The 144,179-nt window shown below is 37.0% G+C and overlaps 9 protein-coding genes across 9 annotated transcripts; 6 read left to right on the top strand and 3 right to left on the bottom strand.

Moving 5' to 3' along the window:
- Nucleotides 1-37,882: 37,882 nt before the first annotated feature.
- CPR44 (cuticular protein RR-2 family member 44) lies at nucleotides 37,883-40,715 on the top strand. The gene is made up of 3 exons (NM_001172791.1): nucleotides 37,883-37,939; nucleotides 39,073-39,433; nucleotides 40,119-40,715. Exons 1-3 carry the CDS (start codon nucleotides 37,913-37,915, stop codon nucleotides 40,406-40,408), a joined length of 678 nt encoding a protein of 225 aa, NP_001166262.1. The 5' UTR covers nucleotides 37,883-37,912; the 3' UTR covers nucleotides 40,409-40,715.
- Nucleotides 40,716-66,453: 25,738 nt separating this feature from the next.
- Nucleotides 66,454-68,221, bottom strand: CPR45 (cuticular protein RR-2 family member 45). The gene is made up of 3 exons (NM_001172790.1): nucleotides 68,187-68,221; nucleotides 67,588-67,825; nucleotides 66,454-66,863 (listed from the first exon to the last, which is right to left on the bottom strand). Exons 1-3 carry the CDS (start codon nucleotides 68,196-68,198, stop codon nucleotides 66,670-66,672), a joined length of 444 nt encoding a protein of 147 aa, NP_001166261.1. The 5' UTR covers nucleotides 68,199-68,221; the 3' UTR covers nucleotides 66,454-66,669.
- A 1,044-nt stretch (nucleotides 68,222-69,265) lies between these two features.
- Nucleotides 69,266-71,966, bottom strand: LOC100678487 (cuticle protein 19-like). Its single transcript, XM_003426786.5, has 4 exons — nucleotides 71,952-71,966; nucleotides 70,139-70,196; nucleotides 69,802-70,017; nucleotides 69,266-69,471 (listed from the first exon to the last, which is right to left on the bottom strand). The coding sequence occupies exons 1-4, from the start codon at nucleotides 71,964-71,966 to the stop codon at nucleotides 69,329-69,331; spliced, it is 432 nt and encodes a 143-aa protein (XP_003426834.1). The 3' UTR covers nucleotides 69,266-69,328.
- Nucleotides 71,967-79,926: 7,960 nt separating this feature from the next.
- Nucleotides 79,927-98,492, bottom strand: LOC100114817 (D-beta-hydroxybutyrate dehydrogenase, mitochondrial). The gene is made up of 6 exons (XM_031925629.2): nucleotides 97,999-98,492; nucleotides 84,709-84,989; nucleotides 83,500-83,737; nucleotides 81,710-81,862; nucleotides 80,827-81,034; nucleotides 79,927-80,273 (listed from the first exon to the last, which is right to left on the bottom strand). Exons 2-6 carry the CDS (start codon nucleotides 84,913-84,915, stop codon nucleotides 80,117-80,119), a joined length of 963 nt encoding a protein of 320 aa, XP_031781489.1. The 5' UTR covers nucleotides 84,916-84,989; nucleotides 97,999-98,492; the 3' UTR covers nucleotides 79,927-80,116.
- An 8,530-nt stretch (nucleotides 98,493-107,022) lies between these two features.
- LOC116416565 (integrator complex subunit 3 homolog) lies at nucleotides 107,023-109,877 on the top strand. The gene is made up of 2 exons (XM_031925486.1): nucleotides 107,023-107,046; nucleotides 107,626-109,877. Exons 1-2 carry the CDS (start codon nucleotides 107,023-107,025, stop codon nucleotides 109,456-109,458), a joined length of 1,857 nt encoding a protein of 618 aa, XP_031781346.1. The 3' UTR covers nucleotides 109,459-109,877.
- A 1,179-nt stretch (nucleotides 109,878-111,056) lies between these two features.
- Nucleotides 111,057-114,047, top strand: LOC100678526 (uncharacterized serine-rich protein C215.13-like). Its single transcript, XM_016981702.2, has 2 exons — nucleotides 111,057-111,591; nucleotides 111,841-114,047. The coding sequence occupies exons 1-2, from the start codon at nucleotides 111,580-111,582 to the stop codon at nucleotides 113,653-113,655; spliced, it is 1,827 nt and encodes a 608-aa protein (XP_016837191.1). The 5' UTR covers nucleotides 111,057-111,579; the 3' UTR covers nucleotides 113,656-114,047.
- A 4,550-nt stretch (nucleotides 114,048-118,597) lies between these two features.
- Nucleotides 118,598-120,525, top strand: LOC100678561 (type-2 histone deacetylase 1-like). The gene has a single exon (XM_031928209.2). The coding sequence runs from the start codon at nucleotides 118,677-118,679 to the stop codon at nucleotides 120,150-120,152; it is 1,476 nt and encodes a 491-aa protein (XP_031784069.1). The 5' UTR covers nucleotides 118,598-118,676; the 3' UTR covers nucleotides 120,153-120,525.
- A 7,026-nt stretch (nucleotides 120,526-127,551) lies between these two features.
- Nucleotides 127,552-132,543, top strand: LOC100114858 (mediator of RNA polymerase II transcription subunit 15-like). The gene is made up of 7 exons (XM_001599698.4): nucleotides 127,552-127,566; nucleotides 129,491-129,778; nucleotides 130,184-130,460; nucleotides 130,570-130,793; nucleotides 130,876-131,352; nucleotides 131,857-132,077; nucleotides 132,406-132,543. Exons 1-7 carry the CDS (start codon nucleotides 127,552-127,554, stop codon nucleotides 132,494-132,496), a joined length of 1,593 nt encoding a protein of 530 aa, XP_001599748.2. The 3' UTR covers nucleotides 132,497-132,543.
- Nucleotides 132,544-135,116: 2,573 nt separating this feature from the next.
- On the top strand, nucleotides 135,117-143,967 carry LOC103316421. The gene is made up of 2 exons (XM_008209931.3): nucleotides 135,117-135,291; nucleotides 140,403-143,967. Exons 1-2 carry the CDS (start codon nucleotides 135,262-135,264, stop codon nucleotides 142,698-142,700), a joined length of 2,328 nt encoding a protein of 775 aa, XP_008208153.1. The 5' UTR covers nucleotides 135,117-135,261; the 3' UTR covers nucleotides 142,701-143,967.
- Nucleotides 143,968-144,179: the final 212 nt, after the last annotated feature.

The raw sequence follows: 144,179 nt of genomic DNA, 5'->3' as shown, positions 1-144,179 counted from the left end.
AAAATACGTAACGATTAATTACTGCTTAAAAAATGTTTGCTATTTCGCTATAATTATGCGTGGTCAGGCTGCGCGTCAATAAAAGAGGCTGAGTTCAACGGATGAATCCAATCTTGGGGCAACGTAAGCCAAAATCAATTTCCACCGAACGGAAAAGAGGCACAACAAACTACATACATCTCGATCGCGCATGTCCTCAAAAATTATTGCGCGCGTCGAGATTGGCACGCGGATGCGAACCTATAGGCACGAGCCGCTAGAGTGCGAGCTTTGCGCGTTTGACTATTATTTGCCGGAAATTCAATTTTCCAAACGCAATAATTGCGCTCGTGGGCTAGTGTACGGGAGTGCGAGCCAGCCAGGCTCGGTATGCGGAATTGTGAACGACAGAATAACGGATGCCAAGTGTACTTGTCGCAAGCAATTAATCAGGGCGCACAATCCGCGTTGTTGCGCGACATAACACCTGCTGGTATATAGAGGAACGAGCCGCGTCCAGCGTTGTTGCTGTCGCGTGGGCTGTGGCTGCCACTAAATGTCAGTGCGCGTCTCGAAAGAGCCTCGGTAAAAGTACCGCACGCGTATTGTTTACGAGAGCGAAGTGCATCAGAGAAGGAGAGCGATGCCGAGTGTTCATATGAGCTTTGATTTTTTTTTTCACTGCACGCGAGAGGGATATTGCGATTTCACCTAATATTTACATACTGAAAATGCAGGAAAAAAATATGCAAATAAAAAACAAAAATGAGAAAACGTAAATACGAAAGCGTTTGTTCGCTCTTTCATGATATTTAATTCCACGCGTGACGTGAATGGATTCCGATAAGTGCATGTGTGCAATTGATGTTTGTTTTATGGAGTTCCCTAGATTGATTTTTAAAATAAATGTTCTTTGCTCGGATCCACATGTAGCATTTATAATTTACAATTTTAATGTAGTGTGCACATTATTTTCTAGCGACAAAAGTTTGGGAAAATCAATAGAATAAAATTAATTAACTTTTCATCAAAAATTTAAAGGAAGGTTTTCTCAATAAATAAAAAGATTCTTTGACAACATGATTCCCACTTAATACCCCCGTTTACTTTTATATACATACACTTTACAACAAAAACAAGTTATCTTTTTCCAGAAAATTCCAGATAAATATTCAGTATCACTTCCCATTTTTTCCGAAGTCCCATAAAGTCGAAAATTGCCATAGCCGGTACTGGATTTCACATAAGTCGCCGCGCGCCGGTTGCCGTGATAACGTAATGGTCTACTTCCTGGCTATCTAATGGCCGGCTAGCCGGCAGCGCTGAGTCTTGGCGTGCTGGCTACAATATCCTATATGCGATAATCGTGCTGATTTAAGACCACGCTCTTTCGACCATGCAGGAAGGGCTCTTGGTGTTAGGCACACCTCTACCAAGCCAGCCCACTCCGCAGGTACCTATAGACCAACGTGCATTATCTCAGGTTTAATTCAACTGTCCGGAAGTACCAGAATTAGGGGTGCACGAGAGTAACAGAGGTGTGCGTGTGATCCGTCTACGGGTATATTAGAAAGGTGTGATCTATTCTTTGTATAAACTCCCGGCAATTATATTCTGCTATTTGGCGCAGAAGAAAGAAACAAATTCTTAAATTCGACTATAAAGAAAGCCTCATGTTTAACAAAAACTATAAGAAAAGTTCAAAGTATATTTACAGGTATTGAGGATAAGAAGATCAAACCACACAAGAAGGTGTTCACTGGTGTAAGAGTCGTTGGGGTTATTTCATGCCATTAAGTAGTATGCAGTATAATTTCAAATAATTTCGCTTTTCCTGTTTTAACGTCTTGGCAGTTTTACGCTGCTGCAAAATTGTCGCGTGCTAGCGTTCTGTATATGCAGTTTTCCTGTTCACCCTCGGTAGAATTCACACGAGCCGTGTTATTACATGCTTTAAAGGCATTTCTCGCCCACGCGTACGCCCACCCTTTTTGTTTTTTTCTTTTTCTTACCGTCGGCAATCGGTTAATCACTAGCTGCAACGAGCCCGCGCTAATTGCCTTGTTTGGTGGTACGTATACGATGTTCGGAGCGATTGATCAGAGAGCTAAAATCACACGTTAACTTGTAGCGTCATTAATTGATTGCAGTATATACATATGTATATACATACTAATTTATACAGAGAATTTTAAAAGAAACAAAATATATGCTTATAATTTTAAATACCGCGTAATTTAGCATCTTTCAATGATTTTTATTTTAAAGGTATGTGTGATATTGCTGTTGATAAAGAGATTTAGATGCAACTGAATATCCTTTCATTTTAAGAACTATAATAGTCACTTCTTTGTTATTATTTCAAACTTTTAGTTTCCAAACGAATTATTGGCAATAAGTTTTAGAATTATAAATATCGCTACAATAAAAACAGTAAAATTTTTACTGCAAACAGAAGTCATAATCTGAAGACAAGAATTTTCAAAAGTATGTCAAGCGATGCGATAAATTCTTGACCTACACAGACGTTCTCTACAAAACGTTGAAAATCTTGAAAGTAGAGAATTTAATTTGGTATGTATTTAACTGAAAACAAATGTTAAGTTGTGCAATGATAATAATCGTGTTTTCGATATACATCTACAATGAAATTTATTTTAATTCGACTAATATTTATGCGATTTATTGAAATCAACTAGTTTCCAACAATTTAGACTATGTACATATATAGTGCGGCATCATAGCGGTTGCAGGGAAATAAAAATTTACAGAGGGGTCTTAAGAGAAACCCCAAATGTAGGTCGATCCGAAGGGTGGATTGCCCTCTCAAACCAACTTCCGCAAATATGAAAAATACTTCCGCATCCAATGGTGCGAGCGAAAGTAATAGTCATAGCTCGCTCGATATTTTGCGAGTCATCGCAGCAAACGGGGAAGTTGATAGCGAGTGAAACTGCATCGGAACGCGATATCTGACGGCATCAACGTCATTTGTTTGTCAATATATATGCATATGAAGTCTTACAATGTTGATGGCTCGAAAAAGAAGTGAAAAAATATAAACAATATTTGAAATAATAATCATGACAATGATATTTACATACACAACTCAGTACTATAATAGTCTTTGCAATATTGCCATGTCTCGAAATTTAAAATACAATACTAAGACGATATTTATTACCTAAGATCGAGACAAATGAGATTCTTATATTGACAAGACTTTCTTAGTAATAGTCTTAATATTTCGTCTAAAATTAATTCAAAAAATAGTATATGCTTTACTTTTTACACAGTAAAATTTGACAAAACCTCGAGTTTCGTTAATCTTTTTATGCTACCTTCTTTTTGAGCACCGCACTAACCATTTGACTATTTTTAAGTTTAAACCATAATAATTGCTTGGCTATGGAAGCGTATAAAACTGATGTCATAAAGCTGCGTCTAGATATTACCTGCCTTTCACTGACACTAGACCGACAAAAATCTAATCTAATAAGAATGAATTTTTTGCTTATCTATTAAATTTTTCATTTTTTCTAATGTTAATATTTTCAATAATTATTAAAAAATTTTATAAAGATACCTTGTAATTCATAAAAAGTCTTTGAAACCAAAATTTGTACTCATCTATAATTCTTCACACGGAAAACCGCTTTTATAGCGATAGAAAATTAAAATGCCGATCTCGCTGTTTTCATTCTTCAACCCCTTGTGGGCGTATACGTTCGTGCATTCCGTCGCATGTTTCGCGTGTAATAACGGAAAACAATCGATAGCCCATCCATCGTAGACGCTAGATAACGAAGAATCCACAGCATCGTGAGCGGAGCCCGGCTGGGGCAACGTTTCAAATTCTTTCCTGAGCTGAGCGAAAGCTCGCGAGGAAACGATCGCGTATGTGCAACTTGGCTTGCTTTTCTCTTTCTTTCTGCCTTCCGTTACGGTAAAGTCGTAAAAACAATACGATGAAGTATTCAATTCCAGTGCCAATCTTAGAAATCACTTCGAGTCACGTGATGTTTAATATTTTACTCGTTTTGATGTCCCGTCAACAACGCGGTTCCGTTATTATTTATAGGGATGCTGAGTATTATAGTACGCGTACCCTGTACAGTGCTGCTGCTTTCTCAAAGAAAAAGCTTTACGGCCGTAATTTTTATTTTCTTTTTTTTTATGCACAAAGATTATATGATGAGTTATGAGTTCATGATCTTAAAGGCCCAAATGATCTAACTAACATTGAAGGAGGCCTTAAGTCAATATTTGATGACAATTCAGCTATCAAGTCATTATACCTATTGCATATACTAAATAGCATATAACTAATAATAAGAAATTAATTTATTATAACAAAAGTAATGAAGCTCAAATTAACTTCGCGAGTGAAAAAGTTTATTATAAGCTGCCGACGTTTCAAACGCCGATGGGCGTTTCTTCTTAAGTAGGAAAAACAAATTTGTGACACAATTATAACAATTATTACATTGGTATTTAAAACAACGGCAACTTAATGAACTTTTTCACTCGAAAGTATATCTATTGCGATTTCATTGTTTGTTATAAGTAAATTGAGAAAATGTTTTAACGTTAATGAGTATGTATGTCCGTGTTCATTTGTATGAAAGTATGTGTTCATAATATTTTCCTTTACTTTTAAGAAGGCAACAAAAACGTAATAGCAGCTCGTGATCATAGGGATTAAAATATCGGAAGTGCACAGGCAGTATAAACGCAGAATAATGTTTCATACAAGTACGGTGGGAATTTCAGTTACATTTAGCAATCATAGCTTAATATATGCCTGTGTGTATATGTGTGCATGAGGGTGCATTGCTTGCGGAATGCGGACGTCCATTTCGCCGCGGCGCTTTTCTAATGTTTCGCAGATCTCTCTCTCTCTCTCTCTCTCTCTCTCTCCCTCTCTCTCGTTCTCTCTCTCCCTCCCATTCTCTGTATCTCCGCCTATGGTTGAGCGGTTGAGCTTCTTTGGTACTCCGAGCTGCTGTTGAAATCTCCAAGCTGATAGCTATTTGTAGCAGCCGTTATAGCATACGTCGCTACTACAGCTACCGTTGCCTGCACGTCTATTAATATTAGCACACCACGTCTCTTGAGCGTCGCTATTGAATCCTCCTGCACGTTCATAAACACTCTCGAAAGCACATTCGCATCCGAGTTATGCAATGAAACTTAAGTGCATCTGCATGCGACTACAGAAAAATAAAAAGGGTAAGATGAAAGACAAAAATATTTTTCAGATTGGAAAAAAAGATTTCAATCCAAGCCAAGGTTAGGTCCATTTAAATCAAATGATTTATAATTCTATTTACACTCAGATTACACAATGGAAGTAGTAGCAAATGTGATCAAGATTGCGTAACCTATAAAATGTGAAATCAGTAATAAGCAAACAGGAAAGCTAGCGTTTTATGTAATATCAGTCGAATACCAAATATGTTGACTTACATACGAACATTTATACATGTGATGCGAACTGATATTGCAATGCAAATGAAGCAATACGTCCAATTTGACGAAAGTTTAGTTTGCAAATGATTGAAACTCACAGCTAACCGCAGCCACGAGCTTATTGATGATTAAACTAACGCTTGGATAAATTGGCGCCCAACCGCGAGACTTCCTTGCGCAGGTGATGCTGTACAGGATCTTGCCGTGCGGTGCGGGGGCTTTAAGTCTTGGTGTCAGTGTACGCATGGGGCCACTGTTGTGGTAGGTGGGCGCATGGGCGACAATAGACGAGACAGGAAATTGAGTTGGCACTGATTAGACATTGCGGGCGTACCGTCATGCCAGGATGGTTCGTCGGAATTCGTCGGCATACCGGGACGCGTTGCACAGTCCCATTCTGCAGGGCTCCTGCGGATAGCCTTATGCGACCGTTATTACATACACGCTACCTCAGCGCAAGTGTATTTTTAAACGAGAAAGGGGTACAAGGCTATATTATACCTACCGGGTGGGCAAACAGCACCGGAATGGAATCAAACTACGAAAATGCACTGAGGGCAGAAGAAGTTGATACAGACGCCATGATCATGTGACACAATATTTTCAATAGCTTTTGGTATTTAATACAGCGGATGATCATATAATAGCCCCTTCAACGCGGTAACTTCGTTGGACATGGTGATTTAAAGCTATTGAAATAAATGTCAAGCCGCAGGCATGGCGTTTACAATCACACTATTGATCAATCATTCAGCGACATTCTTCATCAAGCACAAGCCCATCAAGCATCAACACGGCTCGTATACATTCGGACTTATATATTATATTGAATTAATAATAGATTTGACAGATCAATCCAGCGACACAGTATAGCGGTCATCCTATTCCTTCCATAGCCCTAGATCCCAGCGGCTTCTAAATGCCCGCGGGCTGCAAAATGCAATTAGTTTTAATGCTTGGCCAGTAATATGGCCAACGACAGCAGAGTGCGGCGAAGCTCACAAAGAGCCACGCGCGCGGGAGCGAAAGCAGGAGAGAATAACGATCCTCCTCTCGTCGCGCCGGTCATCCAGCCAACGCCACGAGCTCATAACAAACGCGGCTCACAGCGATGATAATGGCGATAACAATAATAACAATCATTTTACTGGCTAGATTAATTTCTCTCCCCGGATTGCATGGAAAAATGACCCTACTCGAGTCGTTATTTCGTAATATATAGATCCTTCTTGTGCTCTCTCTCTCTCTCTCTCTCTCTCTCCCTCTCTCTCCGCGTGATAACCTATCTACAATCTGCATCACGGGCTGCGCGCGGCGCAGATGTCTCCACATCGAGCTTGCTACTGCTGCACTAGATCGCGAGGGTACTCCTCTGTACGCGGGGACGAAGTGTCGTGCTGCCCTGAGCTATAGGCCCCCACTGCACGCCGATCGCAACAGTGGCTCTGCCAGCGTATACCCCCATCTATCTCTGTGTATTTAATCTAATGTATACCTGTCTATACATTGTGTACAATATTATCTCAACGTGTTTGGAGAAGTTGATACGAACGCGTGTTTGATGTACTACGATACTTGGCTGAAACGTACCTGGGAATCAATTTGTATGTCGACGTGACGTCCGCTCGCGTGCGATATAATACACGTGCCTTTGGTGTATTTGCTCGGTGTCTGCGACGGCGTTGTTTGGTCAATGTTTTTTCCTTCTTCATGAATTTTCATAGGATTGCACGTCCCACAGCTCGTATCATGCGATGGTCAGATTATATTATATATACAAGCATATGCTACAGTTCAACTTCGTGCGCAATCCACGATGTTTTGGCTCTGGATCGGTACTGATGGTATAGATATATACATTACATTCTCTAAAAGGACTGCCCTGTCACCTGATGATTGATGTAAAGCAATATGTAATTGTTGGCCCGCGTGATGAATGGCGCGATAAGATGGCGAATAGGTATTAGATCACAGACGATTTCACTTGGCATAAAAAATACGAAGGATATTTATCCATATAATGATATACCCAGAATATTTACAGTTATACTAAAGTGAATTACATGTTAATGTTTTACTGATTGAATATACTACTGCACTATGACTAGTAGAAATGTTGTGTTAGCATATAATGCTTGAATAATAATAGGCAATAGGCGTTCTCTAATTGAGTCAATATTATGTGATCTAGGCTCGAATTATAATAAATATTTAATACATTAGAGTCCCCATCAGAAACATTCAGCTTCAATCAATACATTAATTAAAATACTTAATAATGAAAGCTCTATGTATGTTTGTTCGATTTTGTTCTTTCTAAAATATCGAGCTCTGTATTAATACATTGTGGAAAAATGTTATTTTCAATAATTTTTGATTTTGCAAATTTCGAGAATTGCTTTCATGCATGCTGTATAGTTACATAAAAGCTATATGTGTTCATTAACTGATTTAATCTTAAAATCTGTTTACGCCTGGATGAAGGCATATACGCAAACATGCCAGTAAGTAAGGTGGCTTCAGATCTGATTATAAGACCAGTTGCCTATAGGAAAATTTACAACGTGCTTCAATCACGTCTTGGCTCCAAAATGATTACACTGATAACAGAAAGCTCAGACTATAACATGCAGTCAAGTACAAAGTTTGATCACTTGACTTAGCAGGACGCTTAATGTATAGATTCGTGTGAAAGCAATAGTTGTAGCAATTACTGCCAAAAATATAATATAATTGTTTATAGTTATGAACGATTATACTGGTCGATAAGTAATCAACGACGCAGACGAGAACGAGTCGCTCATATTATTTTTTTTTTTGCACAAGCATAAGGGTCTTGATTTTTTGACTGCATAACGGGCGTAGCCGTACTCCCGTTTTCAAACTAAAAACAAGGCGTATACAAAATAATGTCGCACATATCTTGGTTTCAAACTGCACACAAAAAAATGAATTGAATTTTGCACGCAGTGGGACTAAAATAATATAAATTACGATAGTAGTGGACAGATAGAGGAGAAAATATAAGCGAGTCTATGTACCGCGTCCTCGCCTGTCACTCATGCGCTCAATCAAAGTACGAGTCTGAAAAAGCCCTTTCGTTCCTTGTGTTCATCTTATTTTTAATAAAAAGTGCACCGATATATTTACTTGTTTTAATTTTAGAATGAATTGCTATTGTTCTTTTGTTATAGGTAAAAACGTTTTTCGTCAATTTATATTTTAGTGAAAAATATGAAAAACGAGATGAAAACGATTTAATAAAATATTGGGGTAATGAGTAGCAGTATATTTATTTGACAAACAAATTTCACGTACTTTTTATGCGTTTTAAGTGAAAAATCAATATTTGAGAACGAACGTTTTTTCGTTAATAATATTTTACAATATAAAATTGATATATTTATCGAATTATAGAAATCATAATTAGTATATAATATATAATAAAATGTATCTAAAATCTCTTGGCAGAGCCAATGAATGCTAACATCAATCATCAGCAGTTTTTTTTTAACCTTTCCATAAGCTATTCAGGCTAAACAGTAATAGATTAAAAATATATACATTTGATCATTTTCATATAGCAATGTTAAAAGTCCAAGACAGAAATTTGTAAAATGTCATCGTGTTTGTATCACACGGCTCCTGAAGCCCATTGCTATTTTTAATCAACAATGGAAAGCGATATTCGCGGGCGAGTCGTAGTCACATCACTGCGGTGGATTTAAAACTTGGCATCTGCGTCTTCGAACGCGGAGCACACGCCGAGCGTAGGCTGACTCGAAAGCGTCACGTGGTGCATAGCAAGTACACGTATGTAGGAGAATCTGATATGTGCGCAGCATTACATATATATATGCACAGAGCGGCTTACTTCCAATTTTCCAGTACGCGACGTCGATTTTAATCCCTCAACGATGTCACATACAACAGTTTGATGTATGTAGAGAGGAGTTGCCTTTATCCTTACATACATTTTTTTCACTTTTCATTTCTGTTTCAAAAGTAAACCGATGTTTAAACTTTTTCTCACAGCGATAATTTAATATAGATACTACTTAAACTGAGATTCAAACTGTTTACACAAGAATTATGCTTTTACAGTAGAAATCTGTAGTAGACTACAGGTATAGCTTCAATTTTTGTATAGCTGTTGCAGGTGATGAAGAGCATCTAACAGCATACTTTGCTAGTATAAATAATTCAGAGCATCTTTACTTCTGAACATTAGAAACGTTCGTCAAGTTTTGACTCTATGTTTCTTCTCTTCTCTCTAGTAAGTTTCACAATTATTAAATACTGTCTGGAAGATGCGCCAGTCATCCGTTCGTTTACGAGCTCGTAAAACTTGCCCAAAGAGATCCTCTATATCTCCGCGTCTTGGACCTATACTCTTGAGCAGTAGCAGAATCAAGGGGAAGGCTATTCTTGCACCTCTCGCCAGAAAAAAATCTGACGTAGAAGTCACCGATTTGATCTCTGTTTGTGTTACGATAATGTGATGCATTCGTATTATGCATAATCTTATAAAACAGCGAAAAAAATACACGGGAGAACAAACGGACTTATATCTTTTTACCATCCGTTTGCATTATTTATGGACGCAAGATCCCGAGCTGGAGTAGATGAACTGGAATGTCTTTTCAGTGGAAATGGGCCTAAATTAATCTGGTCGCAAGAGCTATGCAAAGTCACTCAAACATTAAATAATCGGTAAAGTGAAGGGAACGTAGAAAGACAGGATAGATGTCTTTTGCATGAGGAAGATTAAGTATACCGAAGGAAGAGAAAAGTGTGATTTATGGATATTCTTTGAGAAAAAGTAGGGGAATGACGTTTGTTGTAGCATGTTGCAGCAGTGTAGTATTTTCGATTATAGGAAACTAACAATGTGTGAGTAATTTATGAGATTGCTTCGGTGAATATTTAATGGCTTGTTCCTTTTATACATGATGTGAGTTTAGAAAAAAATTGCATTACTGCTATTTCGATTCAAAAGTTTATTTTCTAAAGTATATATTAACACATTTGGTATAGTTTTCAAGCTGCGGCGAATGTAGACTTCATCGGCAGCGAATCTGAAGATGACAATTTCTCACGAACAGAGAATTTTAGGTGGAGAGAAAGAGAGAGAGAGAGAGAGAGACGCACTCCGTGGAAACATCGCCAAGCGAGTTTCGGACACTTGAAGAGGTTACATTCACACACAAGTTCATCAGAGCTATTATTTATATATTACGCAAAAATAATAAGGCTCATGCATATGTGCGTCCTTACATCACTGTGAGCCGCTTGCCGTACGAATATAATTTATGCGACAATCTCGGACCGCAAATATGCAAATGTCTGTCGACTCTGTACTAGTAAACTTATTCGCTGACAGGTTTACCAAGCGCATAGCGCTTTTGTGATTACGTATGGATTGGATTGTATAATTATGCTAAGTTAGAGATAATAACGACAAGTTTAGGGCGCTCCCTAGCAGCTTGATAATATTGTATTGTAGATATATACTAAACTTTGCTCGTGATGATTTAACAAAAGTATCATTAAGATATGCTACAAGAATCGATCAGGTGCACCAAGTCGTCTGCATATCAATTTTCGTTTATCATTTTTCAGTTTTTCATACAGTGGCGGTATAAAACAGTATATCATCAAAAATTAAACGAAAAATTGCACTATGCAAGCTTTGGAACTTTATGGTTATTATCTTACTAAAGAAACATCAGTTATATATTTAGGACAGAAAGCGTGTTTTGTAATCAAATCAAAAACGATAAACGTCAAAATAAAGAGAGGCAACTTAGGAGGTAGGTATGAAAGTGCCACCAAATCATAATCAACGTGAACGCTTGGAGACATTTATGGATTTATGAGTCAGGTTTACGGCTTCGCGACATCGCATAAATGGATTTGTCGATTCGCGCACCATGTTTGCGCGATTTCCATTCCGGATATCTATCGTTTGAGAAATAGCCTTCTCCTGCATACATAACAGAAATTTAACTGCATTCTATATTCATTGCTTAATTACGTGCGTATGGTAAAAGTACGAACTGACTTATTCTACGGAAACATGCTTCAAATTTCTGAATCTAGCTTTTACACTTTGAGGTTAGAATTTTAAAATAAAGCTAGTTGGCTTACTTTCTCAGAAGGGATGCATTCATTATAGGATATCGAAACTCGCGTATAACTTATAAGCTTCATTAAATCGTAGTTTTTCTTCAGTATTTAATTTACAAATTCTATTTTAGACGAAGTAAAGTTATACTATAGTTTGTATACCTCCAACAAGTGTTATAAACAAACGAGAAGCTTCACAGACGAACAAATTCACATTTTCTTAATTTATCTATAGCATTTTCGCATGAATTCGCTGTCACGCCAATTTTATTTGCTCTATCCGTAGCATATATTTTTGCATTGTATGGTTACCGTCCGCTGTTACAATGCCGCTACCCTAAGCGGGTCTTGGGCGTTGTCGTCCAGATCGGACGGGTGGGTGCCTATCACCACTACACAGCGCGTCCTTAGGTTGTGGATAGAGGAACAGCCCCTGAGAAAGAGGTTAGCTGCGAATAAATTGAATAAGCAGCCGCGGACAGCCGATAGGAACAGGCGTGGGTGTGATGAGCCCACACTGTCGAACGCATTCATCTAGAAACACTACGCAAGTACCACAACAACAAAAACACTTCACATTAACTCTTATCTCTCAATCTATCTCTTTCATCACACATTACAAAAATGGGCAAAAATCCTGCTGCCGAGGAGGATGCGGGAGCGATGACAACTGCCCCGAAAGGGGGATGTGTAGAATGATTCGTCACCTGGTCTTACGCGGTAAAGATACGAGCGAAGGCGCGCTGCCTTGCAGGGGGGCGTTAGGATGCGAGAATGAAACCGTAGTGTGTCTGACGACGAATTGACACTGTCCTCGTCAAAGTCGGAAAGCTCTCATACTAGAACGGTGGACTCACTTGCGATCGGAACAGGATCCGAAGCGCGCGGGTTTAACATAACATCATGGCTCAAAAAAATCAAATCCGAACCAAAAGGGACTTAAAGGTCGGAACTTGGAATGTTCGCAGTCTATACAGAGCAGGTGCGTTTAAAGAACTCGTAAAGGAAGCTGATAGGTACAATCTAGATTTGGTAGCAATACAGGAATCGCGGTGGCCAGATGGCGGAGTACTAGCATCGGGTAACTTCACGTACCTGTATGGGGCCGGGAGTGGGGGATCTCTAGACACCGGATTTCTCGTAAGCAAAAAAAGCATCATACATTCGGTTAAAAGTTTCAAATCCGTCAATGATAGGCTCTCGTACATCATTATCGAAGGTGAATGGTATAGATATGTATTTATTAATGTACACTGTCCTACGGAGGACAAAGAAGAAGAAGCTAAGGATCTCTATTACGAAACTTTAGAGCAGGTAATCGACCAGTTCGCGTCTTACGACACAAGCATAGTATTAGGCGCTTTCAATGCTAAAATAGGTAGGAAGGAAATGTTTAGGCCTACTATAGGTAAGGAAAGCCTGCACGAAGCCAGCAATGATAACGGTATTAGGGTCATAAATTTCGCGGCGGCAAAAGATCTTATAATAAAAACTACGTGTTTTAAGCACAAGAACATATACAAGGCAACGTGGACATCACCGGACGGGGCCACACAGAACCAAATTGATCATTTCCTCATTGAAAAAAGACGCCATACTAACGTCTCGACGTAAGGGCTTATAAAGGGACAGATAGCTACTCGGACCAATTCCTAGTAGTTGCCGAATTAAGAGCTAGATTAGTAGCGAATCAAAATAGTAAGCGAACAAACAAGGTAGAAAGCTTCGATATTGAAAAGCTACGAGATAGAACAGAGCGAATTAGGTACCAGATAGAAATTAATAACAGGTTTCAGGCACTTGAAGAAGCAAAAACATCGCCGGAGGGGAATGACGAACCAAATAGCTTATGGGGGGACATCGAAAAAACGGTAAAAGAGGCCGCGAATAAAGTACTGGGTAAAAAGAAAAAGCCAAAGAGCAAACCATGATTTGACGAAGAGTGCGAACTCTGGTTTGAAAGACGCAAAAAGGCTAAATTAGATAGCTTACATAATAGAAGCGATAGGACCGTAGAAGAATATTCTAACGTAAGGAAACAGGCGGGTGCGATCTACAGAAATAAGAAGCGGGAGTATCAAAAGAATCTTATTAGGAGAATAGAAACAAACAGTAAGGAAAATAACCCCCGCGAAATGTACAGAGGGATTAACGCCATCAGAAAGGGTTTTAGGAGTAGAGCGCAATTGATGAAGGACGAAAACGGGGACCTCGTAACAAATGACAACGAATTACTGTCGCTGTGGAAAAATTATTTCGATAAATTATTAAACGTGCACGAAAATAGCGAAGAATTAGGGGACGAAATTCACACTGCTGAACCCCACGTGGAGGAACCGAGCTACCAAGAAGTAGAGGCCGCGATTAAAAAACTAAAAAACAACAAAGCCGCGGGAAATGACTCTATACCAGCTGAGTTACTCAATATGGGGGCGTCGAGCTCACTTTCAAAATCTATAAACTAGTATGTGCCATCTGGAAAAATGAAACAATACCCGAAAATTGGAAGGAATCTATCATTATACCGATTTTTAAAAAGGGGGATAAGACGGACTGCAATAACTATAGGGGTATTTCACTTTTAGCAACGAGCTACAAAGTTCTGTCAAACGTAATACAAGCTAGACTCACTCCATTCGCGGAAGATATAGTAGGAGATTATCAGTGCGGATTTCGGCGCAACAGATCGACGAGCGATCAAATGTTTACCATAAGACAGTTGTTAGAGAAAAAGTGGGAATTTTGCGAAACCATACACCAACTATTTATAGATTTTAAAAAAGCGTACGACTTTATTAAGCGAAGCAAAATGTATCAATTTCTAGTACTTCTCGGGGTACCGAAAAAACTCGTGAGATTAATTCAAATATGTCTGAACGGAAGCACGGGAAAGGTCCGAGTAGGCGGTAATGTATCAGAACCCTTCATGATACTCGATGGTTTAAAACAAGGGGATGGGCTCTCTACGGTGCTGTTCAACTTAACGTTAGAGTATGCCGTTAGAAGAATATAGGTTAGCCAGCTGGGCGCAACGCTTAATGGAACAGCGCAGATACTAGGCTACGCAGATGATTTGGATATACTGGGGGATTGTAGGGAAACGGTAGCAAGAAACGCGGAAATCCTCATAAAAGCGGTGGAGTATACAGGGTTAGAAGTGAGTGAATCAAAAACAAAGTACATGATTGTGGATAAGCTAGGCATCTGCAGAGGGGAGGAAGATCTCAGAGTTGGGAATTTTACTTTTGAAAAGGTTAGCGAATTCATATATCTGGGTACGACCATAAATGATAGAAACGAGATTAATGTCGAAATAAATAAGAGACTCCATTCGGGTAATGCTTGCTTCTACGCCGTGAGTAATTTACTTAAGTCGAGGCTGTTGTCTAAAAACGTTAAAATAAGAATATACAGGACAATAATACTGCCGGTGGTTCTGTACGGGTGCGAAACGTGGGCTCTCACTAAGCAGGCGGACAACCGTTTTAGGGTATTTGAAAATAAAGTCTTGCGAAAAATATACGGGCCGAAGAAAGATGAGGAAACCGGGGAATGGAGGAGACTACACAATGATGAGTTACACAATCTGTACGCGTCACCAAATATTAACAGAATAATAAAATCGCGCAGATTGGGGTGGGCAGGGCACGTAGCGAGAATGGGAGGCGACCGTACGGCAGCGCGTGTCATGAAGGACAAGCCGATGGTAACGCGACCTCTAGGTAGACCTAGACGTAGATGGGAGGACAACGTAAAAGCGGATCTAGTAGAAATAGGATGGGTGGGTGTCGATCGGAGAGGTGCATCTTGGGTGGGGTTGACACAAGATAGGGCAGCGTGGAAGGCTTGCGTAGATGAGGCGATGAACTTTCGAGTTCCAAATGCCATGTAAAAAAAAAAAAATGGTTACCGTCCGAGCGTAGTGAGATGGATCACTTATGTCATGAAAAGGCCTTTATGCCACGCAGTGTTATGAATAAATTAAGATTGACTGTACTAACGATGCAAAAATTTGTACCAATTATAAGCGTTCGTGATATATCTGAATGCTTCCGTAGACGAGAATGTCACATTTTTCCATCGAAATGATTATCTAACTCAAGAGCTTTTTTTAAATTACCCAGTTCTATTTTTACAAGCGATTTAACTAAATTTAAAACTGAAAAAGCTCCACGTATATCTTGGTTAAAAAATCACTCTTCATCATTTCAAACGCAAAAAGATCGTAGATGGATAATCTAGCTTCAGTGTCAGACATGCGATAATCATCAACTTTTTTCCTCTGCCTGTCTCATTTACAAATGTTCATTAGTGCGAGAGTGTCGGCCAGCGGTGTAGAAAGCCAGATACAGACATTCACCGTCACAGACACATACAAATACGTGCGTGCGGACTCATTATCGTGAAAGCACCTAGCACCAATCGATCAAGCTTTACCTCCTCCCCCCTCTCCCTCTCCTGAGCGCGTGCGCGTTTTCCTTTTGAGTAGCGCGCCCGCTGTGGGCACCTATCCACCTCTATTCTGGCGCTTATTCTCCTCCTGTGATTACTATAGGTTCATCTTCCTGCTAGCGCGTCACTCGATCGGGAAAGTCCGAGAAAGTTGGCGCCAGCAATGCATCAGACAGTAGGCACTAGGCAGTGTGTTCTTCCCCTATTATACCTCCGCGACCGGACGTGTTACGTAAATTGACAAGAAATTAAATTGCCGACAAAGAGACACCTCGAGTTGATGAAGTCACACATGCAAACATCACATTTGTAAAAGATTTATGTTGTACAGGACGACCAGTTCGTTAGGTCTTTTCTGTTAGACTTGTTTACGAACGCTAAGTTCAGTTGGACAACACGGTGAATTGTTGATGCATTAGTATATTAGATAGTAGAAATGGGTTACCTTCATTTTTTCGATTGTTGAAAATGTATTGTTTTCGTATTATAATTTTAATTTGCTTTATCAAAAGCTATAAACACAAAAATCTTATAGCGTTTCATACTGTAGGATATTTCCTTTCTCGATAACTACAACGATATAACCATAATATATTCTAGGACTTATGTCAACATTAATTTGTTTTTAGTGCTCCAAGTTGGTTTCGTATCGTACAAATGCATCTCATTCTTTGAAATCATGAAATACCCGTCTCAATTTTTCCGATTCATCATTTTTCAATATTCAAGCAAACATGAAAACAAATTTGTATCTTCAAAGAAACGAACAAGTATCCTGCTTCGGCAATCACAAACCAATTTTTCATACATACAGTCCATAATTCGTGATTCGACGTAGGCGAGGCCAATCGATCCGCGAAAAATAAACACAGTCGAGGGTCTCCGCTTCGCATATTATATATATATATATATATATATATATGCGCCATCGTGGGCTCTCGGCGGCGTGAGAGCTGTGGGGCCAGGGATGTGAGGATCGCTCGCCCCATCTCTCTCCTCGGTCATCCCTTGATAAATGGAAAGGAGAGCTGCTGGCGCGGCGCTTTATGGATCGAAGCGTGCTTCTCTATATGCTGCTATTTTTCAGGAAAACAAAAAGGGGGAGGGTCGCCCAAGTAACAGTCTACGCATGTATGTACAGAGTGACTGACTCGGCCAGTCAAGATTATTAAAGTAGGTCCAGCGCGGGACGAAACGTATACGGATATATTGCAAACATTGGCGTTCCGGAAGCTATACTCGGTCTCTCTTTCTCGTTTAGCCAAAGCTTCCTGAAATATTCATGAGATCCGCCCATTTTTATCAATAAGTCTGCCATAGAACTTTCCGATAAAAGCATGGATTCCGCTGCGATAGATTATTTGTTCGCTTTAAAATAGCTCGCTTGAGAAGTAGAGGTTTCATATACTCGTGCTGGTAGGATCATCTGCTTCGCTCAGTCTATTGTTTGCCGAAAAGACATATTGCAATAAAGATCTATAGTATCTCTGCCAATTGTATTAATTTTAGTAATAAATGGCATTACAATTTCAACAGAAGACTATTACTGTTCCACATCGACCAGGTTATTATAGCTAAGGAGGAATATTATACGAAGATTATTCTATTTCTAATAAAACATATTTAGAGCAAGAAATTCGATAAGACATTAAATTTTCGAATTCAGTCGAAGAACCGTGGCGACACACTTATTGATTACGCTGCACAGGGTGTACGAAATCTGCGTTTCGCGCATGCCTCTAGACTTCAGCGCGAGAGCCGGTCACGCATGCCATATCTACAGTCACGAAAAATTAAGTTTTCGACACTTTGTGCCAAAAAATAGTACACGACACCGGCGCGCTGATGTTCATCAACTTGTGTGATTGCAACCCCCTATAGTATATGGTTATACGCAACACGTGCGCGAAGGAGATTATCTCGACTCGTGTGATTGTCACTCTTGCTTCGTTCGAGCCAGGAACTCCACCCTCGTCAAGATAATCTTCTTTGGGCACAAGTTGCGTGATGTACTATATATCAGACTCTGAAAGTTTGGAAAAAAAATGTAACTTGATCACTTCGATACCGATATACGCAAGTATGCTGAATTTCAGAAAAATCTGTAAGATAATGCTATTTTTACATACAGGTAGCTATAGTTCTTACGGTTTATCAATTTCAGAGGTAAAAATAGAGAAATAACAAAATTCTCGTTCTCTTTTTCTGATGAAACAAAAAGTATACGTCATACGTAAAAATGCTTTATGATTATAATCTCCGCAGAACCGCACACTATGGTTAATACAATTGAGAGAATCCCTAAGAAAAATACATTGAAGCGGCAGAAGGAAAAGTTGTCCCTTCCTCAGACACCTCTTCTGTTCTAGCGTGCCATTGCAGAAGAAGCCATATACACGCCGTATGGGCGCGCGATGCAATATATCACGCGTCCCTCTAAAAAAGCTGGCGCGAAAGAAAGAATAGGCAAAGGAGCTTGGAAGAGCAGCACGTGCAGCGGGACATTAATAAATGGCCGATCTTCAGAAGAAAGCCAAGGCGCATCCTTTGTACAGGTACAAAGGTCTACAAGAAAACAAAGTCCTTTTATTCGCGAGCTTGGATTTGCTAGCCACTCTCTCCTACCTTTTCTCTCTCACTTCACGGCAGGTTGGGTGCGGGCAGGCATCCTGCGGAGGTTAGATATAGAGAAGTACCAACTAGTTTACGCGAGAGCAGGGACAAGTGCTGGACGCGTTAAATCGTCTGGCTTATCACGCTGTGCTGTCGCGAATTTTGCGTTCTTCGGGAGAGCAGCGACAGAGCCGGAAATTCTACAATCGACGAGCTCGATATAGTAGCATAACGATACAAGGCATTAACGACTGTTTTCAAGTGCGTTTATCGTGTTATCGTAAATCCCTTTCCGGGCTCTTCTTGATTTGTGTTGCTTGTTGTTTGGAAAACTAGCATTATGACCGTATTTTGAGAGTCCCGATCAATATTTCATATAGCACAATCCAGATTACTTCCTGCGCTCAGTTTCACTACGCGGTCAGTTATTAATGCCTCAAAGCTCGCTGAAATATTAAAAATGGGAGATGACACTTTTTTGCTCCTATTACGTAATACTCATTATCTAATGCTTGTTTTAAAACAATCATTACTTTTATAAATCATCAGAACAAATTTGAAAATCGTATAATTTAAGTTTACATTTGTTACGTGGGATTGTCGGGAATTAGAATGGTCGTAGCGTTCATAGGATGGGCCTAGGAACTTGATGAAAGGTGCAAGAAAGACTTCACTGACTGTATTGAATGGTCTTTATTAAAGGATAGTGAGAGAGAGGTGTGTTTGATAGTGTGATTCCCGTAGAACTGAATAATAATAATAATAATAATAATAACTATAATTAATATAGTAAGAAATTTAAAATAAGAAATAACATTTGTTAAATTATAAGGGTAGAACTTCCATCACATACCTCGATTCTCTGCTCATAAAATGGTGTAATTTTAAATTAAGCTTAAAAAAATTAACCAAGTTAAACGTGCCACAAATTCAGCGCTTTGCGCTATTTCAGATTTTTGTAGATAAAACTGAATTACAACTTTAAATACATTCGCTTATAGTAAGACAGCAGTATGCAAAATCTACAAACGCTACTAACAATTTATTTCCTTACTCCCGTGTCTCTGCTGCGCGAGTAGTCTCGCCAAAATTTTCCACGAATATTCAACCTGGCAAAAAACGACCTAGAAAAATTCTCCTATGCAGTACAAAGTTTCTCAAAAAAAAGAGAAAAAGAGCAGAGATGAAGATAGAATGTTGGAAGCCTGCGTCTCCTTGAAATATATAACGAGATTCAGCAGAGCACGAGAACATCTCTCGGTTTAATTACCGTATCTTATTTTCTTATCTTCATTCAGGCGCTCCGGCTCACGCGTAGGCGTCACCTCAGTCAGTACCGTTGACAAATGTGACGAATAAACAGAGCTTAGCCAGCTCGTAATCCAAGGACTGGTGCGCCGCTGCCCAAAACAGACGAGAGCTCGTGTTGCAAGTAGGGTTACTGCTGCTTAACTATCATTGAGATTTTAGCCCATTTCTAGTGATAACGTACCAAGCTACAAATATAAATAAAATTTGCTTACGTTGAAACTTATTTCACTTATTCGCTTATATTATCGCCGATGATGTCAAAACTTATGCATACAATTAAAGTATATTTTGATATATTGTTATATGGGAATGTGAAATGCTGTACGGAAGTTGGTATGCTTTCGTTCGATTATTCATAACAATATAGGATTTATTCATTTCGTGAACTTACATTTCGTAAATCCAACGAAAATATCGTGATTTTTTTTTCGTAGGTATGATAAAATATGCAAATGCAACAGATTTCAGCTAAGGTGATATGAAATTCAAATCTCCTCTTTGCACAGCATGAAAAACGTAAAAACTAGAAACAATATTGACGTCTTCACAGTTACGGCACTTCAGCATCAGCCATCACACATCGTCTCCAAGCTCCACTCTCGCAATCACTTAAAATTTAATTTTCCATCTACGCAGGCATACGCATACATTCCTTAAAATTGACTTTCAATCGGGCCGAGCGCACGAATTTCCGGTAACTAGGCCACGTTCTCGGGATTTACGTTTCAAATCAGACGTACACGTATGCCGTGCGCGCTAGGTCAGCGGCAGCAACAGCGAAAGGGAGAGAAAAAACTCGCGCAATAGAGAAAGACAGAGCCTACAGGGGGGCAACTGAGGGCGAATGAGAGAGAGAGAGAGAGAGAGAGAGAGAGAGAGAGAGAGAGAGAGAGAGAGAGAGAGAGAGCAATAGAGTGAGGCAGAAGAAGGTAAATTGAAATGCAGACCGAACACGACGAGAAAGTGAGAGCTCGCGCGAGGTCAGAGCTGTCAGTGGATGAAGCAACGAATCAGGGACAGGGCTAAAGCCGAGGCGATCGCGGCGAAACTAATGATGTTTCCGGGATAATTAGCGCGCCCTAATTTGCCGTCCTAGCTGGATTTGGCTCAGTCTCGGCGAGAAACACTTTTCCTCCCCTTCGGCTTTTCTCTCGCATATATCTATACAGAAGATCCCTCGCCTGCATTTGCCTTCTCGCTCTCTTTCATTCGAGTCGCAGGAACTTCATTCCATACATCTTCGGGACCCTCCACGTAACAGCTCTCTTTTCTTTTCCGTCGACTTCTCTCTGCCCCTCCGTATTTTGCCATGTGACGCGTCGAGGAGACAGAGATGAGACTCACGCCTACAGTCCTATATATGAGAGAGAAAGAGATCGATGAAGAATTCATTCTCGCCGCGCTGTCTCCATTTGTGCTTTCTCGCGCGTGCAAGGGGATCGTAAGTGTATACGAGTTCGTGCAAGGGTGGAAAAGACAACATAAAACATCATTTCGTGCAATAATTCCTCACTGATAGACGTCAATCGAGTCTCTCTCTCTCTCTCATTCTCTCTCTCTCTCTCTCACTTTCCTGCTCTTTGTATGCTCAATACACCGCACACACATGCACACGAATACTTGATCGCCCCTCACTCCTTTTTCACTTTTGTTTCAACAAACTCATTCAACTTCCATAGGCCGTACTTTCGTTTATTTTTAATGCACTCGTCGAATAAGAAATGCCGATTAGTGATTTTAGGGCACAGAAACAGGCTACTGGTTTTATTGATTCCACGCATGCAGGTGAATATGTATTATCTATGTTTTTAATAAAGCGGAGTAAAAAGCTGTAAAAAGGTATGGTATCAGTATATTATCAAGTATAAATAAAAATTAGTTACTTCGTATGTGCACGGCTCTGTTGTTCTTCAAAACAAAAGATTCACGTTTGCCACGATGCGTTCAAAAATCAATGATTTATTACCACAACAGGCTATACTGTTGAATATTGAACTAAAATAAGCTTCATGTCCTCGGGCAGTTGACAATCAGTTTCGCATCCCCTTGAATATTATATTACACTGTTTTTTCAGCATGTACCGAAATGAGTTGATAAATGGAAAGTTAAAAGATTGACGAATTGGAAAAATAAGAAGAATTTATGAATCCGTAGGCGACCGAATTAGCGTGTAACAGTCCAATCCAATTATCCGGACAAATCCTTCTCCCTGCATCTCCTTAATTTTCTCCAACCCCACCTCATCAACGTTCGTGACTTCCCCGAGCTCCCAGACTTCATTCTCTTACGCGTCTCCAAAGCCGCATCGACCCTTTCTGACAGCCGCAAGCGCCCAGCGTATCCCTTAAGGAAAAGGAAATTTGAGCCAAAGGCAGCCTGGCGTCGTCATCGTTTTTCTCCCCTCTTGCTGTCCGCGACGCCACAATCCGCATTATTGACACGATATCCCCAGGCAGCAGGCGCCGGGTCGACCGCAGATTTCATCTCTCCTGGCTGGTTCAGCCGCTGTAAATACGGCCACACAGACGTAACGATCTTGTGATCCTTTGATCTTGAAACGCCTGACGCGAGCTCGTCACTGGTATAATTGCGGCCTGAGAGTATGCACGCTCTATCGCGCCACTCCCAATCTCTAACCCCTTGCGCTCTGCTCTCTTATTTGAGCTATTATTCCAGTGCGCCATTACTTTCTCTCTATATATATTTTACTGTCTGTTTTAGGATGCACAAGGTTATCGCAGGTAGAAAAAATAAGGGACGACAGCGAAAAGAGTGCGGAGCTGAGTGTGCAAAGTATTGACTGGAATACCGATGGGAAATATGGGCGGTTCCTGTTACACTTGAAGAGTTAGATACAAGATAAGTTTCTTGCTGTTTTCCCGTGATATTCGGCTTATAGATTGGAAACACCAATATACAACTTCTACTCGTACAAACGTTGCATTAATTATCTTAATTTATAAGTACAAAAGCTTACCAAACATACGTGTTCAAATATTTGGAATAAAGTATATTTTTCTGACGAGAATTTGAAAATATATATGCATACGCATCGCTCTGGGCATTACTTTCATGCAGGACGCAGAGGCATAAAAAGATAGCCCATCGCCGATAACGCTATATAGCTGTTTCAATCGACAACAAGGGGGATCCAGCGCGCGATGCAAACACTCGTGAGAGACTTGCGTGCCGTCAGCGTAGATTTTTTTATCGTTATCTTTTTACTGTCTTTCGCGTGAACGGAAAAACGAAATTGTAGTACGTATTACGTAACAATTGTAGCGTGTTTTATGTTGCGTGAAGAATAGGTTGTACCTCAAACGCCTGTCCTTTGTGTATCGTTATACTTCTATTCAAGCGAAATATTTGTTCTAGACGTATATAAAAACGGGCATGACAAATTCTTTTCTAATATCGAATGCACGTTGGTATTCATATATTAATATACTGCATTAACAATTGAATTATTAAATACCGTACGATAGAAGCTTCATCCGTCACCTTTTTTTCATTAATGCTAGATTTTGACTTAATTTTATTATAAAAAATGAATTCTCAATGCTCTCAAAATTTATCATTTTTGCAACGTTGAACTGAATATAGATATAGAGATGTTCTCCGACACAATGCATCAATGTTCTATATCTTTTTTAGCCCACTCAGCTTATAATCGAATATAAATTACCTTTTTTATACCGTATATATAGGTGTATCGGCTTTGCCTCGGTTATCGCGAGATCAAAGCTTTGACGGGAACGTCCATCGAGCGGCCGGCGTGTGCTGCTGCACTTCCGAAATGCTTGAGATATCACGTGGCTGGGCGATAAAACCAAAGCAGTGGTAGCTGAGAAGCCGGTCGCCTGTATTCTCTCAGCGAAATGCCGTAGCCAGCAGCTTTCCTAAAACAGTAGAAGCGGCAAATTGATTTTGACTTTAAGTTGTTGCCCTCGCGTACGTAAGCTTTGAAAAACAGGCGAGGCTAGGTACCGGAAAAGAGGGTCGTTCTGTAGCTTTTTATCGAGATTTTCAGCGTTTGATATGGGGTAACGTCTCCACTTCGACATTCGACCCTTTTTCCTCGTACTTATAGGCAAAGCTACGTGAGCGGAATAGCTGGTGAAATGTTTAAATTGTTTTTTTTCTCTGCCTGTTGGTTTGGATTTTCTCTCTCTCTCTCTCTCTCTCTCTCTCTCTCTCTCTCTCTCTCCCTGTTTTTCTTCTATACATCCATGCGAAAGAATTGTTTTCACAAAAGTCAATGTTTGTGCGTGAACTGAATAGTCGACTTGTGAGATTCATTAAAACCATGGCTGTACATGTTATACCGATTTGTATAGTATATATTCAATTTACAGTTTCACATATCACAATAAAATATTGCTGAGAAATAAATATTTTTTATAATGCACTTTCACATCGTGAAATTAAATATCACTGCTACATTAGTTGTTTTATTGAGTTTTGAAATTTATAAATGGATAAAAAATACATGTAATGAATTACCAAGCTGTTCCAGCAGTACAGGTGTGTTGAACAAAAGCAATATCGGGACTCAAACCATTCAAAATAATTCCCTCGTAATAACCACGAAAATGTAAATGTTTTCATTGTCTATATATTTGCTGATAGTCCTTGTATCCGTTCGTACTTATATGCGCTACTAGTCGAATGTCCATTCAAGCGTACTGATTGGCTTATTTCGAACGAATGGAAACGATGACGGATGGAGAGCGAATCTCCAATTTGAAAGTCGATTAATTTTTCTCCATATCAACAAACCTAACGAATTGATTTTAATTGTCAATAAGGTGTTTAAACTACTTGATGAAGCTATACGATGTGTGTATTATAGGTATACAACCTAATATTAAAATCAGATGTGCCGCAACAACGTTTAATTGTCTGTTGTTCAATATTACATTTTATAAGTTTATTATCATCCGTTGTTTAAAAAACGTGTGATACAATGGAAATAGCAACGCAATCTCAAAATCGAAAAGGTTCGGGACGACGTTAACTCAGCGAGTAATCAATAATAGAATTCAATTCAACGAAACAGCAAACTCTCTTATCGGTCGCAGCTAATCAATTCCAAACAAAAACTCGCGACCACAGCGCGTGTATGCAGGCTATCAGGAGCTGCCTGTGTCGCTCTCGAGCAATGCATTCTCTCTCTCTCTCTCTCTCTCCCTCTCTCTCTCTCTCTCTCTCTCTCTCTCTCTCACTCTCTCGGTCTTTCTCCCTGTATATATACTTCATAACTGCATCAGTCCGCGCGTGTGCAGGCAGCGACGGTAATCGGTTTCGGTTACGAAGCGAAACAAGAAGTTGCTGGCCGTTGCCGCCGTGGTTTACGAGCGCTGCACACGTGCTTGTCGTCACTATCGCGTGCGTAACTTTCTATACTTCTTATATGTGTACAAGTGTGTGAGTGTGACCGCATCGCTTCTTTGCATTATAGACCTGCGAGTGATCGATCGATTTGTTGTCGATCACGCAGCTACGTCCTTCGCTTGTATACCATAAAACACACGAGAGATAGATGCATATACCTGAGTTAGCTGGATAACTTTGCCATTTAATGTAATTATACGGAACAATGTTTCCAAGCATGTCAGGCTTGTTGACACGATTACCTTAAAGGATTAAGTATATATTTCTCGCAGGGCAGGAAAGCTTTAATTACATTAAAAATTTACTTCTTTAACTTGGCAAACTTTTTCGTGATTGCATCAGATAGTGAGTGCAAATTAATGAACTCTATTCACAATGAAAAACTTTGCTATGCCGTTATAAAAGCTTTTATAGTTACGAACTTCGCGTGAATTTCTAACTGCCGCTGTTAAGCCGTTATCAAAAAATAATTAGAAAAACTTTATCCTTTGCATTATTTTCTTATACTTATAATCATCGATTGATAATCCGCCAAAGAAAGACTCTGAGCGAGAAAGCTTATCGGCAGAGACGCGCAAATTCATTTTGCTTAAATAGGATTCGAGTTCAATGGGCATCCAAAACTACATTACGTTTTGCGAATAGATTGCAACACGTTGCAGAGTGACCACATTGTTCCGCGAGATTCGACAGCGTAAATGCTTCCCGTATATACGTGTATGTATATGCGATGAATTCGAATCCACATCGTATATGAAAAGCTCCTTCCTGTACAACGTGAGATTGTATATACATTACATACAGTGAACGGTTTGCGAACATTCTCAATCGGGGTATAACTGCGTTAGTGCGCGCGGCGAGAGTATGAGAACAAAAAAACTTAACAATGCCGGGGCACAAAACCGATTCACGCAAAATGTATACCTATATAAAAAACCAATATTCATACACGCATGCAAACCGCAACGGCCGCGCAGTCGATGGCACGCGCACGCGCCCCGATGCCCATTTATTCTTCGGCAGCAAGAGAGAGAGAGAGAGAGAGAGAGAGAGAGAGAGAGAGAGAGAGAGAGAGAGAGAGAGAGTGAGAGAGAGAGAGAGAGTGAGAGAGAGAGAGAGCGGTTATTTTTTTTCTCGCGCGGGTCAAGCAGAATGCGAGTTTGCATAAATTGCGCGCGAGCGAGCGAGTATCGAAAGTACGCACATACGCGCGTCGATAACGAAAATAACGCATAATATGCATGCGCCCAGTCGGCGAGCACGCACATCTGCAAAAATAGAGCCGCATGCATGGGCACGCGATCCACTTACTGAGATAATCCGGGATTTGGCATAGTTTTTCTCTTTGTCTCCCCCTTTGTCCTCTCGCGTTCGCCCCCCCCCCTCTCTCGCTCTCTCTCTCTTTCATCTACGCGTGCACGCAGTCCGAGTGCAACTAGCACCGCGCGGCCTTTTTTCACATAGCGCGAGAAAGCTTTTCAAGCTCGCCCTCTCTCTCTCTCTCTCTCTCTCTCTCTCTCTCTCTCTCTCTTTCTCTCTCTCACTCTTCTGGGCTGTGCCAGACCGCGCCCTGTATTATGCGGCTTCGCTGGAATAGTGGCTTATAAGTACGCTCATGAATAATGCAGAAGTGCAAACAAAAGTGTTCGAGCCGCCTGCTCTTCCGCGTAGCGCTACAATACTTGTGTATTTTACAAACGGCAGGACTAGCGCACGCGCGCTCCAGGCCAGCCTATATAAAACATTGAACCCCGCGTGCCCGCTGCGCCGTCCCCGCGTGTATGTGCGCTTGTGTATACGCGCCTCCATATATACACCTATAGCATAGTGAGCATCCTCTTGTACACCTACAAAGCTCCGCGCGTCGCCCCGCGTTGTATATGTTGTTCTTTTTCGGTGCGACGAGCTACGCCAAAGGGTGGGAGAAGGGCAATTTATATATATGCGCGTATATAGGCTGCGTGAAGCTATATTTAGTGTATACAGCATCAGCCTCTACCATTTGCATTACGGGAGATTTAAATAATGCTTATCATTTTCATTCGGTGCGCGGAGCCCGCGGGAGTTGACATTCGTAAATTATATTTTAAGGCCAGCCTCTACTATACTGTGGCTTGAACGCTGCGCTGCAGAGCTCGTTTTAATTCAATTCTACGTTTCTTCGAATTCGCTCTCGTGGCGCCTCGTTGGCTGTATTTTTTTTCGCGATAATCTTCGAATGTAATTAGTGATGGTATATATTTCGTTTCGTCTCTCGAGGCGCTTTTGTTTTTCGGGCTCGAATTCGTCACCTACTCCGAATTATTCACTTATACATAGTATTCGTGTCAACGTAGCTCGGAGTATCGGAGTACAGTTTTCTGATTGTAAGCGCTTATTAAACATGCACATGCGCTGGAAACACAAAATTATGACCTGTGTTTCATGATTAATCAAAATTATGAGTTGTGAAATTGATTTAACTTCGACTGTGATTACTCGCGCGGGGCTAAACTACAAGGGCTAAACTATCAAAGCTTATATTTCCTTGCTGATTAAGAGCAACTGTATATGCAAACACACACACACACACACACACACACACACACACACACATATATATATATATATATATATATATATATATATATATATATATATATATATATATATATATATATAGTGAAACAGCAATATCGCGAAAATTAACGAATATGAACAGAACGTAGTTTGAAGTATCTAAATTTCAGCGCATATAGGAGACAAAAGCACAGAATGACTAGCTGATAATCATCACGCTCCGCCCCAGCTGATTATACTCGATTATGCTTATCGGGCGCAATCAATCAAATGTGCCACCGTGCGTATACATGAATCCAATAGAAGTTTTCTCTCTCTCTCTCTCTCTCTCTCTCTCTCTCTCTCTCTCTCTCTCTCGCTCGCTCTTTGTATACGTATACAGGTATGCGTCCTGGACCAGGAAGAAATCCCGATCGACTGATTGTGCCAATCAGCCCAGCGGTTGAATTTCGATCAATATGCAGTCCCGCGAGCTTCCCGAGATCCTGATCAGCGTTATATGCTGCCCTACGCGACCTTGCGACGCCTGCGCAAACTTTTGATATACGGGATCTATACACGGATGATGCCGCTTGCTGACTCAACGTTATATGTATCGGATAGACATACTTACATACCCAGATTTCGAGCACGAGAAGTATGGCGCACGTGGACTAAGCCGTATACAGTCAAACTATGACTTATGTGTGCTATATTATGGTTCGAATGTTATTATTACTACTGGTTTGCGCTCTGCCTATATACGCAAGGTTCTTTATCTTCGTTCGAGATGGATAGGATACGTGAGTTCCGGATTTGCCGGATTATTGGCTCGCAGTCTGTTCTTGTCTGGGAGGATTCCAGGAATGGCTGAATTGAACAAGCATGCATGTGAAATCTCTTTGGCGCCGCACTTTTTCGCTGATGCTCCTGCGCGCCAGTCCTGACGTATCCTTTGTGTGCTCTTTACGTTTGCGTTGTTTACTCGCCGCATTCCATACAGCCGAACGCCTTTTAGATATAAGGCGCCGAGAATACACGTGAGCGGAATCGTATAATAAAATCTAGCATGTCAAACATTTTTACTCATCGATTTGATCACGTAAAAGAACTGTTTTACCCACAAGAGAAAACTACGCGCAGTTTATTGATTTTCAATATTGTAGAGGCAATCCACTTATAGATTTGGATTATTTCGAGATGGTCTAACTCTTGAAAATTTGGGTCGATCGAATATGGTTAGTCCGATGGCCGGGTATACTTTACTCCTTTATTTCACACTTGCGTGCTTTGCCTTATCTCTATTTTCTTCGTTTTCGAATACTCCTTCTGCTCGGTGCGCAGAATTGGAGGTTCACTATTACTACTCGTGATAAGCAAGAACATTGGAATACGCACTAGCAGTTATAGATTTCTAAAGATATAGGCATATGTATGGTTAGAAATAACGAGAAAGGCTAAAGGGGGATGCAGGCGAAATACGATGCAAATAATGAGTGACGAAAGACGCAGATATAAAATAACGCGACAGAGAGGGTGATTAGAATGAATGCTTCACGCATATAAATTGCATAAAAGTGAAAGAAAGTACTTACATGCAATAAGTGAATATAAAAATAAAATTGCATGGAATATGCATACTTGTATTCTTTTTTAAATTGTAGAGCAGGGACATAACAAAAAGTATAGGAACGGCGAGCAAGAAGAATCAAGAAACTGGCTGAAAAATCTGAGCTATTTATGGGTAAAGTTTAAAGTGTTTTTCAAGCGAGTTTAACTCTATATATTATCTGCGCTAGCAGTGACTTGTTGTGCATGAAACTCATGCTTAGTAAACTGCAATCTGTATACTGTTATTACAGTGGGCATAATCTAGTGTGTCGAAATAAGTTGTATTTAAAATAGTAAATACCTTGTGTTTATACAACGGAAAAAAAGAAATAAATCTCATCGATAGTGAAACGCTTTTTCGAAGGGTTTTTTTATTCGTTGAGTATTAAAATGAAGTAAGGTATTGACTTTTCCAAAATCCCAAGTGGAATATAGTGTATGTCTGCAAGTTTAATATGATAAATTATCGATTGAGGTGCGCTCGTACGGGTGCAAGGGAACGTTAGTTCGAGACTAACGAAAAGCCAACCGTGCAAAAGATGAAGCAAGCATAAACTGTTAGATTACCTACATTCATGCATTACATATTCCTCTATATATGCGTATAGGTATAATGCGTAGAGTTAACTTCAATTCTGAGGTATCCTATAAAATTAAAATCTTAATGATACGCGAGCTACGGCAAAGATTTGCCGCCTCGAGCACTTTAACGAGAATTTTGCTTCCTACGCTAGTCGCGGATGAAACTTAACTCGAGCTGCAGGCCACCGACCTTAAAATTTTTGCTACGTAAGAGATCAAGATTTAATAGTTTGCACGCATCAGAAACTTTTTCAAAAACTAGAGGACTTATAACGATTAAACAAACACATGAATAAATAAAAATCTCTAATTAAATATAAGTAATAAAAAAATTGGTCTGTATCTTTCATAACTTTTTCTTCTTTCCGCAATTGATAAACCAAAACTCAACGATGCTCACAACAAATGGGAGTTCTTTAATTGTACCCTTTTGTTTGACATTGAAGTGTATTACAATAAAAGAAAGAAGGTATGTTGACAAAAACTGTAGATGGATATATGATCGGCCTGACACAAAATTATTGTAAAGCTCGTAAATGACATTTACCGTTGCCTCGGCGAAAAGCCTGGGAAACCAGCAGATCAATACGGTCACATGGCGAGGTCCGAAAAGTGTAGTTTTCCGGTGAACTCGTTAGGAATAAAATATTCCAACGACTATCGAGGTAAGTAAGACACTATGGATCGTGAGCCACTCTATAGTATTTTGTAAACCTCCCGGAAATTGATCTGCTATAGGAAATATGCTATTTTAGTAAACTTTGGTCTTATTGACTAGAAACATTTGCAGTCAATGTATATATAATAAACAGATGTTATTTGTGAGCAATAAATATCATAACTAAAAAAATGGCTTCACAAGATGATGTACAAGACAATTTACTTACGCATGCGCTAAAAAAATAATACAACTAGAATCGTAATTTGAAAAGCTTTTATCATGATTTAATTACAAAAATACTACATTTTACAACAAATTCCTACTGAACACTTAGTAGATAAATTTCTCTTCACACTAACGAAATTACTGCAAAGTGCTTTTGTACGCATATACATATGTAGCCTCAGCTAATGCACCACAGGAAAAAGCCAAATGACACTAAAACAAACGCTCGAGAATAAAAGGTTTGAGTTTTTACAGTAAAATTTTATATTTAACACGTGATCCGCGTAAAAGTATAAAGGATCAGTTTTAATGGAGATAAAAGGGACTTTTTGAATACAAGGCCATCAAAACGTTGCAGTCTTTCACATGTACTCTCTGCATCGTATTTTGTTAGTAGAAAAACACGTTATTTGTACGAAAATTATACAAAAGCATTATTTTATACAAAAAGTAATAATAAAATTTGTACAAAACTTTTTAATGTTTTGTCATCAGCTACTTTTCTTTTACATACGTCTTCGCCATTTTATAAATTAAAATATATTGCTTCATTTTTTGACCACTTCTCGCCCAAATTAAAATTGCAGCAGCAAAACTTTATACCTCAAATCTAATTTTCGATACAGTGTGCGTAAAATGCACTTTTACGCGCACTCCGCGTGCGTTCAAGTACATTTTCCGCCCCTGTATCAAAAAATAACGTTCGATACACGTGCGAACAGTTGATTCTACACGAGTTTGAGGTTTGTTGAGTTGAGCTCGCTTCGCTCGGGCGACAAACCTCCCACTCGTGTAAAATCAACTTTTGCGCATTTGTATCGAAATATACTATTATTATCCAAAACCATGAGATTATAAGCGCAACTAATTTGACCCTACTGTCTCCTCGTGGTACGTACCTATGAAACAATCGCATACCTGATTACGAGGACTAGGTTAATTAGTGATGCTCTTTGCACGAAGGTAAGTGTATTGTTCGCTTTGTCAGGTAGGATCTTTCGAAGAGACGTTGGTGGCCACCTGGATGCCGATACACATCGTGTGTTTAGCAACTGATCGGAAGCTTTTGACTTCACGATACAATCGCGCCAGAAGCAACGCGTCATGAACGTACCGTCGAATGACAAAGGTATCGTTTGAGCCACTCTACATCGACTAGAGTCAATAGTGGGCCGACTGTTCTCTCCTCGTGGCGGAACTTCGCACCCTGCAGTCTGATGGGCTATTGCTGGTACTCATTGTGTAGAGCGACGCGTTTAACTCAGGTTAATCGAAAAGCCGACGATTTCAGGCTCTCACAGTCCGTAGATAGAGGATCGTGACCTGATTGATACGCACCGAACCAAAACGAAGCGGCTCTCTAACTAATTTGATTTAGCGTCGCGTTGATGCAATTTATCAGGATCAAAGTAAAAAAATTTCGCACTACTAGGATTGTAGAGCGCATGCGTATGAATAATAGTAATTGAGTTTCTCTTGCTTCTTTCAAAAAAGAGTGCTTTTTAGCAGCAGAATTTTAAGTTTTTGTAAAGATTTGAAAAGAAAATTGATAATTCATCATGGAAGTAGATGAAATCCGCACATATACATAAATGTTCGGCAGCTATTTGGACAATTTATTTTTATACACTTTATTGTATTCAATGTATTTTCACGCGGAAACGTTAATTTTATAGCTAGATATACACAAGCAAGAATTCTAGATAACTTACAAATAATCAAAAGAAAAAGTAAAGATACCGGATAGGCGTCCCGAGAGAGTTTACGCCTATAATTACGTGTTAACGTTAAAAATATTTATTATGTCAATCAATCCAGAAAGTATGTTTATAAACTTGGAAACATTTATTCGCCGATTTCGCAATTATACATTCTGAGTGCCGAAATAAGTATTGGTTAATTTCACTTATTTGCGTATTATGGAAATAGTTAAACGTAAATGAAACGGGTATTCTGATGGACTAACTATTGAAATTTGCAAATGCTTGTTAAAAGTTACGTGTTATGAATATTAGGATGCATAATCTCCATCTCTCTCTGCTCGCGCGCACGCTCTAAAGAGGATTTACATCAATCACTACATTTTGACAATGCACTTCTAACTGTCGACACCAATTAGTCTGGCAATTGACTGATTATTATGATTTGACGATTGATAAAAAAAGCATAATAGTGTCACTGGTATACAAAGCCCTATTTCTAGTTCAATCAAATAACATTTACATTCATTAATATTAATTAACCTCATAATAATAATTTTTGTCATATTTATAACAATAAGATAAAACATATTCAGTATTTTATTCTTTGAATCTTCCTATTATAATGCAATTAACTATAGTTATCCACCAATCATTGGATCGAAAAACCCATAGTTAAGAATCTAAACAAGTCAGTGATCGAGTACGTTTTAATAAGTAAACATCATCGCATATTAGAAATCTCTCTAGCATGTTTATACAACGCTATAATTACTTACGCAAGGGATATAAATAGATCCGCACAAGCTTATTATGATGCAGTTTACATTAGAAATACAATTCTACAACTATCTTGATTGGTATAGATGGATTAACTAAACAATATGTACTGAATTAATGAGCTTCTTATCACGCTGCAGAGCTTATAACCAGAGTCGGTCTACCTCTACATCGACCCATATCGCTGCATCACAAGCTACTTCCACTGCTACACTTCCATTAATATATTTGAATAAAATATTCTGCTTCTTTTTCCCTTCACTCACCGATTTTTCCTCCACCTCTTCCTTATCTACTTTTTTTTGCTAGTCAGCCTCGCGAGACCCTAAATCACGGCGGGGCTAGCTAGAGCTCACATCTCATTTCCTCTTCAGGAGCCGACGTCACGCAAGCGTGAAGAAGATTTGAGACCGGAATTTTAATTGAACGTGCGACAATCCGTGCAGAAAAAGAGTGCGGAAGAGCTCTTACATTGCATCGATTTTGCTCCTTTGCCGCTTGGCCGGAACTCCCCTCACACACTTTATCGCCTACTCGCTCGCGCTTGTTGCCTATATATCCTCGTACATAATGCATCAGATGTATCTGCGTCACCACACGTGCTTTCTTTTCTATTGCTCTCGTGATTGAATTTTGGACTTTTCACACACAGCGCCGGAAGTTCTTGCCGCACGCACGCACGCACGCAGTCGGTGCCGACTCGTTATTTGTAAAAGGAAATAACACACTGAACAAGAGCGAAAGAAAAATTGGAGATTGAACGAGGGTCGATAAGAACTCAAAACGAAAGACGCCAACAGACGTGAGCATATGATTGATAGTAGAACAGTGGATTTACTAGTGGCAAATAATCTTTCTCGAAGAAAAAATACTTAAATTTTATTCGATTAAATAAGAGTAAAATATGTTAAAAAAGTATAGCGCACGCGAGAGTGATATACATAAAGACCATACAATCGGTTCCGGAATGGACGCTATAATATATATAATATACTTGTGTATAGAGATGTAGCTCACGCGTGGATATGCTTTTTAACCTGCGATGGACTTCGTAAGAGCATTTTTTTTTCGAAGAGAGAGAGAGAGAGAGAGAGAGAGAGAGAGAGAGAGAGAGAGAGAGAGAGAGAGAGAGAAAGAGGTTTGCGATGAAAGGTTCGATGTCGTAACTGGACGCAAAAATCTAATGAGCAGACTTAGATAATTCCAGCAATCGTTAAAAATCTCCATTTCTTATAGTTTCATCGAATAATGAGGATAATTGATTCATTCAGTGAATTTCAGTCAAATCGCTGGTTTTTACGCGTCGTCTTTCCAATCAGTTGGGTATTTATTCAGGCGTACAAGAACAATCAATAGCACTTTATTCAACGTAGATGAGGGAGGATAACACATTATCGTTACAGTCAATAGTTTGAGTACATAACGGATTTACCTTCAGTTCTTTTTGGTTGTTTTTAAATACAATTACCACTTTATAGGTGTAACAGCTAATTAAGAATGTCTTAAATTTTTGTTATGGAGATAGATATGAGTTTAATCAAAGTGTATTATGATTTTTTTTTCTTATGTTAATACACGTGGTCACGCTGGTCGCACATTTTTTCGTGCGTTAAATGGTAATTGCACTGTTATGCGAATGATTATATCAATTCTTCAAGAACGTATTTTTATTTTTTCATTCCGGAAATAAAATAAAATGCATGATAAGCATGCGATTCACTACAAGAGATGGAAATTTTACTACTCCAAAACTTCCTCCAAGATGTAGATTTTGATTGAGTACTATAATGTTATTTTTTCGATTAAAACTTTCATTATCCGTGCTAATTGTGATGGCTTGCTGAACTTAGGCAACGTGGTGCTAATTGCTAAATTAACGAAGAAGAAACTTAGTCATAAAAGTTCTATGGCATTATGAGCTTGAATATCTTTTACACTTTTTGACTGCTTGTTTAAATGAACATAAACATATACATAAATGTATCAAGCAAATGTATAAAAATCCAATACAAGGCTCAATTAAATGTTCATTCCAAAGATGTCAACCAGCAGCTGTCATTGCACAAGCAAATAACAGCAAGATATAGTTAAGTAGCAGTCATAGCGAGTAAGAGATGAAAAAGCTTGACTTGTCGGCGTCGGCAACAGCGCGACTCCTTCGGGAATTCGTTTAGCCATGAAGTGGCCTACTACAGCGACTGAGGCAGCTAGTCGTCGCGCAGTAACTACGCGGATCCTCGTCAGTTGACCCAGTTTGAGTGTCTGCTGCAATTTGCACTTGAAGCTTCCCCGGGATATCGCGTTTTACGCGCATGTTTTCTAGGCGGAAAAAAACGAGAAAAGGGCGTGAAAACTGTGCTGCGGAAAAACACAGCTGGTGGTTAGACAAGCCTATTGTGTTCGTTTGACATTTGCAGATGCCGGAAATATCTCATTTTTTGCTTTTTCGCTCAGGTCATACGTTTATTTTTTCTTTTTTTCTTGTGGACAATGGGCTTCTCTATACTATAGATGCGCGGATTGATGACTTGAATGTGTGGTCCATACGAGGAAAGGATGACGCATGTGGAGCGAATATTTGACTAAAACGTTGATATGTAGGTCGATTGTTACTGCACAGGTTAATTGCATTCGTTTTAATTTGTTTATGGCGACAAAGGGCCGTTTGATTAAAAGCTTACGCGTGTTTATGCACTTTCACGAGTAATTGTAAAGTGAATGGTTTTCATTTGTACAACAAAACTCAAAATCAGTTCAATTGAATTTTATCCAATCGCTTTCAACAGAAATATATATATATATATATATATATATATATATATATATATAAGCTGATTAAATAGAATGAATGAGTGCTACTTAATTGACCGTCATATTATGTATGCTTCAATTAATGTTACACATATGAAATTGATTGTTCAGATATAAATGTGCTAAAAAAGGTTATATTTGCTTTATTAAAAGAAATAATAAAACATTTTAACTTCCGAAAATATAAATTAATATAAATTGTTCTTAATATTATTGATGATAATTAACGTATTGCTGTAGAAAAAAATAAGTGTTAATACAATTTATATCGTTTGACACAGTTGGGAAAAACAAAAAAATTTTGTCAGATGTATACTAGCGTTATACTTATACACGCTGCGTATACACTTAGTAGGAAGCACGTCATGCAAGTAGAATCAAACTCGATGATATATCATACGTGACGCATACACGGTACACGCATACTCGTAAAATAGCGTGCCAGAATGATTAACATCCGCGAACTTGTTTGACGATCTTATCGTGCCGACGAGAAAACAAGAAAATTCATGAATGATTTTCCTCGCATTCGTTACCTCTGACATCCTTCTTAAAAAACGAAACTTCACTTTTTTCAAGATATAAAAGAAAAAAATTTACAAAATCCTCAGCGAACTTCCGGCAACTGTTGTTTCCTTGTACTATATGCACACATGTACGTACATCTAAGCGTGCAGCCCGACTTGATTTTCAATTTCGTCAGTGTGACATTCAAGGCACGTTGTACTGCTTCTTTGAATATCACGTAGCGCGATACAGCGCCTGTATCGATAAGGGCTGCAAAGAAGAGAGTAGACGATATGGATTTCATTTTCCGAACAAAGCCGAACGGTACGCTCGCTCGAACGCCGTAGACATATACGCTGTGTGAAATAATGCTCAAAAGAATAAGCAAGGGAAAATATAGTCAGTAACGCAATTACGTTTACACATACGCAATGATCTAGTTATACTTGTATTAGCATAATTATTTTCTGTAACAGTAGCACGTACAAGAATTTTGAAAAGGAAGAAAAAGGAAATTCGTAAAAAAAATCAATAATGCAGCCAGAGGTATAAGTAGATAATGCAGCGTATAGTCAGACGTAATAAATATAATGACGCAAATTAAATCTCAATTGTTAACTTTTAATAATTGATTTATTGAATAAAAAATAATCAGTAGTACGCGGCCTTTATATACCTTTCTCTACAGTCTCTAAACTTTGTAACACGCCTAAATCAATCACCTACCCGGACTCTCTCGATTTATACACACTTATTAAGTTTGTTATTGCAATGATATAATCTATTTAATGAAAGTTAGCTCAAGTATGTGTGATTGAACAAGTAATCATTCGTATCCGCTTTAATTTAAACAAGAAGCAAATCGACCACTGTAAAATAGTGGGGGAGTGAAAGAAGAGGCGCGTGCCGGAGTGAAAGAGAAGGTGCGTGTGTGCCACCCCTCTCCCTCTCTCTCTCTCTCTCTCTCTCTCTCTCTCTCTCTCTCTCTCTCTCTCTCTCTCTCTACGGTAGTCGCGAAGATGGGCAGCGGCGCGTGCATGTGCGTGCCTATCAGAAAATGCACCACCAGGTAGACTTAGCCGCAGTATATAAATTCTGGAGCACTGTTTACCAGTTGCAGTTGCTATTTGGTCGCCGCCAAGTATTATGGTAGTTGACAAAATTACATTTAAGGTGCTTAATAATACTTATCTCTATTCGTAATCTGTATCAACGGTAAATTTTTATTATCTTTTTATTTGACGAGCTGTGTTCGACAAGTGCAATGAATTAGTAGGAATTGATTTAAAATGAGAAATTCAAGGTTTACTAATTATAGTTAAATTTTTATAGTTTCGATAATATTCAATGTGTTTCTGATTAGCATAATTTATTTTCTAATGTAAAGTAATTAATATCCATATCAAATTATTTAAACTTTGGAAATCGAATAGCCATATACTTTCAATTTTCGATTTTTCAAAAATGCAACGTAGGCCTCGAATGCACGCATAAAATTCGAAAATCGCCAATTTTGCAATATCGGATTAGTAATTCACAAGGCTGTAAACAAGTGGTTTTTAATTAACGGACGAGTCAAATGGCATACTGTTCCATCTGTGCGCACTGATTCCGTTCATATTAAAAGCTGAGAGAGTATAGGGCGTTGAGAGAAATGGACCAGAGAGGTGGGACGACAAGTTGAGGCGCAAACAGGGCCGATAACGGCTCGACCTTTCCGGAAATACGGTCCTGCAATTCGAAATAGATATTTTCGGCATGCGTGTGTAGTCACAATCAAAAAGCCCGCGAATCGAGTCGCAACGCAACGCGAGGCGTGTGATCGGTCGTGCGCGCGGCAACGCGCAGAATTATGGCGTGTGCACTGACATTACGGCCGAGTCGCTCGGCTAATGCTGGACCTCGAAACTCGAGCGTTTTGTTCGGTTTTACGCTCGTATTATTTCAAGAATTCATCCAATATATGATGAAATTTCGCACTGCGCGGAATGGATTGTATTATTCTGCTTTTATAAACATAACGTGGTAATTCGTTTCGACCCGAAATTTCACGAATTTCCATATTAATTTTTCTCTTTTTTTTGTAAGTATTCATTGATTTATTTGAAAAACCTTTTTACATTCAAACATCAGCATTATTTTGAAAAAGCAAATTTTAAAATAATCAGAAATTCTACTTGAAAAAGCTTAAAAATGTGTTTCATAGAATCTTATAACAAAATTTTAATAAAAAATGCCTAGAAGATATCACGTAAATCTCGTTGTAGATATATTAACGATGTAAATAATTTCTCGATTGTTTGTAGATGTTCAGATACTCCATTTGCATTATTCTGATTCTGATCGACAAGTCGACAGCAGGAGTGATTTCTCTAGATGGCGTAAATAAGCACCAGGAACATTATGAGCTAAAGAACCACCTCCCGGAGCATCACGAAATGGCAACTTCATACATGAATTTCCACGGCCCGGTGGAAGGACCCGAGCACGAAATTAAAGTGCCTTACATTGAGACGCATCATCATGAACATCATGAACACGAGCATTACCATGAGCCTGAGATCAAATACGTGCATGACTATGTGGCGCATCCTAAGTATGAGTACTCGTACGGCGTTGAAGATCATCATACTGGCGACTTTCACAGTCAGAAAGAGACGCGCGATGGTAAGTAATATCACGTCCGACGTGTCTAGCCTCTTTCTTTTCTATAATTGCACGCACGCACGAAAGTGCCATCTAATACTTAGACTGTAAAATGTTATAGTTCTTTAGCGCCAGTGAAAATGCTCTTTGACTTCTAATTACGAGGCTCACATTTCCCTTTTGTCTAGAACTGCAGAAAATGCATTAACAGACGTTTAAGTTTATTCAACAGCTAATTTTCAACTTTCTCTTGGCATTGCAGATGTATATCACACGATAAAAATATATTAACTTGAAAAGTAAAAAAGAAATTTTTTCTGAACTTTTAGCCAAGATCTTATAACAACGCTCAAGCACGTGAACGTTTCATATAGGAACTTTAATTAAACATTTCTCTTAATAAAACGTATCTACATAAGGAAAAGTAAAATTAGTTCTGAATAAAATTAATCCAAACTGGCTATTGCGTATCAGAGATGGCATGCGATGGAATCAACAGCTACAACTTCCTTGTAAATATCATAAGTAGAAACCCGTAATCTAATTATCCCCCAACCTCCATCTCGCATTACGTTATCTAGAAAATTCAACAGCCGACTAAATTAACGCGAGCGAGCAAAACAGCGGAACAAAACCAAGTATGGGATGCGCTGCGCTTGCAGCGGAAAAGTGAATGTAATCTGATTCTCTGATCACCGTTTCGCAGGTAGTAGCGTGACGGGCGAGTACAGCATAGCGGAGCCAGGCGGCCGATTACGAATCGTTAGCTACCGAGCTGACAAGGATGGCTTTCATGCGGAGGTTCACACCAGCGGCAAGAACGATCACTCCAGCTACTACCAAAAGCCCCAGCTGCCCGTCCATGTGTCCCATCACGAGGCCCAGGCGACGACGATTCAAGGACATTACCCCCATGACTTGTCAGGACACTATCAGCATCAATTCCTTCAAGAGTATCCGGGCTGGTACCATGCTCACGGAGCCGGTGGATACTAAGGTCCAGACGTAACAGGTGACTCGGACGATGGATAAAACAGTAAGCCTGTGTATGGGCAGATTGGCTTGATCGTTTCAAGTGGACTGCACTACCGTTTGGTTGGGGATACAAAACGAGGTCAACTCATTGTTGATGATACGATGTGGTTAGGATTGATACCTATACCAATATGTACCTCCGTCGAGCCAAAGTTATCTTCCTCGAGATGAATGAGCAATTTATTTTGTTCACGAGACTGTGTTTGCACATGCATTGTAAATACTTATGGATAGTTTTTATAAAATAAAAAATACAATTTTACGTAAATGTGGCATTTCTCTTTTCCCGACTTTCCGAGTCCTCGTAGACGCGGAAAAAAATGGGCTACACGTGCCCGGATTGCTTGCATCGGATTATGTAAAAAAAATCGATGGCTGAGCATGAGCTATTTTTCACGTGATCTATAATTTGCGTTTAACTAATATAGCATTTATGAGATCAACAACGATTCAACTTCACATACAATATACGTTTTACGAACGCATAATCATCGTTTTTCATTATAATTATATTTCTACGAATCGACGATCGTTAATTTAAGAATTATACAGTCAGTATAATGATTATTCAATTTGATCGTATTCTGCAAAACTGAATTTAAAACGCAACACAAACATATTCAAATTTTCTTGCCCCGGCGATATATCATGCATGCACAAGAGAGCCACAAAGAAAGATAAATATGAAGGAAACATTAAGTACCCGCGCTAAATCATTTGTTTTTTCCATCAATAAAGTCCGCGTGTGGCACGCACATTACATGCGCTCAGCGCGTTACAATGATTTCCGATGTCGAAATAAACGACCGCCGTCTCGTGGTCTTGCGGTGGTGTATAGTGTTGGTAACGGCAGATCGAAATTCAACAGCCATCCCAGCTGTTGTCGAGTTCGTCTTAAGTGCGTTTTAAAGCTGGGCAATGTAGCGTAACGCTCTAGTCGAGCTTATCCGGAGTATACGCGCCAGTGCTAGTGCCCGATACTGTACCACGGAAACGCGTGTTTCATCATTAGACACAAGCAATTAACAAGCGAGAGCATAATGCCTGCTGCGTGATGTTAAGAGGCTCTGCGTCTCCTTCTCTCCTCCTCTCCTCTGTCTCCTTCACTCTTCCTTTCGATGCATGTATATATAGGTATACGCGTGTACCTGCCCATAGGATCCGACTGTTAGCTAAAGGAAGGAGGGAAGAGATACCCACCGACATCGAATCGCGAGTTGAACATTAAGCTAGCCCGAGACGATGAGTTTCATCGTTAAGGAATTGCTGCACTCAGTATATTGTAACGTTGTTATTCTACACTATTTGACATGATGTAATTTTATTTAGAAAATTCAGTTATGAACCTTTTATATTTTTACACTCATTGTAACGCCAGAATTGCTTAAATTATCACACGGTATAAATAGTGTTCTACATTTTCGTTACTTGTTAAAGAAACATTTAGCTTGCTTTACATAATGCACTATTTCGAGACTCGAAGTATCGCATTGATTTATGGAGATATTTTAATGTAACTGACTGAACGACTTATTAAGTAATCTTACGCCAGAATAAAATGACATGTTAAAAATGCTACGAAATAAAATATTTGTTACTTAATAAACTAGAAATACGCTAGATAAGTTTATTTTAATGTAAGCGGATACAGATCATAACCCGAAAACCCAGAGGTATTTTATTTGTTCAATAAGACAGGTATACAATATCTCAAATAACATTGCATTAGTTAATATCAATACATATTATGCAATAATAAATCGAGAGTTTTGTCCGACGAAAATATGCCGAGGATATTCGTTCAGATGGATTCGAGGATGAATTTTTTCGTAATCGGATCTGACAATCAGAAAGCATTCGCACATTAACCCTCAAACAAGTCGGAATTCTGCAAAATCGTAACAAATTGGACCATAACGACGGGGTAACACATTGATAGTGCCCCATCATCTTTCGACAAAATGCCTGATGATGCATCGCAATAAATCCCCGCCAGGGGCCTTTACGAATCGAGAAGCAGTACATGGCGTCGCGCATGTTAGTCCTTATGATAAAGTAGGTGGTGCACATCCCGAATCAGCTTTCACTCTCTCCCTCTCTATCTCTCCCGCTTGCCCTTCCCTTCTCTCTCTCTCTCTCTCTCTCTCTCTCTCTCTCTCTCTCTCTCTCTCTCTCTCTCTCTCTCTCTCTCTCTGCGTAGGAGGGACACTTGCGCGACGTACATCGCATGAATCTTCTATTCATCGGTTGGCAGTAAATTCTCTATCGACCCGCATCGCTCGTCGAAAAGCCAGAATTTCGGAATAGCAGTCTCAGGATCGCGTAATCTCTCTCTCCCTCCGTCCCTCTACGTCTTTGTCTCGCTTAGACTCGTAGCTGCAAGCTCGTTCGTCAGACGGAGATGCGAAGCACTGGTCGAAGAGAAAGCAAAGGTCTCGTCGGCGAGTCCAGATCTGTATCATCAATCCTCGCAAAATTCATTGATCTCCTTATTTTTCTTCGCGTGTCTCTGTTCTCGCCTCTCGCATCTCTTTTCGGCCTCTAAACATTTCTCTTCCTTCGCAATTCTCAGCATGGGTGTCTTATGTATAAGTTATTGCTTTCCTCGGAATACGCACATCTGCGCATAAATCAGTTTTGTATTTGTTTGTTTTTTTTTAGATCAAAGAGATTGACTGAGTTTCCAATTTATGTCTTGTATGTATTGCTCGCTTATCTATTACAACACAGAACTTTTATTTTATTTCTATATCTAAAGTTTATTCCTTTTTTAATTTCGTAAAGGTGTAACTATAATATAAGAATTTCAATGTTTTATGTTGTTAACGAGCTTCATGTGGTTACCGTTTTTGCTGTCAAAGGACAGTTTGAACCTGCTCACAGCAATGTATACTTTGCCTGTATAGCAAAAGTGCTTTCACAGCACAGTTTCCAATGTATGACGGAAAAGTTCTACTCAAACATTCCCCTTGAAAATAGTTAACTCGTTAGCTCATAGAAAGTTTTAATGGAATACGAAAATGAAAAGGTAATGATGACGTATTAATTGGGAATTAAATTTTATAATTACTTAAAAATCTAATGCGATGCAATCATGGTAACTATGACTTTATCGAATTATTGTTCTCTTTAGAAGCAAATTCTTCAAACTTATACACTAATGTAACGCTGTAAAATAACAATTTTAATATACAAGCATGTTTTTGATTTGTCCGTGCATATATTTTATATATAGATTATAAATTAATTGTTGCAGGTATAAAAGCTTTTATAGCTAGTATGGCCGTCGATCAATACGAAACGAACAGTTCTCAAAATAGCAGTGCCGACAAAGTCAATGAACGATCTTTCACTGGCATGCGATCACTTTTATTTTTCATAGGAATCTTGGTATTTACTTCTATCACTTTTACAGCTGGGAAAAGGTAGTATTTGGTGAATGCCCTACGGGCAAAAGTCATATTTCAATTGGCGGCAAATATTGGCCAAAGAGTATTGCATGCGAAACGTTGTGCGCTTTACCCGTTTTTCTCCCTCCTCTTTCAGTCTTCTTCGTTTGATATGTTTCTCTCCGACTCGTATTCGCTGAAACGTGTACAAAACTTTTTTTAACTATTACTTTGGTTTAAAAATAGCAATTGTATTTCATTACATCGTCTAGCTTTGTAACAAGCTCGATTCAGCTTGATAGTACAGCTGTGTTTCTTTTTTAAAGTTTAATTAGAAATCAGCTTTTTCATCCGTAAATAAACGAGCTAGTGCAATGGAGGATTATTGCGATACACTATCACTGCAACGATGTCAAAATATGAGGCTGACGTTTTACTGCATCAGAAATTAATAACTGCTCCCAGAATTGCACAGACCGTGAGAAATTATTATTATTTAAAAACTTATTAATTCGTCTTCGGCATTTTAAAAATAAATTGCCAAACAATAGTGACTTCCCTCGTAGGAAATTGAGGCAAATATGGCCACGATATGCCAAATTTTATGCCCAGTAGCCAGATTATGTGGCATATCGTGGCCATATGTCCCTGTTAACAGGCGACGGTAGGTGGGCATAATATGCCATAAAATTATGGCGAACGTTTTATACATGGCAACCTAACCTTGCACATATTTATGCATACGTACAAATATGACCACACTCAACACTCACACTGAAATGTACACTTTTTATATGGGTTTAGATATTAGAAACATTAAGGAAAATTTGTGTGTTCAAGATTATCAACAATGAAGTGTAAAAGTGATGATCTTGATAGATATTCCCAACTCAGTGTTCAAGTCAGTCGCAGGCAGTATTCATCATTATAGTGCCTTATATGCAGTATATTCGTGCAAGATGTTTAATTTGTAGTATAGATGCTTATTTTATTATGTAGAAACAGGCTAGTGTAACAATTTTTGCTTGTCTGTCTTTGCTAGCTGACCCACACCGAACCCCATGGCTCCGGGGGCAAAATTTACACATGGGTGTTTATATGAAAATTTAAACTAGAGCAGTTGAGATAAAGACAAGTGGATATATTATTTTAACAGCTTGAAACAAATCACCATGCAAAATTTCAGCCCTCTAAGTATGATAAATTTTAATTGAGAGCAAAAAGAAAAATTGAAAAAAGTAATCGTACAATCATTGAGAATTTCATTTTGCTCTCAATTAAAATCTATCATACTTAGAGGGCTGAAATTTTGCATGGTGATTTGTTTCAAGCTGTTAAAACAATATATCCATTTTACCTCAAGTGCTGTCTTTATTTCAAGTCTTTATTTCAAGTGCTGTAGTTTAAATTCTCATGTAAATACCCTTATTTGAGGAATAAAAAGTTTTTTTTTCTCAATTTAATTAGTTGCTCATGTTTGCAGAAGTTTAAAAGTAAAGTTGATTTAGACTCCATACAGAAGAAGAAATAAGTTGGAGACAAAAAGATCTAGGAGCAAGTTTCTTACAACCTTCGAATACGGTAAGAAAAATCTATTAACGACGGAAGTTATAGCTACGACAAGGCGCAATCCTGCGTGGAATACCAAAAACAAGCCCCACTATAGCAGAACAATGCTAACTATCGCTTTTGCAAACTAAATAGTTTGCTTGTCTGACTATTTTCTTAATGAACTCAATCTCTGTCTGCTAAAACTTTATAAAACTCATCTTATTCAATATGAAACCAAATTATAATCTGATATTTAAATTGGCTCTACTATAATATCATGTTTTCCATATTTGTATTCAAAGTTTATCTAAAGATGAACTACTTTTTGAAAATGAAGCAATATTGATCATGAAATCTTTCGAAAACAAAATCACATTGGTAAAGCATTCTTTAAAGAAGACTTAAAAACAAATTTGACACTCGCTATAGATGAGTGCGTGGGTATTCCGACTTTAATGAAGCGTGAAGCGCGTTGGCAGCAGGATTAAGGCATTAAAGTATATCTTTATTCAACGTGAAAAAAGGGCAAAACTAACAAGCGTTCTTCCGTAATAATGCTAATCAAACGTAAATACGCAGAGAACCGAAAGGTTCATCCGCGCCTGTGCAATGTATTTACCTGTAATGCTTGTAAGCACATTTACTTTAAGCCAGTCCCAAACGCTCGCAAGCGCTTATTATTTCCCCCAGGTTTGTCGGAGTTATATTCTCTGTTTTTTTACGAACTTTTAGGGTGTTTTTTCTTTGTGAGTGCGTTTCTTTCTTTTATTTTTCTTTCCCCTTTGTGTTTTCGTTCGTCATTTTCGTACTCTCTGCGGAAATCTACGCCTAGGTAACGAGAAAAAGCTGGATTTTGAATAAATGGAATTTTGTAAAACTAGTTTTACTGTACCTTCTTTCAGGATATTTTTTAGGACACATCTGAATTGGAACAGAAATAAAAGTAATTTTATTAAGATTTCATTTCGTACTTTGGAAATCTGCCAAGAAAAAAAAGACACTTGCTAGGTAAAAATTATGTAAAAGTAAAGAGAGAGAGAGAGAGAGAGAGAGAGAGAGAGCACATCATCCATTGCGAATTATTATGCACGTTCAGGGAATTCAAATATTTTTAATATCACAACTTTTAATATGATATTTTTCTAGATTTATAAAAAATTCTTTCTATTGGATAAGTTATATAGCGATTTTATAATATCCATACATACTACTGTAATGAAACCGACAAAGCTATAGTACTACGGATAAACCGCAACATCGAACCTCTAGCGAAATGATAGTAGAGGCATCAGCATAAGCTCGATATATACATATGCCGCAGCATATAATAGAGGAATCCACCAAAATACTTCGCAGATAATCGCGCATCGTCATCCTTCCCGTTCTCTCTCTCTCTCTCTCTCTCTCTCTCTCTCTCTCTCTTTCTCTCTCACTCACTCTGTCCTATACCTCTACTTCAACCTACAGCAGCAGCTTCCTTTCGTAAGGAACCGGAAGCGTACGGAATAACGGAAGTCGTATACGCAGCGAGCAGAGCGAACGATCGGGCATCTGGATTCAATCATTAAGCAGAGCTGCGCGAGCATCCCGTGGCGAGGGCAAAACCCAATACGCCGCGAAACTTGGTGATACAGATAGGTGTATACGTAGACGAAACGCGTATATTCTCGTGCGAGACCAATCGTGGCGATGGTGCCAGCAGGCAGCAGCAGTCTAGGGTACAAATTGGCCCCTTCCATATTGGGAATTGCAGTCGCTACCTCGTCTCACTGGCGTGTACGTAACGATGCCAATTTCCAGGAGGCTATGGAATGTAAGCAAGATCGGGTGAGAAACAGGCCTGTGTTTGCGTTGGAGTGCGAGGAGTTGCATCGATCATAATCGCGATCTTACAACAAATTACGGACTCACTTAGTTGATAGGTATTCATATAATTTTAAGGCCTTCACTAAGTTGTGTTTTCTATGGAAAACGTTTCTATACATTTTGTTTCCTTATGAAATAAGTAGCGATCGTTACCTACGGGGATCGGCGCAAGCACGACTTTACGTCCCTAGTAAAGATCGTCGCTGTTCTGTTTTTTACTGATTTTAGAATATAAAGTTTTACAGGCATGTTATCGAAAAATGATATTCCTACCTCTGGCGTTAAAATTTCCACCTTGCATTCCCAAACACACAACACAACTAGTATCAGCCCATTGGCACGTCAATGAAATGAAATGTATGTAACTTTTATGCTTTTAAGGCCGTCAAAAATATCGAACAATACTTAATACATCATATTACAGCCCATTTTTACAATTTTGCGGACGGACGAAGTACTGTTCGCTACTTTTTGTACCATAGAAAATGGAGCATCAAATGTCTAATGTCGATACTTTGTCAGCTAATAACATTAGGTAATCCATTTATATATTTTTTACGAGTTGTGTTCAAATATTTCTAATAATTCTTCAATATGTTCCTTTTTTCCATACGTTCAACTTAGCGAGTTACGGCAACTTTTAATCGACCTTATTGAAACTTTATAATGTCGATTTTTTACAACTCCTCTTTCCTACACATGCAAGCTCGATAAGTATTACTGTGAAAGTCGCGCAAGTACTTATAGCTTAGCGACGGTTCAAATTTCGTCAGTCAAGCGTGAAATAGCGGTAGAAGCTTCCTTCACATTTTCTTTATGCGCACATTGCGTAAAAGAGAATATGCGAAATTTTCTAGGAAAAATCAGACATGCATAAGAAAGTGAGATCGAAGTTGGACTTTTTCCACTCTTACGAGGCCTTGCCAGCAGTAGATCGAGAAACGTCGGCAGATAGTAAGTGTCGAGTATTATTCCATTTCAGCAATACACGTCTAAAATCAATGTGAGAAGCAAAGCGATTCGCTACTGCTGTGTGTGCGGATGCCCGTGCGACAGTCTACAGCCGCAGCGTCGCGTGTCGTGTCAGGAACTGCTGGCTGAAACTCGCGATTCTAACGGAAAACTCGTAGGTAGGGTGGATCTAGCTGTTAAGCATTCCCGCACGTGTATATCTGATTTCCCCGGTACTTTTATTTAAAGTAACCATGTCACTGTATTTCACCCGCACTGCGCTATTTGGTTCATGCTTTAGAGTCTTTATTCTATTATCAGAAATGTTTATTACATTAACTTGCTCAGAGAGTCCTGGATTATTCCGAACATGAATATATCATAAAGTCTCCACAGCTTACTTGCGTGGGAATTAAATTCTAGGAATTATTAAGTTTATACTTCATTCTTGAACTTAAACAAGCGTCGCACAGTAGAAGAAAACAACTGGCTGTTATAGGGAAACGCGTTGAAGGAAAAGCGGATAAAAAAATGGTGTAGCGCATAGATAGACCAGCGAGGTGGGGAAGTGTGGGGGGATCGAAGCAATTCTTTATTCTATTAGCAATCTCTAGTAGTAGACGATGCTCACCGGCGCCTTGGAGTTTCGTGCTTGGGGGACAAAGTAAGTGTTTGTTTATGGTGCAAAGTTACGACTACAGGAGTGATGGAGAGCTTAAATCAACGTTGAATTCACGAGTATCTTGAGTCGGATGTCATGTTTACTAAAACACTAAATCATGATAATCAACTGTTTATGTATATTTCGATAAAATAACCTTAACAAGTATTCTGCGTAAATCAACGTTTCTGAAAAGCCAAAAAATATTATAATAATGTCGTATAAACATTTTATTATACGTGATTAGTACTATATGGACAAGTAAAATGTGGCCTCATTAGTATTTTCAAAGAAAACTTACTGTATTAATGGTATTACTTATTCTGGTCTTTTGGTTCTATTATTTTATATATACGTAGCCGCTACGCAATATGATTCAATTACTTTGACTGAACTATCTCGAACTGCTCGACCCTCTTCAAGGCCATTCAGGAGGTTCTGTTCATCGGTGGTCCCCTCGGATCTTATTTAGCCCTGAGCAAAGGTGCCTCACATCAGTAGTGGTTAGACTAGAGCGAAGCGCAATGTCCCATTCACTATGGAATGACCACAAGATGATCAAACGAACAGATTCATGAAGTGTGTAAATAATCACAATATTGTAATTGTGTAAGTAAGAAATACACTTAAAATTATGTTTTTCGTCCTTGTATCTCGACATTTATATTTCGACGGCTTTTTATTTTTTTATTCAATACGCAAAACTTGCATAGGATAGTTATCATTTTATCAATAGCAACACTTATATAAATATCTTTTAACAAGTATCTTTGTGACATCCGTATCTGGATCCCTAATCAGATGGTCATGGTTGCCTGGTGCGTATGACACAAACACCAGTGTACCACTACCTAATACAATTTAGATATTTGGACTTATATTCCATATTCGACTTATATTCCATTTAGTCGTCCGTTCATGCAAGGACTACAGAAGGAGAGAAAAACAGATTATAGTCCTTTGTTTCTAGGGCGAAGCGATTTAGGTATATACATAGGTATACAACAAGTTTGATACAAAATCAGCCCAACAACGGTAGCAGAAAATGGTATGCGCATACATACATTCATACATTTGCACTGCAACGACTCTCGACACTGTTGTGACCAAGTGGTTGGGAACGAGAAAGCGAGAAACGAGTTTGGTAGGAACGGGAAGGACAAGGCAAAACATGGGCGAGCTTTGTTTTCGTATTTATGATCTCCCGCCTCGAAAGGGCGAAAGGAAACGAGAGAGGGATGACGTGATAACTCTATACAAATTATATCTCGTCATTTGTGAAACGTGGATTATGTACTTTGCGTTTCTACGTTATCAAAGGGATTGCGCCCTAGCAGACTGCAATGCTACATCAAGATTTTCAGATTTCATCATGGATCCATGTGAAGATGTTGCCTTTGAGACAGAAATTTGTTTACACGTAAGCTCTACAAAGCCTTGGAGATGATATTTTTATTGATTTAAGTATAAATAACTAAAACTTTTTAATTATTTTATACAAATAAATAATATATAACTATAATGATAACCATAACTACTTATAATCAATTTGCCAACAAATTTTCTACCGAATTTACAAATTGAGATAGATTGATGAGGAATCTCCATTGTTCTTATCTTAGAGGCGCAATAGGGAGTAAGGGGGGACGTTGTGCGGGAACATTTTTATTAGGTCAATGTGTCTGTAGTATTCGAGCGGTTGAGTAATGGCTTTAAGATATTTCTCGCACCCTCCCTTATTCTTTTTGCTCCATTCTTTTTTTCAATAAGGCTGCGGAGTCATTTTCCTGTTTCCAATTCTGAGGTTTGATAAAATTCCTTAAAAGATATTATAAAAGGATAAATAAATAATATTATGGACAAACGAACAAAGAACAACTTATAAGTGACACAACTAATATTTTTGTTCTGATCATTCGATTCTTTATGTGCGCTTGATCTAACCCTTGTCAATGTAAATATCAGTCATTCTTGGCCTCTGCGTGTCTAAAGTCGCAGTTATAATAGGATACAGCTAGTGAGCTTCGTAATTGCTATTGTCATACGTATCTAATGGTGTCTGAGTAGCTAGAGTTGTCGACAACAATAAACAATATTCAGCGAGGAATGGCATACATAAACTTAACTAGCATAAGCTTTATCGGAGATTGCAGAAAATGCATAAGAAAATTTTATATTAAATAAATTTATATAATCTAGACTGTCTTATAGAAGACGATAATAAGACCCTTTAAAGCTGACGGTAGATTCAGTATACACCCTACTGCACCCTATATTATATAGTCGTTCAATCCTTTTTGTTTACCTTCTTTTTTATCCACTTTTCATTATCTTTGAGATCTCATTACTTGTACGTCAACGATCATGTAGCGGTTTATTTAAAATTTATTCCTTATTATTAATTTTAAATAAGTCGGCAATATACTAGAACACGGAATTTAAATTTTCAATTCACGTTTGGACCTTTTTTTTAAAAAAAAGCTCATGGGAAATCTTTCATAACAGAAATACACTATTTTCATACAGTAAATAAAATAAATAAAAACTCTGATTGCTGTGTTTACATTCATAATCTCAAAAAGTTAAAAAATAAGAAATGATATTGAAGTAGCTAATTTACGAAAACATTTAAAGAAATCACAAGTACCAAAATCCGACAATATTTGAGTCTGATTGCAAGTGACAGTCACAGACGATAGCAGTATAGTATAATTAACTTCTTCAAACGAGTGAATATAAGACGGAAGTTACTTTGCACGACCGGAAATCGATTTATTTCGTTCCGCAAGTGTCTTTTCTGCTATTCGCAAGCGCGTCACGCGCGCCGTTTGCAGATTTCGACTGCACTGGCTTAACGGAACTGCACTCTGTCGCCTTCCGCCGTCGACCTGAATTATGGAAAACGCAGCAGCTCTGAATGCAGATTCGAGTAGGATTTCGAATTACAGACGCAAGTGAAAGTGAGTAGCGAAGAAAATAATTCTTCACTTCGTGGATTTTTGTATGCGGTCCTGGATTCCCGGGTGCTCGGTTGGTTTTTTGCGCGCTTCAAGTGTATGCAGCTGTACATTGAAAATATTTTTGCTTGCACGTGTATCATTGATAATATGCGATTATTTCTTTTATCTCAAATAGGCAAAAAATACTTTATATATACTTGAAGAAATGAGGTTTGAAATTTTTGTGTTTTATGAGCTACGTATTATTCTAGCTAATGCATCTGCTTGTGAACTTATGTCTTATATAATTATTTAAAATAGAATGTATGATGAAAACAGAGTATGAAGGTGAACGATGTTTGACTTAGAATATTTTTAATTTACACGCCGATTGAAATGCAGAATACTAAAATGAGGGTTAGCACATATTCCAAGCTTGTGTAGGAGGTCATTAAATAGTTGAGCGTGGGTAGACGACTATATTTGTCGACCTCATTAGAGAATTGGATAGAATAAAGCCGGTGGATAAGTGTTGAGATGCAATTATATACCAGTGAAATATTGCTTGAAATTTATTATCAAACATATTTATATGTTGGAGAGGTGAAGCGGTGAGCGAGAGAGAAAGAGCGCTTTGACTCTCATGAATTTAGTTTCGTTATTAATTATACTCAAACGTGTTCGTTGTTTCAGGCTACTTTTGATGATTTATTGTTTCATCACATAGCGACGCGACGAGCGTTAGTTGATTATAGATAAACTAAACATGGTAGCTCGTTTTAATTAAACGTTCATCTCAATCATATGAAATTCAAAAAATGATGTTTTTTGTCGGCTTGTATAAATATAGGCTATTTTTAATATAATATTTTTATAATCAGAGAATTTAAATATTGAAAATATCAAAACAATTAAATAAATAAACTACTCGTATAGAAAACAAACAGCAAACCTAACCCTGATCTATCACACATAGCCCAATCAAATAAGCTTTATAACTGCCTAAAAACTAGTAGAAACCAGAGACAAAGAGACCATGCATGTAAATCAAAAGTAGAGAGTTTATATATGTATACATATAGCAAAGAAATAAAGTATACCTTTCGATTAAAGCTCGCACTTTCATTTTATTCACTTGAGTTCATGAATCTATGCATTCAAACGATTTTCATTCTTGCTGGCTCACATGGCCTGTAACCATAGCCGTACTAAATCATGCAGAGCAGATATGAAAAGGAAGATCAGAACCTCAATATTCATGTGATTTAGAATATTTTTAAGGATTAAATTTTCTCCTTTACTGACTTATGAACCATATCACTAGTTCTTTTTTCAATTTGTACATTTTTACCATTAATTTAATTTGATTTTCGGCCTTAATGATAGCGAGCACCACATTTTTCATGCAAGAAAAAAATTGTTTTCTATTCAAAGTGTTGAATCTATTTGAACGGATAATGTACTAAACGTCTCAGGCATATTTTCAAAATGTTCATCATCACTAAGCTCCTTGTACGACGTAGTAAAACATTTTTTCGTTTTGAGTATGTAGTTAAAAAATGCGTAACTTCGAATTTTACAAAACTGGGAATGAAGGCGCGCTTCGCGCGCTCCTGATTCTATCTCTGTCTAATAACACAGAAAATCTACCATAAGTATTGGGCGGCACACTAACGTCTGCTAATATTTTTTAAGCATGTAACATGTTACTAAATCCCTCAAAACTATTTTTTAATAAATATATTAATAATGCTCAATGTCGTCATCATTGGTTTGAATAGTGAATTTGAAGAAAAGTTCAGTATAAGAGTCAGTGGGTTTGTCTATCATTAAAATGTCATTTATTTGCATTATAAAAAAGCTATACAACTGAAATTTTACACAGATACTTACTATGGTACCTAGAAAACATGTAACCTACATGATTATGATTTAACTGTTTTCATTCATATTTTCACATCGAGGTCCATATTATTTTTAATTTAGCGTATCAAATTTTGCTTGTAGACAGTTACATAGAAACTACCATCTCTAGCACATTTTATTTCTGGTTTCCAGTGTATTTTTACATGAACAAAGTGATAAGTATTTCAGCTTTTTTGTCAAGGCATTAATTAGAATTTTGACTTTCTACAGTTGTGAGAGATTTTGAGACCGATACCTGTTTCGACCTTAACTGAAAAACTTGATTTCGACTCCGACACTGATGTGAATGCAAACTCATGCTATACGACTAAATAATTATCCAAGGTGTTGTAGTCGAACACAAAAATATTTCAGTTAACGTTGATTCAACTTTAGCCTGTTAGTTTTTGAATGAGAATAAATGCAAAAATGGAAAAACAGGTATCGATCTCAAAATCTCTCACAACTATTAAAAGTCAAAATTATAATTACCTAATACCTTGACAAAAAAGCCAAAAAATTTATCACTTTCTCCATGTAAAAATATGCTAGAAACCATAAATACAATGTGCTAGAGATAGTAGATTCTGCGTAACTGGCTATAAGTCAAAGTTGACCTGCTCAATTAAAACATTCGCATGAGCCTGGATGTGAAAATATGAACGAAAACAGTTAAATCAGAATCATCTAGGTTACATATTTCTAGGTAACATGTCTAGTAGCCTTTTTACAATTCAAAGAGCATTGTATAATGATAGACTTAAACTTACTGACTCGGATAGTGAACTTTTCTTTAAATTCACCTCTCAAACCTCACCGAGGGCGACTTTGGGCACAGAGACACAGTATATCTTCAAACTCTTTATTCTTTTAATTGAACTTCTCACTGACATTTAAAAAAAAAAACTAAATAATATTCACACACTTTATTACTACTTCAAATAGGGTTGGGTGCCACCTTTCAATACACATGTTGTAATACTACACACTCTTAGTAATGATTAATTTTTACTAAAATTTCTTGCTAGTTATATTATGAGTTATGATTGTTTTGAGGGTTAAGAATTTAAAGCGCGGTTCTGATCACGTTGCCTAGGCAACCAACCAGCAACCAATCAGAATCACGTATTAAATGCTTCACAACAAAGGCCATCATTTTTTAAAGAGAGGATACAGTGTTCGCTACGCGTGCGAAAGGTTTATTCTCCACTCGTGTAGTCGTGATCCTATAGCTTCGCTCAACTCAACTCGTACGCACTTGTATCGAATACTACTATTATCTGTACAGCTTCAAATAATACATTTTATTTTTACCTCAAACGAAATTTTGATTTAGGAAAAGTAAAATATTAACTTCATAAATATTTCTTATATATGCTTACACTGAATGCTAAATTGAAATTGTCAGATTTTAATAAAAACCCCTCTACATGAATCTACGAAAGAAGAAAGCAAAAGAAAAAAAAATAATACGAAAAGTCTTATTATTTGTTGCCAAGGAGTAATAAGAAATCCAGTGAATACTTCGCCGGATCGGCTTTCAGCCAGCTAATAAAATTCCCTGCGAAGGGCTACTATACCGACAATGAGAAACACTCTGATCCAAGCTTTCATTTACCTGCAGCTTGCCCGGGCAGCAGTAGGTTCCAATGGCTCTAGGGCCCTCTGCACATTACGCACATAATGGCTACTACGCCGCGGCGGCTGTCCCGGCTCTTGCACAGTAGTTCGACAATGACATTACTCGCATCGAAGTGTCTACTGAATGGATATCGATCGGGCTACTTAAATAGACGCACGAAGTAGACTGTCGAGATTTAGCGCAGTTCGTTGCCCGGCCAAACGATCCTAGTGAGAAGTACATCGGCGACCTATTCGCCCTTACCTTTTTGCCGTTAAAGGAGCACGATACGCATAAAAGGCGTACGGCATAAATTTTGAATCTAGTTACCTTAATATATGCGATTTAAGTGAATAAGAAAAGAAGTTTATTAATTGAAAAATGAGTAGCCGTATATTGATATAGAAAACTTTCTCAACAAAAGTATACGTTATTTGCTTCGGAATAAAAGTGATTTACTTTTTAATCTCTTCCCTTGTCGTACACTTTTTAGAATAATGTGGGTCAGATCAGAGCCGGTCTATATAGCTTCGGCACAACTTCCTCAACTCAACTTTTCATCCGGAATTTCGCTCCTTTTGCATAAAAAAGGTCGCGTCCTCGAATCCCATCATAAATTTTTAGCCGACCGCGCTCACGCGCCCGCGCGCGCGCACCTCCCGCGAAATCTCCCTTCGCCCACTCTCGCCGGGAGTCCGCAGCAGTAGGGGAGAAAATCGCTGGCAGTGGAGCCGCGCGCAAATACGAAGCTGGCTGACTATTACACAGGCCCGCGCCCTCTTCTCTCCTCTCTTTTGCTCCCTCTCGCTCATATATACGTATAAGCGGCGGAACCGCTTGCCCCGTACGAAATTCAAATACGATTCGAATGCAGTGTGTCGAACTCTCGGGAGCTGCTGCCGGCTATTCCGCTGGTCTGAAGTGCTGGGAGGGAGAGGGTGTGCGCGCGCGTGTGTATGTATGTGTGTGAGAGAGAGAAAGAGAGAGAGAGAGAGAGACAGAGAGAGACTTGATCTACTCTCGATACCGGATGGATTCAGCGCTATCATGAATTTCAAATCGTGTGCTCAGTCAATTCTTTTGCGTCGAGTTCGGAATTTTATGCAAGCGCCAAACGAGAAATGAGACATTTTTACCATTCTGCCAACACACCGGCTCATATCCGGGCGTTACGCTCTCGCACGTCCGGATAATTGACAGCGTCAAATTCTATATAGAACTGCGCGTGCGTGAGCGCAAGCGTGGCCGACTCGTACTTTTTTATTTACGTAAATATTCGAAGAAGAGGGTCGCGAGAGGGGATCTTGTTTTATCGAGCTGTTTGCTTCGGAAAGCGTTTCGCCGCGAGGGTGTGGAATATGACTCCATAAACTCCTCGGGTATCTTGAATCTTTTGATCAGAACCAATCCGGACGAAGATAATTTTATCAAGCGGAATAAGTATACCTATAAGCTATGCGGATAATCGTAAATTGAATACACCTACGGAATACATGATAAGAGGAATTTATTCTAGTTTTTTTTTTCTATACGAGCGCCAAATATATATTATAATCATCCAACCGTTCGGAAAATTTGACCGGATAGAAACAAAGTTGAACTATAATTTCCAACCGCCCTGGCCGGCTGAATTATATCCGAAACTATTCGTTATGCATTCTTGTAGACCACAGCTCAAACTCGCATATAGGTATATCCTCTTTCCTCAGCGAAACAAATCACTCTCCGGCTTGGCACGCCGGAAGCAAACTTTTTCCAGTACTAGCACAGTCTATTTCGAGAGCGATTTCGCGCTCGGCCGTTCCTCTGTCAGGCCGTATATAGAAGTACACCCATACATACATACACTGTCAAGGCAGCAGAAAACTATACGATGAAACTGCGCTTTGGTATTTTAACGTGCAAGATTAATCCCCACGCGCGCTTTTCCAGCAGGCTAAAACAGTTGATTCCGAAACACGATTGCGCGCACATCCGCTGGGAGATAGAAAGTTCTGCCGAACGCGTAAAGCTCGCTAATCCGAAGAGAAGTCGATACACGAGCGGCAAATGATTGATCGAAGCGCGCACGCAGCCGTCCGTCGTCGCATCGGCCCTTTTAAGCAACTTTCCGCTGTCAGACGCGCGCGCGGGCGTGACTATACTTGCCGCGGCGCGCACAAAGGCGATATAAGAGCACTGATGCTCGGCGAAGCTTCGCTTTGTTATCAGCTTCGCAAGATTAACGAGCTGCCCGCCACTTGGCCAGCACCCTCTCGTTTGCCCTCGCGACGACGGACACCCCATATAGACGGACTTGGAAACTCGTCGTGCGGAGCGAGTCGTCACACGCCGGATGCGTCTTGAACGTCGTTATTATGGTTTCGAGCTGACGGCAACGGTAAACGAAAGAACTGTGGGCGGATGGGGGATGGCCGTAATGAACGGATCACGTGGCGCTTTTATTGTGGACTAACATGGGTTGGGCTTGTGAAAGAGATAGACCATACTATCGTTATGTATAATACGTGTGCGTGGATTTTTAGAGATTTCAAAATCCAAGTCTTTTGAATGATGCAACGTTGGTGCAGTGTCAAAAAATGAAACCATATTCTCTGATTTTTTTTCCGTCCTTTTTCCAACAAAAAAAAACTGCAAAGGCGTGGAAGCTGGTGTATAGGTGATGGTATGGAACGAGAAAAATCGAACGTGATAACTGAGAGCATTCGGTGATATTTAGATTTATATGTCTCGATGCGGTCGCAAGCTGCGCGTACACGCAAAAGCGTATCGTATACGGCTATATACACGCGCGCGCGCACACACACTCACAAACACCCATGTACAGTTCAATAGAGATTTCGCCAGTCATCATGCTTCAATATAACGTACACACATACACGCTCTCGTGTAAGGGCGGCTCAGCGAATGCCGATGGCGATGGTAAAAAAAATATTATAACTTCGAAGGTTTACAAAAAGTTTATTCCAAGATATTCCAGACTCGGTCGTTTTTTTCGTGTCTATTTGTAAAGCAAAGCTGTTACAATGCCGCTACCCTAAGCGGGTCTTGGGCGTTGTCGTCCAGATCGGACGGGTGGGTGCCTATCACCACTACACAGCGCGTCCTTAGGTTGCGGATAGAGGAACAGCCCCTGAGAAAGAGGTTAGCTGCGAATAAATTGAATAAGCAGCCGCGGACAGCCGATAGGAACAGGCGTGGGTGTGATGAGCCCCCACTGTCGAACGCATTCATCTAGAAACACTACGCAAGCACCACAACAACAAAAGCACTTCACATTATCTCTTATCTCTCAATCTATCTCTTTCATCACACATTACAAAAATGGGCAAAAATCCTGCTGCCGGGGAGGATGCGGGAGCGATGACAACTGCCCCGAAAGGGGATGTGTAGAATGATTCATCACCTGGTCTTACGCGGTAACGATGCCAGCGAAGGCGCGCTGCCTTGCAGGGGGGCGTTAGGATGCGAGAATGAAACCGTAAAATTCGCACTGCTGAACCCCACGTGGAGGAACCGAGCTACCAAGAAGTAGAGGCCGCGATTAAAAATCTAAAAAACAATAAAGCCGCGGGAAATGACTCTATACCAGCTGAGTTACTCAAATATGGGGGCGTCGAGCTCACTTTCAAAATCTATAAACTAGTATGTGCCACCTGGAAAAATGAAACAATACCCGAAAATTGGAAGGAATCATTATACCGATTTTTAAAAAGGGGGATAAGACAGACTGCAATAACTATAGGGGTATTTCACTTTTAGCAACGTGCTACAAAGTTCTGTCAAACGTAATACAAGCTAGACTCACTCCATTCGCGGAAGATATAGTAGGAGATTATCAGTGTGGATTTCGGCGCAACAGATCGACGAGCGATCAAATGTTTACCATAAGACAGTTGTTAGAGAAAAAGTCGGAATTTTGCGAAACCATACACCAACTATTTATAGATTTTAAAAAAGCGTACGACTCTATTAAGCGAAGCAAAATGTATCAAATTCTAGTACTTCTCGGTGTACCGAAAAAACTCGTGAGATTAATTCAAATATGTCTGAACGGAAGCACGGGAAAGGTCCGAGTAGGCAGTAATGTGTCAGAACCCTTCATGATACGCGATGGTTTAAAACAAGGGGATGGGCTCTCTGCGGTGCTGTTCAACTTAACGTTAGAGTATGCCGTTAGAAAAATGCAGGTTAGCCAGCTGGGCGCAACGCTTAATGGAACAACGCAGATACTAGGCTACGCAGATGATCTGGATATACTGGGGGATTGTAGGGAAACGGTAGCAAGAAACGCAGAAATCCTCATAAAAGCGGTGGAGTATACAGGGTTAGAAGTGAGTGAATCAAAAACAAAGTACATGATTGTGGATAAGCTAGGCATCTGCAGAGGGGAGGAAGATCTCAGAGTTGGGAATTTTACTTTTGAAAAGGTTAGCGAATTCAGGTATCTGGGTACGACCATAAATGATAGAAACGAGATTAATGTCGAAATAAATAAGAGACTCCATTCGGGTAATGCTTGCTTCTACGCCGTGAGTAATTTACTTAAGTCGAGGCTGTTGTCTAAAAACGTTAAAATAAGAATATACAGGACAATAATACTGCCGGTGGTTCTGTACGGGTGCGAAACGTGGGCTCTCACTAAGCAGGCGGACAACCGTTTTAGGGTATTTGAAAATAAAGTCTTGCGAAAAATATACGGGCCAAAGAAAGATGAGGAAACCGGGGAATGGAGGAGACTACACAATGATGAGTTACACAATCTGTACGCGTCACCAAATATTAACAGAATAATAAAATCGCGCAGATTGGGATGGGCAGGGCACGTAGCGAGAATGGGAGACGACCGTATGGCAGCGCGTGTCATGAAGGGCAGGTCGATGGTAACGCGACCTTTAGGTAGACCTAGACGTAGATGGGAGGACAACGTAAAAGCGGATCTAGTAGAAATAGGACGGGTGGGTGTCGATCGGAGAGGTGCATCTTGGGTGGGGTTGACACAAGATAGGGCAGCGTGGAAGGCTTGCGTAGAGGAGGCGATGAACTTTCGAGTTCCAAATGCCATGTAAAAAAAAAAAAAAAAAAAAAAAAAAAAATATAAAGCAAAGGGCGTGAGCATGGAGTCAAAAGGGTTCTGCAGTAGTATTTATTTAAAGCGCATAGCTCACCACTCTATATTCTACAAGCGCATGTAATTTTGTATACTATGCACAGTTTTCAACGTTAAAATATGGACGGATAAATGGTAGAAACAGTTGGGTAAAATCCCATGCTCATTAAAAAATTGCGATGTGAATGTGTTCATTTGCAGTGCAAATGGTATGCCCACACATTTATATTATGCGTTTTCTATCTGATTTACTATTTATTATAATATTCAATTGCTTGAAAGATTACATAGATATAATATATGCAGAATATTTATTTAGAGAGTGTAAATAGAGAACCATTTCAAGCAAACGACGAAAATTCAAAAGTCCTAGCTATGAAATCATGCGAAAGGGTATTAGCATACATGCAAATGTGCCATGCGCATGTATAAGAAAAACAACATGCGTCCCTGTTTTCATCGGAAACAACTTGATAGAGTAGAACATCGGCTGAGCTACGAGAATACAATATTGTTTTGTGCATGTGCGTGCGTACGTGAAAAACGTTCCAAAATTTAAGTACTGTCTATGATAATCTTAGGTACATTCTAGTTGCATTGAAATACAGGATTGCAAAGGATATAACAGCTGAAACTTATATTCATTTTAATTGTTCTTCAATGTTATACGTGAAGGTACAATGTAGGTACATGAATAAAGAGAAACGCGAAAAGACAGATCGATTCAATGATTTATAAGTATTTCAATTCAATCTCTTATAAAAATTCTAAACATTTGCGGAAGTAGCCTAACTTAATCACTGTAGACTTCTTGAACGAAAATTTTTCTTAGCGAATTCCGTAGCGCATTGCACGTCCAGAAAATGAAAGTAAAATTGAATTTCAGGGTTTGTTAACGACTTCGCGACTTTTGCAGAGCCAAGATACAATGAAGCTGCTGAGAGATTGAGGGGCGCGAACGAAGAAGCCCCTGGAGAATTGCCAAAGAGGTGCACGAAAACGAGATAACGCAGTTGCAAGATAAATTTAATCGCGGCAGACTTCCGATAAAGTTCGCTTTCTGGCTTTTTCTAGCACTGGACGCTTAGGATGTAATCAGATTACAATCTCAATTACCGCTCTAGCTAGTAGCTCAAGTAATTGCGCGCCGAATTCACAAACTAATAAATTTATATTACACTGTTCATCAAAGACAGTTCTTTTCATATATGTTATACGACAAAAGTGAGCTGCAACATAATTATTTGCGGTGTCACTTATAAGTTGTATGTAATGTCAAGGATCAACTGATAAACGAAAATAAATTTGTCATTGTACAGTTGTGTTTATTTGAAAGTTGCTATGACAGCTCGTCCTTTTATTTTTACGTATTCAATTAATCTCCTCTTATTTTAAATACACCCGTTCGTGTCTCACCAAAAAGGAGGACCAGGAGACCAAAAAACCTGCACTTGTCAAATTGGTCACTGCTAAACTTACCCTCTACGTTGAAATAAACGCGATCTTTTGAATTTTCTCAATTCTCGGTCAATAGATGCTGGAATTTATGGCAGATCGTTTTTCGTAAATTAATCTAGAAGCTCGAAAGTAAAAGTTTGATAAAAATAATCCCAGGATCAGCTATTTTGAAGCTTAGCCATTCTTTATTTATAGCTCATCTTTAAATGTCAGCCTTCTGTCCCTAACGGTTCGATCATTATTCTTCGTCTTGTGAGCGATGTATGATCCACAAAGAAGTTGACGACAGCTTAGCTCTGTTGCCTTTTATATATGGTGGCTTAAGAAAATAAATCGATATCGTTTTAAATGATAGATGAATGTTTAGCTTTTAACTTCTAGCGTTGAAATATTATTTCAACAATTTAAAGAGCGATGTATTTTTCCTATATTTCTAGCAAAGTCTCTACCTTAGTAAATAAGTCTCTACCTCAGTAAACCAAAGTTTATAATACCTATATTAATAAAAGTTAGCAATTGAAATATAAATTGGACTAACATAAAAACAGTGCAACAGAATCGTTAAAAAATACTCAGGGGAATATACTGTGATTCAATTTAAACTATAAATACGAAATGCTACATCTATCTCCATATAGTTCGTAGGATATCTTATTATCTAATTTCAATGTCAATTTGTACGATAAATAAGACAAATTAGTAATGAGCATATCATTCGAGTGAATTTGATAATCACATAGGTAGAATTAGGCTTGGTAGGTTGTCTCTTTCGATCTTCCGTTTATACACTCTCTTTCTCTCGGGTGTAATCTGCGAAGGGAAAATAATAGCGATTCCGATAACAAAATTTCGCCTTGTAAATCTACAAGGGATTTCCAGTGAGCCCGGCCGAGCTTCTAAAGAATGGCGTAACGCTGAGCTGAGCTAGGGAATAGGGGGCGGTTCTCGAGGGGTATTTATCTACGAGTGGATGCACCACCTTCGTCTCTTTGTAGTCGGTTCTACAGCCATGTTCCTATCTATGCACACTTGCTTGCCCGCCTCTGTTTTATCCTGCATCTTTGACTATCTATTTGCTTTTGTGGCACTGTATCTCTTACTTCCCCACTTGCTTAAACTTCCTTCCTATTATCTATCATTTTTTTTTGCTCACTTTCTGAGCATTTGTTGTATGAAATCTAAATTACAATACTTGTGTACGAAATAAATAATTCTGTTCTAGTCTATTCTAAATAAATAAAAAAGATAAGCTTATCTATATATTCTTTTTTTCATGACTTTGATCATTTACAATACTTTTAAATATTAAGCGTCGTTATATATACTATATACACTGTCGAAAGAGTTTTGGCGATTAATCATAAATTTACAGTTTCTTCAAATGCAGATGGTGTTCACTGCTCGGAAGCAAATCTTCTTTAATCTTTGCAGGATTACTGTAGCTAGCATCATCCTACTCTCCTTAATAGTATTCTGCCTCGTCAGGTGTCATAATGATCTCCGTTTCAGAGTTTGTGAAGATGGACTTCTCAACGAGCTTTACCTCTTCGTGATTCTTTGTGTAAGCTTTCGAAAACTTACTGTTTAATGATCATAGCACAGTCGTCGAAAGTCTTTGTCGGTTAATTACTCAAACCCGTTCGTTGTCACCGGCTTTTTTCTATTGAATATTCCATAACTTTTACCTGGTAGAAAATTAACCATTTTGGTTGGTTAATGTGTTCATCAAATGAAGACATTTTTCCGAAAATAAATACCTGTATTTTTTATAGATGGTCTTACTCTATAGTAATTAGTTGAAGCATCTACATTATAACATGTTTACGGGGAAAATTTGTTATATATACCCGATAGTAAAAAAATAACCATGGTGTGTCGTTTTTAATTACGAATTTGGCCAACGGTTTGCCAACTGATGCTGAGTGTTTCTACAATGGTACAAGTCAATTTATTTGTTGTATAATATAGTCAAATTTATATTTTTTTATTTTATAACTTTTTTAATTTTGTTCCTTCTTCTTCCTCATTGTGATAATGGTTATGCTTTCTCAGCTGTCAGGATCTTTACTACCTCTCATTTATTCCTTAATTCTATTATACAATCCTATTTCGAACTACCGTTTGCTCCTTGACCTTCTTCAAAAGGTCTGGTTTTCTCGAGCACGCGACTTGCCTTATCTTGCATCCGAAGCCGAGATTCAGTAAGTTTGCTGCTTCGCGTTCGTTATATATTGAATAATAGCAAGCCGAGGAGTAAGAGAGGAGAGGGGAGGGGAAGAGGGATAAAGAGAGAGAAAAAAGGTACTGGCCAGTAGCCAAAATGGTAATGCGAGCTCTCTGCTCCCTCACAGCGGTTGTCGTCGCGCCACTATCCTTCGCAGATCGAAGCGTGTTCGTCCTCCTACTTTTCACTTTTCTGCATTTCCATCGCTCTCTTCTTCTCTTACTCTCACTCCTATATTTTTATGCTTCATCTTAAAATACATTGTTTTTTTTTACATGCATCAATACTACTTTTGTCATATTGATGAAACCAAAAGTTGAGCGTGCTATTCGTCTACGAACGATATGGTAATGCATTCTTTAGGTTACTTTAAGATCGCTTTTGCTTCTGCAAGTTCAGATGTTGCATTGTTTGGCGTGAAAGAAACGATGAATTATGGCATGCTACAGGAGGCAGCCGAACTCCTCTAGCGAAAAACAATCCAAGTTAGGATATGAGTAACGCGGTGAAACCATACAACTTCACAAGCGGATAGTATTGCAGCAGCAGAAACGGTGACTTTCCGATATTACGTATAGCCGTAGTACAGCAGAAGATTTTCACGTGTGGCTCGGACAGATAAGAAAGAAAAGAAAGGCCGCTCTGCACTGTGTTTTCTTAGAAGGCGTTCGAATCGAATAGTAGTTTTGAACTACTTTAGTGTCGCAGAAGTTTCTGGGTCGGATAACGATCAGCGCTGTTGCGGTGACGGCTACTGCAGCTGATGCCAATGTTCGTTCTACGCACACGAATTTTCGAAAACCAACAAATATATTGGACACAACAAAGCTATCTGATTGCTCGATTTGCAAAAAAATCCAATACTTAATTTTTTATTTATTTTTTTACTTTTTTAGTTATTTTAATTTTATAAATATATAAATGCTACAGCATACATCCTTTTCATCAGAAAAAAGTTCACTAATTTACATATATCTGTGTAAGCTTAGATTCTGTAATTTAGCAAAGTCCACAGCTTACTCTGGGTGCTTTTGTTTACCAAAAACTCAGTGCAGTGTGGTTTCACTACTAAATATCTGCAGCCTTCGCTTTTTAAGCTTCATGGATGCACCCTGATTTTCACGGCTTTAAACAAAAAGGAAATCATTACAAATTCCATTAATACTCTTGCATTCGAATTTTTCTCACAGACTTTAATTATCCCGACGCTCTGGCAGTCACCCGGTATTCGCTCTCATCGTCGTTACTTGCCATTGCTATCTTCGTCGTCACTTGGCGGTTCCATGAAGAGTAACGGTCGAATTGCTAAATCAAGTAAGTTTCGATAAAGCAATCATTAAGAATTGAATGGATTCAAGTCTTTTATTAGTTTCAAATTGTTCGGAATTTTTCGGTTTAGGAAAAAATTAATGAACCTATCTAGCAATCGATAATTCGCCTCCGTTCGCGCTCTCGAAGCGCGAATTTGTCACGCCCTAAAAATTCCAGCCAGCAGCTCATTAATTTACCATCTCCCATTATCCGTTCGCAAACACAAAGAGAACGTAATTTAGCAGTGTGGCAATATTTTTAAACCCGTGCAGAATCCAGACAATAAAAGGAAAAACAAGATATCTGAAAAGAGTTCTCCCTTGAATGCTCCACTGACCCCAATTCTTAATCTACGTCAAAGGGTTAGAATAATAAGCTGTCGGGAGAAAAACATTGGAGATTTTTAGATAGGAAACTTTTGACATGTCTACGTCGTTTAATTCGTGGGGTTTTGCTCTTATGAGCGTCGTTTAAACGGGGTACAAGTATACTTTTACACTTGCTCAAAATAGAAGCTTTGTAAAAATTAATTTTTACAGAATAATGACGTTGCCTAGAAACAAGAAAAAAAGTTTGTGATCTATGGGTGTCTGTATATTTTTCTACAGACTGCAAGTCGATTTCATTTATCACGCTGTCGTCGACCTATCGAGGGAGGCGAACGGAACAGTGAAGAAGCAACCCTGTGGTGAGAAGGTTGAGCCAAAAAAATGGTCAAAGAGCTAGGAAATGCTGACGTGTTTACGCTGACAGGATATATTATCCGTGATCAAATGGAATTATCAAAAAATTCGTTTGCACGCAAGGTCTATTTTTTCTTTCTTTTTCCACTTCTTTGTTATAGTAAGTTTCTTTTCTATCCAATTTTTTGGTTTGTTTGCTTTTCATAAAAACAAATTTTCAGATTTAATTATCACAATCTATATATCTATTGATGAATAATGATAAATTTTAACTAATTTCACTCGCATCAAATTTTCATAAGAAACTTGTTTGCAAATATAACATTAAGGAACTTTTAGTAAATCATGTTATTTTATTATAACAATATATATATATATATATATATATATATATATATATATATATATATATATATATATATATATGTATTTCTCCTTATTTATGATAACTCATAATACAACATAAATTTCACAGGTATCAATAATAAAATATGACAGATATGTTATATTTAAGATATTTGCCGTTGATGAATCAGTCTCTAGGAGCAATGGATCAGTAGTCGTGGTGATGACCATGTTCGTGTCCGTGTCCGTGGCCATGTCCACCATAGGTGCCGCCAGAGTGGTCGTTACCTCCACTGTTGTGCACATGAGCGAAGAATCCTCCGTGCGGATCTGCGTGGTACTTGACGGTACGTACATTGCCGCCAGGTTCCTTGATCGTATACTCGCCTGTCACATGCTTGCCTGAAATCAAAATGTAAAAAAGATTAGAACATTGTAAATAACTTTGGTATTAATGTCTTTGTCTGCGCGTAATTTTAAGTCATGGATATCATACATGGATAAGCATTTGAAGTACAGAAACATAATCAAGTTGATGGCATAATTATTCAAGAATTTTTCAAATTACGGACAGGTTAAAAAATAAAAAACATATCAAGTAATTTGCACTGATAAACCACCCGACGATCAAGGCAGGCCATCGCGGCAATTGTAGCGTGAGCATGAAAATTCTGAATCGATTTCGTATTTAATCAAGCGTCACTATTATTATAATTGCATATTCATGAAGCTTTGACGGCACGGTAATCATATAGTTCGTTAAAATTTGAACAGACACTGACACTCGTATTATTGCAGTAAATCTCGTCAACGAAGCTTGTTTTTCACAAATAAAAGACCACTGATGGGTATTAATTATATTCCAATTTGTTCACCATTGCTTGTCGTTTAATTAATATTTTTTCTCGTATTTTGCATTAATTCTCTTTAATTAATTTGCTTGATGAATTAGTTTTTTTTCAATCTACATCAAATACACGTATCAGTTGTTATTTGTTTATACCAATTTGTTCATTGCTAAATTTTCGAAACAATTACAATGTATAATTGTATAATGCATATATTATATAAAAAATAGATTTATATAATATATGCTATAAAATCTATAGCAATCATAAAAACTTACCATCTCGATGCTCTTTCTGGCCATGGTAATCACCAGTGTGATGGTCCTCTACACCATAAGCGAACTCATACTTAGGATGAGCTACGTAATCAATCGTATTGTGTCCATGCTTGTCGTGAACACTGATCTCGTGTCCAGGACCCTCTACTGGTCCGTGAAAATGGGAAAAGCTGTGCGCGTGACCAGCAAATGCAACGCCTGCTAGAGTCAAAGTAGTGAGCGCCAACACTCCTGCAAACTATAATAATACATGAATACATAGCATAAAACTCTACATAAAAAAAAACAGTTATAAAGTCTATAATAAGAAAATTTTTCATATTTTAGAATACATAAAGCATCAGCTATGTATCATTACACTTAAAAACTCGGAAAAACTGAAAGATTTAATTCGATAGCTATATTATTGTGATCAATGATTTTTTATGGAATATTGTAACAAAATTTTTCAAAAATTAATACAAATAAAAAAGGTTCTTTGATGTTGTAAGTAATGAAAAATAGCCAATGATATGTTTAATACTTTCATAAATTAGTACTCATCCAAAAATAACAAAATCTATTAAATAAGTCAAAGTGACTTATGAAAAAGAACAAACCTTGAAAGCCATGTTGGAGCTTATGTTTTAGGTGTGCGTTTATTGAGAAGCTGGGGAGTTGACACAGCATCCAAGTCTCGGGCTCTGCCTTATATACCTGAACCAGCTGGCCCGTGCTCGTTTTGCGAAATTCGCGTACTTACGAGCCGACACGAACAACAGGTAACCAGGCACAAAAAGAAGCGCGGTGACCAATCGGCTCTCCTACGTGTAGCCCGATCGTTCCCCTTTGTTTATCATACAAATAATGATTATGACAACGTCGATTACATTCACCGTAGATAACCAACACGTTCACGCATTCTCGTACACGTTCACATCAGCGAGATGCAGGCCCGGCTGATCAGCATTCATTCAGTTACGTGACAGAGGCTGCACTAGTAATACACGTATGTATGTACAAAGCTTTAGAAGTAGCTAGTGACAACGTGCCTAATAATGTTTGTACAGGCTTAGATTGATTGGTTGACAGTAGTGTATTTGGAGAAGCGCAAGTATTTTCTGCCATGTGGACACGTTTGCTTGGTTCCACTATTGGCTTGCGAGAGATTCATTAGAAGCGCTTTTGTAAAACGAAGAGGAAAGTTTAATTAGAGCCTGTATAGGGGTGCCTTAATTATTGCGTTACTATTTTAATGACGTTTGTTCATGGCGACAAAAAGATAGATGAATGTGATTGCAAAAGGTACGATAAATATAAAAAGAAAAGCACATGACGATTAGTTAAAACGTAATGTGACTTCAGGAGATCCGCCTTATAGCATAGCAACAACATATTTAGAATTCACGTCACTCTTAGCGCGACTTGAGTAAATTCATGCAGCGTTTAACCCGCAGTTGAGGTCTAATTAAGCAGGAACCAATATCTTAGTACATTTCTTAGAAGTAGCAGCAAGAGCCAGTAAATACTCGGAGCGCGAGCATCCTTAAAGGAGCTGTAAGCTTACTTTTCTCTCCACAAAGCTGCCTAAGACTCATCCACTAATATTATTAAATGTTCTGTCTTATTAAAAATCTGTCTGGATTTTGTATTAAATTCTATAGCTTTTTAAATTAATAATAAAGGTTCACACTTATTCTTGATCTTAGAAGTTTTCTTTATTAATTAACTTTAATAATCACAAAAGTCTTGATTTGAATAATCATTTTCCATAGCCTGAATGATCGTTGCCTCCATGATTATGAACTTCAGCAAAAAATCCACCATGCGGATCAGAATAATATTTAACTGTTCTTACATTACCACCAGGTTCATGGATGTGATATTCTCCGTGTAGATCTTTGCCTAAAATGCAAAAATACCATTTATATTTGTATAATATGAAGAAAGTTGTTTAAAAACACGTTTAAAAGCGAAAAACGTAATTTTATTACTAATTGTCAATAATCCGCGATTATGTAACTATTAACCGTGGCATAAGTAGTCTTTTATTGCACCGTGCTGACATAGCATGGGAATTATAGTAGATTTATGCTAGTCGTTACTATAAAACAGCGTACAAAATTCGTGTCGTAAGTAGTTATTCATAAAGTATACGGCACGGCATTAGGTCGCAAAAAAACAACATAATTGACTTTTTAAAATGTTTTTAAAAATGATCAAATGAGTACAAACCATCTCGATATTCTTTTTGTCCATGTAAATCATGTGTGTGATGATCATCAACGCCATAAGCAAATTTATATTTTGGATCTGCTTTAAAGTCGTGTGACTTGTGACCATGCTTATCATACCACGTTACTTCATAATGGTGTCCGTGAACTGGTCCATAAAAGTGTTGGTACGAGTAGGCCTTATGATGATGATGATCGTGGTATCCTTTACCATCTACTACAACAACCATTAAATTATGATTACATTAATGCAAGGAATATATTTTTGTAATTCTTGTAAAGTGCATCTGATAATTGTATTATATACGTAAAAATAAAAAATATTAAACGAAAGAAACCTTCATACTGCTTGGCATTGACTTTTATGCACACAAATGTAAGACAAATGATGTAAACCTAAAATAAGAAATATAACGTTATTATTGATCGAGAAAGAGTTTTAGACACGATATAACATATGTATACTCTTGCTGGCTAGTATAGAGCTGATCCGAGCGCCCTGTCCCCTAATTTTGGTCAACTCTCTCCCCGTTTCTCAAAACTATCTTTTTTCTAAACCTTAATGATAAAATATCCAATAATATTCTCATTCTTACATTCTACCTTAAGATTTTATATGCCACCTGTACTTCTTGTTGAGGTAATTCTAGATTTCTAATAAGGATATGTAAGCCCATCCATATACCCACGCATATATTTCTTTTCATTTCATATATATCTCTTACCCCCTAACCGCTACACACACAGTCAATTTTTCACAGTAAGTTTTTCGATATAAACATACTAAATATTGCAATATACCGTTAATACAATACAAGCCTCGGTTTTTGCCGTAAAAATCTTCAGTTTCAAAAAATATTTGCATTATTATATTATGTGCATGTTTTATTCCAAAGTTCACATATATTGGGTATACCAAATAATTAAAACTATTAATTTTGTATGTAACTAAAGCTGTTATGCGTATGGATATTATAGTGTTTATTCAAAATGTAGCTAGAAAAAAATTACTATTCTGGTATTCACTTTTTTCCATAATTAGTCGATACAAATAATCTTCGATACAATAAACATTATAGTCATAATGCGTCATAAAAAGTAAATCAAATCGAAGAATGTTACAGCTATACTACAACATTATTATGAATCCAAATTTATTATTAGCAAATATGTATTAAAATCGATTTTATTTGGAAATCAAATCAATATTCAAGATATGAAATTAATGGCTTACAGTTTCCCGATACTTTTGTTCATTAAAAAGAAAAGCACGAAAAAGAATTCCGAACTGCGTTTCTCATCCGTATATTACAAACGAACACACTGTAACGAATTGGTGTACAGGCACTTTTATTGCACTCGTAAAGGATAACTCGTTGTACCTAGAACTAGAGTCGTGACTATGTACGTATATACCGGGAGCTGTGTACGGTTTTCGTATATTTTATGACACTCGCGCTGCTTTTCTCTGTTTATAAAGTCAACTATGCCACGTGTATTTACCCCTTTGTGTAAATGTGTCGACGGAACAGGAAATTCCTCCGCGAAGCTCTCAAAAAATAGTCATGGTTTGTACATTCGTATGTGAAAGAAAAAATACGACTTTCAAGTAACTGTGACTTTTATTCAACTTTGGTCGTAAAATGAAAATATTCACGGCTTAATACAAATTTTATCAATATTTCTTTGCATTCGTTCTTTTAAATTGATGTCGATATTAAAAATATTTTCATACTACGTAAACTAAGTATAAATAAAAAGCAATAATCAAGTTTTTATATGAATCAATATTGTATATTGTGTACCAAGGGCATAAAGTGGGCTTTTTTAGGCAAAGTGTGGAGTTGTTTGTGGTACGAGTCAAGGCGAGTTAGCATTTACGAGCCGCTGACAAGTTTATTTTAGTTATTTTAATCCCGCTTTATAGGTTAAAAAAACGTGCAAATCGTGCTTGTGTTACAAAAACATTATTTTAACTAGATTACTTTGCATCAAGTCTTATATAAACTTATTGTATAATACTACAGTTAAAACAATCTCAAATTGTTGAAAATAGAGTTCTATTAAATGAACAATTACTTTTCTACTACGAAAATTCTATTAAAGCGAAAAAAATGATAAAAATTAAATATTTTCTGGGTTAATATTTACCTTCGTCGCAAACATTATGCTTTCAACTAAATTTCAATCTGGAATGAACTGAAGTTTGTTTGAGTGAACGTGTCTTATATATTAGAACAGATTAGGCAGATACTTATTACTAAATATTGCGAAAATTTGCTACTGTGATTGTAAATAATTAAAAAATTTATTGCTTTTACAAAATAGGAAGTGTTACTGTCATCATTCTTGAACTCTTGCTGTCCATTATATAGGTTATAATGAGTAATCGGATATTACAATATCACAATTTTTATTTAATTTATTATTTATTATTCATTGTGAAACTCAAATAAAACTTTAAGATTTATTGATCCATTTATTTGTTTTCAACATGTGTGTGAAAAGGGGCGATTTCATCTTATCTATCTAAAGTGAATAGAAAGTTCCTCATTACGAGCGTGCAAGAGGTAATCATTTCCTCCCGCTGTACCAGATGGGGATGATTGATCCCTCTAGTTACTCGTTAGTATGTAAACTTTTTAAAATATTTATAATTTTGCATATTTTTAATAAAAATTATCTATTTATTTAAATAAATAGAAATTTGGAAAAGTGTCGTTGCCAACTTAAAGAGCAACATCCGATTCATTGATCTACATGTACAGAAAATGGCTGTTATCAAAAGAAGCACAGTGTGTAACAAGAGAGGAGATTAATTTTTACCTCGCATGAAATTTCCACACTGGATTCCAACTCGTGACCAAATTTTATCCTAGCCTATAGATTTTATCCCTCTTACCTCTCCTTTCTATCCATTTAAGAAACTGACTAATAAAATTGAAATAAAATAGAATCCAGAAAGCAAATATGAAAAAAATGTAAAATTTTATTGATATTGATAGTGTTTTTCCAGATATACTGTTCTTTGCGTACATGCACATTCACACAACCAAATGTTCTTTTTACAAAGCTTTCTCTAAGAAGAAGCAGAAGCTACAAGTCAATGACTTAGCAACAGTTTTTATAAATAACTTAATTACAGACTCAAAGCAAACATGTGACAAAAGAAGTAGGATATGACCTTATAAATGCTATAATTATTTAGGCAATAGTTCTCAGTATAAATTTACGTATTGAAACTTCTATTATTTGATTCTTTTAAATTTCGTCCACACGTTGGTTACTTCGTTATTAAGAAAATAAAAGTAATTCTAGACTTATAAAACGCTTCAAAAGTGTTGTAGCCTTCACTCATTCGAATGACATAATCAAGAATTGCGTTGTTAGAGAACTCAACTTCTTGTGAGCATTCTTTATATATTCGAAATATTAAGAGAAAGTTCAGGTCCGTGTTATAACTTTTGTTTACTCGTGCAGCTATGCTACAAGTACAATTAAAAAATTTTTGGCGCAAAAGCTAATAACTTTATACTATAAGAAATCATGCACTATTGAATTGGCAAAGATTTTTTACATACACCTGTCATATTTGGGTATCTTTATGAATATCGACATTATAGCATATTTCTTGCATCGTCATACTTTATAGTCTTTGCTTTTTATGCCAATCGGCAAAATCAACTGTTAAATATAAAATATATACAGTGAAAGTGTGTATAGGCGGTGCTGTACGTTTCTTACAAAATAACACAGACATTAAACTTAAAATTCGCTCGTAGTGATTATTCTTGTCCTAAAATTTTCAAAATTTATTTCTCATTTACATAATTCTTACCGTTAAATTGAATTTTATAGAGATTACACATTCTTCAAGAAATAATAAAATGATGCAACTTAAGATCAGACAGGGACATTGAAAATTATTCAAACAATTTATTTATTTAATACTATTTTATTTAAATAGCCATCTGAATCCTAAAACATCAGTATAGAAATGTTCATAGGGTATATCGTCGGTCCCTACGAAGGTACGTACGGTTCAGATTTGCTACGAAGACTAGTACGGTTCAGATTTGCCGCGAAGACTAGTACATTTCAGATCTTTTCCACATGAAATAATCTAATTGTGTTGGAGAAAAACAAATAGTTATTTTGGTTAAAATTAATAAAATTGCAATATTTTTAAAATTGCCAAAAAAAATTTTGAAAAATTTTGAAATTAAAAAAATTTTTATTGAAAACTTTAATTAGAAGAACAAAATTAACATTAAATCTCATAACAACTTTTTAAATTTCGAAATTTAAAAAATTTTTTTTGGCAATTTTAAAAATATTGCAATTTTATTAATTTTAACCAAAATAACTATTTATGTTTATCTCCAAAACAATTGGATTATTTCATGTGGGAAAGATTTGAAATATACTAGTCTTCGCGGCTCTTGTAAAGTGATAACTATATTTATTTTAAAATAGGTATTGACCTTAGGATACTGTTTAAAAAATGCTTCACTATAAGTCATGTAATTGTTAACTGTCGCCAAGAAAGTATTTTTTAATTTATCTTTATGATTAGCTATAAAACACATCTTATAATTTATATACAAATTAAATATTATAAAAAATGTATATTGATAATATAAATTATTACGTCACATATTATACATTGTATTTTAATAAAACAAAATTTGTTTATAATTTGACTTATAATTCAAAATTAAATTTAAAATTAATATATTCTTTGAAAACGTTTACTTCGCCAATTTTTTTTAAATTTCACTGTTTTATTAATAATACTAGGAATGAAGGCGCGCTTCGCGCGCTTTTGATTCTATCTCTGTCTAATAACACTGGTAGAAAATCTACCATAAGTGTTGGACGGCACACTAACGTCTGCTAATATTTTATAAGCATGTGACATGTTACTAAATCCCTCAAAACTATTTTTTAATAAATATATTATTAATGCTCAATGTCGTCATCATTGGTTTGAATAGTGAATTTGAAGAAAAGTTCAGTATAAGAGTCACTGGGTTTGTCTATCATTGAAATGCCATTTATTTGCATTATAAAAAAGCTTTACAACTGAAATTTTATACAGATACTTACTATACTACCTAGAAAACATGTAACCTACATGATTATGATTTAACTGTTTTCATTCATATTTTCACATCGAGGTCCATATGAATTTTTTAATTTAGCGTCTCAAATTTTGCTTGTAAACAGTTACACAGAAACTACCATCTCTAGCACATTGTATTTCTGGTTTTCAGTGTATTTTTACATGAAGAAAGTGATAAGTAGCTTTTAGATTTTAGCTTTTTTGTCAAGGCATTAATTAGAATTTTGACTTTTAACAGTTGTGAGAGATTTTGAAACCGATACCTGTTTCTCCATTTTTTCTGATTCGAAAACTAACAGGTCTAGAAAGCTCATATTTTGCATATAGATTTCTTTCGTGATTGTGGCAAGATATTTAAAGTTGAATCAACGTTATCTGAAATACTTTTGTGTACGACTACAACACCCATGATAATTATTTAGTCGTATAGCATGAGTTTGCATTCACATCAGTGTCGGAGTCGAAATCAGAAGTTTTTCAGTTAAGGTCGATTCAACTTTAAATATCTTTTGACAATCACAAAAGAAATCTATATGCAAAATATGAGCTCTCTAGACCTGTTAGTTTTTGAATGAGAATAAATGCAAAAATGGAAAAACAGGTATCGATCTCAAAATCTCTCACAACTATTAAAAGTCAAAATTCTAATTACCTAATACCTTGACAAAAAAGCCGAAACATTTATCACTTTCTCCATGTAAAAATATGCTAGAAACCAGAAATACAATGTGCTAGAGATAGTAGTTTCTGCGTAACTGGCTATAAGTAAAATTTGACCTGCTCAATTAAAACATTCGCATGAGCCTGGATGTGAAAATATGAACGAAAACAGTTAAATCAGAATCATCTCGGTTATATATTTCTAGGTAACATAGGAAGTGGCAGTGTCATATTTTAATTGTCTAGTAGCCTTTTTAGAATTCAAAGAGCATTGTATAATGATAGACTTAAACACAGAGACACAGTATATCTTCAAACTCTTTATTCTTTTAATTGAACTTCTCACTGACATTTCAAAAAAAACTAAATAATATTCACACACTTTATTACTAATTCAAATGGGGTTAGGGTGCAACTTTTCAATACACATGTTGTAATACTACACACTCTTGGTAATGATTAATTTTTACTAAAATTTCTTGCTAGTTATATTACATATATTTTATCTGTTAACAAAGTTTCCACATCTCATTTTAAACACCTCAAACATTTCTACCAGGGTTATTAGTTATGACTGTTTTGAAGGTTATGAATTTAAAGCGCGGATATGATCACTAGGCAACCAACCAGCAACCAATCAGAATCACGTATTAAATGCTTTACAACAAAGGCCATCATTTTTTTAAGAGAGAAATACGAATTGATATATTTTTTTTTTTACATGGCATTTGGAACTCGAAAGTTCATCGCCTCATCTATGCAAGCCTTTCACGCTGCCCTATCTTGTGTCAACCCCACCCAAGATGCACCTCTCCGATCGACACCCACCCGTCCTATTTCTACTAGATCCGCTTTTACGTTGTCCTCCCATCTACGTCTAGGTCTACCTAAAGGTCGCGTTACCATCGACCTGCCCTTCATGACACGCGCTGCCATACGGTCGTCTCCCATTCTCGCTACGTGCCCTGCCCATCCCAATCTGCGCGATTTTATTATTCTGTTAATATTTGGTGACGCGTACAGATTGTGTAACTCATCATTGTGTAGTCTCCTCCATTCCCCGGTTTCCTCATCTTTCTTCGGCCCGTATATTTTTCGCAAGACTTTATTTTCAAATACCCTAAAACGGTTGTCCGCCTGCTTAGTGAGAGCCCACGTTTCGCACCCGTACAGAACCACCGGCAGTATTATTGTCCTGTATATTCTTATTTTAACATTTTAGACAACAGCCTCGACTTAAGTAAATTACTCACGGCGTAGAAGCAAGCATTACCCGAATGGAGTCTCTTATTTATTTCGACATTAATCTCGTTTCTATCATTTATGGTCGTACCCAGATACCTGAATTCGCTAACCTTTTCAAAAGTAAAATTCCCAACTCTGAGATCTTCCTCCCCTCTGCAGATGCCTAGCTTATCCACAATCATGTACTTTGATTTTGATTCACTCACGTCTAACCCTGTATACTCCACTGCTTTTATGAGGATTTCCGCGTTTCTTGCTACCGTTTCCCTACAATCCCCCAGTATATCCAAATCATCTGCGTAGCCTAGTATCTGCGTTGTTCCATTAAGCGTTGCGCCCAGCTGGCTAACCTGCATTTTTCTAACGGCATACTCTAACGTTAAGTTGAACAGCACCGTAGAGAGCCCATCCCCTTGTTTTAAACCATCGCGTAAAGGGTTCTGATACATTACCGCCTACTCGGACCTTTTCCGTGCTTCCGTTCAGATATATTTGAATTAATCTCACGAGTTTTTTCGGTACACCGTGAAGTACTAGAATTTGATACATTTTGCTTCGCTTAATAGTCGTACGCTTTTTTAAAATCTATAAATAGTTGGTGTATGGTTTCGCAAAATTCCCACTTTTTCTCTAACAACTGTCTTATGGTAAACATTTGATCGCTCGTCGATCTGTTGCGCCGAAATCCGCACTGATAATCTCCTACTATATCTTCCGCGAATGGAGTGAGTCTAGCTTGTATTACGTTTGACAGAACTTTGTAGCTCGTTGCTAAAAGTGAAATACCCCTATAGTTATTGCAGTCCGTCTTATCCCCCTTTTTAAAAATCGGTATAATGATAGATTCCTTCCAATTTTCGGATATTGTTTCATTTTTTCAGATGGCACATACTAGTTTATAGATTTTGAAAGTGAGCTCGACGCCCCCATATTTGAGTAAGTCAGCTGGTATAGAGTCATTTCCCGCGGCTTTGTTGTTTTTTAGTTTTTTAATCGCGGCCTCTACTTCTTGGTAGCTCGGTTCCTCCACGTGGGGTTCAGCAGTGTGAATTTCGTCCCCTAATTCTTCGCTATTTTCGTGCACGTTTAATAATTTATCGAAATAATTTTTCCACAGCGACAGTAATTCATTGTCATTTGTTACGAGGTCCCCGTTTTCGTCCTTCATCAATTGCGCTCTACTCCTAAAACCCTTTCTGATGGCGTTAATCCCTCTGTACATTTCGCGGGGGTTATTTTCCTTACTGTTAGTTTCTATTCTTCTAATAAGATTCTTTTGATACTCCCGCTTCTTATTTCTGTAGATCGCGCTCGTCTGTTTCCTTACATTAGAATACTCTTCTACGGTCCTATCGCTTCTATTTTGTAAGATATCTAATTTAGCCTTTTTGCGCCTTTCAAACCAGAGTTCGCACTCTTCGTCAAACCATGGTTGCTCTTTGGCCTTTTTTTTACCCAGTACTTTGTTCACGGCCTCTATTACCGTTTTTTCGATGTCCCCCCATAAGCTATTCGGTTCGTCATTCCCCTCCGGCGATGTATTTGCTTTTTCAAGTGCCTGAAACCTGTTATTAATTTCTATCTGGTACCTAATTCGCTCTGTTATATCTCGTAGTTTCTCAATATCGAAGCTTCCTACCTTGTTTGCTCGCTTACTATTTTGATTCGCTACTAGTCTAGCTCTTAATTTGGCTACTACTAGGAAGTGGTCCGAGTCGCTATCTGCCCCTCTGTAAGTCCTTACGTCAAGAACATTAGTATGACGTCTTTTTTCAATGAGGAAATGATCAATTTGGTTCTGTGTGGCCCCGTCCGGCGATGTCCACGTTGCCTTGTGTATGTTCTTGTGCTTAAAACACGTAGTTTTGATTATAAGATCTTTTGCCGCCGCGAAATTTATGACCCTAATACCGTTATCATTGCTGGCTTCGTGCAGGCTTTCCTTACCTATAGTAGGCCTAAACATTTCCTCCCTACCTATTTTAGCATTGAAATCGCCTAATACTATTCTTGTGTCGTAAGACGCGAACTGGTCGATTACCTGCTCTAAAGTTTCGTAATAGAGATCCTTAGCTTCTTCTTCTTTGTCCTCCGTAGGACAGTGTACATTAATAAATACATATCTATACCATTCACCTTCGATAATGATGTACGAGAGCCTATCATTGACGGATTTGAAACTTTTAACCGAGTGTATGATGCTTTTGCTTACGAGAAATCCGGTGCCTAGAGATCCCCCACTCCCGGTCCCATACAGGTACGTGAAGTTACCCGATGCTAGTACTCCGCCATCTGGCCACCGCAATTCCTGTATTGCTACCAAATCTAAATTGTACCTATCAGCTTCCTTTACGAGTTCTTTAAACGCACCTGCTCTGTATAGACTGCGAACATTCCAAGTTTCGACTCTTAAGTCCCTTTTGGTTCGGATTTGATTTTTTTGAGCCATGATGTTATGTTAAACCCGCGCGCTTCGGATCCTGTTCCGATCGCAGGTGAGTCCACCGTTCTAGAGGTGATAACCCCCATACCTCTCTAGAACTAAGTATGAGAGCTTTCCGACTTTGACGAGGACAGTGTCAACTCGTCGTCAGACACACTACGGTTTCATTCTCGCATCCTAACGCCCCCCTGCAAGGCAGCGCGCCTTCGCTGTCATCGTTACCGTGTAAGACCAGGTGACGAATCTTTCTACACATCCCCTTTCGGGGCAGTTGTCATCGCTCCCGCATCCTCCTCGGCAGCAGGATTTTTGCCCATTTTTGTAATGTGTGATGAAAGAGATAGATTGAGAGATAAGAGTTAATGTGAAGTGTTTTTGTTGTTGTGGTGCTTGCGTAGTGTTTCTAGATGAATGCGTTCGACAGTGTGGGCTCATCACATCCACGCCTGTTCCTATCGGCTGTCCGCGGCTGCTTATTCAATTTATTCGCAGCTAACCTCTTTCTCAGGGGCTGTTCCTCTATCCGCAACCTAAGGACGCGCTGTGTAGTGGTGATAGGAACCCACCCGTCCGATCTGGACGACAACGCCCAAGACCCGCTTAGGGTAGCGGCATTGTAACAGACGAATTGATATATTAAAAGGGTAAAAACGTAAACGAAAACAACCATGGTTATTATATATTTTAACATTGATACAAAACTTACACCATACTATAAGACGTATTATTTAATAAAAATGTTATACTACAAATAATTACATATGTTACAAAGAGTTATTTAATACACGTTCACTTTTTCAATGACACATAGTAAAAAGGAGCTTAGCCCTTAATACAGTACGTTTATCGGCAGAAGATGCGCGCCTTTTTATCCATATTATAAGATTTGTATGGACAGGTGGACGTAAGGGCTGGAATGAGAGAAGACTTTACCGCGTGCGCTGATAATGGTGCTATCCAAGTACCTTCAGCCGATTGAGCTGCCGACTCTACGTCGGATCTATAAAAAATAATGATTAGATGCCAACAACTGTCATAAAATAAAAATATCTTTAAGCTAAATAAACCTTATTTTTTGAATAAGTGAAAGGTATTTTGCAGCTGTAACTGAAGAAGTACACGCATATTTTTCGATCCACTGTATCAAACGCAAAAATTTACAAGAACCTTGTAGAAAGTTACGCAGTTTCAGAGAATCTTCGTAAAGTCTCTTAGAAAGTCTCCAAAGACTAGACTGAAACTTTGCGTATACAGTTGCACTTTCGAAGTAATAAGAAATTATGAAACAGAAAGAATTTGAAAATATTGAATTACTCTGATGTGTATAAAATTCTCTTTACACCCCCAAGCCTCGAATATAGCTAGAAACGAAACAATGGCCACAAAGGGACACCTCGCACAATGTCGTCGCGAATCATCCCCGTAAAAAGGAAAGAAAAGAGCTTCCTCTTCCTTTTGCGCGTACAGACTTATATCCATGATAAAAAGCCGAGGACGCGATAAATTAAGCGAGTGCACTGACGCGATGGTATAATTTCTTTTCTTTTTCTTACGTTTTAAGCTGCGGAGCTGCATATAAAGCAAGGGGATTCACTGGCGGTGGCTTGAGCAAGACCACGTCGACGCCGGACGAGTGCAGTTCACCCCGCAGCGCTTCGGCTGCACCCTCGACGGCCTTACGCGAAGCACTGAATGCCACCAGACCAGTACCTGCCTTCGAGCTGAAGCTCGAGTCCGAATCGCCCAGCAAAATAATGCGACCTGTGAATGGAAAAAAGCAAATAAATATTTTTGGCTCAATGAAAAATTAAAAAATATCCCTATGCATTTTTGATATAATGCATACAAGACAGCCTGCCATATATATATATATATATATATATATATATATATATATATATATATATATATATATAGATTAAACAGCGAAAAACGAATTCGGGACTTTTCGCTCGCCGAATAACGTCGAAGTGTCCCGCGAGCGAGAATCAATCGACAGCTGCTAGAGAAAGTAATATCTGTCGCGGAGCTATCTGTGCGCTAGAATCTATCAAAGAAAGTGCAATAAACAACAAAAGTGAAAAAAAAAGAACATTTCCATATACAACGCCGGAAAAGCGCCAGCGGCTTGATTGATATTTGGAAAACGGTATATCGCCGTCAAAACTTTTTTCCATTGTTCGTAAATTTTCGTTGACTACAAAATTGATGCACTCTTTTAGTCTGGCCAATCGTCGGTCTTTACACTATACGTCGATTTCTTTTTCCATACGCGCAGTGATCGATCTTCAAACATATCGAATCGCCGCCGTAGAGAGCCGCGAAACGGTAAGCACAACGCGCCTCGCGCACGTCTATTGGCAACTGTCATTCGACGTGTGAGCGCGCGCGCGCGGAAATATAACGTATCAAAACGAATTGCAAGCGGCAATTTACCTCTCTTCGCACGCAGCAGCGGAATGAACACGCGGGCGGCGCGCAAAGGCGCAACTAAATTGTGACGGAGCATGGATTCCCAAGCCGAGCTCGCCTGCCTCTCGATAACTCCTGGCAAAGCCAATCCGCTGGTGTGCACCACTGCCCATAATCCTGCAAAATACGAGAATATCACTGTAAATAAGTGAATCAAATGGAAGACGGGAAGAAGTCTTAGAGGGAGATTATTTCAAAGTTAGAACTGCGGAATCGAATTGTTTCATTGCGGGATGGAATAATCCGGCGTATCAAAAGTCGACTATTATAATATGATATTCAGTTCAATTTAAGTGATATAAGATAAGACATTGATTTTATTTCAATGTACTACAGAATCGCATGTTTAGCTAATGTTCAACATTCCCCATATCGTATTTTTTGCGACTGTCCAGGCATTCAATCTTCATAGAGTTTTCAGTCGGACTAAACGCCGATCGATTAAACGCGAAACAGAGAATTCTAAATCCGCAGGGATACGGCCGTTTGATTGCTTTCATTTTCAATAAATCGATCAATTTTTTGCACCGAACCCAGCTATATGGCGTGTGCTGGCCTTTTAACATCAAACGTACGATTCAAACCACGACCGGTCGTCAGGGGGTTAACGATTCGTTACTTCGTCACAGCTTTTCTTTTCGACTTTCAGCTCATCACCCACAGTATCTTCTCCAGCAGCTCTCTTTTTTTTTCGACTCAACAGGCGCAATGGCCAGAGGGAATCTAATAGTAACTTGGGGCGAATAGCTACCATAGTTCGTGTGAGTTGGTTCTCGGAACCTCCGCCGCCGGCAGAAAGTGATTCGAACTAAGGTTATTAGTTTAGTCGGCAAGCTCGCGCTGGGATAGAGAGAGAGAGAGAGAGAGAGAGAGAGAGAGAGAGAGAGAGAGAAGGGATGGGGGCGAAAGCGATTTCCGCGAACACACGAGCCGCGATCCGTGATTTTCCTTCTCTGGCCTCTCTCACGATCTCAACGATTTATAGCGGTGCGGTTTGCCGGAATGCTTTGATGAAGGCAATGGATATAACGCGCCAATTGTAACGATTAGGCTTTTGCGCGCCCTCTCGCGCGCGAGAGAGAGAGAGAGAGAGAGAGAGAGAGGGACAGAGAGAGAGAAAGCGCGGAGCGGGGTGAAATCACACGCGGATTCGCGAGAGCGCAACTCCGTTAATCAGTTTCGAGTTTTGTTACAAAAGCGCGAGCGCGGTGGTGGCAGCGCCGCTAGGACTGCTGTGCCTGCAGCGCGGAGTTTCTGCGGTCCGGGAATTTATCGGAGATTCCCGGGGTCTTTAAAGTTTCGCGAAGCCCGCGCCTCGCGCGTTCGTCCTGTCGTTGCGATTATGCCGGCTGCGCGTGGGCCGCGCATTGTGCACTCGAGGATGAAGTTTTCCATTTTTCTCCCTGCTCTATACTGGCTTTCCGGGATTGTTTTTCTCCCAGCGAAGTTAGCCAGCCTGCGCTCGAGTCGCCTCATCCGGCGGATGAGGGAAAATTCTTCTACGATTGGTATGGAGGGATCGGAATGTTGTTACAGTTTGAAGTTCAGATTTTCCCGATTCACATTTCGGTAACGCTCGGCCAGTTTCGAAAATGTTCAACGTAGTAACTGCACATACTACGTCTGTATATGCTTTGTTTTTCATTTTTATTTCTGGACTCCAATGTTGTCGAACTTGCGCCACGTGCGGAATTCAATTTATTATTTATGTTTGAGTATACTTTGCGGTAGCTTCATAAGAAGCTTATTCTCACCGTCTTCTCCGGCTGGCAGCTTTGCTCTAACCGCATCGAGACAAGCTCGTAGACTATCTTCGCGCGTCGAATCCAGCTCCACTGGCACTATTTGTCCCGCAGCACGAGTTTCCGATGACGCTGGCATGGATTCTTCAACGCTTGCCGGATCTTTCGCGCGAACTCGCTGCTGCTCTACCGCATGGAGGATTTTCGTCGCGTGCGAGTTGCCGCTTGGTTCCAGTAATCCAGCGAATACCTGAACGAGGGTAGAAAGTATAATTTTATCGGTTCACTTTTTTCTACGAAGTAATGCATTATATTTTACACGTTGTAACGCATACTTGTATACTTATAGTTAAAAAAAAATCTTATTACGATTATGCGGAGAGCTTTTTTAATGAACTTCTAGTTAATGACGCAATTTTTGCGGGGCAATCGCCAGCTCGCGAAGGTTGTTTAGGCCAAAGGCGTTTCCACTTTCCAATCCATATTTTATTGTTAATAAAAAAAGCTATATAACGTCGGCAAAGGGCGAAAAATAAACAAATTGCTCTGCCTCAATAGCTAACACTTGGGGCCTCTGAATCAAGAGCTTTATGGCGTTCATTGTTATTCAGAAGCGGCAAAAATTATCATCTTTACACACCTGCACCGTAAAGTTTTACGAGAGACTCCGAGAAACGTGGTGCCGTGCCAGCATTACGCGGTGCATTCATCAATTTGTATACGCTCTTCGGAATGACTATTGCTCTCTATTTTTCGGAGAATGACTACTGTCGATATATTTTTTAATTTTGATTAGTGACTTTTAATTCATTTAAAAATCATATGCATACTTCTACATCTCAAAATACTTATTGCAAAATGCGAGTATAGCAAGAGTGAAATGAATTCATATGAAAGTGTGACTAATATTCTATTTTTGATTAAAAACCAAAGGATATCGACGAATACGTGCTATACCAGTATCACCTATTTCCGAATATCCTGCAAATCGACCGTAGGGACACGGGAAGGCACTTTAAGCATAAAATTTCACATAAGCCACAATGCAGTCAAGCTCCATAGTCAACGTTGTAGCATGCACACCTTTTACGACTCACGTCCGTGGAATATATCGATAAAATGATAGAGGACGGGGCAAGATTTATAGCCGACGTACGTCGCCGACGTTCAAAGCAGCCGTTCCGCAGTGATTTTTTAATCCGTTCTTTAGTCTCGTCATACCTTATAGCCAGCCTCAGACAAAGCAAGAGCTAGTTGGAGGCCGATGCAGGTGTCACAACTGGTAACCAGCACGTGGCGCTTGCTGCGCATCTCAAATTCCTCGTTGGCATTTCGTGATTGCCGCATCAGATAGGCCAGTAGCGCGGCGACGATGGAGCACAGGGCAAGGATCTGCAGGGCCAGGATGGCCCCGGTCTCGACGTCCATCTTTCAATGATCACGGCCTCAAATTTGGATCGGCTGTTACGAGCAGTGCTGTTTTAATGCCCAACGCGCCCTCTCTAAAAGTAAACAAAATATTGCAATTAAAATTGTATTCAGGTTTACTACATATCGTATAACGTTTATTGAATGTATCCTCTCTGTTTCACGAATGTCTTGCTATATACGAATGTTTCTACTTATATCATGCAACTTTCACAAAAGCTGCACTATGTCGTACTTTTTCAAAATAAATACGTAGCAAGTATGCATCGCTCGTAACTTATTAGCATCAAGTTGAAAAATAACTTTATCTTGCCAAGCCACGAATATTCATGGTTTTTCTTTTAATTACAAGGCTAATAGAATTTGATATGCAGCCACATGAGCTCGAGCGCTTGCCCAGCGATCAATCAGAAAAGGGAGGAAAAAAGCGATGCGAAAAGCACTGAGAGAGGTGAGGGAGGAAGAGGAAGCAGAGGATGTCTGCAGCAACACAAAATTTATTAAGCCCTCGTTAAGAGCACTCGCCGGTTGTGTAAAAAAATATCGCAAGCTCATTTGCTCCGATCTCCTCCCTCATCCTCCGGCAGTATAGCTCCGGTAATTATCGTTAGACCCTACAGCGGCTTTTTAATTTTTATTGTAGAGAGCAAAGCGTGCGCAAGCCAGTTTTTATCACCCTCGAGCATGGAAAAAGAAAAAGTAAGAGGAGCGGCTCGCGCGTTCGTTCGCTTGCAGGGCATTTACGGCGTATAAAGGTCTCATTTAAATGATTTATCAGATATTTCGCGCTACGATGATTCGACAAGCCAGGTCACGGACGACATCTCGTACTAACTAAAAGCTGAAGATCGCTGGGCAACACTCGTTCAAGCGTTTGATTTTTTATAAATTATGAAACTTCTTTACGAGATCGTTGGACTTTCATAGCCAGAATACGCTTGTCACCTCTGCCTGCGAAACAGAAGTGAGATTTTACAGCCCTTAGATGATTATAAATCATAAGATTTTACGCTTACTCTAATGAACTTCGGAGTATTTAAATTATAAAAGAGGATTCAGAAAAATTCTTGAGTATTATAAGGCATATAACTCGCGTATACTTTCGAAGAGTATAAGTTTAGCTCTAGAACATTGTTAAGTGGCAAAGTAGTATTGTCAGCACAAATTACGTACTGACAACTTGTCGATCTATGTGTTCTCGTAGAAAAATCGGCTTGGAAAAAATACTCTATGCAGAGCCGTCAATTCGTGAGTACAGAAATGTTCAAAAGCGGAAAAAGACTGTGTTTTTCTCGCATAGTGAACGGTGATACCGGCTTTTTTGCGTCACTGGCGCAGGAAGGAATCACTTGCCTTTCTAAATCGACTAAGTAGGTTTCCTAAAGGCTCGGTTCCATACATGTCATGTACAAATCGTATTTTTATGTGTTCAGTCACGTTCGATATTTATCTTTCAGTATTCGTCAAAAAAAAATGCCATACTTAGAGTATAATGAAGTCTCTAATTTTGAGAAATAAAAATATTTGTGTTTTTTTTCTTTTAATTTGCCTTCAACTTGAGTTGCAACATAATCGACCAAATTATATTATTGATATCACGATTGTTTTTGAAACTTGTGCATTTGTTTTATACACAATGAAAAATGCCGAAATCGCACATTTATAAGTTTATCATTTCAACAATAAGTCACTTGGAAGAAATTTTGATATGCAGAGCCTTAAACTTATTGACTGATATCTCAAGTTTTTTTTACTCAATTACATTGGTGATGTATTTTAGAGCAGGAATAACTGTACAATATTTTGACAACTTTCTACTAAGATTATAGGTCAAACATTCTTCATTTTTTCGAATTCTTTCGGCAACGCATTATCGTTCTTTTTTTGCAATTTTCGTTAAAACATTGAATACCTGACAAACGACAACCTACCAAGACAAACGACTGCACGTGCGATTGTGGGAAAAGTTCGCGAGTCGCCATCATCACGTGTGTGACGTGAGTGCGAGTTTATAAATAAGTCAGGTGAGATAGCCGCTACAGCACGAACCTGTGACTCGCATTTATCTTTTGATCGGTCTTTCTCTTTTTAAAGATGATTGAATTCACAGGTGTGGCTGGAGCCTGATTCTCGTTTGACAGATGTGGGTACGAGTAGCAAAACGATGAATGCTTATTATTAATATCGATAGCTGTCAAACATATTGTACCAATTGAAATACACATTGCGTAATTCAATATAGGCTAGTATTATACAAGTTATTTGAGACAAATCATACGAACATCACACAGTTTTAAAACAAGTATGATCATAACATTACCAGGAAACACAATACGATGAAGATTCGATGAAATGCAGGCCCTTACATTCGAACGTGTTATCTGTATTGACCATAAACTACAATTTCTCCCCGGTCGTTCTCCCCCCTTTGGATACGAAAAGAGTCAGAGACTGTTTGATTTATTCTTGCGAAATATTGAAAACGCTTTAAAAATAATATCTGGCGCGCGAAACATTGCTTTCATAGTTTGGCTGAAAATACTATTTGTTTAGTTATATTCAATCGATGATGAAATATTTACGATAAGTGAGTAGAGATAGTACATTACGATACGTGTGACTTAAATGGTTCTTTTTTACACGGCGCAGTTAGCACCCGAGCGCCGCGAGGGTGCTAAGCGCCGTGTAAAACTGAACCATTTAAGTCAAGAGTATCGTATAAAATTTTATAGCACAGACTGCTAAAATCCGCAAGTCTCGCCTATTCGTGACTAAAGTAGTCCTTATTAGTAAAGTAGTACTTAGAAGCGAGTGTGATAAACACGGTGCAAAAAAGGACTACTTTAGTCACAGATAGGCGTGACTTAACAGCGGATTTTAGCCACACTGTTCTATAAATATCTTTTACTTTCAAAACTAATGTAAGTGCCTAGGTAAAAATGTATGAGTGTGCAGCCCAATGAAATTATTCAAGGCAAAGCTTTTCCGGAGAAACTGTCATTCTTGATTCTCGTTATACCATACTGTAACAAACTACGCCAGTATCTCTCCGTTATGAGTATCATCGAGGAATGTCATTTCTAATAAACCAATATGAATTCGTGAGCAAACAGGAGGAAAACTTTTGAAAGAAAATGCCCTTAACTAGTACGCGTGTCTCATATAAATAAACCCGACTGAATAGCTTTGAGAAGCTGCGCGTATAAGTTCCAGTTGAGCGGCATATGGTATAACAGTATATCGTGTCGCTCGGGAAATATCTCCTCTTGTGCAAGCCCCCCCGCCTTTTCTGCCTATACACGGCGGCATCGTCGTCATATAAGAACTTTTAGCTCCTTGCCGAGCGCTCGCCATCTCTATAATTCGCCTCTTCTCTGCAGCAGGATAAAGAAGGGAAATCCTCGAGTTTCCGATGTCTCAGCACACGCGTGAGAGCTGGCTAGCCACTCTGCTCGAGTTTACTTCCGAGGATTTTCGAGAAAATGCGCGCGGCAGTCCGAAAGATTTTCCTTGCAGGAGTGCGCACCGCTGCCGTCGACGCACTGCCGACGACAGCGAGGAAGTACAAATCCCAATAATGGCCCACTCTACTCTCCTACTTGTCGCGAGACACATCATTTGCCGATTCTCCCTCTAGCTTGCTCTTCTTCGTTCTCTCACTCTCTCTCTCTCTCTCTCTCTCTCTCTCTCTCTCTCTCTCTCTCTCTCTCTCTCTCTCTCTCTTTCTCTCCCTCTCTCGCTCTCTGCCTTTCTTTTTGCTCTTTTTTCTCACTTTGTCCAGGAGGGGGATCCTAACGGTGTAACAAATAGCAACTGTATGTGCTCTGGCCAGCTCAGGTACATTACTACACAAGTAACAGAGAAAATATTATATCTTCACAGGTTCACCCGATATGAAATGGTTTCTCTCTGTAACTGCATTTTTATGAAAGACGACGCATTACGTAGTTGCTCGGGCAGTTGATGATACACTTTGTAGATCGTTCTTACATTTCAAATGTCAAAAGAAAATAAATTAGTTCTATAAAGGATCTGTAAAGTTCATCTTTTACAGAAGCCAATGTACAGTAACGTGGAACTGCGCAAAAGCCATTTTACGCAAGTAAAGAATCAAGGAATTCGTTCACAGCGCCAAAGCCACTATACACACGTACAAGATATTTCGAAATCTTTTCCCGCGGAGTTTCGAATTAGTGCGCGTTGCATTAATCATGAAACGCCAGCAGTTCTCGTGCACGTAAATGTCTTCGTATGTATGTGAATACGAGTGGTCCCCGTAAAATCGCACACCTGCAGCCATGGCATGGGTTTTGAGTTCGGCTGCGAATGTCTGTTCGTACGTACACAGCATAAAGAGTAATGCTTGCGGTCGAAGCCCGCGAGCGACTTTCTCTGGAATGTCGGCTTTCAACGCGCCGTCTCCTCCGAACCTCTTCGTACTGAGCTGATGAACAGATGTGTAATGTCGTTCGGCCACTTGCGTTTTCTTTAGTCGAGATTGTGCGGACTTTCAATTAATCCATATATTCCGGTTTTAATAACAAGAAATCGGATACGGTTTAAGCTAGAAAATAAAATGCGGGATCGATTTGAGTGCTGTGCTATCTATATTTCGCTTTTAAGGCTACCATTGCTTGTCAGTAGAAAAAAGCTTACTTTAAAACTTACATTGAGATTAAAAAAAATGACTTGCCTAGAAAGTACAAAGATCATCAATCAGCTATTATATTGATCGCAAGTTACAACATTGAAGAGCTCTTCTGTAAGAATATGCCAACAATAACGTAAAAACTTACATAAAAAATAATGCCTATTCTTCCTTTCCTAGAAGACTCTCATAGTAGTGAGAAAATATGCCATCTGTCCTATCTCAAGTAGTGTATATTTAATGTTTCAGTTGTTCAAGGTTAGATTAATGCAGTTTTACAAATGACAATGAAGTCTATTCATAGAAGTGAAAATACAGGTCACATCATGACGTGATAATTGAAAAAAAAATATAAACAATGTAATAACTGGTTGAAACGCTAAAGGAGGAACTATGTTTCATGAAACCAAGGCTGGATTTAATTAAAGGCTATACTAATATTACTTATTTGAATTCTTCTTTTACCTCAAAAAATTATTAAAAAGTATTAAACGTTGCAAATATTACGATAAGTCTCTGTAAAAGTATTAATTCTTGCCAAATATGCAACGAAAAGTCGAACTTGTACGTAAGGATCTGCAAAACCGGAAAAAGCCACGAGATTTCTCGTCCCATCTCAAGAAAAAAAATCCCGTCTTGACTGCGAGATCTCGTCTCGTCTTGAGAATCCCGAGATTTGCCGAGAATCTCGACATTCCTTGGAATTTTCGGAATATTTCCCAATTTTCCGTGTATATGATAATAAGTAAAAAGTGTAATTTAATTAGTAGATTACGGAACTAGTGCGCGAATTAGGTGATTCCCGCATGCGAGTCGAAAAAAGGCTAGAGACACCTTATATACGCATGTGTTACGTATAATATACTATCGAACTGTACGTATTTTGAACTGTATTTCTTGACACGGCGTATGCAAAGCTTAATTTAGCAAAAAATGTTTTACGTTATAACATAGGTTTTAAGAAAGCTAAGCTCTTGATGTGTAGGTGAATCTTCTTCCCGAATATCTACACGTATAAGTCACCCAGAACTCTCGAAGCAAATGTACAGACGTTTGAAACAGGAAAAAATTAGATTTCGTAGGGCACTACGTGGCTTTTGATATTTTGGTGAAAATTCTGCTCAAAATCATAAACACTTTACCCCAAATTTTGACATTGACACTCACCAATTATAGAACGCGCGAATCTCTCTACTGCATCATCTTTATCGGCGAATTTATGTGTAAAAAGATTTAAAAGACGGGGTTACTTGATAGTCCCTGTCATGGGTCGTTAGAAGGCAATAAATGCAGCAATATACTTCGGCGTAACGTGTAGACTTTTAATTTCATTAAGCCGAAATACACGGCTACCTATTATTGATGCATTGTCGAAGAATTCATAGAAATATAATTTACTATTTACAAATAACTACCTGGATTAACATTTGGTTGTTCTTCTGACTTTATTATTTTTCTCTGTACTATAAGATTTTGAATCATTTGTATTTTAAAAAATTTTAAGATTCTTCGTGAAACCAGAGGCAAAACCACTATGTGCGACTAACAATTTTCCAGCTAGACCAAAACGTATTTCATAGCAAAGTGTGGCTAAAATCCGCTGTTAAGTCACGCCTATCTGTGACTAAAGTAATACTCGCTACGCTCGTGCGCTTACCTCACGGTGCAAATAAGGACTACTTTAGTCACGAATAGGCGAGACTTACGGACTTTAGCAGTCTGTGCTATAAAATTTTATACGATACTCTTGACTTAAATGGTTCAGTTTTACACGGCGCTTAGCGCCCTCGCTACGCTCGGGTGCTAACTGCGCCGTGTAAAAAAGAACCATTTAAGTCAAACGTATCGTAATGTACTATTTAGGCACGACCGCGACATGGAAGTGCCTTATTGAACGTTGTATATACGTTTTGATATTTTGAAATTATATTTTCTCACTTTATTTTTTTAAATATACCGAAGCTTTTCGAGTATCCGAAATTCTTTGACGGAATTCCGCTTCGTCTCGCTAAAAATAGTCGAGATAAATCTCGATTCATCTCGAGTTGGTACCACACATTTTATTAACAAAAATTTTTACCTCGTACTACTTAAACTCAATTGCAGCCCGAACATCTCGACATCATCTATACGGAAGTCCAAGGTAACGGGAAAACCATCGAGCGCAATATCAACATAGACTTGTTTTTTTTTCTTGCACCAAACGCCATCATGCATATTATATAATGTCGTAAAAACAACTAATTTGTAAGCTGGCTGATAATTTTCCAGCCACACCAAAGCACATTTTTTAATATTGCTGTACGTACAAGCGTTAATATTTTTGGAATGACATTTTTTACTTATTTTTTTAGCGATATATTGACAATTATCAAGAATCTCGAGATTTTTCGGAATTCTCGAAAAAGTTTGAGATTGTCGGGTGAGACGGGATCCCGCCTCATATCGAGCCTAGTCTCGGACATCCTTACTTGTATATGTAATCGTACAAGTATAATCACGAGCAGAGATACGCTCATTCTTTTAACAGAACTGAAATTATCGGGATAAACATTCGAAGCATTCTCACGCTTTTAACTGCGCTTACATGCGGAGGAAAAACGCGTGTACAAACGTAATAAATTCTGAGAGTGCAGGCTCAATATATCACGCTGGTTAATGCAGGCGAGAAAGAAAAAAGGCACGGCAAAACAGGGAAGCGAGAAGATCTCTATACAAAACAGAAGAAAAAAAGATCGTAGCAAAAACGGAAAAATACACGCGTGTTTTAATTGAAAATTGCTCGTTTAACGGTCCTCAGCACCGTTGATTGTGTACACTCCTGTCTATCCTCTGATAATGGTTGCCGTTTCTTGTGCGTGGTGAAGCGCTGCGTTAGCAAACTTGCGTTAATGCGGGCATCGTCCGTATGGCCGTACGTCTATATGTACTGCATCGCGAAACGGAATAAGTAACTGCTGCCAGGATTGCGGTTGCTTGCGTCCGCGCTAACGCTATTTTCTCTTTTTTCGCGTTTTATGGCGCTCTCGGGCGCTGAAAGCAGCAATTTTAAATCGAGGATAAATATTAGATTGGGAAGGCGGTAAAAAAGTTTTCTTTCAGGTCACCGTTACAAATTCTAGTGATAACGTACCTGTTGCGGAATGCTTGTTTATGAAAAACTTTTTCTTACAATACGTTATTTTCGAGAACGCATAAAAGTAGAATTCAAACTGTCGTTTTTTTAATTTCATTCAAGAAAAGTTATTTTGCACAATGTATTTGTATTTCTATATGAGAGTTTCATCTTTCTCAAGTAACATTAAAGGTCAACAAAATTACTTGATTGTTTACCGCAGGGGAAGCATTCAAAGTCGTCACTGTTGCTTACGTTTATGTTGTACACGTAACACAGTAACTCATTGTGCTTCCTGCATTTAAATGGCAGCTCGGCCTGTTAATAAGACTAAATTATGATCTCGGCTTATACCCGACAAACTAACACTTCATATGCATGGACGCATACGCTTAAAAAAGCTGCCTCAGATAAAAATGTTCATGCAACTGACGCAAGGTAAATATTTATAAATGGCGACCCTGTTAACTTTCTAATTTATAGTTATTTATATGTAATATCTGTAGCAATGACTTTTTTTGCCTAATAGAGCAGATAAAAACTGTGAAAAAATGCATCCCTATATCATGTATTGTAAGCTTACATAAAAGCCAAGTACAACAAATCCGTAACCGACGTAACATTCTGCACAGTGCACGGACACGCATCGACAGCGATGCGCTCCAGTCTTGGCTTCTCCGATCTTGCAGTTTTATGAGAGCTGGCCCAAGAATCGCGCAACGGTAATCGGAGAGTGATGGCAAGAGGAAGGGGAGATGGAACGCGCAAGTTGACCGCGAGTGACCGTGCGCAGAAGGTGAGCAGCGGCCGCAGCCAATCCAGGTGTGTCAGAAGAGGCATTTACATAATGATCGAACGGGAGCGGCGAGCACTTGACGCCTTCAGATTTTTCGCTTTAGCTGCGAAGCGAGCGACAAGATTCGCCATAACACGATGAATTTATATAATGAAGGAGGTAGTTCTCTCATCGTTCGCGATTCGACAGGTATTACGTATGCACATTGCACATGCATGTACCTTTAACGTTTAGAACCTGTGCTTACGCTGTGCTACGCTCTAAGCGTCTTGTTCTTTTTTTTTGGCAGAAAAGTATATTCTTAGCTGATTCGAAAGTGAATTTGATTTAGGATTAGTCGTGATTTATTTTTGAACTTGATAATATATGCAATGTTTTATACCGACGCGTGTACAAAATTTTTACAAGATTATTCTAGAACAATTCAAATTATTTGTTAATGAATTTTAATATGAAAATTTGACTGAAAATTTATCTTGTTACATGTTGTTGAACTCAATAATCAACTTGCAACTTCTGAAAAAATAAACTCCTGTACGTACACTGCGGTGAGTCGTGTTCATGGAAAAAACAGGCTCGTTGTATAACTAGCCCCAATTAAAATAAAATAAAAGCTGGCATGAGAAATACTCCAGACCTTCGTACAAATTATTGAAAAACAGCCTTCATGCCTATTTTATGCCGCTTATCCAATTACCAATCAACGGAGAATAAGACTAGAAAAACACTACATTACGAGAAAAAAACTCGTTGCTTTAAATAGAAGCTGGCTCTGTCTAGAACGGAACATTTAGCGTATCGGCCACTCACCGTATCACTGGCACGAGTGATTGCAGGTTTCACACGGGCAACTTTAACGTCCACTCCATTATTTAATTTCAAAGCTTTACACTATCATCTGCCTGCATTACCGCACGGTTCGCCACATCTTATTAAACATACATGTATATACGAGCGCACTATAGCTCATGCATCCACACGTGCGAATCCAGTGAGTTGCCAACGACCAAGAAAATCCATCAGTGCAGTTAGAAAAAAAAACGCGAAATTGTTTGCGGTGTTCTTACTTACTTACACGCGTGTACAGTGTTATAGCGTACGCGCATATATATATATATATATATATATATATATATATATGTGTGTGTGTGTGTGTGTGTAAGTTTACAACCGTATTCTCCTTGGCTGCACTTAGCGAGCCTGCGCGTTGCAGCTCGTGCAAAGCAAGCGCGCGATACTATTTGATGGGACGTGAAACTCTTAGAACGTTTAAGCCGCTAGGCACTTTTCCTTTAGTTTATACTCCCGCCACCGCTGCAGCTCCTTTGGAACCTTCCGAGTCACAGAAGAATGTACTTTTGTTTACGAGTGATTAAATACGCGACGACAGTAGAGAATTTTTCTGTATTCGCCTCTCGCGTATTTTTACATTCGAGAATTATTTTACAAGCATCAGTGAGATCCGTTCTTATAAGTTATTTGGGTGCACCTTATTAATACTCTTCAAAAAACATTATTTCTAATTTTGATAAATAAATAATAGAAATGATGAAATATCTTTAAAATAGTTTTTGAAATAAATTGTGATTTTTATCAAAACACGTTTTAGTGAATAGATGCTCACAATAAATTTGTTAATAAAAGACATGTTTAATGTGTGTTAGGACATCTATAATAGGGCAATTATGATTTACTTTCATTCATAGCACTTTTCCTGAATGAAGTTCCTTAGATACTAGTTGGTTACATTCCTTTGTTATTTCAATGTGAAAGCCTTCGTCGTGGGAAATGTTTTCTATTTTCATAGGATTCACATAAACTGAATGTTAATATTATAAAGGTTAAGGTTAATTGATCCTTATGGATTCCGAGAATCACATCTTATGTCATGAAGATAAATATTCTGTTTAAAGGTTATTCAAATGGTTTTATTTATAAAGAAAATAATATCATTAAAAAATTATAGTGAGTTTAATATACCTATATGCATGTATATAGTAACTAACATAATATATTTACACATACTTTAGTCCTTCGTAAAAATCGCATCTCCATGATAAGCACGTATAAATGAAAAATCGAGAATGGAATGGAAAACTTTGATTAGAATACACGCGTATCAGCTTAAATTTATTATCGTCTGCATGATAATTTACGGAATCGGTTCTGAAACATCAAGACTCATTTTGACAATCAGAGTAGGTCATTGAACGCGAAAAAAATGTTTGAATGTTTATATATATTTCGAGAAGTCAGATGCATTATGCTAGTTTTCTAAATTTTTTGTAGCCTGTATATTTTCTTGTATCCTCTCTTAAAAAAGTGATGACCAGATGTTGTGAAGCCTATTAATGAAGTTATATTCGGTTTAGATGGGGATAACATTTAAAATTCAATATTTAAATTTGAATGGTAAAGAGTTTAATAAAAAACAATTATATTTAGTTTGTATGCAAAAAAAGAAGCGCAAGAAAATATTGAAGGCGCAAAGCGCGTTGAATTTTGCTAGAATTCTTATATTGGAGGTTTCATTTGTTCTTTCTCAGAGTTCTAGATTTAGATACTTAGTCTACTGTCACAGTCCAACCGTGACATCGCGAACGAGGATCAATCAACGTGTTTCCGGCGAGTCAGAATCAGTTCTCGCGTCGATAAGTCGCACAGGGCGATTTAACGATTGGTGGGATGGCCAACATAGCGTTGACAACGTCAGTGACTCGAATCTAAATACGAATGAAAGATTATATAATAACAATTTTAAAAAAGAGATGAATTCGCAAAAGCAAATCAAACAACTTTGTGTTTTAGTAAAATAGTACCAGATCAAGCTATGTTGAAACGTATGCCTCTTTTGGCATACAAAAATTAAGAAACTATACACGTAGTTTGGTTTTATAGGCCTTGAATTGTGTAATTTTCATACAATTTTAGCCATCGATATCACCTGAAATAAATTTTTAAATACATCAAATGAATAAAATGTCTTATTTTAATGATCATTGCAGCATAATTCTAAAAGAGATGGTTGTTTGTAGATCACCAATACTCGAACAGCTGTTTCAAAAATAAAAATATTTAGAAAAGCAGACTAGAAAGTGCTAAATGCAGCGGGGTGTTTCGATCACGCAAGAAAAGAATTATATTAGACTAATTAGACAGCACATGAGAATTATTTTCCAAAGTATTTTCTTTTGCGGCCAGTTTATAACAACGATTTTACTATATTTTTTATAATATTTCAAAATACTTATTTCAATTTTTAATTGCATACTTTATAATTAAGTGGTATTGGCATGTCTATTTGAATGTACAATTTATTTGTGGATTATATTTTTTATTTAATTTTATAATCATATAATTAAATGTAATTAAAAGATTATAATTGAATGATGTATAATAATAAGATTCATACTCCAATTGATAACAACCCAATAATTTTGTAGTCCGTCAATTACCGAATATAATGGAAAACTTTTCAAATTGAGTAACAATTAGTTTCAATAGCTATACGTTCACAAAGCTTGATTACAAATCCTAGCCCAGACAGTAGACTTTAATAACGAAAAAGTTCTCGGATGGTAATGAATGAATCTAAAAGTCGTACAATTTAGTAGAAAATAAATTTTTATACAGCTAATTATTCCTTCAAGCTTACATGTACGCATAGATTTGATATTACCATGAAAGCATTCATCAAATTGCTTATTTCCATCAAACGGCAAATACGCTTCCTCGTATAATTTCCACCGAATTCAGGATTGCAACTTCATTAATTGCGCTTTCTCCCGCTCGTGCACAAGTGTGTGCATGTCTATTTATGCACCTTCGAATAAACGTTCTATACGTATACCATCCGTATTTTTGACGATGAAAGTTTGTTAAAGCACTGCAGATGATGCTGGAATGAGACATTGCCATAAAACAGAACTCTTTATTAAATTCTCTAGTTATCAATTATGCATGCATGCAATGTACGTTTGTAACACTGTGAAATATATTAAGGCTATTTTAATATTTTTTACATAATTATGTATCAAATTTATACTTAGATTTCTATTTTTAAAAGTTATTTGTAGTGTATAAAAATTAGAATTTTTAATTATGAATACTTTCGTATAATTGTTTACGTGAAGCGATCCTCAAGTATCCATATTCGACCAATGTATATTTAGACCTACTGGGACACTTTCTATTTATCGATTCGAAATCGCGCATTAATTTACTCTCGATTCCTGTCACGTTTAACACAAATCTTCCTCAAATGAAAATGAATGGCAATGAAGTCACACATAGCCAGCGGCATATTAAAAACCAAGGGCCGACCTCTCTTTTCCTCAAGGTGCGTTAAAGGCCTACAATAGATCTAAGAATTTTACTAAACTACGAAGTCCAACTAATGTTTTCGTATCTATTTATAAACGAAAATTTCTCGAACTCAACTGAAGCAAACTTTTTCAACGCGTAAAAAATAAATCGTTAGCTTGAATTGCTAAATAGGTTTAAGAATATCTCTATAGTACTTACCGATGGAATACTATAAACCACAAGGCATAGTCAAAACAATCCAAGAAGCTTTCAGCTTTTCATCAGCCGAATGGCTAAAATAAAAAATGGGTAGCACGACCTCTTATTTTGGACAGGCTCTGTCTTGTGAGGAAGCTATCCAAAGGTCACTGCGCATCTGAGAAAGCACCTGAAAGGTAAACACAAGCTGCAGCAAGCGCTGCGTACGCTCGTATGAATACAACGAGTGCTCAACACTTAAACTGTCTTTTTCGCGGGTGCGCGAGAACGCAGAAAAGAAAACCGCGCGCGTTAGCCGGTAAGCGTTCACTGCGCGCTAAAGACGCTTACGCGAGCTGCTCGTCTCTCTTTCTTTCCACACGGACCGCGCTCGCGTGTGTATACAGATACACCTAACACACGGACGACTGAACGCGGAATTCCAGCGCGAGGAATGCGCCCACTACTACCAAGGCTCACTCGTTCTCCTCCACGCGCGCGAGGAATAAGCGGTGAATGGCTCTCTCCTTCTCTCTCGCTCGCTATGACTTCGGATATAAGATATAGGCATCTTATATGCGCTCAGAGCCGCGTTTCTCTTTTGCAATCCGGGCTATCGCTGCTCTGTTCTTGTTCCACAGCGCTTTAGCGGAGCTTATCTTCTTTGGCTGGGCCAGACATTATTTACTCTTCATGCGGTTCGTTGAGCTTGTACACTTATTTAGCCTTCTAAAAGCTGATGCACGCTTCCTAGGTTCCACTTAAGTCTATAGTATAAGACTGAAGTGACGGAATCGTGATTTTATAAGATCTTATATAGCTCTGTTTTATCGACATATTCCTTAAGAGTCGCAGTTATTGGTCGGTCGATTCAAATTTTATAACTTGCCTTCAGTGTTTATAAATTTAATAATGTCAAAAATAGTCTTGAAAATTAATTTGTGTATTTGTTCGACTCACGAAAATTATAACTAAAAAATGCCTAAAGTGCACTGTATTTTTGGTAAAAATATTATATTATTACTGTTATTTGAGGATTGTAAGCTTCCATCACAAAACTATGAAATTTAATTTGTTGATTAAAAATAACGCGTGTCTTAAGATTTTAATTACATTTTGATGATAGTTAATAAATTATATTTTGAATATTTGAAATGCCAATATATACTTGCGTAAATAACACATTCTCAGATAGTATAAAATGTCTTTGATGTCATAAATTTACTAAATTGCATGCTATCCTTTTTAATTAAAAAATATTTAAAATTGTTTTTGCTGTAATTAAATTGCAGTTTGTACAAACATCATTCCTTGACACAAAAAACCTTTTAACAATATTGCCACTATCACTTTAATATTAAAGTTCAACAAATAAAATTTTAGGGACACATATTTATTTATTTGTTTCTTTGCACGTGTATAAGTCTAGATAAACGTAACGCAATTAGTATAGAGGGTTGATTAAGAGGCTTTAGAATAGTTTGGCCACATAATTATATTTCATATCGATTTAAGTATAAATAGATAACGACAAAATCAATGCGTTATGAATCGAGATTGCGATTGTATATTATTATAATTGAATAAATATAATGGTCACTAGCATAATACGAAATAATTTAGAAGCATATTTTTAATATTATTAAAAAACGTTTATGGATATAACAATGTTTACAAGTACTATTGCTAAAGATTTTAATTTTAATCCTTAAGCGGGCTCCAAAAATATACACGAAAAATACAAGAAATTATTCATACTGAACACACCTCTTTTATAGATATAAATTAACATTAAGATATTTGTAATTCGCGCGTCAATCTCAAAATACTTGACAACGTTGCTGACGACGCGTAGTACGTAAAAGTGGCAACATCGCACAGCTGACAACAGTTGCAGCAGATGAACGTAGAGAGATGCTTTCTCTTTGCTCGGAGTTCGATAGTGTTCTTTCCTCTGTCGTACGACAAAGTATAAACTACTTGTAAAGATACATATTTGGCAATAGGTAAGTAATATTTAGAGCTAAATTATATTTAAAGAAATAATATAATAATGGTGTATTTATAATGCAGATTATAGTTATAAATTGGCATAAGGCATGGATAACTTAAATGAGAAATACCAGGCTTATGTAGGCCACATGGCGCAGCTGCATGTGAATTGTGAAAACATTAAAATATTGAGGCTTCTTAATGATATGCAATCGATTTTGGAGCTTCAAGGCATACACCTGCGAAAAAATGGCTTTTATGATCAGTCTAATAAAAACAGATGACAGATGATATTTTTATAAATGGCATCTTCTGACGAATTTTGGGGTTAAACACAATGCAAAAGGATAACATAGTATACAACAATCCACATGCAGTAAGTTGGCTATAGACAACTTAATCAGTATAATACTATTAACTCAAAATTGTGTATTATCGATATTAAGAGTGCTCCATACCTTCAGTGACCCGCCACCTAGCGAAGAAAACGTTTTTTGTTTATTATAATTAATTGACTAACTTTATCATCATAAATCGAGTTTCAGCACTTGCAATAAGTATTAAGGAATGTTTGAAAAAAAAATTAAGCAATTAAAATTAAATAATAACGGCTTATTTCGTCGGAAAAAGTCAAATTGTAGTTAGCAAAATGGCCACTGATTCTTAAAATTTGTCCGACGGAATAAAATGTGAATTTAAACTTTTACCTAATAAACTTAATTTTGTAATATTCCTTGTTACACACTACACTTGCTGAAACTCACTAATACCCACTTTTCAACCTTTAAGTTTGTTTAAATTATTAATGGTTATTCAGACGTAACGTGCGGGCGCTGCTAAAAATTCGAACTTCTAGCATAAGTGTGGAGCATTCTTAAAGCAACTGATATTAAACATTTAACAAAATTCTTTTACTTCCAGTGACATTTCGCGCGTCATTACATCGTCAGTGGATAGAAATGACTTTAATACCTCGATATGAGAATCAAAATCGACCTTAGTATGTTTGATTAATAGCTGAAACAGTAAGGTATATAGTAAAAATTTGTATAAATGTGTATCATAAGCACATATATTACTTTTATGAATACTGATTAAGGTGACTGTTCAGCTGTAAGCTATTTTTTACTCGTATCAGTACAAAATTCGCTTATTTTTATTTTTTAAATCAAATAAATGAAAGAAACCTCAATGAAAAAGTTAAGATCGTTGTGTTTAAACATTTATGTACGTTAATTTTCACACAAAAATATAGTCGGATAGACAATTTTTAATTTAATATTTTAATGAAGAAATTTAGAATTCTAAATATCTTGATACAGTAAAGATTATAATCTCTAATAAGAAGATTTGTTCTACCTTACATATGTTATGTACCAACAGGTTTATAATTTCCATTCTTCTCTTAAGTGTATTAAGTAGTTCGATTATTCTCTTATGTTATTATTTAATTCAATTGCTATGTGTGAAGTCAGTTTCCTATAACGTTTTATTGTTGAATCTTGTTGAACAATAGATATTCTATATTTTTGTTTAGGCGAATGTGCAAACAGTATTGGTGCCCCAGAGCAGTACTACATTATATCATTATATCATTCTATTCGAAATCACATGGTGAGTTTTTTTTATATTATTGATATGAAATAAATTTATATTATTCAATAAAGTTTCAATTTTAGAATGTTCTTAATTCAAGTCATAGCTATACTCTAGTTTTCAATATTTATTTTGTCTTATTCATTGTATACTTTTATATATTCATCTTTCATGAATTACTCCTCATATTGTTTGTATTTCAGGCTCTCATTTTGTGGCTCTGTTTCTATAGGATATGTTCCTGAGGTGTCAAGTGATTACCGTTATAGTCTAGTACGAAGTTATTGTGGAGCTGTAGAATTACTATAAAAGCAATGTTTGCTGCGTAATTTCTTAATGTGTAATCATTTTTAGTTGTAAAAGATGTTGTAAATTTTATAAATTATGCATTCATTTATGTAATAAACTTTAATTTTATGAAATTAGTGCCTTATCTGCAATTGCCTTAGTCAATAATAGTATATTGTGCAACTAGGGGGGGGGAGCAACTATGGTAGAAATGACCCTACCCCCCCCCCCTCCCCTTGTTACACACTGTACTTTTTTGACAAATGCCTGTAAAGACCCGATTTCATGCATATAGAGTGAATGATAAGTTGCGCATTTTGAGTCGTAAGCGACTCAATTTTAAAAATTTTCAAAAAATTTCATTGATTAAAAATTTGATTATTTTTGAGTAGCAGGAGGGAATAGCCCTCCCGCACGCTTGAGATGAGCAGCTTGGCGTTCACTTTAGATGCATGGAAACGTGCCTTTTTCATGCACGTGTTAAGAAAAAGAAATTATTTATTGATCTGTCCTAATAGCAGCAAATCGTTTGAACTGGATCGCTTTTATTGAGCGTGATTGAATTTAACATTTTCTATAGCTATGGATTTTGAAAAATTCAATATGTCGTTGTAGTAAAATACTTTGATTATCGAAACCGTCCATGGAATTCCAATTGAACTGGAATTCAGGCGCTGCAGTTCCTTACGCAATGTCTTCGAGACGTTGTGTACTCTGAATTCTAATGCTAAATCAGAATTAAAACGGGTTATCATCATTATAGTTCAATTTTTCCGCATTAAAAAAATTAAATGAAAAAAAAAATGTTTGCGTGAAATTAGTTGTGCTACTTATGACAGGACATTTGAACAGTGCTACTCTTCGTAGGGAACGACGATATTATCTTGCAAAGTTGTACCACCTATTTATTTGTATTAGAAGTTTCTGCTCTGCACTGGGAAGCAGGCCGAGAGTCCAAACTATTATTCGGCGGCACATTTTGGATTGGATTGAAAATATATACATATATGCACGAAGTGTGCCAATACAGCCTTCTCGGAGTGTGCAGAGAATTTTTACTAGTATTACGTGTAATTAAAATTCTAACGACTCTATTGCGTTCATTGCTTACGTATCTTTGGCGTCTTGTGAAGGTTAATGTCATAAAATAGGGGTCATGTTTAAATGTAAACACTTAAGATGCCTCAATATAGAAGCTTATTAAAATAAGTTCGTATATCTCCTAAATCTCTAAGAAGACTTATGATGTTTTCGTATGGATAAATGGCTACTCAAAATAAATACAAAATAATTTTATTTAATAAAACAACGTAAATGTAGAGAAGAAAAATAGTTGTAGATTGTAGATACCAGTACAAAAATTTAGGATAAAATTTGAAATTTTGCAAAGTTGCACTTAATGCACACAGTATCAATAACTATTTTCCGATTACGCCGTAATTTCATCTGACCCGCGAGGGTTAAGTAATCGCTATTTCGCCCAAATTCAACTTACAGGTCTTAAGTGAATTTTTTGAGTTAAATTGAGTACTTAATGTATCGTGCTCATAGAAGCTATCCGAATGTTATAGAAGTGCCCTATCGCACGATCATTTAATAATTGGTAGCTATACATAATCAAAGTTTGCGCTAAAGACGTCAATCATCCCATTCAGGTGATGCGAAAATTAACATGCACGCTTTACAAAGTAGCTTGCACGCTTACGCGCTCACATAACCCGTCCGCATAACACAACATAACGAATGGTATCATATTCACACATGGTTCGTTGCATTATACCGGCCTAAGTTGAATGCGTGAGCAGACGCATTGTAAAACGCTTTCGTCCATGTTTGGCCGATCGCCAAGGCTTCGCTCCTTGCTCAACTCGAATGGTGAACACCTTGGAGAACAATACGTGCGACTTTGCAAACCCCACGGAGCTGGTCTGTGTCCTCGTGCATTGATGAGCTCGTGTGTGCGTGATGCTTGCGCCCAGTGTACGGAGAAGGATTTTCAGTCGACTTGTGTTGACATGAGTCTCGAGCTGTGCGTATATAAAGGCGATGAAAAAGTCAAGGAGCATCATTCAGTTCTTGAACACCATCGGTGATCTTGTACGCAATAAACAACCCGACAACTTTATCCAACTATCAATATGAAATTCTTCACTGTAAGTAAATCGACTAAATACCTTTTTGCTAAATAATAAACTTTCGTATCTGAACGCTTCTGTTTGCAGTAATAGCTAATAATAGTAATAATATCAGATATTGAAACTATACTAGTACTATAGCTTCTATACTACAATTATTCAGAAAAACAAAGAATACTATTACTTTCAATTCACGAATATTGTCTTGTAAAGTTCATAATTAATTGAATAGTAAACATTATTAGGATTGATTTAAAAATATGATCCATAAATTTATATGAATCTTTTATCCATACAAAATCAATTTTTAATATAGTGCATTCTTTGCTTCAAATTTTTATACGAACAAACAAACTCCTTCTCTACTGTATCAAGGAGAAGAACTATTATTGGGGTTTTATTTGGTTTCTATAATAGTCAATACAAAATTAATCATGCATGAATTTTTTAATTAATAGGTTTTCCTGCTTCTGGCCTTCGTTGCCATGGCTTATGCCGGAAAGCTGCCAACAGTCGAGCAGCCTGAGCTCAAGCCCGAATCTGAAGCGGAGCCGAAGACAGCCGAGCCCAGGGATAAGCGTGGACTGCTGTACAGCGCATACGCCACTCCATACGCTGCTGCCTACAGTTACCCGGTTGCCTACAGCGCTCCAGTCGCTTACGCTTCGCCCCTCGCTTACTCGGCTTACAGACCAGCCTACTATCCCAGCTATTACAGCTCTTACGTGCTTGGTTAAAAAAATAGTCATAGGGTTAGCTCTTGTAAGAGATTCCGTTGTTAATTAGCACTGATTGTACATATATATATATACGATTGCGACTTCGATGATTATCCGCTGAGATCAATTCAGTTATTTTTCTGTCTGAATAAGAGGCCTCTTATCAATATCGTCACAATATAGAGATACTTACTTGAAAATTCGAAAAAGTTAAATTCATATAAAATTTATAACATTCTTGGTTCTGCCAGCACAGATTATGTATTATTATATTATGTACATTAATGTGTAATCATTCAAAAAATATAACTACATATACTTATACTTAATTCTGCCTATTAATTTATTTTAATTAACTTATTTAAACCAGGAAATTAATTTATTAATCCTATATATATATATATATATATATATAGGATTATATATATATATATATATATATATATATATATATATATATATATATAATATTAAACGTATTGAAAAATATTAAACGTTAACACGTTCGCAACATGTATTGTGTCATAATTGTCACCAATGATGCAATATAATATAAGCTCCTTCTTTAATTACCTCTTTTCATCTATATATTTTAGAAATAAAAAAATAAAAGTTTTTTTGACATTATAATTATAAAAAGGTTTGCATATTATGAAATATTATATAGTCAAAAATATTATTTATTTAAATATAAACTGTGCATGACATGTATATTAACGTTTTGTCCACGTAATTAATGTTCTATCGCAACATTAATCGGATATTCATGTGGATTATTAATTTTGTAGATCTTTATCCAATTACGCACTTCGTCTTTGTATAATTAATTGAATGAACTCAGTTATAGCATAAATATTATTCATGAGTGACCAAACGCTAAGAGTATATAATAGAGCATTCAAAACTTTTTGAATTATGCAATAAGTGTTATTGCATATTAGCAAATGAATTTTCACTTGTAATTTTATCGTTAATTGATTGAATTTATTTTCGCACACTAGTATCTCTGGTAATATTTTTATCGGAGTATCGAAGTTTTCAATTTATAATACCAAGAAAATTTGACTGTACAATTTCAAAATATATAAATAACTAAAACTTATACGAATTTTCTAGATGTCTGAAAACCATAAACTTTCTTCAATACTTTATAACTCTAAACTTATTCACAAGTAATCATCCAGACAAGTGTCTCGACACATTGCACAATAGGAATGCTTCTTTATGGATGAACTCTTATTTTGTATTCGTCGAAAACCAAGGAAACTTTAAAGACTTTCACTGAGATACGCACACGAACGTGCGCGTGACCGGAATAACGAGCGATCATTTACGTGAGTCTGTGATGAAAATTTATAGTTTAATGCACGGAAATTCCTTCTGCCTGGATGTAAATACATCGGCGAAAAATGTAAAATCACTGATGTTGACAAGAGCAAATAGTACTTGGGTTGTTTCTCAATCGGAATAGACTTTCGCTTTCCTTGTCAGCTTATAATAGGTATACTTATATGCATTGAATGATGTCTTCATATAATGATGCACTTGTACGGATATATTAAATAGAGTGATTAAATTAAGAGCATTCTTATTTATTAATCCAAGAATTGTTTTGACTACTTTTAATGCAATTTCGATTTTATAAAAGTGAACTTTTTACTTGTGCAAAATTATTTTTTTAATATTAACAATGTAATTTATGTCGTTATATTAGATACTGTTAAAGTATAATTGAGAGTAAATTTGCGAATATTGAAGACAACATCTTGTCATTGCAATAAAGTATAATATGCAAGCATAATTTTTTCCCTAAATTATTTTATTAAAGTTTACACTTTGTATGGTCAGATTGCTTCGAAACATATTTATAACGCATTCATCAATGACAGTGAATTTTCCTATCGTACATCCATTCGTATGCTTGTGCACGTTCAAGTAATTTAACGAAATCTAATGTGCCGTGAGACAACTTTAGCAATTTGGCAATAGAAGGGTATGGCAGTCAATTAGGCATTCTCATGAATGTCTTGTAAGGAACACGAAACACGAAATTCCTTGTAGATAGCAGATGGCTCGTGTAGCTGTGAAACTACGTATGTTATATTAATGACCCGAGTGTCGGCGGCTAAAATTCGGAAGTTCCTGGTTCTAAAGTGATCGATATATCGTATACCCGACGACGCAGTCATATATATGTAACATCACGAATCTTCAATGGCCGGCATTGCTTAAGTTCGAATCGATGAAAGCCGACAAGAAAGTCCATTGTAATTCGTGGATGGTCGCGACCCAACTGTATTTATACATGTGCCAGAATGACCGCCGGCTTTAGTCAGTCGGTATCCGTCTAGCCTTGAAGGAAAAGTTCTTTCTTTTGACCTGATGCGCTAAGTAACGACTGCGTCCCATAAGTTTATATTGGCCTTTTCTGCGCATCTTGGTTTAAATAAAGTGATAAAACCAATGTTTTGTGAAGTGCTGCATCTTAAGAGAGGCTAGTTTCTTTAAATAATCATGAAAGTGCTTTTTGTAAGTAAATATAAGTGATATTTTTTGTTGTTTGATTAAATATTGATTATTATCAATTAAAGTTTGTTTCGATATTAATGAAGCTTATAAGAATTCAAACAAATACTCGATTTTGTTTTACTTTAACATTTTCTTTCACTAAAATATAATTAGACGCTTTGCAGAGTATACAAAATTACATTCAATTAATTTTAAATTTTATTACACAAAACAAACTTACTGTGGCAGTATTAATCAGTATTTATAAATATGTATTGTCAATGCAAAAGAATAACTTAAAGATGAAACTAAAATCATTAATTTTATTAAATAATTGTATGCAATATATTACATTTAAGAATTTTAAATATTTAAAGGAAGTAATTGTTTCGATTTTTGTTTTTTAACAGGTGACCTGCTTCTTAGTTTTTGAAATCTTCTTGGTATTTGCCGAACACCAGGGCGGTATAAATGAATCCAAGATTAAAAATCTAGAAGACTTAAAACTTGATGACAGTGATATTTTGTCTAGTGAAAAGACACCTGAAGCTCAAAGAAAGAGAGATCCCGGATACTATTACAGTAAGACAGAGAGATTTACTTTTGGTGGTCATCATGGTTATCCACGACCTGGATACAGCGGTCGGATCGTTAATCGGCTGCAAAACCAAGTAAATCGACCTTTTAAACATTATGGACCACCTAATCAACAAGGACCAGCATATAATTACGAACCGAATAAATCAATACCCTCCGAGACTCTTTCAAATCAAGATATACCGAGTCCTATTCGAGATACTGACTTTGTCGAAGAGAGTCCTATTGCAAGTCAAAATAATCAACCATTCGGACAACATACTGCTAACTATTTACCACCACAAAATCAAAAACTTCCAGCAAGTAATGCGCCTCACTTATTTTCTAATCAACACCATGACTTTTCTGGAGGACATCAACAATTTCAAAATCAACAACAAAGTCAGCGACTTCAACTGAATAATCAAAATTCTCTTAGTCAAGACTTTGACACAGCAAATCCTAATGATTTCCAAAATCAGCAGATTTCGGACGCTGCTATATTTTTAAGTCAAAATGCTCAAGCTATATCGAATCTGTACGGTGCACCTGCTCCTAATGAGAACTACGCGCCTCATAATCAAGAGTTTGAGCAAATAGAGTCAAATCAGCGACCAAGCCAACATAACTCTCAGAGTTTGAATTTTCAAGCTAAAAACATTGATCAATCTCTTGGATTTCAAGGACAATTACCCTCTTACGCTTCTGGACTCCTTAATACACAAGAAACTTTAGAAAAAATACAATCATTGGAAAAAGATAGGATTATTGCGCAACTGCAACAGGCACTGTCCAATCGGGAATCAGCAGCAAGACATAATGAGAATATTAATGACTATTCACAACGCGAAAACTTACAAGTTGTTACATCTCAAATACCATCAATAAATGAACCATCAATAAGTCAGCAGACACCCTTCTTACCTACTAGTACAAGCTCTACGGGATATCAGGGATTTTACGCACCACCAAGACCTGTAACTACTACAGCATTACCTCCAGTTTCTTTCCCAACGACAGTCTCCACAACTACTACTCATCCACCAAACCATGGTTTTAGTGGGTCCGGCAGTACACAAATAGGAAACAAGTTACCTGTTCCTAGCAATTCGAGACCAACAATAGTAAATGCCGGATTTCCGCAGTACGCCGGATTTGTACCAACATTTGTTTCCACAGGCTTTATTCCAAGTAGTCCGGCTTATGCAACGACGTTAATTCCTACTACATCTTTGAAACCAGCTGATAATTCACCAACCCACTTCGGCATTCCTATCCCCACTTTACAGGGCCCGAAGCCACCAACGCATCAACCTCCGAGCACTACACCAGCTACGACGAAGCCATCCAATATTCCTTCACGCCCTAGTACGCCTACGTTCTCAATACCCTTAGGACCAGTGCCCACTTTTCTTCAACCTCCAATTGTCAAGCCTAAGCCGATACCGGTAATTCCTGCCGCTACACCAGTTCATCCGACATACGGAATTCATCCTGCTGTGGTTAATCCGAGTTTCGTCTACAAGCCAGTGAAAGTGTTTCCGGTTTATTATTATCCTAATATAGCTTATCAATCGATACATAAACCAGTGGCATCAATACCAACACATCCTTGGAGTTATGCACCATCTTTCACACAAACGAAGCCATCATCGATCTGGAAATAAAAGTTTAAATATTATTGTTAAAATAGTTTTTATAAGATGAATTGAACCAGGAACTGTTGTGTTTTTTTTACATTTGCGTACTAAATTGATCGATTGTACATTACAATTTAGTGAGTGTATGTCTTTTCTATGTTATAAGTATGTTTGTATATATAAAATACTATTTATTATTTTTTAATAAAAAAACGTTACGCTCTTAATTATGTTTTATATGTAAATCACAATTGTATATCTTTATTTTTTTTATAATTGTAAAAAGAGATATTTAATGCACCATGAGTGGTTGAAAACTTACAAAAGCAAATTGCAAGTTTTTATTGCAGTGTGACAAAAAGCATTCCCCAGCATCTTATTCGTTTCCTGGAACCTTATGCATATCTTATTGTAATATTAAATAAAATAAGAAGCACTATTTAATCGTAATTTTATTTTAATTTTATTAGAAAGTCTGACAACTTGATGGTGTACGTGACGAAAAATGAAGACTCACTATACACTTCCGGTAAACCAGAATAGAAGACTCTCACTCCCTATTCGCAAGAAACATTATTTCAACTACTCCTAAATATCTATAGGAATACGTCGACCTTGAATCGAAGAAAACGTTTTAACCTCGATATACGATTGACAATTCCGATCACGATTGTACGCTCGGCTTAGATCCAAGTAATCTTAAGCATACATAATTTGTTTGCAAGTGTATATGTGTAAATGGGTTACTTGGTTTAAATATGCACAATATGCCCATCGGTGTATGTATAGAAACTTATGCAGCTTCATAGAAAGTCTAGATTTTATTAAAAATGGCTATTAATATTTTGTAAAATAATGAAAAGTTTATTAGTTGATAAAGTAGACGATTCGGCAAGATGACTGTAGATAATAAATGGAAGTGTTTGTAATAATGTGTGAAATCAAAATGTAGAATATAAAAAATATAGAAATGCATCACAAGTACACTCATTTTTTAGCGATCACAGCTTACAGTAATTTTCTAATTTTAACATAAGAATCAGAACACGTTTGCAGAGCTCAAATTAATCGATACAAATACTCTTCAGACCTGTTTAGTCCGCTTATCAAGTATCACTAGTCTGCTTCACTTTCAGCTTCAAGAGACAGCTCAGCAATTCTAGACGGCGTGAGCCGTATTCGTTTGTCAACACTGTCGGATGATTCCCTGCGCTCTTTTACTGCTCTGGTACCGGTTCCAGCTCTGCTTGGAATTTCAATGCCAGTCGAACCGTTTAAGCTTCTATCGTGAGATTTCAAGACGCATAGCTACAGCAAGTATATCAAGCCCTTCTTTCCCGATGAATGACCATATAGGTTTTGAAAAGAAAAGCTACCACTGAATCTGACAACTAATTAACATTTGATTTAGATCGCAAACAACAATACTGGAGAGAGTGTGATGCAAAAAAGCAAGACCAATGAAATTTAAAAATAAATTCTACCATCTAGGTTTTCTGTAAATTATCAAAGCTAAGAAATTTCTAATTATTCACAAAAGATTTCAATTAAACTCGTCGTTATAATTTTTTATTTTTCTTTAATCTTATTAGCTTTCACCTTTTCATTGTTGAACATAAAATGACTATAACTACTGATGAATGTTAAAATAGCAGGGAGAAAATCTCTAATGCTAAATCTCTAAAACATTTCCTAAAAAATAGCAAACAATCGCACTTTGTATTCGATTCTTTGAATGAAATCATTTTCTTATATCTTAGATAATAATCGGGTCGTAGTAACTGACGATCGGCAAGTTTTCTCTCTTCTTCGGGTGTTTCCGCTGCATGAGGTGCGTCGATCAAGAGTGTTGCCGCCGCATACCCCCATGCAAGTCCGTAAGTGTATAATCGCGACGCGACAGCCAGTCGCAAACGCGTTCGCCAAAGTACGCCTTCTAAACTTGCTTACCTTCACCTAGACCTTTCGTTTCTGCCAGTGCAAGAGCAAGGTAAAAGCATCGTAAGTGGGGATTGCGATATAAAAGGTTTCATCTGGTCAGTAATAGCATCAGATAGACCACGCCACTTTGTCTTATTCAAGCGTGTCTAACACGCGAGATAGCATCGGTAAACAGCAGAAAATATTCGACATTATAAAGCACGCAACATGCGAGCCATAGTAAGTTACATTTTCGTAAAAGAAACAATTACTGGTGCATGAATCATATGCAATAATAAATTTATTTGATATTAGTTGATGATTCAATTTTATTAATTATATATAACAGTATATTTACTTGATCAAATCAAATTACAATATATATATATATATATATATATATATATGTGCGTGTGTGTCTGATAATCGAAATAAAAATCAAATTTGTATTGGCCTTTGTACTTGAATAACGAAATACTTTATTTGCAGATATTCTTTGGATTAATAGTGACTTTATCAATCGTATCCTGTAAAGATCATCATTCACACTACCGAGAAAACGCACCACCGCGAAGGTACAAGGATCACAAAAACAAACGCGGAATCGGGGACTATCCATTAGGTCTTCCTTTTGGAGGTCCAGCTTTTAACGGTTTTCAATCTCCCAGCGCAGCTGCTAGCTCATTTCCAGGTTATGGCGGATTTAATGGCTATACTGGTGGTAGTCCACTTGCATACAGTTCAAGCCCGTTCGGCCTTCCGTCACAGCCATCACCAAGCTTCTCAAGTTTAGGATCTCATGGCTTAGGAAACTTAGGCGCATACAGTTTGGGTCAATCTTTGAATGTTGGCCAAGGATCTGGCTATGGCCTCCAATCACCGAGCCATAACTATGGCCTTCAAGCATCTAGCTCTGGTTATAGCATACCATCGTCGAGCGTAAGCCTGGCCAGTTTTTTGAGCGGCCAAAATAGTGGACAAAGCTCATATTCGTCGCCAAGTTTTGGTTTATTTACACCCTCTGATAAAACAGGACCAGTGACTTTCACAGCTCAAGCAACGAATACAGGTCAATCATCCCAACAACAGTATACACCTGTGTATGCAACGGCAACTCAACTTGGATCCAGCAACTATGCTGTTCCTGTAGTTATGACACCGAATCATGAATCTGGAAATTTTCAAGGATATAGTCTTCCAGCTTCTACACTGAATAGTTTAAGGTCACAAGGTATTTCAATTAGTTCTCTCACATCGGGTAATGGAATATCATACAATTCTCCGTCCTCGTCATCTGGAAGTTCATCGCATGCAGTATCAGGAGGCTACGTAATAGCGACTCCACAACAGAGTGGGTCATCATCTAGCTACAGTGTTTCAGTACCTGCAGCGTCATCTTCCTCATCGTCTCCTAGTTACGCAATTTCTATTCCATCATCGTCATCCACCTACCAGTTACCAGTAATGGCCTCAGCATATACATCATCCCCATCGAGTTCATCTTCTGGAAGTTATGCAAAGTATATTCCTACTTCATCCGAAGGCAGTTCATATACAAGTAATTCTCATGGTACTGCTTCAAAACTTGCGAGCTTTACAAGTCCAAGTACATCTTCTTATGAAGGCCCATCAAGTTCAAGTAATAGTTATTCAAGTTCAGTAAGTTCGAACTATGCTTCAGTTCCTAATTACCCTAGCGGAAATTCAGGATCAGGTTTATCACATCCTGTGACCAGTTATGGTACACCAACTACATCATACTCAATCCCTTCGACGAGTTATGGTACTCCAAATAATAACCCTTCTATTTCTAGTTTAAATTATAATTCTCAAAGTTCCAGTCACATTAGCCCAAGTATTAGCTATGCTTCTGCAGCTGCTGCTAACAATGGAGTATCTGCAAGCAGTTATAATGCTCCAAGTTCAAATTCTTATCAAGCTGATTCTTCTTACAAAGTTCCGAATACCAACTATGCATCCCCTGCTGCGTCTTATACAGGGACCAGTCCAAGTTATGGATCTCCAAGTAATGGACACTCCATTGAATTTAATTCCAATTACAAAAGTCCCTCAACTAGTTCAACGGCCAGTTTATCAAACTCAATAGAAAGCTCATCACAAGAACAAGCAGAAACCTATGATTCTCCAGTTGATTCTGGAAGCTCTTACTCGAATCACTCTCCACGCTATCTCCGATATCCCATGACCAGAACATTGTCACCGTATCTCGACAGCGAAGAATCCACAAACGGCGGATCAAATTACGATACGATTTCATATTCTGTACCTAATGGAAAGTATTAAATGGAAATTAGACCACACGTTCGAAAAGCAACCGGTCTCTCTTGTTGTTCATATAATCGTGATTTAAGTCGCGGTCTATTAAAGCCTTTACAGTCTTGACGAATAGAGAAGAATTTTTGTATCAGAGCTTTTTGTCTAGCCATAACGAAAATGCTTGTGTATGCCAATTCTTTACATAGTGTATCTGCACAAAAATAACTGCACGACGATCGAAGGATAATTTTGTACTACGTGATTTAGTTTTTAATTTTACGTATATTTGCTTACTCATGATGTATCTGGTATACAAAAATTATTGAGGCTGAAATCTTGTGCGTATTGACGTGCCTTCACATGAGTGTACTGACGTATACATTTTTATTGTATCCCGTTTATTTATAAACTGCGTTGTATCTTAGTAATAGTTATATATATATATATATATATATATATATATATATATATATATATATATATATATATATTGAACGTTGACTAGTGATACGCGATTTGTTGTTAATTAGTTTTAACATTTTGTAATAAAAACTTTCTACTCACGAAAAATGTAAAGTTGTGTTAATTTATTAATGAACTATATGTACTTACACACAAAGTACAATAACTTTTATCCTGAAAAAATTAACGTAATTTTTTTATTATTGTTAATATTATTTTCTGAAACTTTATATATTCTTATTCATTGATAAAAATTATTTGCATAATTTGGAAAATAATTCGTAGTATGTTAGTAGTACGAACTACTCAAATGTTTAATGTAATGAAAAGTATTATAAAATAAGTTAAATCAGCTAAATTATAAAAATTATCCAGACTTCGACTGAGATGAAAGTATTTCTCCTTTCTAAATCTTTATTGCATTCAGAAAAACACGCAAACAGGTATGCGTGACTGGTTTTACGAAAATGGGTCTAGCCTCCCTTTCTTTTAAAAAGATCCCTTTTTTGTCTCAATTTGTTGTCGGATGATATTAATCAATCCAGATTTTCTAAAAGGCGATCTCGTGGAAGCGGATTTATTTAATAAAAAACTTACTCTATTTTCATTCACTTCAGTGAAGATATAGATAGGCACGATTAACGAGTTTAGATCAATGACCTGCGTCATGCAAGTACCTGTATCACTTTTCAATCTGCTAGAAAAGCTGAAACTGATATCGTAGAATCAAATCACTGCTGATAAAAATATATTAATAAAAACTATTGATTGTTTTGATCAGGGAAAATAGTTATAAAACTTTGTAATTTTGTTCATTGTTGCTGGCATCGGTTTTATCATCAAAACTATCTCATTAAAATATTACATACAACAAAATACATATTTTATATCTATTACTAGATTAGTTTTGTAAAAAGTATCTTGTAAGCATATGTCTTAGTATCATGTAACGCAGAAGAAAAATGAAAAAATTATTTTAGTGTTAACAAAGAATAATAGCTAAAAAGACTAATGTAATAATATCAATGTACGTTTATATTTCAAATATTTTTGCGTATAATTAACAAATTAAAAACAGCTTTATTTAATGAAGACTTTCTCTTTATTAATGTGAAAATTAACGCGGACTCTCACAAGCGCATTCTATAAAAGTGTATTCAATTAATTCTGTTCATACTCTTAATTGAACGATATATAAGCCGATTCAGCATGTTGAACAACACTTTTTAATTCACAAAGTAGTTATCATTTTCTTTCTTATCACAATTTTACTAGCTGTTTATTTGGGTTTCCTAAACTAAAAGTAGTTAAAGAAATGGTAAGGATTTTGTGTATTTCTTTGTTACGTATGAAAACTCCAGAATTAAATATATTTACTTTCCTTTCATTTACCGCTTACATATCCGTTGAAAATATCAAGAAGTTATTTATCACTCCGTAATACTTTTCATAAATTTCCATAATATACTAATAAATATTCATCAAACTAATCAGGAGAGCGTATATGACTTCTGAAAAACGGATTCACCTGAAACGTTAGAAACTATTTTCTAGTGCCTAAAATGAAACAAAGAGAAATGGTGTACTTACAAAAAACAATTATTTCTTTCAATGGAATAAGAATATTTGATTTTAATAATAAAAATACTCGTGTATAGGCACGGCCGTGTAAGTGAGTACGTATGAACTCGCAAATTGCGAATCGTTAGCAAATGTTTCGGGAGAAAGTAGTTTTCTCCACGGTAAGTTCAAATCAAAATTATCTGTCGAAATGATATTACACTAATTAAGATTTAGTAGATTGATATCCAAAACGATTCCCTATTTAAATTTTTAAGTATATATCTATAGAAAAATTCAGCATCATATAACATGCATGAAATAATTCCAAGTCAGGTTGCAGGTGCAACGTTTAGGTTGGCAATCGCCACACTGTCCAAGCTTTCTGCGCAGTATGCGTGTTTGGCAGCATTCACGCATTTGCACCTGGCCTAGTTTACTTGCTTAGCATCACTAACAGACTGCTCACGTATACTTGCTTAGCATCACTAACAGACTGATCACGTATACGCGAAGTTGAGCATTGCAGTGTGTGTGCTATAGAAGAGGACAAGTGTTTATATGCGGTATTAATATCAAATATAAATTTCAGCTAGTGGATTTTCAACGAATATGGAGACGAAATTTCGAGTAAAAAAATGATATAAAATTAATCAATAGCTCCAAAATTTTTGCACAAGTACATAATTCCGCCAGGAATGGTAAGACTCGATATCAAACTTGATTCAGCTATCAATGAATGTTCAATTTCATGACATTCTAATTTCAATTTCATAATAATGTTATTTAATTTCATACTTGAGGCATAGTTGCTAACAGTTATATAACATTACATAAATTATATGGATTCAATAATGTTACATTAGATGTTTTTACTGTATTTCACTGAGTAGTTGAATTCTCCACTCTATTATAAATAGTGATATCTAACAAGTAATAAAATCGCATATTGATACAATTGCTAATGGAATAATTGAAATTCGCTAACGAGATCGGCATTGTATCGCCAGTAGTATAGCTAAAAAAGGTGTGGTCAACCGTACCGGTCAGGGGAATCGATTATACTCTCTTTCTTCTCTGCTTTCGCTCTCTTTAGCTGAACTCGCCTCCAGGTGAAAGTAAAAGCTAACTGCAGCAGCGACTCCTCATCGAGGATTGCAGCTATACGGGCGTCACTTTAAAATCCGGCGGCTGTTCCCGCTTCGTTCGCAAGAAAAAAAGAAGTTAAATCAAGAGCGAAACTGCTCGCTGTCGTTTTTTGGTCATGCTCATGAGGAAGAGGCAGGCGTCTCGATCTACCGCTTTCGAAGCCATCGAGGAAAAAGGAAGCGGGAAAGTGATTTCGATCGGCGCGCCGTTCGCGAGCTGAGAATTGTCTTCGGTTCCTCTGGGAATACTGGTAGGTACACTTTTATGGAATAGACCGGTAGAGAAACAATACACGCGGGGCTCTATTTCTCCCGCGATCTCGGTCTCTGCTTTACACGCACGCACACATTTGTCCACTACTATCGATGCTGCAGCGCGAAAGGAAGGAAATCGATGCGAAACCATTTTCTCTATTGTTGTTCAGCTGTAGCGTTATCCCGATCTTCTCTTCAGTTTTTTCCTTACCCTCAGTACCGCACATCAATTTTGGAGCTAATTGTGCTGCAACTCGAACCTTTAGTTGTAACGTCAATCTTGTTTTATTGATCTTCTACAAACTTTACAGTACAAGACCTATGTACAAATCTATGGCTAGAAGAAAACTAGGCCTTGGAAGAGGCAACTTTCTTATAATTTTTGTATTTACAAATATTTTTGTTTATTTCAATCAAGAATTAAATTCCTGCAACAGTATATCTATATTCATTTCTCGAATGACGAAGATCATCTACGATCGTGCATGCTTATCTTATGATGTGCAACAAATTAGGAATTTTATGGTTGTTATTAGGGTATCGTAAAAAATATAGTTGTAAAGGAACTCTAAATCATGATATCTAGCTTTATATTTAACAGTTTATATGACCCAGTTTCTTATTATAGCATTTATCAATTTATTATTATAGAGGTCTTAAAATTTTCTGACTATCTCTCGCGGATAACATAATCCAACGTTTTCGTTCGACTAACTATCTACCACAATACAAACAAAATGCCTGCCTTAAAGTTGAAAGCTCTCTTCTCGAGTCGTTAAAAACCAACTAGAAATTCGCGCAGAGACATATATCTCACGTACATTCTCGCAACGTCGTAAAAAATTTTCCTAATTTTCTCTGTGTAATCTTGACTTACACTCGCGTCAGGCAGCATATAATTCGCGATCGTTCAAACCCTTATGGCGCTGCCACGGAATTGAAGCGGGCGTCTACGGCAAGCACGCGCTCACTCGCTCACTTGTGTATGTATGTGTGTGTGCGTGCGCGCGCGCGTGTAAATGTACTCTTCTAGACCGAGATACAAGGAGAGTGCAATTTATTCTTAACGATCGCGGCACGACGAGATACACCGGCTTCTCTCTAGTGGATCTACCTCCATTTTCACTGCTCCGCGTAAGATGTGAGGCGTGTGCTCGCATACGTGTAAGCGCCCCTACATACGCCCGCAACGCGCGCGGCGAGAGAGAAAAGTCAAACTAGTTCTGGATAATTTTTCAGGCGGTTGGGTATAAAGGAGAAATTCAGTGTCGACTGATCTATCATTGACCGCCGAACAGCCGAGTCGTGAGGTTTCAAGCATCGAAGCTTCTGTGGAAAAAAGTAATTAATAATAGCTCAATGAGACCGTATCGGTGATTGATCTGCTCTTCTCTATCAAGGTTTTCGAGGTCAAAGATTATCTACAATGAAGCTTATCGTTAGTAGATACTCAATAATATACTGTTTATTCTATTTTATTTATTGTTGCATTTATTATTGCTCTCTGTATACAATGATTTGCTCGTATAAAACTAACAGTTCTTTATAGGATGTAAATTTTTAAAATTGAGATACGTGGGCAATACTTAATAGAAAATACAAGGTTTATAATCGCAACATTTTATGTTACAGATTCTCTTTTTACTGTCACCAGCGGTGATTTGCGTTCAGCGTTACCGAAAAAGTACAAATCCTAACGATGAACCTTTTTTACCCATACATCCAGAATATCCCTACAATCCAAAGCTAATGAAACGTGGACTGGAGCCGCAACAAGCTCAACAAGTTCAACAAACGCAAGGTTTAGCTCAAATCAGTCCAGAACTCTACGCCCCCAAGGTTGATGCTCGAGATTCATATTCAGCAAGTTTTAGTCAGGCGCCTTTATATCCATCCTACGACCCGTATGCTAAAGCTTCCACAACTCCAAATGCTTTAACAAATTCGCCCTACTATCAATCATCATACCCGACTTATGGCGCCAATCCATACAATCTTTTGAATTCCTATGGTGCTCCTTTTGGTTCCCCTGCTTCTAGTTATACCCCTGGTACACCAACTGTTCCTAGCACAACTGTTCCAGGTTACGGAGCTGCCTCTTATGGTGCATCAAGTGCCTATCCCTACTACTACTATCCTTCTCAATCGCCATATTATTATCCTAATTACTATGGTCAACCAACTTACCCACCTCCTCCACCACCTGGTTATCCAGGTGGACCATCAAAGCACCAAAGTGAAGAAGATGATGAGGAAGAAGATGACAGACGTAGAGAGAAGAGCAAAAAATCAAATAACAACAAGAACAAATTGAGAAATTCTGATCGTGATAATGCCGATAGCCATTACGTTGACGGTGCCAATTACATTATATCAAGCGCAAAAGATTTGGATACCGAATCAAGCAGCCATAGGACTCCCAGCCATTACAATCAAATTGAACAAGATTCCGATGTCCAACCACGGGCGGTAAGCATTCCCAAAACTTATCGGCTTGTAAGTGTATCAGGGCAGCAAGGTAATGATTACAATTCAGGATCATCTGGTTATATAAAAATTCAACAACTTGAACAACTAATGCGTCAAGCTCTAGCTAGACTTTTGGCTCAAAATGCAGCACAACAAGCAAACCTTGCTCAGATTCAGCAAGACGTTAATCAACATCAATCCGCCAAGGACAATCACCAGTATCTTACAGTGCCAAATACTATTGCCAAAACTGGGCTGAGTTATGTTGTCAACCCGACGATTCTCAATAGAGTCACTCCTGGACAATACAATCCCAGCCAGTTATTATCAACTTTAAGTAATAACAAGCAATCATATCCCCAAAAATCAGCGACAAGTATTACTATGCATCATTCGCCAGGAATTTATATTCCACCAGGAAAAAGTTTAAACGACCAGTCCTCACTCCCCGAGTATAGTGATTATGATACATCAGAGACCGCGACAACTAGAAGTCAACAGAACACAGGCAATTATCCAGCAACTGCTGAACCAACGCGCAACAACTATTCATATTCTACTTATCGTCCAACGCAGCAAACAAATTTAGATGACGTTAATTTCGGTAGTAAACAAAAGACAAAAAGTTAGGCGAAATTTATTTGTTAAACGTAGCTACTTAGTATTGTAGCTTATAATTGTTATCCGAGGCTAAATTAGAGTATAAGTGTAACAGTTGTGATTAATTTTGAAAATTATTTAAGCATGTAAAGTCAAAAGATTAGAATTGACTGCCAATTCTGTTTGAGATAGTAGTATAACGAGAGTAAATTTAATACTGATAATAACAAATGTACACCTAGGAATGTATAAAAAAAGATGTGTTAGATATATTATGTAATATTGTACAATTACTATTATTATATTATTATCATATTATAATCGATCATCGACTATTTAAAAGCGTATATTTGTAAGAGGAGATCGTTGTTTGTTTTGTTTTTAATAAAACTGTTATCTGAAATTAGGTTTACTTTACTCCTTACTGATTATTATACACTTTTATAGGTTACCTTTGGTTTTTTCGTTTCGTTGTTAATATATAGAGAAACTTTAAAGAAAGTAGTTAATGCGTTATAGAAAGTATTTGCTTCCGCTGATTTTGAACATCGAACATTTTTTCAAGTTTCTTAGCTTTATACAGTGAATTCTAATAATTGAAAAAACAGAATCATTAAATCTGAATATATAATTTATCGCGCGAATACATACAGATAGTGTGAAAGAAAAAATGTTATTATTCCATTTGCCTCTTGGGATTTTATTGTCTTGCCCCATTGATTAATGAATTGGTCGCTTCTCTTTTTTAATTACGGCTTTTGATTAATACGCTCAGGAGCCACCGCTGCAGCAGTACTCTCCCGGCATTCATTAACCGTATCTCCTTCCTTTTTAATTAGACGTCATTTTCAACTTGTGCCCCCCCCCCCCCTCTTGCACTCTTTCTCTGCGCACCGAGTCTTTTTTCATTGCCTGACCATATGAAAAAGGGGAAAGAATGAATTGCCTGTCCTACGTTATATATGTTGCAAGAAGGGTAACAAATTATACTGTACGGCGCAAAATACTCTTGTCGGTCCTTATAAGAACGCAGGAAATTGTAAAGGTGTTGTAGGTGGGTCTGATGAGCAAAAGTTCGGTAGCTCGTAATCGAGAATAAAACCGTAAAATTTCTTTAATGCAGCATGCTGATTATATTTCAAAACATAGTAAAGAGAACTTTAAATTTGTGATTGGCGCTGAATCCTGAAAATATACTCTCTTTTGTACAGTTATCAAAATTGCACTAACCCATACCATTGTTGTAACCTTTATACACCTCAATAATTATTAGAACTTTAGTAATCCGCGTACTATAGAGAAATTACTGATAAAATCTTTTCTATAACTATATTTTTACATTTAAAACGGAGGTTTATTCCGTTATTGTATAGAGAGTTCTGAAAAATAAGCTAGTGATATCGTACTTCTTAAAATGAAAAATTTCAGCATACACTACTAACGATTTTTGTTTAAACTGTTAAAAGCCTGAAATAAAGTTAATTTAAATAGAGAAACGTTCTGCAACGTTTTAAGACACTAGAAACAAAAACGGAATACACCTCATTACTTTGAATTTTTTAATTTTATATTGCTTTTTAAAATGATTCTTATAATTTATTTTTGCTTATCGAAAAATAAATAGTGTAAAAGACACGAGTGTAAAAAAGATAGAAATTACTGGTCTCACAAGTAAAAGCGTTCCTGCTCTAGAATAAATAGACTGGACCGTGCTGGTGTGCTTACTTTTACTTTCCCGCGGTGCGAGAGAGCCGAAGAGAGAAGAAAGACACACCGCATTCATATTCTGTCTCTCTGTATCCTGTGTTCTCTTACACGTGTATTATATACACATAAGCATACGTTCGTTCACTCAGTCACTGCGATCTTCCTTGAAACTATATGCTGCTCTTGCTGGTTTGAGAAATGGTCCAGAGGGAGATCTTTTGCAGCAACCGTTACAGGAGTGCGACGCTTATTCACATGGCGTGGTACAGCATATGCTCAATTTTGTGAGAACTGCGATTGATATCATATTGATAAAACTGTATGAGCGAATTATTTTATTTATTTTATTTAAGACAATTAGTTTAATTGCGTACTGGTGACTCTCACTTGTCAAATTATTATTACGTTGCTAGACGTATTCTAATTGTTTTACGATCAGACAATAAATCATTTTAAAAACGATGCTCTTGTAACCCGCAATATTTCTCTGAAGAATGATTACATGTGTATCTTATATTGCAAATACTTATATACAGATATATAGTAAAGTGCTTATATTTGTGGGGAAAGTTTCACAGCTCTCTTTATTAGGATTATATTTTGTCTCGCGGTTATCTGTTCAACGCTAGATAGGAAAGATTCACATAATACATTTCGCTTCCACACCCAATGATACTGTCTACTTTGATCGATGCGATGGAATCTTTTGGGAAAGTTAAATGGTGGAAGGCTTTGTTCGATCAGCAGTAGTTGTGCGATATTTGAAGTATCACTTTGATTAGCCGCTGTTCTCAACCTCTTTAGTTGCAGTTTTCTTAATCTATTGCGATCATCAAATACATTTAAGGGGCACACCACTTTTGAAATTAAAATCAAAATTTTTCATTAAAAATGTATAAATACTTGTATAAATGAACCAAATTTCTATTACTATTCTTAGACATAATGTCCTTTATTTTGATGGTTTTAGACCTTCTATATACCTCTATAATACCTACGTATAATAGGGAGTCCATAATTCACTTACCGTAAGATTCCAAAGGAACGAATGGCCCAAATGAGCTCAAACTCTAGGATATTGTTTAAAAGTACATTAGTTATGGTATGAATGAGGGGATTTGGTTTAAATTTCATAGAAAAAAAGTTACATGATAGTTATGTTAAAATTAATCAAAAATTGATAAAAAAATCAATAATATGCTTATAAAACTTTTTCTATGAAATTTAAACCAAATCCCCTCATTCATACCATAACTAATGTACTTTTAAACAATATCCTAGAGTTTGAGCTCATTTGGGCCATTCGTTCCTTTGGAATCTTACGGTAAGTGAATTATGGACTCCCTACTATACGTAGGTATTATAGAGGTATATAGAAGGTCTAAAACCATCAAAATAAAGGACATTATATCTAAGAATAGTAATAAAAATTTGGTTCATTTATATAAGTATTTATAAATTTTTAATGAAAAATTTCGATTTTAATTTCAAAGGTGGTGTGCCCCCTTAAACATGCTTTGGGATAACATTAGGATTTAAGTACATTATTTACTTATTTTCTCTTGTAAATTTTTGATTATTTTTCAGGCATCGGGTTTTTCGAGCTACCATAATCATATACAACTCATCTTATAAGCCAAAATTTTCATTTTTCGAAACTTTAAAACAAAAGATAGCATTTTCACGTTAAAATTTATACATCTCAGTTTCGAAGTTTGAAAGCTTTATCGGAAACTTTCGATATTTACTTCAAAATACAAAAGCAAAGTCAAATTAATTCTAAATGAAAGTCATACACTAAAAAGTTTAGCTTTTGCACATCCAATGTAGTATACAGCGTCGAGGAGAGAAACTCGAACGCCACAGCATGAATAAAATATGACCATAAAGTCATATTACTACTCACGCATTAAATAAAATAACCTTTTCCTTGGCCTGGGTCTCTCGCGTAGTCTCTCAATCTTTTCCGTAGCATCGCTTGTGTGCATCACAGGAACGAGAGGGTCCTGTGGCGCCGCAGCGATGATGAATTTCCCACCGCGCTTTATACGTACTTTTCGCACTCGTGCTATTCAAATTTTATGGTTTTTCGCTTTCGTCGTTCCCGTGCGACGGGAACCCGTGCTCCTATCGGCTAGTGATCGCCAAGACTTAGCTTGGAGGCAGTCTGTTGTTTATTGTCCGGGTATGGTTATGTTTGCGAGCGCAAAGAAAGCCGTTCATCGTGAAGCACTTCGACGGACTAGTGATCTGCGCTTTTTTGCCTTTTCGTTATTGCAACTTTCTATAAAATGATGATGTATATGCGAATTTCAACTTATTAATTCTTTCCTGAATCGTATCTTATCTAGTATCTATTTAGTTAAAATAACATTAGATGCATTTAAGACATACTAACTATTTATTTTAAATGGTATTGTAGTGATACCGAAACTTATGATGATCCTTCAGTTTACAAATAGCGCGTAATGTCGAAGCAGATCCGACTAATCGTAGGAGATTTCATGAGGTCCACGTCGTAGTGGCCGAGCGATTAATGCGCGACGATTACAGCAGTCACTGCGACGACAGGTAAGTCAGATGTATTCGCTTGTCCGCTAGATATGCTACAACAATGTGCTTAGATCCGCTATCAAGGGACAGATGTGACCACTGCGAAAATGTTGAATCCGATCGTATGAAATTTATCATTTTAAAATTATTTTTGTTTTTAATGAATGATAATCTCTGAGGATCACGTTTATTTTTAGTAAATAACAATTTTCGAGAATTAATTTCTGAGGTTACGTTCATATTTAAAAAAGAATCATTTCCGTTAAAATTTGTCCTCTTAACATTCGACAAAATACAACTGTTTACATACTGAACTTATTTAATTTCATAATTTTGACTTTAACATTATTCGTTTGTGTGCGAGAGGGAGTATACATTGTTTTAATTTATTTGCTTCAAAGAAAATAATATAGTATCTCTTTACCCAAAAATGTTAATATTATTTTATATCGAAATATGATTTTCTATAATCTTTGACTAAAATGATTAAATGTGTACGTGTGTACTAGGTAACACTACATAACTAAAGTAGCTATTAAGTAAAGAAAGATTATATCGTATATGACATCTTTCATAGACTGTAGGCTAACTTCGCTGCACGAAATCACGCGGCAAATCTAACTACAGGCGCACCGAGCGTGCTACGTATAACTTACAGCATTTATTACAGAATGCACGCATTCGCTGCTTAGAACGAATGACTTCAACCACTAATATACAATCACCAACTTGTTAGTAAACATAAGTCATTAACTTTTTTTTATCCTCTGTTGACTCTAAATCTTTCCCTTTATAAAACACCGCCTAACTGAATTTGATATGAATATTATGAGATAGGAATAGTAAGCCGACACAGTGGACCATCACTGAAAACTCATTCTCTATTGTTTGAGATCAGAATATTCGCAGAATATAAGGAAACTATAATCTCGAACTACAAAGGTGCGCTTATTTACTCCTTCTGTTGCGTGCGCCTTTCAAAACGCTCATCGATAATACCAATCAGATAGTTCAACGCTGGTATTCGTAGATCTCTACTCGTTAAATTATATTCTTCTCTTTTACTCTCCCCATCAAATCAGATTTGCTTGAGCGCATATATACTTTATGACTTTTCTCGTAAATTCCGCCTCGTGAAATCTCAATTTTCCGCAAACGGAATCGGCTATTATTACGAACGTGTACGTACCGACGTACTACGTGCATTAGACTTTTTTCGAATGAGTTGCGTGTGCAAGAGATTTAGTAGAACAGGCACAGTTTTATTGGCGTTAAATAGATTGCCTGTGATCATGCAGGCCGTGGCGCGTAGCTGCTGTTTAAAGGAGAAAATTGTGTTTGCGGTATGGAAAAAATTGCAATAGCCGAACAAAAACTTATTTGCTGTGGAGTATCGAGGCGTTCGCGAATTGCTAAACATTAAATATGTTGTTCAGGGAAATATTCACCGAGATGCTGGCCATTATACTTAAAAAATTCTTATTGAATACAAAGTAAACGATAAAAATTTACTTTTAGATTACTGCGCACTTTTGCATATTTGTAATACTTACAGTCAAAATTTATCATGCTCCGGAGCTAGCAAAAAAAATCGAGTAGGAAGTAGTTTTAATGTATAGTGCGTAAGTAGTACCTGCATCTCATTTAAAATACTTAGGGAACTGTGTATTCAAAACATGTATTTAATCGAAATCACTAGCTTAGAACTTCCACAAATAATCTTAAGCCATTGCTCTAGTTACATAAGTTGTATAAAATTCAAATCCTAGGGTTCATAAGAATCGATGAGAAAGCGTTAAATGAAAGCAGAAAGAGAAAAAAAAATTACGCCCACACAGTGAGAAAAGCTTTTTGGGTAAATCCTATTTGTATGCAGTTAATCACATCGGATCCTAATCGGTTCCGCCTAATCGCATCAGTAGCATTGGAGACGACGGCCTGGCTCATTGTCGTAATCATCATCAACATCATCATTGCTATCCTAACGATGGCAAACTCGCATCGGCTGTCCATACTCGCCTAAAGATTAACTAGATTCTCGTTGAAGGTGTATAACAGACGGATGACGCGCGCCAACACCCGAGCGTTGTGTAAGGTCATTAAGGAAGGTGTATTCACCGTTCGGCATCCAGTCGTCATGTGAGTGGACACTGGTTTGTGCGCTCTCCTTTTTCTTACAGTTTTATATTAGCCTAGCTCGACGTAATTTAATGCCGAGAAGAAAGTAGAGCAATGTTGCACAATAATGAAAAGAAATGGTATTTTTTTTCACTTGAGTTTTTAGGCAATCATGGCCGGCTTCAAATGATCTTAATGGATTTTTGATTCCAAATGAGGTATGGCGAATAGGTGTGAAAGCTTTTAAGGATTGCGATATTTTTAATCACAGGATTCACGATTGCTGCAACTTTTTTATGTGATAGCAAGTCCCATTGTATTTCAATAATCTGCAATACAGAGTATAATACAAAGTTATCGAACTAACATACTCGGAATTTCTTACACTTACGCAGTACACGTAAGTAAATAAAGAAACACATTAATTTTCTGTATAAAAAGCGATTACATTTTGTTTCTAACGCGGAATACTGTAATTAAAATAATTCATAGAACTAGTGGTTCCCTAAAAAGCTGACCTGCATCTATAAAAATAGCCCCGTAATAACGGAAACTTGACCCGGTATCGCGCATAGTTCGCCGTAAAACAAGTCCCTTGCACGTTCACGTACGCGTGCATTATGTTTCTTCTTCGTAACCTTGTACACAAAGAGGCTCGAGCTTGCGCAACTTTGTCCGCAAAGATGGCAAGTACGAAGGCAGTGCTACTGCACGTTCTCCGAAGTGAATGTGACTGGAGCCACCCGAGACGGGATGATCCGCGTGACCGGAGGCCCGGCAACTGCCAGCCAGGAACACATCCGCCGGTCGCAGGAAGCACGAGTGAACGTGCATGCGGGGATGTGGCGTTAACCGTGTAGTGGGAGAAAAGGCTATATAAGATCACGGAAGAATGCTTTTCGTATATAGTTTTACTTACAAGGTCGCCTTGGATGTCCCTCTGGCTCCGGGCTCACGTGCTGATACACATACTGCCGTTAATTTAAAATATTTTATTGTTCACACCAGGACAGTTATTAGTTGTATAGAAGTTCATCAGAAAACAAGCGAAATGGCGAGTGAAATGGTAGGTTAAAAGTTTACATATTAATTCTTTGATGTTGAGTTTTTTCAACGAAAGATTTTCTTTTTAAGTAGGGTATTCCAAAAACTATTTGTATTAAAAAAAAATCTTAATACAATGCATAACTTAATTCGGAAGCTATAAATTTGTTTCATAATAACGTATTATAAAAAATTAAAAAATAGCCCTATAACAAGTACTTTTTGAAAGAAGCGTTTTTTATATTTTAAAAATTTTAATCTTAAATCATCGCAAATATAAATTTTATTCAATTAATATTATTATTATGTTTGTTTAATAATTTTTGATAAATAATAGTGAGCTCACGTTTTTTTTATGATTAAACGCCCTGGTAGAAATCGATATAAGTTTAAAGCTACAACATACCACGTATTACTAGAGATGGGCGAAATTAGCTCCATTTTTCGACCACCGATGAAACGCTTTTTCGGACATTTTTTACGCATTTATTGGAGTAAGAATAGAGTCATACCGTATTACAAGGAATTTTCAAGCTTGTAAAAATAGATTTCATTGTCTAAAGCAAAGCACAGGTGATAGCTAGTTGATGGCTACGAAAGTACTACGCAAAATAAGTCGGGTCATAAAAGTGAAAAAATAAGAAAATCACGAATATCTTCGTATGTCGTGCTTGTATAACTCTAATTGACTGTTAATTGTGTAAACCGTTTGGAAATCGATTAAAATCCGTAAGCCTCTTTGAAATTAGTGTACGACACAAGGAATAATATCAATACGAAAGATTTAAGGTTATGTTCATTCCAACAAATGCTCAAGAAATCGGAGAAAAAGCGTTTCATCACAAGCTATGACTAGGCTATTTCTCATAGCCATTTCATAGTTTACAGCCCTTTTTAAATGTTCGAATTTCTACCAGGGCGTTTTCAGAACAAAATTGAAATAAGATCACGAGTTTTTTACTACATAATGTTTTTTTATTTTGTTATTAAATTAAAATACGAATTGTGTTTAGGTAACTTATGCAACAACACAGAGAACGGTATATTTTTCTCATCTATTTTTCAAATTTTTGAGCGCGAAAAAATTAGAAAACAAAGAGCAACGCTGTATAAATCATAACTATCAAGTCATGGGAAAGTTATAATTTTTAGCAATTTCAAGTTATAAATTATATTTATACCCGGAAACTTTCTTTAGCACTGTCCGTGAAACTATCTCGATCCTTATCGCCAAAATTGCGGTCATAACACGGACAAGCAGCTTTTCAGCCATCAATACTTAAGTGCAAAACGAGCAATATGGGAAAGTAATTTTTTTTAAACAAAAAGTAATCCGCACTAAAGGAAAAAAACGGACTCGGGAGAACAGTCATTGTATGGCTCGAACTTTTACTTGATCACATATGTGTAGATGCATCTCGTTATACCTACTCGTGTGTAGTGCTGCTGCATGGGAGTGCCGACTCTTCATACCGAGGGATTCGCCTGCTGCATCCGGCTACCAGTTAATTGACCCAGAACTTGACTTAACATAGTGAAAGTGCCGGTATACGCGCAATCCTTCAAAAAATAATAACAATAATAACAGCCATTTCTCTTGAGGTATCACTGAAAATCGTCGTTAATCATGCGAAAGTTTTTTCAAGCAGATACAAATGCCTTTGCGAATCTTATATTTTAGACCTTTGCCTTTTGCTTGCTGTTCACATTTCTTACGGATGGTATTTTACAAATGTAAGATACTTTACAAATGGATTGAAATTTCTTAAGATAACGGATTGCAGTCATAATTAGTTTTTATAACTGTTACACAATTTACTTTATATACGAAGTTTTACAGGTTACGAATATTATTCTACTGTTGTTGGGAATTTGATTTAAATACTAACATATCACAACTGTTTTATCGATTATTATAAAAATCTAATATTTATTAATTATTGCAGAAGTTGCTGTGGGTATTATTATTACTTTTCACGACGGCGCTTTGTGATAAGAAGCTAAACTTGGAAGACATTGAGAGGGACCATATTCGATCCGATGTCAAGAATAGCGGAGGAAAAAAAACAACGAAAGATACTATACGAAACGAAGACTCGAAATATCTTCTAAAAGCGGAAGTTAGCAGCCAGTCACAACAGCAATATCATGGTCCACCGGCTCCTCCCCAGGAACTCGGCAATCAAGTTGGAGATTATGCGGAACTGCCGTCTTATGGAAGTTTCAAATACGCGGTAATTGCTCCATGGCTTCTTCCACTCTGCATCTTACTAATTTACGGTACAATGCTGCTGATGACTGATGTACTTCTGCAAAATTGAATTGTAAATTGGCTTTAAGAATTATAAAATTCAGAGCTCTCTGATTTTATGGTGGCGCGCTTATTTAAACTTAAGGTTTGCTGCGCTAAAAAGAAAGTTTTTACAGCAATTAGCGAAAAATCTCTGATGTTTCGTATATGAGCTATCCAATGGAAAGCCGAGCACTCTTTAGCCAAGAATAAAACGTTGTTAATTTTGAGATCGCATTTACCAAACAAAGTCCTCTTTTTTATCAAAAAATACTATGTAATACATCAAAAACAAACTTGTAAAATATTATTGATTTTTGAAACTTATTTTCTCATTTGAATTCAACAGACACAGCCATATGAGTACAGTCAAGATAATTATCAACAAAATAAAAACGCAGTCACTTACTTACAACACGGTTCAGATTTGGTTAATCCAACAGAACATCATCAATCGGAGCAACAACAATATGTTCAGGAAGGGCGAAGCAACTCACAAAATGACTACGATGCGCTACAACAACAGCAGCAGTTTTATCAGCAAAAAGTTCTAATGGGAAATCAGTTGCAAAATGTGCAACAAGAGGCGGTTGCACATAAGTATGTTGAAAAAAATCAGAACGAAGGTAATACTCTATTTTAGATCAGCTTATAAAGATTAATTACGTATAAAAAGGAAATATGATTCCAAAGATAATAATAAAATAAAAATACTAATATTGTTTTTTTTCACAGGTGCTTATTATATGAATATACCGTCCAGCCAAATACTGTCATACTACCAGAATTATGGCATGGCCCAGTCAAGCAATAAGGATTCAGAGCAACAAATTTCTATCCCAATTTATATGCCTGCATATGCTCAAAATCAAGTGTACACTCCAACAAAAGTTTCATATCAGCCAGAAATGCAATTCGTATCTTTATATCCAAAACACACTCAGGTGGTTTTTACAAAGGTATATTTATATTATCACCTTATTAATATTAGAAAAAAAGTTAACTTTTATTACAAACATACTCCTTTCATTTGTTATTCAGACACCAGAAGGAGTGGCAACTTCGTCTCACACATCGACATCAGCAGCATCCACAAATCTGGCTCAACAACTCCCTGCGACTAACCAACACCAGCACACTGTTCCAATTGATGTACAGGGTGATGAAGCATATACTTCTGTAGCTTACAAACCCCAAAAATATGAATATTACGTCACCCAGCAACAGCAGTCCCAACCTCGATATGTGCACCAACCTAAACAGTCGCAACAACTGGTCTACGAAAATTCTGGAGTTTATGCCGACATATATAGCACACCGTCTACAGCATACGTACAAGACAACTCACTATTTGAGCAGCAAAAATCACAAATACAAGTACAGGACCAGCATAATCAGTTGCAACAGCAGCATCAACAGTATTATGTACCAACAAGTCTTGCTGAACAATATATGGCGCAATTACTTCACCAAGCAGGCATTCATAATACGGCTGATATAGTTCAACAAGCTACTAAGGTAAAAATTAAATATTCAAAAGCCATATATAAATGCTAGTAATATGTAAGTTAGGCATAATCATTTCTAAAATCGATAAAATTGAAAAGTATTCCTTTTCATTCTTAAAAATAATATCCTCATAATCATAACATCAAAACACGATATAATTCAATTTCTGATTTTTAGAATAAGTCTAAAGTTATTACTGTCAGAAATTTCGCACTGAAAATAAATTGTGAATAATGGCAGAGCCACTTTCACTAACGCGTAGAGAGTCGATTTTTCTAAATTTTTGCTCCCTGATGTCACACACATGAAAGTCAATTTTTTGTTACATTCATAGATTATTCAAAAAAAATTGGCATCTTTAAAACCATATAATTAGAAAACGTTATTAAATAATTGAATAAAATAATGAATTTAAGATAGAGTTTAATTTTGCGATTACAATAAATATATATAATACGTAAAGCGTTAGAGAGTGTGAAGATTTAAAAATTAATAATCCTAAATGCTATCTAGGAAACACAGGAATCGCTCCATCGAGATTTTTCACCCCCACAATACCAGGCGCAAAAATTCCGTGCTAGTCACGAGGTTACTCACTTGGCTCCGGTAGACAGCGAAAACGAAGGTTTCCATTCAAAGCCGATCTACTCATCCGCATCAGTACTGTCACAGCCGAAAACACTCCTCGATTCCTACGTACCAAGTCACGTCATAGCTGCGCAAGATGCTAACCGGTACGTATCGTTTTGCAATCCTCTATTCTCAATATCACCAACTTTCCTCTATTAAAGTATTTTTATGGCGGTTTATGAAATGTCATTAAATCCGCCATTTCACTATCGTTTCTTTTATAATCTAAGAAGAGAATACGTAAGTTTTGCATCGCATTCATTTTAGTTTTACTTGGATGTATTCAAAAATTATGTATGTTGCTGTGAAAATTGTAATCATTTTTCATTAGTGATGCAGTTTTCGTAGCGTTCCCTTGGCTGTAATGACTATGAAGACGACTTTAAAATTAGGTAGTGCTATTCATATAACTAATGTTTATTTTATTTTTAGGTATAGAGAAAGACCAATCAAACTTGAAAGCGGCTTCCTACCATCTAAAATAAACTTTATTAGATCTTATAAGAAACGCAAAACCGAATAAAACGCAGTGAATTTTTGGCAATGAGATTAAGAATACACCAAGAACAAGAAAGAAAGAAACAGTGAAGCGACACAAAAATAGAAGGCGCATCGGCCTCGACAACTGTGACAGCGGTACAGCGTGCGAGCGAAAATTAACGAAAAGATGATTGATTTCAAAGGCGACACGACAGCGAAATTAGGCGTCGGAGATTTCACTTGAATAACCTTGGACGTTCCGGTAACGATGTACGGAGATGCACCGAACTAAGTTACATTACATTTCTAGTCCTTTTAGAAAAACATGATACTCATGCAATATAATATCTATATCATTCAGAAATCATCAGGTTATATATTATTAATATGTTATACATACTATTATGCTTTTTTATAATTTTTTTTTATTAAATTATGTTTAAAGAAACTTAACCGATTCTCGTCCCAACTATCCTTTTATAAGTTTACAACTTCAACGTATATTGTTTCTATATTCATCGATAGGTAAGTATATATACTATATTATATTATTTTTAAAAACACTCATCTTAGAACAATATCGTCTCATGTTTTTCTAAAATTCAGTAATGTTTATTTTTGTTTTATAACGATTTCACATGTATACATTACAATTAAAATCTTCATAACGTACGCAAAATCAAAACAATTATTTTTAAAGCAATTTATGTAATCTATACTTACTATAATGGAACTATGTATTTATCAATACATTTTACAAAAACATGCGCAGAAGGCGTAAAAAATCGAATTCGGTTGGAAAAATAACTTAAATAAAAGAAACGGCATCATTGAAGCATGAAAACATACAACCTTATTTTAACCTATTTTCTCTCGCAGTAATGTTACTACTATTGAAATTATAAGTAAGTTGTTTCGATTTAAAAAATGTGCATAATCGTCTACGATTTTCTATTTTACTATAAATAGCGCTTTTAGGGCGCTAATATATATATGTTCGATAACTATGGTATACATTATATATATATATATATATATATATATATATATATATATATATATATATATATATATATATATATATATATATATATATATATATATATATATATATATATATAATGTATACCATAGTTATCGAACCGTACCGTGTAAACTTTTACTTTTTCTATCTCGCTTTCATAATTCATTCTTACATATCTCTTATATTCATTTATTTTCTGAGATATCAATGAATCAAATAGAAAAACCTTCTTTTTCATTTAGGATCCATTTTTGTTACAATAATAATACTCGAATCAGAAATCAATGTGATAATAATATCACTACATAAGGTCAATTTTTGTTTTTGACTATCTTCTCTTCCCAGTGATTTCTATAATATCGCAATAAAAAGTTACAGATTTTCGTAAAGTATACCTTTTTGTGTTTATTTTGTATTAAATATTCTGTGTATGTTGAAGTTGTAGTTATTATACACTGAAAAAAGAATATTGCTATACCATAAACATGTGCCCATTTGTGTCAAACTAAGCTGTGGATTTTTTACCAACAAACATGCAACGATGCATTACTGAAACATACTATTATTCTAGATAAAATGTCGTCACTAAATTCACACTAATTCGTGTATTTTAGTAGTTAGATTGACATGGTTGCGTGTGTAGTGTGTATAATATGGTAGCGTGCGTAGTGTGTATGATATGGTAGCACAGGATACATGATGCGCTTTGTATCACTGTTGCAAAATCTCTCATGTTGAAAATTAAAGAGCATAAATGGGTCTAAAACAGGTAATTGCAGTATATGGGTAAATAAATGTTGTCTATTTCTGCCTAAAATTGGGGATAAGGAATTTTGTTATTAAGCCAACTCTCAGGGACAGTCCAATGCGACGAGCATACATGCAGAACCAAACTGTAAACTAAGAGAGCACGGGTGACGCTCGAAGTATGCGGTAATGCGTTATGAAGCTCAAGTTGCATTCGGTTTATTAAGATACAGGACACGATTTCTTAATTTAGTTTTTGTATTGTGAGTTTTGTGTACCAAGCTTGATGCTAAATATAATGTTACAAAACGGGTTCTGAAAAATAAAAACATAAAAAGCTTGATGAATGAATTAAATTACGTGATCTCAATCTACACCATCCCAAAATCACACCTTAAACATACCTTATCATGTACTTTTCGGCGATGAAGATTCAGTATATATAATACAAGGAATCTTAAAAATACACACATGTATACATAATAATTCCTAATCACAACCATTGATAAATTAGTGAAACTGAAGAGATGTGTGCATGTATAATTCAAAGCGAACCTCATCTTATTCTACTGTATTTAATCAAATATATACATTGACGAAATATATACAGCTTTATTATCGCATAAACATTATCATCATGTAAGATTAGCTTTCCTTTTTCATCTATCTTCATTTTCACGAGATCGTTTGTATGCGGCATCGTGTGTCACCCATGTGCACTTTAAGCAGATGAAGTGTGTTTGCGAGCGTTCTCTGCTCAGCAGGTGAAATGCGTAAGTCGTACAGGCGAACGACATTGGTAGCGTCGTCGCGTCGGTCCTCCCGGTCGGAAGAGGAGGGCATATAAGGTGGGATGCTGCGCTGTGGCTGGCCGGCGCTGCCTCATCAGCTAGCCATATAGTATACCAAACACACTTGCGACCTGTCTTTCTTACTGGTAACACGCACGCGTCGTCAGTCGCCCAGGACGAGGCCAGAAAGCAGAGGAGCAGCCTCTGAGATAGCAGCCGAACAGTATCCGAAGCCACTGCAGCATCATGAGGTTTGCTCGATCTCCATTATTTCAGGTGAGTTTCTGCGTTAAAGTGTGCATGCAGGTCGGTATGTAAACTAAGTGGGGAAATTCTTCCCGATAAACAGCATGCTGTATAAGGAGGTGAATTGCTAGACCGCGGAAATAGCCTTTTTTCCTTTTTCCAAAAACAGCCCGAGTCTGTTTTATTTCTTTTTGTTTTAGTTTGTTTTTCTTTTTGAGCTTGCGAGCAGGTTTAATGAGATGTGGGCAAACAGTGTCGGAAAATGAGGCGGATATTGCGGGACGCTCGGTTGGATTTCCCGTCAGTTTTGTTTTTGCGAACTATTTACGATGCGGTACTTTTTCTTTTTGCGAAGATATTTCGCTTCCGGGAGTTTAGGAATAATTCCTGTATTGTGCTCGGTTATGAAACATAAATGGGCTACGGTTGATTCTTCTTATAGCTTTCTTTGCTTACAATCGTTTCTTTGGCAAACGACCATAAATAAACCTTTTAACCCACTTCAAATAATAAATATTTTAAATGGATCTTCTCTCCGTCGAATTTTTTCATTAATTTGCATAACATCGTCAAATTGAATTAATGAACAGTGTAGATAGCACGGATTATCAATAACTTTCGAAAAGCTTCAATGCATATTAAAAACTTCTTCAACCAAAAAATAACTGCATCACTTAATCTTATTTTGATCAATTTTGGATTTTGTTTAGGCTTATTTTAGTGGCATGTAGAAATTTTTATTTTAAAGATTCTATTTTGAATTTACATTTGAAGATTTAGTATTCCGGTTATTACAGGAAAAACGCACCCGAGATCTTGAACACGTTACTTTCACACTCGCGACTCTAAACAAGTTTCCATTGGCAGTATCAATAATGCTTTGCTCAAAGAAGAAATTGTAAATTCACTTCTTTCTACTGAATTTCCATACCTATGTGAGAAAAGCATCACTCTTAAGTCACGTTTACCTTCCATTGATATCTCGATATTTTCACACGATCTTATGTTTTGTAATTAAATTCGTTAAAAATAATAATTTTCAATGAAACAAAATTGTTTATACGGTATGTACTCGTGCAATATATTCAATATACTGCTAAATTTCATGCAACATTATCTCCGGATATGCGAATTGCAGTGTGTATAATTAAATGCAGATTAGGGCGCTTTTATGAATATATTAGTAGTTTAGTGCAGCTTATTACTCCATATAGGACTAATCTTTATATTAAATATTTTCATACTAGAAATCACAGTTTTTTTCTTATCGAAAGGGTTTCATACCAAGTCATAGTATGTCACAGAATTAATCTGCTAATAAACATATAAAATCATTAAAAGATTACATAGATTCAATTAACTTTTTTAACCAAATAGCCAAAATGCACATTACTGTAAGACTCAATGAATTAGTATAAAATTATACGAATTAGAATCAGACAATCCCCATAATATAAATCTCCAATTCTTTATACTCAAGAATTTTATCGTAATATTAAAATAAATACCGTTCGTTGACTCATACAAAATCAAATCTAAAAGTAACTTTAAAAATTTGTCTCATCAGTCTGCCAGTCTGCGAGAAAATGCGCGAGCATCTTCATGGCTCGCGCCTTTCACGCTCATATAACTTCAGTTTAATTATATGCATTCACCAAGTCCGTTCCGTTGCTTCGCTCTCGAAGACGACCCACTGCACGCGCGCACAAGCGGTCCAACTTATGTATTACACGTGTAAGTGCAGGTATACAATCGTAGTTCTGCGTCTTCTATGCATATATTTTTTAATAGATTGAGTGAAAAAATGCAGTTGACTTTGTACAGCTGGCGAAAGCGACAAGGTTAGGGTCACAAAACATGAGTACTACTATATGTATAATACTGTACCAGACTAAATATCGAGACGTTATTCGTCGAATGCTTAAAAAATTGATTTTAGTATAATCAATCTTTTCGTATAACGTGGTCGGCAAACTCTGTACTTTATTTTTATGCCCATCATAGCAATATAGTGAAAGTAATTGAACGCGTCATTTGAAAAAAGTAGCCGCATCATCTCCACATCTAATGACTTTAAGAAAGTACAAGTCTCCTTACATAACAATTATTCTAAATTATATCTCTGAGACAATTGTAATTTAATCCTTTAAGCCTATAAATATTTAATAATACAGTTGAAATCCATTGCATAAAACATTCGCATTTCCTCGACTAGAAAAAAAGGCACTAAAATCACAGCGTCAGAACGGCTTTCAGCAAGATCCGAGGCAAGATCTACAACATGTTGAATCGACATCCGCATACTAGAAGTTGTACGTGCATCGTCAATTCAACGCGAAGGAACATAAAGTCACCTGACAATAAGTGTTTTACTGTACATTAAAACCACGCCAGCGGCGAATATTGTTTTTCGACAGTGATCCGCTAGCGCGCGTGCGCTCCGCACGATTACTTCCTGGATTGGTAGCCCGTAATTGTGCTCGCGCGGAGAAAGTCCTTTTCTATACCGGTGCGTCGTACCCGAACCTGTAGCGGCGTTGGATACATGTATATATGTATAGAGCCGGACGCGCGGTACTTCGGATGGAGATTCGCGTCGATTAAGCGCACGGCGACAGCGAGATGCTCGGAGCATCCATGTCGGTAGTTGCAGATATATACACTGAAGTGAAAGTCCTTTTCAGACCACGTCACCGCATCGATACATTGTGTGTATACATAGGTACGCACGCGTGTACAGCATGTAAGATCAGTTTGGGCGGTTTTTCCACTACTTACTTTTCGATGCCTTTCAAGCTGCCTCCCCACTTTCTTTAATTGAGCACTGATCGCACGTTGAGCAATTCCGGATGCTGCGAGTTTTGTGAAACTTGAAGATTTTAATTGGGTGAAAACGGTGATTTCGAGTTTTTTTTATCGGATGTGCCAGTTTTTTCTGAACGTGTAATTTTTTGAAGTGGTCCACCAAACAAATTACACGCATATAAACTTTTCATTTTGTATAATAAAACTGCATTTAAACTTAAAAAAAATTGTTTGTACCGTAAGATTCAACAATCAAGTGAACTTAAAATTTATTATGCTCAGAAAAGTTTTTTTATTGAAGAACAAATATATTCGTAGTGGTATAACTTGCGTTGCACACAAAGTTTTTCATTACTAATGTTGGAATTCCTTTATTTGAATTCCCAAACTCAGATAGTCAATAATTAAATGAAGACAAGAACCGCGAATATTCCAACCAGTCAAAGAAACTCAATTCCAAGTAACACTACGTCAGTACAATAATTTATAGTAGCTGTTATTAAATCAATTATAAGACTAGAAAATATCAACAATTAGAAAATGTTATTCGATAGGAAAACTTTTACATTTAAAAAGCGGTTGGAGTATTTTCTCCGTCGACTAGTAACCTGATCAGATACAGTGCGAATGAGATATATGCCTGCGTGAGCTACGGGAGGAAGAGAAATCGGAAAAATGCATCTCTGACTGCGCATATTTTTCTCTGCGTATATAATTCTCTTTCGAAACTGTGAGTGCACGCTCGTTAAGTTAATGTCTTACTTGACTACTGTAAATGCATAAACGCATCTCTTTTGATGGGAAAATACGTTGCTCGATCTTATATAAGATATTATTCATGTGATTCCTGCTATCACGTAAAGTCATAAATAGAATTTTTATATATAGGTTAAAATATTTGAAGGTTCTTACGTATCTTCTGTACTTAGATTCTTGTATCCAGAATCAAAATAAGTTGTTAATAAATAACTCACAAAATTCGTTGAAGCAGTGTAAATTAAGTAGTGTAATATAATAAAATAACAATAATTTAATCGGAACCAACTATTTTTGGGTTATCACTCAAGTGATTGTATACATTTAATTCGTGATTCTGATATTTTATAGCACAAAAAATACAATATAAAAATCAAACCACAATGCAATAAATAAAACACTTTCGACAATAGTAAGTTCTTCAAATGTCATAAATTTCTTATCTTTTCGTATTGCACAATAAAAAAACGCTATGACTATTGCATAAAACAGTAATGCCAGTAAGGTGTTCGATAAGCTTAAAAAAATGCCATGAAAAATCTTACCCAATACGTAAAACCAAAAGAAAAAAGCCACTAGATACAGTACCCACAAAATAACGATTGCGACGGTCATATGACGCGTAAGATGAAGAAAGAAAGGCTTGTGTCGATCTCGGAAGCCGGGTGAAAGTAAGAATCTTATTATAGACAATGTAATCGAGTTTTGATTACGAGTTACCTTACCGGTTCGGGTTGTGCGGGAACATTACATCTTACAGAAGATCTGCGACATTGCTTGTTTGCAGGAAGTTATTGTAACTATCTGTCGAATAGGTATCGAAAATTTGTGAACACTATAATTATTATGTTTTCCTTACTTTTTGCGTCTTTTTTTAACCGTCAAAAACTTTATGGTAAAAAACAGCAGCAAATTTATTGCCATATAGCTTTTATCAAAGAAATTAATAGCTGTTCAATACAAAATATGTGAACTTTAATAGAAGCGTTTATCGCGTATAAACTGTATGAAGAAATACTTTGAAAATCGAAGAATTATACAATAAATATGAACTAACAAAAATAATAAATGAAAAATAATAAAAAGAATCATGGAAGTCTCAAAAGTTATTTAATATTTTTTGTTATACTATACAAAAGTTTAAAACAATAATTTAACGCAAAAAACTTATTGTATGGAATATTTCAATCAAAATGCGTAGTTAACTTTGCACTTTAGCATTCTATCACTTTACACATATTCAGAGGAAGATTGCGAAAGATAGAAGGTAATTGTTCAAGCGCGGTATAACTTGATATTCGGGAGATATGAAAGCGCTTATGAAAAGGGAAATGAAAACATCAGATTAAGTCCGCTGTCTCGTAGCACGTGCCATAAGAAGTTTGGCTTTAAATAAGCTTAAATTAAATTTACAAAAATAATCAAACCTCGATCCTCATAGTTGAAGTTTATCGTTAGAATAAACAATTTCTAATTAATATGTTTCATTTATTTCTCTAAATTTAAGATATACGTACTTTATATATTTAATACTTTTTCTTCACTATTATTTAAATAAAACGTTTAACAATCATTTACAGATTGCCTACAGTCTGCTGATACTGGCGTCATGCGTTGTAGCAGCACCAAAAGCAGTTACTAAAACTAAAGATGGCGTCGAAGACGATAACTATTCGGAAGACGAAGATGTGCCAAAAAATCACAGAAAGCAGCTTGAAGATGAAATTGACTTAGATGATGCATTTGATACTGAGCAGCTGAAAAATGAGCAACTACCAATCCTGCCACCAATTATCCTTTTAGATTTTGTAAATGGCACGGATGATAACAACTCTACATCCTCGGGTGATGAAAAATCTAAGAGAACAATTGATGGTAGTCTTGGTTATGGTTTTAATCAAAATAGCTTGTTCTCGGGTAAACACAATTTTTATTTCCCAGCTGGAAAAACTGGAACAGCTGTTAGTATAGAAGAGTCCATAAGTCTTGCCCCAAAAACTGTCACTGAGATTGAAAAACCTATAACTGAAGAAACAGACGCCAATAGTCCCCAGAATGAGCAGGAAAAGAAAACACGTGAACCCCTTTTTGAAGCATTACCTGACCCCTTGCCACTTGAAAATGGACGTGAACCACCGCCGCTTTACCCTCCCTTTCCAATGTTTGGTCAACGTACTAAACTTCAAAAGACATCTTCATCTGATTTTGGACAGTATCAAAGTCGGCCGGGAACAAAACAGTTCTCTAGTTCTTACGCCACAGCTGCCACTCCAGGATCTGAAACCTATAACAAGCTTATTGCAGCGTACACATCTATGAAACCGGCAGCTTATCATACCGGTTCCTCTAGCTTTTCTAGCTCAGCAAATATCAATGGATATGCTAGACCCATGACATCTTCATATCTCACTAACTATATGCCGGGTGCCTACATAAGTAGCACCAGTCAGAAGTCTTCGTACAATTCGAGGCCTATGCCGTCTGTTAGTGCAGGTAGTAATCAAGAAATTAACTTTGCAAACTACCCAAGATATACTTATGAAAATGGAATTAAATACGAGCACAAAATTGTTTGGAAATATCCAGATGGTAAGATTTCAGAAACACCGCCGATGTCTTACACTAACTCGTATTCTGAGTATTCTGAACAACAGAAAATTAACACAGCTAGCATTAACGGCTTCCGACCTTCTACTCCTTACCAACCGAGACCAGGAAATTCTCAACAATATCAACGTATTCAAGGATCTAGTTACAATCCTTCTCTTGCAAACGCGCAAAATAACATTTATTCACAAAGACCGGTTCAGTTTCCTAAGGATCAAGAACAAAAAAACCCTAATCAACCTAAAGAACCAAGTAGGTTTATTTCTCACTCCTCAGGAAGTGCTTCCCCTGGAAATCGAGTTGAGTCAGCAAGTCCTTACAATTTTGCATCTTACCAAGGACAATATGGAATGAAACAGAGTCCCAAATCTGCTGGATATAGAGTAGCAAGTGGGTATAACAGTCCATATAATAATCAGTATGTCAATTCACAGTCAGCTCCAAAATACTCCGTTGACAGTCCAGAAGCTGATTATACATATGAAAGTCCACAGGGACCCAAGGAAAATCTGTTTTCAGCAAATGGTCAAATTAATCAGCAGGTATTATCAAAATATTCGCCAGAAGCACAGCAATATCTAAAGAAAGTGTTTGACAATGCAAAAACTTCCGCCAAAATTGAAGCTCATAATAATGTACCTGCTGGGTACGCTAATACTGATTACTCAAATTTATTAAATTATAATCCTTCAATATCACAGTATATTAAAAACCCATCATCGATTCTTAATGCTCAGCCAACATTTATTCAGGCAGGCAACTCGCTTATCCCAGTTATAATTCTTCGAGTTGATGGTGCCCCACCCATTCAACCAAAAGTAGGGTCTAACATTAACCTCAAGTCTTTACTTCGCCAATATTTAACGCAATATGCTAAAAGCGTGTCGAACGTTTCCCAAAATACGAATTACGATTTGGGTGGAAGTATTAACGATGGTGAAGTATCTGCGTCGCAGCCAAATCCTGTTGAAGATCTTAAACAGCTAACTGAAAGTTTAGCATCCCTGCGACAGCGAGGACACCAGGATCCTGATTTTACTACTAGCTATGCACATACTAGTACTTATGAACAGCAATCACAACATAAACATTTACCACAACAATCACAGAGCATCATACCAGGACAAGATTATTCAACAAGTTATGCAGGATTTGTTAAGGATTATCAAAAAATTCATGCAGGACAACAAGGAAGAAAGTCTCAAAAAGTCAAGAGCGTACAAATCATTGAGGATCCTACGTATACTTCATACAAAGTTGACAACAACTAAAACAATATGTCAAGATAGTTGAATGCTTTGAACACCTGAGTAAAGTTAGGACTTTTTCTCTACCAAGTCAGGAAAATAGTTCTACATCCACTCACTGCTCTCACTGTAGTGAGTATTTTGAAAAATCGCATATTGTACATGGACATTTTGCCATCTTGTTATGATCTTGCCACAACTTACTTGCAGGGAGCACAGTCTACTTTCTCCCCTTGGTATATAATATTCTATTATTATACTAAAGTAAAAGTCATTTTCATGAAGATGCTTGTGATTATAATTTTAATAAAATGGGCATATTGTTTTGATGCATGTCATAACTTTGTTTTACCATCAAATTAATATACAGATCTTTGAAACATTTTGCAAAATTTTCAACATACGTCAAAAGATTTTTCAATTAAATTTTCGTGACTCTCGCATCTTTGAAGAAAAAGATACATGCATAAATTATAATCGAAAAATAGAAGAATATTAGTAGATATGAACATATTGTTACCAGATTCACATCTGTAGTATAAAAAAATAAGTGCCGCCATGTTACGAATTGTAAATTTTTCTTAATTTTTTTGTTACAACTTAATTTTTTTATAAGAATATAAAGTTATGATTATATAAGATTAATTTCTATTGATACGTCATATTTAGAAAATAATGTTGTTAAACAACGTTCTTCAATTCGTATCAATTTTATATACTATTTTTTATAGATGATTATGAATACATCCATGTAAAAATGACCTGTAAGGGATTCGTAAAAAAATCGAATTCAAATTTAAATATGTTGATCAATGCTGGAATTTGTATGATTTTTATGCTTAATTATATAAAATAGTCTATTGCTATTTTTTTTAATTAAAAATTGTTGTAAAATTCAAGAAAAACGAGTACTACTATTAGACCTTTCAGATACGTTTGAATAAGATATATTACTGTATGATCAACTCATGTATTAATTTCTGTTTTAATTCATGTTCCCGCTTATTGAATGTATTTGTACCAACTGTTTGATATCACAAATAAGTTTCTTATATTGTACCTGACACTTTTTTTCTTAGTTTGTGATTATTAGCGTATACTCTTCTACTTATTAAGAATTAATCGTTAAAACGGAAACAATAGTCATTTGCACAAACTAATAAGGCGTAAGTGATTGACATACGGGTGATTAATAAAGCTCACCAAATTTTTATACTTCACAAAGGTACCTTATTAATCATAAACCTTTAGTGCTTTGTATTGTTTTTATTTATAAGTCCTGTAATTAAGAAACTACAATAAAAAAATCGTTTTATTTACTTAGTTATTTTTTAATTCAAATAATTGTCATCACTGATTGGGTATTGTATAACTAAAATAGTATGTTCCGACACTAGTACACATGAATGTAGAATAACAAAAATAAGTGAATCGAACATTACAAATGTGCATAACTTGTTTCTATACAAAAATTTCAGTTTACCGTTACGCTCTCCGGCTCCC

The sequence above is a fragment of the Nasonia vitripennis genome, chromosome 1, assembly GCF_009193385.2.
Source record: "Nasonia vitripennis strain AsymCx chromosome 1, Nvit_psr_1.1, whole genome shotgun sequence".
In the NCBI taxonomy this organism is placed as follows: Eukaryota; Metazoa; Arthropoda; class Insecta; order Hymenoptera; family Pteromalidae; genus Nasonia; species Nasonia vitripennis.
This window is presented reverse-complemented; position numbering and strand designations above follow the sequence as displayed.

Excerpts from the sequence above, each read along its gene's own strand:
- CPR45 (NM_001172790.1), bottom strand. Across the intron at positions 66,864-67,587 it reads CCAGAAAGAGCATCGAGATG|GCAAGCATGTGACAGGCGAG; the intron begins GTAAGTTTTTAT and ends TTTTGATTTCAG.
- LOC116416565 (XM_031925486.1), top strand. The coding sequence starts at position 107,023 with ATGACCGCCGGCTTTAGTCAGTCG. Across the intron at positions 107,047-107,625 it reads CCGCCGGCTTTAGTCAGTCG|GTGACCTGCTTCTTAGTTTT; the intron begins GTATCCGTCTAG and ends GTTTTTTAACAG.
- LOC100678561 (XM_031928209.2), top strand. The coding sequence starts at position 118,677 with ATGTTACAGATTCTCTTTTTACTGTCACCAGCGGTGATTTGCGTTCAG.
- LOC100114817 (XM_031925629.2), bottom strand. The coding sequence starts at position 84,915 with ATGGACGTCGAGACCGGGGCCATCCTGGCCCTGCAGATCCTTGCCCTG. Across the intron at positions 81,863-83,499 it reads GCTGCCAGCCGGAGAAGACG|GATTATGGGCAGTGGTGCAC; the intron begins GTGAGAATAAGC and ends CGTATTTTGCAG. Across the intron at positions 80,274-80,826 it reads GCAGCTCCGCAGCTTAAAAC|ATCCGACGTAGAGTCGGCAG; the intron begins GTAAGAAAAAGA and ends TATTTTTTATAG.
- LOC100114858 (XM_001599698.4), top strand. Across the intron at positions 130,461-130,569 it reads TGAAAAAAATCAGAACGAAG|GTGCTTATTATATGAATATA; the intron begins GTAATACTCTAT and ends TTTTTTTCACAG. Across the intron at positions 132,078-132,405 it reads GCTGCGCAAGATGCTAACCG|GTATAGAGAAAGACCAATCA; the intron begins GTACGTATCGTT and ends TTTTATTTTTAG.
- LOC103316421 (XM_008209931.3), top strand. The coding sequence starts at position 135,262 with ATGAGGTTTGCTCGATCTCCATTATTTCAG. Across the intron at positions 135,292-140,402 it reads CTCGATCTCCATTATTTCAG|ATTGCCTACAGTCTGCTGAT; the intron begins GTGAGTTTCTGC and ends AATCATTTACAG.
- LOC100678487 (XM_003426786.5), bottom strand. Across the intron at positions 70,018-70,138 it reads CAATGCCAAGCAGTATGAAG|TAGATGGTAAAGGATACCAC; the intron begins GTTTCTTTCGTT and ends TGGTTGTTGTAG. Across the intron at positions 69,472-69,801 it reads ACAAAAAGAATATCGAGATG|GCAAAGATCTACACGGAGAA; the intron begins GTTTGTACTCAT and ends TTTGCATTTTAG.
- CPR44 (NM_001172791.1), top strand. The coding sequence starts at position 37,913 with ATGGTAGTTGACAAAATTACATTTAAG. Across the intron at positions 37,940-39,072 it reads TTGACAAAATTACATTTAAG|ATGTTCAGATACTCCATTTG; the intron begins GTGCTTAATAAT and ends GATTGTTTGTAG. Across the intron at positions 39,434-40,118 it reads TCAGAAAGAGACGCGCGATG|GTAGTAGCGTGACGGGCGAG; the intron begins GTAAGTAATATC and ends ACCGTTTCGCAG.